At 34.5% G+C, this 144,179-nt stretch overlaps 6 protein-coding genes, 1 long non-coding RNA gene and 1 pseudogene across 12 annotated transcripts; 6 read left to right on the plus strand and 2 right to left on the minus strand.

Moving 5' to 3' along the window:
• The first annotated feature begins 7,195 nt into the window (after nt 1-7,195).
• On the plus strand, nt 7,196-8,292 carry LOC120179079 (protein OPI10 homolog). Its single transcript, XM_039184789.1, has 2 exons — nt 7,196-7,972; nt 8,229-8,292. The coding sequence occupies exon 1, from the start codon at nt 7,380-7,382 to the stop codon at nt 7,944-7,946; it is 567 nt and encodes a 188-aa protein (XP_039040720.1). The 5' UTR covers nt 7,196-7,379; the 3' UTR covers nt 7,947-7,972; nt 8,229-8,292.
• Nucleotides 8,293-12,471: 4,179 nt separating this feature from the next.
• LOC120179078 (S-norcoclaurine synthase 1-like) lies at nt 12,472-38,430 on the plus strand. Its single transcript, XM_039184788.1, has 7 exons — nt 12,472-12,477; nt 16,565-16,573; nt 24,161-24,166; nt 28,164-28,168; nt 37,362-37,572; nt 37,653-38,231; nt 38,311-38,430. Exons 2-7 carry the CDS (start codon nt 16,568-16,570, stop codon nt 38,428-38,430), a joined length of 927 nt encoding a protein of 308 aa, XP_039040719.1. The 5' UTR covers nt 12,472-12,477; nt 16,565-16,567.
• Nucleotides 24,208-28,880, minus strand: LOC120179077. The gene is made up of 5 exons (XM_039184787.1): nt 28,753-28,880; nt 27,425-27,599; nt 26,318-27,056; nt 24,651-24,832; nt 24,208-24,543 (listed from the first exon to the last, which is right to left on the minus strand). Exons 2-5 carry the CDS (start codon nt 27,518-27,520, stop codon nt 24,370-24,372), a joined length of 1,191 nt encoding a protein of 396 aa, XP_039040718.1. The 5' UTR covers nt 27,521-27,599; nt 28,753-28,880; the 3' UTR covers nt 24,208-24,369.
• Nucleotides 38,431-45,241: 6,811 nt separating the features above from the next.
• LOC120179081 lies at nt 45,242-69,203 on the plus strand (annotated as a pseudogene).
• Nucleotides 69,204-70,708: 1,505 nt separating this feature from the next.
• Nucleotides 70,709-76,400, plus strand: LOC120179084 (ribosome biogenesis protein BOP1 homolog). 2 transcript variants are annotated; one of them, XM_039184794.1, is made up of 18 exons: nt 70,709-70,720; nt 71,444-71,543; nt 71,787-71,903; nt 71,978-72,132; nt 72,518-72,635; nt 72,743-72,844; nt 73,023-73,179; nt 73,266-73,374; nt 73,547-73,649; nt 73,763-73,913; nt 74,020-74,152; nt 74,288-74,391; nt 74,474-74,544; nt 74,672-74,732; nt 75,230-75,457; nt 75,585-75,669; nt 75,968-76,146; nt 76,253-76,400. In XM_039184794.1, exons 2-18 carry the CDS (start codon nt 71,466-71,468, stop codon nt 76,336-76,338), a joined length of 2,037 nt encoding a protein of 678 aa, XP_039040725.1. In that variant the 5' UTR covers nt 70,709-70,720; nt 71,444-71,465; the 3' UTR covers nt 76,339-76,400. The 2 variants fall into 2 exon arrangements, with proteins under 2 accessions (XP_039040725.1, XP_039040724.1); XM_039184793.1 differs by lacking the exon at nt 70,709-70,720 and adding an exon at nt 70,829-70,895.
• Nucleotides 76,401-103,917: 27,517 nt separating this feature from the next.
• Nucleotides 103,918-105,009, plus strand: LOC120179085 (myb-related protein 330-like). Its single transcript, XM_039184795.1, has 3 exons — nt 103,918-104,198; nt 104,285-104,414; nt 104,499-105,009. Exons 1-3 carry the CDS (start codon nt 104,066-104,068, stop codon nt 104,908-104,910), a joined length of 675 nt encoding a protein of 224 aa, XP_039040726.1. The 5' UTR covers nt 103,918-104,065; the 3' UTR covers nt 104,911-105,009.
• A 20,320-nt stretch (nt 105,010-125,329) lies between these two features.
• LOC120179096 (proteasome subunit alpha type-4) lies at nt 125,330-129,569 on the plus strand. Of its 5 annotated transcripts, none has more exons than XM_039184805.1 (3): nt 125,330-125,482; nt 126,575-126,579; nt 128,574-129,569. In XM_039184805.1, exon 3 carries the CDS (start codon nt 128,632-128,634, stop codon nt 129,382-129,384), a length of 753 nt encoding a protein of 250 aa, XP_039040736.1. In that variant the 5' UTR covers nt 125,330-125,482; nt 126,575-126,579; nt 128,574-128,631; the 3' UTR covers nt 129,385-129,569. The 5 variants fall into 5 exon arrangements, with proteins under 5 accessions (XP_039040736.1, XP_039040733.1, XP_039040734.1 ...); XM_039184802.1 differs by lacking the exon at nt 126,575-126,579 and adding an exon at nt 127,167-127,172 and having other exon boundaries at nt 128,608-129,569; XM_039184803.1 differs by lacking the exon at nt 126,575-126,579 and having other exon boundaries at nt 125,330-125,489; nt 128,561-129,569.
• A 1,993-nt stretch (nt 129,570-131,562) lies between these two features.
• Nucleotides 131,563-133,610, minus strand: LOC120179098. The gene is made up of 3 exons (XR_005521578.1): nt 133,553-133,610; nt 132,630-132,733; nt 131,563-131,879 (listed from the first exon to the last, which is right to left on the minus strand). It is a non-coding gene; the product is annotated as an uncharacterized LOC120179098 (long non-coding RNA).
• Between the last annotated feature and the right edge of the window lie 10,569 nt (nt 133,611-144,179).

The following is a 144,179-nucleotide window of genomic DNA, read 5'->3' on the forward strand; positions in this document are numbered from 1 at the left end:
ACATAAAGAGTAGTAGTTTATTCTTCAAACTTAAATTTGCAACACTGTGAATTTCTTATTTGTCTTTGTTTTTTAGTTGAAGTAATGCAATTCATTTAAGTTTCAATTTGCAGAAGAAGAATAGTTTCTGAAAATGAAAATCGCAACACAAAAATGACAATCGCAACGCGAATTTGACTATCTCAACGAGAGAATAAAATCGCGTTGCGATTTTGTCGTTGCGATTTTCATTTCGCGTTGCGATTCTCGGTTGATTTAATAAGCAATCTAAGTGAAATGGTTAATCTATTATTGAAATTACCAGTAAACTTATCATCAATTTCAATATGAAAAACCTAATAATAATGCAAAAATTTCAAAAAGAAAATAATTAAAAAAACTAACCCTCGGTGGTTGATTTGGTTGATTTTCCATTTCTGATTGTAAGGGTGGCTCTGAGAGATGGAGATAGACGGATTTCGCCGGAGATGGGGACGGATTTCGTCGGAGATGGGTGAGAGAATGAGAGATGGAGATGGGACTGAGTTATGATTTTAGGTTTTAGGTTATGAGTTGCGATTACGGGATATACTGTGGACGGTTCAGTGTTCCAATATATTAATATTCGTGTTTGGAATTTGAAAATAAAATACGCTTTGCGATACTAATGGCGCTTTGAAAATCGCATTGCGATTATGTATTATCTCGTTGCGAAAGTCAGTATTGAGTTGCGAAATTAAGTATCGAGTTGCGAAAGTCAGTATCGCGTTGCAATTTTGTATTATCGCGTTGCGATAGTCAGTACCGCGTTGCGATTTTCCAAATTCGCATTGCGATTTACTTATTCGTATTGCGAATTGGGAAAATCGCAACGCGAAATTGGAAAATCGCATTGCGATAGTCATAATCGCGTTGCGAATCTGGAAACTGATTTGCGATAATGGAGATCGCGTTGCGAATTAGCGATCGCATTGCGATTTTGTTGGTCATTTTGGCAAATCCGGAAAAAGTTGGTTAAAATCGTATATTATATGAGATTTTTGGTCACTGAGGTTATTTTCTCTTATTATTATTATCAGAGTAAATACATATGCGGTCACTCAATTATTCTCATAATTTCATTTTGATAACTCAACTAATCGTTTTTTAAATTCTATCTAATGTTACGTTTTGATTCAGTTTTGGTCACTAATCATTAAACAATAACAATAATATTAACGTGTCACAATAAGTGATACCACATCATCTTTAAAAAGTAAAAAATTGTCACGCCAATAAACTGTATTTACTTTTTAACAATTGTGATCAAAACAAAACAAAATATAAATTAAGCATATTTTTAAAAAATAATAATTGAATAACTAAAACATAATCACAAAAATAATTAAACGATTAAATAACATAATTTACTCTTATAAACATTTTGATGGACATCACTATTCCAATTGTGATCGAAACTGTTTCAAAACAGGTGAAGGTTCCTGCTCCAGTTAAAGACTGTCACCCCAAACGATGCTTGCATGTTATCAAATCTGAAAAAAGAAGACGAAGCCTTCAAGAAGTGGAGCTAGGGGAGTTAATGTTGTTTCTATGGTAGAAGTACAGGAAGCGGTGGAAAAAGAGCGTCGTGATAACAAAATCACTGTTAACCATAAAGTTGTTGTCATTGAGGGCCTAGTGTTTGAGGCCTTTCGACCAAAAAGTTCAAGCTCGCGAACAAGAATGAATATACAGATAAAGCTTCACCAGCTTTTTGTTATGGAATTGCCTGGGGGCAGGGAGTCAGACGTTTCGTTGATGTATTCGTACCTTCATTTGGGATTACAAGCCACAAGCTGTTACGTTATTTGAACCTAGATTGAGTGATAAGTGGGCTGATATTATTATTTTTAATTTGGATTTCTCTAAGTCTTTTCGTGTGGAGGCTCGTGACTTCAGTGGAGGAATTTGGCCTTTTTCGGAGGAGTTAATTGATTTGAAAATTATTCATATATCGAACCGATCTATAAATGATAGGTTCTATGATTTGGATATTGGAAGATGGGTGCATTTCACGGTCATTTATGTTTGTCCATAAAGTTCGAAGCGCAAAAACTTATGGGAGAAGCTTACGAGTTTAAATCCTTGTGAGAACGTTCCTTGAGTTATTGTTGACCATCTTAATGTTATTCTTCAGGCAGACGAAAGGTGTAGAGGTTTGAATAATCATGTTGTTGGTAGAAGACGCTTCATGACATGAGTTTATTAGGTTTGGGTTTCTATGGGTCAACGTTTACTTGAGCCATAGGAATTTACATCAAAGACTTGATTGTTGTTTAGGTAATTCAGCTTGAAATCTCTATTTACCTAACTTGTTGGTTATACATTTAGAAAGACTTGACTCTGATCATCACCCTCTTTTACTCAAGTTTGTCGAGATGGAGCTTCAATTCCATAATAGGCCTTTTTGGTATATTGAGGTGACAAGCGTCATGTACTGTCGGATAAATAGTCTTTTTTCTTAAATGAAATAGCTAGAAACATAGTATATAGAAGAAAATATTGATCCGCGGGGACTTCGAAGATTTTAATGTAAGAAGGTTTTTGAGTATGGTTTTGGGCGAAAAGGGTAAATTAAATGGGGATTTTGGTTGAAAGAATAAGATGAAAATAAATGTAAAAAAAATAAAATAATTGTGAAAAAGTAAATCTAAAAATTTGACGAAATTAAAACGTAGAAAAAATTCAATTTAAGAAGACAACATCATGCCTCGCTTTGCCTCAATTCCAATTGATCATCGAAGAGGATTTTTACTCTGGATAAATGCCAGTAGCAGTCTACAAGGCTCAACCCGTGTAACTTGTTTTTCTCTCTGGTAAATTGACAATTCAAAATCAATCTTTAGAATTCAGTCCTTATTTGGATTAACTACGACTATCGTTGCCAACACCAATACAATTTTAGTTTTAGAAAAAGCCCGACTCAGATTATGTTGTCTTAGTGATAATTGAATCTAATCTCAATTTCCCTTAGCGGGTCACTGGTAAGTGTATTCCAGGAAGTCGAACTTACTACTAGCCGATTCTTCCTCCCAACTTTAAATCAGAACAACATCCAGACCAACGTTGACCTTTTGAAATGAAAGTGCTTTGATTTTAAATCGGAATTGAGTCATCACTAAGCTTTAACTAATAGAAAAATTATCTAAACATGATAAAAATCATACTTAACATTTTTAAAGAAAATAAAGTAAAAAACCTGAAAAGTAAAACGAGAAATAAAATAATAAAACTTTATAGAAATAACAAAGCTAATTCAAAATATGTTTCAAGCTTTACCGTGAGAAGGTATAGCTTTCTAAAACACTAAAATTGAAGTGAAAATATCTAAAGATAAAATCCTAACAATATTCAAATAAAATCCTAAAAACAACTGATAAAATCCTAAAGTTGTTGATGATTGTACATTATAGAAACTACTATGTCAGACATCTTCATGCCCTAAGTCAAACGCACTAATCTAGTCTTGACTATAAAAAAAAAAACTACAGAACTTCGTTACTTTAATACTACTTCTGAAAATTAAAGTCATGCATAGAAAACGAATCAAAATTTCCAAATCAGCAATATCATTTAATCAACAAAAGTAATTAACGATAAAATAATAGCAAAATAAATCATTCACCATGAGGTTTGGCAGGATCATCATGAATTTTGTGATTTCTTAGAATTAGTTTGAAAAAAAAAGTGGATCTTGATACTAATCTTAAGCATTTCTAATCTGAGTCCAAGATCTGGAACTTGGAAATCTTTTGTCTCATTAAAAAAAAGGAATCTTTAATGGAGATGTTGCATGATATTGAGCGCATCATTCATCTGCGGCACTCTGAATCTCTTAATATTTTATATAATAAGTTATGTGCTGAGCTCGAGGATGTTCTTATCAAGAAGAGAAGTTTGGAGGCAAAAAACTTGTACAATATGAGTGCTCAATGGGAATTGCAACATCATGGTTAGGAGATGGGCATTGTTCTTTATAAAGCTATGACTATAATTATTATCAATCATCTTAAGCATCTTATGTCCCAGTGGGTGTCTGAAAATCGAAAATCATACTAGTTTTATGTCTAGGCACTCAATTACCGATAACATCATTATTATCCAAAAAATTGTTCACACCATGAGTAAAATGACTAGTGAGAAAAGTTGGATGGCTTTGAAAATCGATCTTCAAAGACTTATGATCCCCTTGAATGGTCATTCCTCGATGAGAGTCTACAGGACTTTTGGGATCTCTGACTGTTTGCGTAATTTTGATCCTACTATGTGTTTCTTCAGTTTCTATTAAGAATCTCTGGAATGGCTTGATGTCAGAATCCTTTCGACTTTCTTGAGACATTAAGAAAGGAGATTTGTTGTCTCCTTATCTCTTCGTTCTTTATATGAAAAGATTTCTTTAGAAAAATTTAAGTTGAGATGAATTGTGGAAGATGACAGTCATTTCGTACGTCAAGTCTAGCCCACCAATTCCTCATCATTTTTTACGGACGATATGATTCTATTTGTCGAGACTTCGTAGGATCAAATCAAGACCCTTTAAGGTAATATTGAGAATTTTTACAGGACTGTAGGTCTAGAAGTTAATATTACTAAAACTACCATATATTTCTTTAAGATTGTTTTGAACGTCCTACGTAATCACATCAGTTCTTCATTTGGGTTTTATGAGGTTTTTAAGCTTGGCAAGTATCTTGGTGTCCTCTCGTTCCATTCTCATATTACATTGACCTCCTATGATTACTCAATTCAAATGGTGAAACGAAAATCAAGTGCGTGGAAAGTCAAAATTCTTTCACTTACTTAGAGGATTACTCTCGCTAAAGTTCTTGTTCTTTCAGCAATACCAATGTATACGATACAAACAACAGCTTTATCAAAGAAAATTTGTTTTTGACTATGGACTTTTGGGATTGGATAGGGGTGAATATCACGAATGGTTCGGAACTTGCAAAGAATCAACATGATTGGAATTTTTTATTCGGTGATGTTATATGAAATTTATGACGATCTCGGAATAGCATGGTCTTCGATAATGAATATGTGCATAATGGAACGTAGCAATCATCTTCTTGGAACTATGCAACAAGCTTTAAACACAAATGTTGTAAATAGGAGCAGTATTATTAACTTTGAACCTGGTTCGAATCGGTGGAATCCCCCCGGCTTGGATTGGATTAAATTAAACACCCAACACATTGTAGATGGTTGAGCTATTTGCGGAGGTGTTTTTCGCGACCATACTGGGATGTGACGTGTTGGATTCTCTAAATTTATTGAAGTGTGCTCGGCTTTAGAAGCTGCACATTGGGACATTTATCTAGGATTGCCTTTTACTTGGGATTTGGGTTTTAGACGTATTGTGGTTGAATCGGATAGTTCGGCGAAAGGATCGATGATTCCACCTAATAATACTACATTTTGTTCATGAAGTACTCTGTAAAAAACCAATGGGTGGTAATTTCTGGCTTGTTCGACGTAATGGTAATCCGATGGAAGATTGCCTTGCTAAAATGGCGCATCTGGACAGTTTCTATCCTTTTTAATATATTCAATCTCCTCGGGCTCAAGATGTTCTTGAGTTGTTGCATGCTGATGAAACAATTGTTTCTCCGATTCATTTTTCTATAACCATTACCTTCTACAGTTATGCGTTTAAAATGCCAATTCATTTTTTCTACGAGTTTTAAATTACAATGAATATATAGAATCACAATAGAAAATTAACACATAATTATAACATTTTCCTATAATCATCAACACAAAACATTAATCATTTAAGATCATTCAAGAACTATACAAGGAAAATGTTAAAAAAATCTAATCAAAATAAATTCAAATAAAAGATAGATACAAACATATCTAATCACATCGGTAAATAAACCACAAAAAATGATAAAACTATTGAAAGATCATCGACGAAACATAAATAAGAATCGAGTGACAAGAGAAAGTTATCCACGAATGCAAACCTATCAAAATCCAATCCAAGGGTCCAAAGCATGAAAAATCAATATAATAACAAATAAATGACATATTGATTAGTCTGAAGATGTCAAATTCGACCATAAGAACATGATAAACAAAAATAACCATCAAATGATTGAAAACAAGTCAAAAAGTAGAAGAATACGTGACAAAAGATATAAAAATATATTATAAAGACAATTTATTAAAAACTAAAAAACCAAAGATGCAATATAATTAAATATAAAATAATAAATATCAAGACAATCAATATTAAAATTAATACTATCATCGATCACAAAATAAAGAAGAAAAAAACAGATGTATTATATTAATATACCATTATAAACAAATTATCTAAAAAATAATTTTAATACATTATTCGTTACATCATATTAATATATCATCATTAAGAATGAAAATTTAATTCGAAACCGGCAGGTTCCAACCCGACTTGATTTGATACGATTAAATTTATTCAAAAGATTTTTAAGGTTTTGGTAGGGTTCGAGTGAAGGGTGAAAAGACTCAGACCAGACCCAACCTGTGGATAATAATATAATTTCTGTAAAAAAATATTATTATTTTAATTAAGTTCTCATTTTATACAAGGTCCGATCAGATTTATACTCTAAAAATTCATGTTAGGTCGTAATCGGATGAAAGATATATATTTTTTGATCGAGTCGACTGGAGGATGTATAATTTTCAGATCAGAACAAATTTAGAATACATATTTGTCAGGTCGAGTCAAATTAATTAAAATCTGATCCAATCCGACCTGTTTTCATTCCTATTCATCAAAGACATGTGATCAACAAACAAAGACGGAGCCATGATTTTAATTTAAGGGACAAAGTATAATTAACAATAGAAAACAGGAGGTAAAATCAAAATAAATCAAAATTTAAAGATCAAAATTAGTAATTATCCCCATTCTTTTTAATGGTAAAAAAATTTGAGGGGCAATAACCCGGGGGTTACATGACTCCGTCACTGTCAACAAATTATATTTATGCAACGTAAAATGGATTTACATGAATCAAATTCAATCAACCAAAGCTCATGTAGCATGCAATCTAATTTGAGAAGTGTCCAGGACCCATAATTGTAATTTGCATCAGCATTTCCCCACAATATGCCATTGGGCCTCATTTGCAGTAATTTACTAACATTTCGGCGTTCACTTAAGGACACGTCAATGGTAAATCAGTCGTCTTTCCCCACCAGCTGACAAATGAAAGACAGCAAACAAATCCATGTTGCATATTCTCAGTTGTTCTAGATGCTACTAGACACTTCTTCTTTCTCCTCCAACTCCCCACAAAACTTAAAAACCCTCAACTTCTTCTCCGCTGTGAAATCATAGAAGCAAAACACACAAGGAACGAAAAACGATGTTCGGAGTGGTATTCCCCAACCGGAGCTTCCCAATGGACATCTCCAGCTTCACACAAATCGATACTTTCCATTGGTTGCTCGACATGAACACTTTCGTCGGCGAATCCTACCACCAAATCGGCGACATGTGCATCTTCCTTTTGAACAACTTCACTCTTCCCCCCGACAAGGCTTTGGCCGTCTACGTCCAGTCCCCTGGCTCCCCCTTCGTTTTCTGCGGCGCCGTCACTCTCCAGCGCCCCTCCGCCGTTCTTTCCCTCATTTGGCCGGAGCCCGGAGGCCAGATGCAGCTCACTGCTCCTGATGCCGCGCCGCCTTCCGCAAAGATCGGTGTGTCGGTGGAGGATCTGGCCGCGTTGCCGTCCTTGGACGTGGCTGCCGAGAAGAAGATCGAACGCCTGGCGTTGAAAGTTGGGGAGAACTTGTTCAATTTTATGCAGTCTTTCTGTGGGGTTGATGGGTCTAAGCTGGTTGTTCCTATGGACATTTTGGATAGATGGTTTAAGAAATTTCAGGAGAAAGCCAAGCGTGATCCTGAATACTTGAAGGGTTTCGCCTTGTAATTTTTCACTAATCTTTCTTCCTCAAGGTAACTCTTTCAGGTTATCGAATCATGCGAATCATACAATTACTGTACTTAGAATTTGCATCTGCAAATTTTTGTGGCAGTCTTTAAAATCTGAAGTTCCCTGGGTTTAGTATCATTTCTGCTTTTCAATGTTGTACTTGGCGAATCCAACACAATCCAATAGGTGTTAGAATTGTCACTTATGATGAGTTCTCACAAGAGATTGTCTGCTAAGCTGGATTGTTATATACAAAGTAATTCTTAATAAAACTCGCAGTTACTGTTGCTGAATGCTTTGTTTGTTACTAGTTGTTTTTATGGACTGATTTCTCAAACCAAATTTATCTATGCCTTGTCTTAAAGTTAGAATTTTAGGCGAATCGTCAATGGGTTTAAAACTTAATAAACATTTCAGACTAAGTGGTTAGTTGCTTGGCTTGTTCCATCATACGATTTTTCGTTGTCTTCTACTAGTTTGGTTTACTCAGATTTTATGCTTGTTGCTTAGCATTCAAAGTTGTGCTTTACTACTCCATGAACATTTGAACTAAAACTCACCCCTTTTCTAATCCCTTAATCTAGCGTAAATCGATTCAACTTCGTTGTACACGCCTAAGATTTATAAGTTCAATGTGATTGTGCGACTGTTAGTTGTGCATAGTGGTGACCTTAATGGGGATAGGTTTGGTTTCAAGCCAAGGCGGATAGAGACATTAAATTTGTTAAGATATCACTAAGTAGGGTACACGACCGCACGAGAAAGTTTTCTAATTGAATGTTCTCTCAAAAGGATTTCAGAAGCCATTTTACTTTGGTTGCTGCTGATAGAATGTTCCTCATGCCTTTCAAACTGTCATAACCATTTTTTTTAAAACAATTAGATATTATTTTTAAAAACAATTATGACTTTAATTTGGAAAATTTGGTGATTTTGAATGGATTTGAATAAGATTGAAAAGAGTCGCCATCGACCTTTAGATTAGGCAGGTCGAATACCTAAAAACGTCTTTTAAAATAATTTTAAGAAAAATCATTTTTAAAGACAAAAGGGGTTTACGTTTACCAGAAAATCGATTTGATGGGTTCGGGAGTCGGTTACGTGTGGGGAAGGATTAGCACCCCCACAGCGCCCAAAATTGGTACTGTATCGCTTACATATCGTCGTGATGATGGAAATGATAAATCGAATATAAAATTAACCTATGATCTATTTATTGAGATTTATTTAATTTGCCTCGAATTATTTAAAGAAAATCCTTTAACTCAATCAGAAATCTTGAAATTTGCAATCCTCCGTCGGGAAAGCTATTTCAACTATTTCTCATTCGTAAAAGAATATTCTACCATTGATTATGTTAAAAATACAAATCGAATATAACTAAAAACAATGTTTACATACGAATAAATTGATTAACTAAAAACGTGAATTGAATACAAATTAAAAATTTTGAAATTTACATTCACATAAAATAAAGTAAATTGTCACTTAAAATAACACACATTGCATCGTTTGAACAAATTAATTAGCAAAATATACTCAACTTATTTCAAGTTTCTATGTCGTTAAAATGCCGTACCGGATCACACCACTTCGACCAAGTGATACTTTCCACGCTCATTCTACGCATATGTATTCTTGAAAATAAAATCGAAATTCAAATATTTCATACATAGATACAAATATAATGAGAATAAATGTAATTGGAAATACAAAATAAAATATTTACATTAAATGAAATTAAAAACATTATTTACATAATACAAATAACCGAATAACCAGTACAATAAAATCATACATAAATGACTGAAATAAAATATTCACAAATATCAGGGATAAATTCGAACATCTACCAAAATACCTATCATATGAAATCAGAGACTAAAACGAAATTATTACAAACATTGGGTCTAAAGTCAAATATCCACAAAATGACATAACATACATTAATAGGGCTAAAATAGAAATACATAAACATAATGGATTAAATTAGTAAAAGCATAAACTAACAGGGCTAAGAAGTAATTACCATAGTTCAAATTGCACATATTAAATAATACAGGTGTTAAAAATGAAATAGCCCATAAATATTGTTAGTGACCAGAATGAGATAAACAGAAAGATAAAGGATCAAACTATACTTAAACCAAAAGCCCAACAATGATTAAAATAAAAATCCTACAAAAGACATGGCCGAATTAAAACATCAAAGAAAATACACCATATATAAAATTAGTGACTAAAATGAAATAAATCACATATCAGGGCTCAAAACAAAGTATTTGCCCAAAGCACACTAGTGATCAAATAGGGATCAAAATGAAAAGGTATAAAATATCAACTCCAAAATAGAATAAACATAAATCATTAATTGATGACCAAAATGAAACTACATGAAATTAACAGCTAGATATATAAACATTTAAAGACATAATACAGGACTAAAATGAATTAAAACAAAACATTAAGACCGACTAATACTTAAACCAAAAGTGAAGCAGTGACTAAAATAAAATATTTAGAAATGATATGACCAGATTCAAATGTCAACAAAAATACACAACACAAGCTACCAGTGACTAAAATAAAATAACTAAAAACATTGATACTAAAGTAAAACATACATAAACATGACAAAGTAAACAAACTAGTGACTGAAATACAAATATTGTAAAATACACGTCTGAAACAGAATATTAGAAATTTCGTTTAATGATTAAACAAACAGATTACAAAATATGGGGGACCAAACATGTAGTTAACCCACAATCCGAAAACACGCATAAGGTCCCCATAGAACGACGTCGTTCGACTGTGTGGTCATAAACCATATTTAGGGTTCTAAACCCTAATCCCTCATTATTTTCTTCCTCTCTCAGCCGCTCAACCAAAGAAAACAGAAGTGAGAGAGTTTTAAAACTCTCTCAACTTCTTCCCATCGGGGAAGAAAGGGCCGCCTCATACCGGAGGCCCATGACGGCCGGCACGGCAGTGCCCGGCGGTCGGAGGGAGTAAACAGTCTCAAAAGACCCCCTCCTTTACCCTCAACCCGAAAATCACCCCTACCTAACCTAAAACCGACCCTAAACCCTTAAATCTAAGGTATACCTTTTGAGAAAACAAGAAACCGGTGACCCTTCCTCTTCTCGATGACTTCTCCGATCAAGGTATGGTCTCCTCCCTCTCTATTTCCCTCTTGGTTTTTTTTTATTTTTTTTGTTTGGTTCCAGTAGTTCTCTTTTTCTTGTTTTTTCTGGTTTTTTTTTTCTCCCTGAACCCGAATAGTCTCTCTCTTTTTTTTTGTTATCCCCGCCTCTGTTCTCTTTGCTTCCTTCCTTTTATCTTGCTTTGCATGTTGATTTTTTTCGTTTGGTGAGATGATGATGTCTAGAATAGCCCATGGCTTTCTCTGATTTTGTAAGATATAAATCCCGAATATTTAGGGATTTATTGGTATTTTAATTTGGGGTTTGGTTTTTTGGTTGATTTGGTCCACTGTTGATGATGTTTTATTTTTTGTTTGATTGGTTCTGCTGTAGATGACTGTGGTGACGTGGGGACGGCGGCTGGACCATCGGAGTGGGCCGGAACAGTAACGGCGGCATGGCATTCTTTCCTCTGTTAGGGCGGCTGATGATGATTTAGGGTTTTGAAACCCTAATTTTGTTGGGTTATCATATGATGGGCTCGGGTTAAGCCTAGGTTGGGCCTTGTTGTATTGGGCTTTGGCCTGCAAAAATATGTAAAATGTAATATTAATAATATAATAATAATAATAATAATAATAATAATAATAATAATAATAATAAATATATATAAATAAGACCCGGACAAAAACGGGTGTCTACAGCTGCCCCTCTTTGCACATTCTTGTGTTAACAAGAATAGGGCAAAGACGACAAGACATCACGTTTTTGTCTGGTTCTCTCCCTTTTAAACTTAGAAATTGGATAATGTTGGTTGTTGGGGACGACACTGCTCATACGTGATGAAGAGTTCGGGTCGTCTAAGGGTGACATGGTTCCTACGTGATGAGGAAATCTGGTCAAGGGTTGACACTGCTCATACGTGATGAAGAGTTCTTGGCCATCTTAAGGTGATAACACGGTTCCTACGTGATGAGGACGGCTGGTTATCTACAGTTGACACAGCTCCTACGTGATGAAGAGATCTGGTCTGGGGAATGACACGGCTCATACGTGATGAAGAGTTCTGGCCATCTAAAGGTGATAACACGGTTCCTACGTGATGAGGACGGCTGGTTATCTATGGTTGACACGGCTCATACGTGATGAAGAGATCTGGTCTGGGGATGACACGGTTCCTACATGATGAGGACGGCTGGCCATCTTTAGGAGTTATGGTTTCAAGAGAAACCAAATTAAAGATTTGTTTCAAAAGAAACAAACCCAAAGATTTGTTTCAAGAAAAATAAACTCAAAGATGATATTTTTAAAAGCAACTGTCTCAAAAGAGACCAAATTCGTTTTAAGGGAAACGACTCAAAGATGATGTTTAAAGGGAAACTGTCTCAAATGAGACAAAATTCGTTTAAAGGGAATTGATCTCAAAGATGTTTGTTTTGTTTCAAGGGAAACAAATTCAAAGATGGTAAATTTTGTTTTCCAAATAAACAAACTCGAAGATTTTTCTCAAAGAAACTGTCTCGAGAGACACAAAATTTTGTTTCCAAAGAAAGAGATTCAATGATTTTTTTTTCAAAAGAAATTGTTTTAAGGGATAAAACATTGTTTCCAGAGAAACAAACTCAAAGATGATCTTGTTTTAAGAGAAAATGTTTCAAGAGAAAATGTTTCAAGAGAAAATGTTTCAAGTGAAACGACTCAAAAATGGTTTTATTTCAATTGAAACAAACTCAAAGATTTTGTATTTCTAGAGAAACTGCCTCAAGGGAGTCAAAATTTGTTTTAATAAAAACAATCTCAAAGGTGGGTAGTTTTAAAATAAATGGTCTAAACGATCTCAAAGGTTGGTATTTTCAAAAGAAGTTGTCTCGAGAGACAAAATTTTGTTTCAAAGGAAACAAACTCAAAGATTTTTTTCAAAAGAAATTGTCTTTAAGAGATAAAATTTTGTTTCAAAAGAAACATACTCAAAGATGAATCACATCTTAAGTGAGACCAAATTTGTTTCAAATGAAACAATCTCAAAAGTTAGTTTTTCATTAGAAACTGTCTCAAGAGAGACAACATTTGTTTTTAAAGAAATAGACTCAAAGATGATTTTGTTAAGAGAAACAAACTCAAAGATTTTCAAAATGAACATATTTAAAGATTTACTTCAAGAGAAACTGTCTCAAGAGATACAAAATTCATTTTAAGAGAAACATATTCAAAGATTTTTTTCAAAAGAAATTATCTTAAGAGAGACAAAATTTTGTTTCCAAAGAAACAAACTCAAAGATTTTTGTTTCAAAAGAAACTATCTTAAGAGAGACAAAATTTTGTTTCCAAAGAAACAAACTCAAAGATTTTTTCAAAAGAAACAATCTCAAAGATTTTTTTTCACGAAATTGTCTCAAGAGAGACAAAACTTTGTTTCCAAAATAAATAGACTCAAATATTTTTCAAAAGAAACAACTCAAAGATATTTATTTAAAAGGAACAAACTCCAAGATTTTTATTCCAATGGAACAAACTCAAAGATTTTTTCAAGAGAAACTGTCTCAAGAGAGACAAAACTTTGTTTCAAAATAAATAGACTCAAAGATTTTTTTCAAAAGAAACAACTCAAAGATATTTATTCAAAAGGAACAAACTCCAAGATTTTTATTCAAAATGAACAAACTCAAAGATTTTTTTCAAGAGAAACTGTCTCAAGAGTGACAAAAAAAATCGTTTTAAAAGATTCAAATATTGTCAATTTTGTTTATATGGAAATAATCTCAAGGGTGTTTTCAAAAGTGTTTATTTTGTTTCAAATAAAACAATTCCAGGATTTGTTAAAAGGGGAAACTGTCTCGTGCGAGACAAATCAGCTTTGAAAATCTCAAGTGATATTAATTTTGCTTTAAGTACAACAACCTTGAAATTTGTATTATGAGAGAAAATGATGTCTCAAGCGAGACAAAATTTGCTTTAAGATATAGTCTCAAATGAGACAAAATTTGTTTTTAGAGAAATTGTCTCAAGCGAGACAAAGTTTGTTTTTGAGAAAACGATCTCAAGTGAGATCAACTTTGTTTAATGTGAAACAAATTCGAAATTTAGATCTCAAAGGGAAAAGGTCTCAAGCGAGACGAAATTTGTTTTGAAAGAAACAACAATCTAAGGTGAGATTAATTTTGTTTTTAGTGAATCAGATTCAAAATTTGTATCTCAAAGGAAAAATGTCTCAAGCGAGACGCAATTTGTTTTAAAATTCTCAAAATTTGTGGAAAAATGTCTCAAGCGAGACATAATTTGTTTTAAAGAGAAATTTGTCTCAAGCGAGACAAAATAAAATTTGTTTTTAAGAAAACTATCTCTAGTGAGACGACACTTTATTTATTATATTTTTTTTAAGAAAATAATCTCAATAGCTCAAAGTTTGTCTATTGATTCCTGCATGTTGAGGAAACGTCTTCAGAAGATCTGATTGTTGACTTCAGGAAGCCAAATATGTGGATTGCATTTGTTCTTTCAGGTTGAAAACATCTGGTTATTTCCGAGCTCTTATTTCCTGAAAAGATCAGAATGATGCATTTTTTACTAACTATCTTGGATGTTATGATAGATGTCAATATGAAATTTATTTGATTTTTTTATTGAATTTGTCCTCAAGTGAGGAGAAAAATGTCTTTAATACATATGATGATAAATGTTTGATACAAATTTTATGTATCATGTATGTATGTGTATGTATGTATGTATGTAAGTTTGTATGTATGTGTATACTTTTCTCGATCTAGAAGGAGAATGATCGCGAGAGCAGTCTTCACTCTATCATTGATTTAACTTGTCCGTATTTCCACCAATGTGTACTCTTACAAACCTTGACCTGAGACCATTTGTTTATTCCATCAAATTTTGCCCTAAAATTTAGCTTTCTCTTGCCCCAGCTTCGGTTCTGAGCTTCGGAGAGATATTTATTGAATTCCAAGATACGCCTCCAGAGAGATTATCTTGTTTAAAAATGTTTTTCTTCTTCTTTTATTTTCAAAAGTCTGAAAATATCAATAGTTTTGAAAAATGTTTAATCAAAAGTTTTGAAAATATTGCTCCTTTCAAGGTTTCACAATTGACAAATCATAAAACAAGAGTTCATTGGATATCAAAGAATTAATTACTCTTTTAATCCTTCAATAAATTATAGCTATTTGACAAGTGTCAAGGTCAATGCTATCTTTGAGAGATGGTTAAGTAAGGAAGGATAAAAAGTCTCAAGTGGTTAATTTTGGTCAAAAGTATAGTGTTCTCATTTATTTGATGTTCTCTGATCTGATGGAGTAGCTTCTGTACTCAGTTATTGGAAGTGTTCTCTGACTCCCAACTCTCATGTTCTCATTCATGTTGTGTGATGCCTCATCAAGAGATTTGAGCAATCGTCTCCTATGTAATAATCTTCATATTCGAGCCGCCCTTTCAGGTTTTCAACTCGAATCCTCCTTTGGTTTCAAGACGTTACTCAGAATTTTACGTCTTTAACCCCCCTTTGTTATTTTTCTCTATCATGCACTAAAGATTTTAGAAAATCTTTATAAGTAAAATATTAATCCTGATAGGCGGGATGAAATATGAGGATAGTCTCTTCCGCTTAGAAATCCATGTATGATTAGAAGGGACTTGTAAGGCACGTAATGTAAGTCATAGTTCAGGGTTATGAAAGAAAGGGATAAAAGGCCCAACATGTGTTTTAAGGGTATTTGAACCAAGGATCAATTAACTCTGAGGCCTTCGATCTTGTTTTGCTCAATTTGAATCTACTCGCATGTCCTTCTCTTGATGTTTTATGATCTTCGAGTTAAGCGATTCTAGAGTGATTGTGTTTGATTAATCTCACGGTTTGAAGCTCAATGCGTCATTTGAGTCAGGAGACTCTTTGTCTGTGTTCTTTGTCCTCTTTTTGTTCTTTGCTTTTTCTTTGATTTTTGCTTTGATTTTTCTCTTTGCTCTTTGTTTTTTCTTTGGTTTGATCTTTGCACTCTGCGTCTGGTTCACCTTTCGGTATCTCATTTGGATCAATTTTATTCACTCAGATTTCCTTCACATTGACCCCCAGTGTGGAGGGTGATCCTTGGTTAGGGTTGAATCAAAAGAAAATATCATTCAGGCTCAAAGGGGACACAAGGGATATATTTTCTCCTTTTGTGAAGGGATAAAGAAAGAAAGCCGTTCATCATCTCATACACAGAAGTCCTTGCAGAAGAGGTATCCCCAGGGGGATAGATTTTCAGGATTAATTTTTATTTAAATGAAAACAGTAATTAATGCATGATAGAATTATTTTGAATGAATTGTATTTTTTCTCTTCGCTTATTGCTCTCAACATGTCTCAATTGCTCATGCTCGTCTTCAGAAAATTGATGCGAGATGCCCCACACTGTGTCTTCTTTGTAGGAAGGTTTATGTTCAAGTGAACATCTTGTACTCAATGTCTGTAGGTTTTATTGGTAGAAAATGTTGGTTTTACGTCTAAGAAGATGATGGTGACTTTATTGGCTCAAAGAAAGGTATGGGTATGACTTTTGTGTCTCAAAAAATAAATACAGTGTTTCAAGGTGGAAAGAATATTTCAAGGTCACAAAGAGAGGGAATGTTTCAAGGTCGAAAAGAATATTTCAAGGTCTCAAAGAGATAGAATGTCAAAAATTGGTTATTTGGTAGTGACCAGGAATTATTTCGGGTAAAAAAATCGAGAGATTTTATTTTGGGTTTAGACAGAATAAAATAGGTCTAATCTTGCCATATGTCAAAAATCTATAATTCTTGAAAAATTAAAAGAATATGTAATTCATTCGATATTCAAAGAACTAAAGATTAAAATTTGTTCAATTATTTAACCTTAGAAAGTAGCATCATTTCAGTCATCAAAGATTAAAAATATTTAAGCAAATATTGAAGAAAGAACAAAAACGAGTTCAAACAAAACAATCTCTATGGATGCAAGTGATTGATGCAATGACTTCTCTGGCTTAGTATTAGGATACCCCTGAATAAATCATATTATGGATTTTGTGCTTTAGTGTCTTGCAGTTCTCAGTGGAGCCCTGAGCTCCCAACATGATAGCTGCATATGGCGTTAATATTATGGCCTTCAGGATATGGGGTCTCTCTTGGTTTGGATTGAACTGGAGTCACAAGGTTCCTCTCAACTAGCATTGGGAGCAATTCTTCATATGTCATTGGGATTGGATTGATGCGACAGAATGCCTTATGAGGTTTGGTCCCCAGATTAGCTAGATAAGATCCTTCAATGTTAATATCATCTCTTTCCTCATTGTCGGAATGACTAGTGCCTCCTATCTGGCCATTCTTGACTGCTCTTTCGATCATTTCTCCACACCTGACAATGTCAGAAAAACTCTTAGTGGCAACCCCTATCATGTAGTCGATATATGGAGACTTCAATGTATCGATGAATAGAGTGATGAACTCTCTTTCAGTCATTGGTGGATGCACTTGAGATGCGACATCCCTCCCTCGTTGAGCATATTGTCGGAAACTCTCCTAATTCTTCATCTTCATATTCTGAAGCATTGTTCGATCGGGGGCCATATCAATCATGTGCTTGTATTGGCCCAGAAAAGCACTAGCCAAATCCCTCCAGGAGCGGACTTGGGTATGACTCAGTTGATTATACCACCTAGAAGCGGGTCCCATCAAACTATCTTGGAAGCAGTGGATCAACATCAGATCATTGTTGGTGTATCCAGTCATCCTTTGGATAAACATCGGGAGATGTGAATTAAGGCAACTGGTTCCACTATACTTTTCAAACTCGGGCATCTTGAATTTGGGCGGAAGCACCAGGTCAGGAACTAGTACTAGTTCTGTTGCATCCATCCCGTTGTGAGAGTTTTGTCCTCTCATTCCATGGAATGTCTCTCTGCACCACTATTTCAAATTATCTGGGATCTCGTTCTTGGCTCTTCTCGTCGCTAGGTGACTAGGAATCCTGTTGGGTGAGATAATTGGTTGCGAACTAGCCTGTGCTTTCACACATTTAACTGTTTCACGGGTCAATGAAATCTTTTCTTTGCCTTTTTCTTGGTTAAGCTCAGTCAATTTTGTTACCATTTGATCCACCAGGTCACTTTGATTTTGCAAGATACGATCCACGGTAGTCTTTTGCATCTGCTCCATTTTAACCTCCCACTCAACTTGCATCTTTTGCAAACTCTCGTTCAACGCTTTCTTCAATTCCTCAAATTTTACATCCATTCTCAGTACTGTGTGAATGCAATTGCACAGTTAGAAGTGCTTCCTCAAAGTTTCACGCAATGTATGATTAATGCATGTAAACATGCTTAAATGGATATTGTGCAAAATGCAATGATGCAAATGCAAATGCAGAAATGTTGATCCCAACGATGAATATTTTAGAACAATTTTCACCAGAGATAAAAGCCTTCGCCTCACAAGACAATCCACTTTACAGACATGCATTCGCTTAGATGCTGAGTCTGAAATAGATCGCTGCTTCGTCTCGGATCTTCGTCTTCGAAAACGATACCCCTCAAGCGTTTCTGTAATATGACTCCGTTAATGCCCCGACGATGCGGAAGTCAGTGCGTCAATCCTTGATGACTAGAGATGAAATGATTGTAAATGAAAATCTACTACTGGAGTATTCTTTGGCTCAATTGATCATCATTTCAGTCTCGGATGCTGCACTATCTTCAAGCTCACTGCTTCATCTCGGATCTTTGTACTTGGAACCGATGCCCCTCAATGCTCTGTAAACTAACTCCATCAATACCTCGGCTATGCTGAAGTTTGTGCTTCACTCCCTGATGGTTAACGATGGAATAATTGTGGATGAGAATCTACTGCTGGATTACTCCTTAGATCAGTGGATTATCATATCAGTCTCGAATGATGCACGATCTTCGAGAAAATCTCATTCTTGTACTCTGGACTTCTTTTTAGCCCTCGATGCATGTCTGTGTATGCGATCGCTTGATTGAAAACTTTTATCTCTTCTTGTGAAAATTTTCTCTCTCGAATATCCCCTTGCGGAACAACACTTTTCGCATTATGTCATGACGATGCAATGCAATGCAAAGAAAGATAAAAAATGACATAAACAAAATAAATAAGTTAGTGTATAAAAACAAAAGAGAAAAACGAGTTAGTATGTGTAAAATAATTTATACGGATAAAATGTAATTCAGAGATGGATATAACACCTACCCTGTCATGATATCTACCCAAACATGCTTTCAATTAAATAACAATCCTACCCGGACATGCTATCTACCCAAAATGATCTATTTTCATTCAAGAAATTGGTCCTAACCGCATGGTATCTAGTTCGCATGCTTTAACAGAATAAATCTATTCTACACACTCAAAAATAAATAAATAAATAAAATAAAAAGGTTAGAGGGTTTCTCCATTGTGTACGCCTATTTTGGGTACCTATTGACGGACAGAGGTTCAGTATGACTCTACCTAGTGTGACCGTTCTATGGTTCACTATATGCATGGTTTCAGCTCTAACAGGAAAAAAAGGACTCGAATTGTCCTTGATGTCGGTGCCCCCTTGGGCTACCAAACCCTCAATCCTCACCCATTACAGGTTTCAAACGGACCGAGTTCAATTCGAGGGGATTCACTGCCTTATACCCATACGAGGAATAAATTCCTACGAAGGTATAAGGTATGTATCCCATGGGTTGTTTGCTAAAACTCATACGAAGAATAAATTCTTACGAGAGTAAAGCAATCACCCTAATTAATTTGGATCGAAACTCATGTCTAGAGCTCATGTTATGCTAATGAAAGTGATGTGTGTAAGGAGAAACAAACAAACCTTTGACTCAAAAACAGGGAAAATAAAAATAAAAAAATAACACCCAACGAGAACTAAGAAATATCTGAAAAAAAATGAAAACAATTAAAATGTTAGTATATAAAAATAAAGAGATAAAAAATAATACATAAAAATTCAATAAATAGATCATAGTTTTACTAAAGATTCGAACTTATAATTTCCACCATAACGACCATATATAAGCGACCGACAGCCTGACTCTCTAGACGTCCCCAGCGGAGTCGCCAAGCTGTCATAACCATTTTTTTTAAAACAATTAGATATTATTTTTAAAAACAATTATGACTTTAATTTGGAAAATTTGGTGATTTTGAATGGATTTGAATAAGATTGAAAAGAGTCTCCATCGACCTTTAGATTAGGCAGGTCGAATACCTAAAAACGTCTTTTAAAATAATTTTAAGAAAAATCATTTTTAAAGACAAAAGGGGTTTACGTTTACCAGAAAATCGATTTGATGGGTTCGGGAGTCGGTTACGTGTGGGGAAGGATTAGCACCCCCACAGCGCCCAAAATTGGTACTGTATCGCTTACATATCGTCGTGATGATGGAAATGATAAATCGAATATAAAATTAACCTATGATCTATTTATTGAGATTTATTTAATTTGCCTCGAATTATTTAAAGAAAATCCTTTAACTCAATCAGAAATCTTGAAATTTGCAATCCTCCGTCGGGAAAGCTATTTCAACTATTTCTCATTCGTAAAAGAATATTCTACCATTGATTATGTTAAAAATACAAATCGAATATAACTAAAAACAATGTTTACATACGAATAAATTGATTAACTAAAAACGTGAATTGAATACAAATTAAAAATTTTGAAATTTACATTCACATAAAATAAAGTAAATTGTCACTTAAAATAACACACATTGCATCGTTTGAACAAATTAATTAGCAAAATATACTCAACTTATTTCAAGTTTCTATGTCGTTAAAATGCCGTACCGGATCACACCACTTCGACCAAGTGATACTTTCCACGCTCATTCTACGCATATGTATTCTTGAAAATAAAATCGAAAATCAAATATTTCATACATAGATACAAATATAATGAGAATAAATGTAATTGGAAATACAAAATAAAATATTTACATTAAATGAAATTAAAAACATTATTTACATAATACAAATAACCGAATAACCAGTACAATAAAATCATACATAAATGACTGAAATAAAATATTCACAAATATCAGGGATAAATTCGAACATCTACCAAAATACCTATCATATGAAATCAGAGACTAAAACGAAATTATTACAAACATTGGGTCTAAAGTCAAATATCCACAAAATGACATAACATACATTAATAGGGCTAAAATAGAAATACATAAACATAATGGATTAAATTAGTAAAAGCATAAACTAACAGGGCTAAGAAGTAATTACCATAGTTCAAATTGCACATATTAAATAATACAGGTGTTAAAAATGAAAATAGCCCATAAATATTGTTAGTGACCAGAATGAGATAAACAGAAAGATAAAGGATCAAACTATACTTAAACCAAAAGCCCAACAATGATTAAAATAAAAATCCTACAAAAGACATGGCCGAATTAAAACATCAAAGAAAATACACCATATATAAAATTAGTGACTAAAATGAAATAAATCACATATCAGGGCTCAAAACAAAGTATTTGCCCAAAGCACACTAGTGATCAAATAGGGATCAAAATGAAAAGGTATAAAATATCAACTCCAAAATAGAATAAACATAAATCATTAATTGATGACCAAAATGAAAACTACATGAAATTAACAGCTAGATATATAAACATTTAAAAGACATAATACAGGACTAAAATGAATTAAAACAAAACATTAAGACCGACTAATACTTAAACCAAAAGTGAAGCAGTGACTAAAATAAAATATTTAGAAATGATATGACCAGATTCAAATGTCAACAAAAATACACAACACAAGCTACCAGTGACTAAAATAAAATAACTAAAAACATTGATACTAAAGTAAAACATACATAAACATGACAAAGTAAACAAACTAGTGACTGAAATACAAATATTGTAAAATACACGTCTGAAACAGAATATTAGAAATTTCGTTTAATGATTAAACAAACAGATTACAAAATATGGGGGACCAAACATGTAGTTAACCCACAATCCGAAAACACGCATAAGGTCCCCATAGAACGACGTCGTTCGACTGTGTGGTCATAAACCATATTTAGGGTTCTAAACCCTAATCCCTCATTATTTTCTTCCTCTCTCAGCCGCTCAACCAAAGAAAACAGAAGTGAGAGAGTTTTAAAACTCTCTCAACTTCTTCCCATCGGGGAAGAAAGGGCCGCCTCATACCGGAGGCCCATGACGGCCGGCACGGCAGTGCCCGGCGGTCGGAGGGAGTAAACAGTCTCAAAAGACCCCCTCCTTTACCCTCAACCCGAAAATCACCCCTACCTAACCTAAAACCGACCCTAAACCCTTAAATCTAAGGTATACCTTTTGAGAAAACAAGAAACCGGTGACCCTTCCTCTTCTCGATGACTTCTCCGATCAAGGTATGGTCTCCTCCCTCTCTATTTCCCTCTTGGTTTTTTTTTATTTTTTTTGTTTGGTTCCAGTAGTTCTCTTTTTTCTTGTTTTTTTCTGGGTTTTTTTTTCTCCCTGAACCCGAATAGTCTCTCTCTTTTTTTTTGTTATCCCCCCCTCTGTTCTCTTTGCTTCCTTCCTTTTATCTTGCTTTGCATGTTGATTTTTTTCGTTTGGTGAGATGATGATGTCTAGAATAGCCCATGGCTTTCTCTGATTTTGTAAGATATAAATCCCGAATATTTAGGGATTTATTGGTATTTTAATTTGGGGTTTGGTTTTTTGGTTGATTTGGTCCACTGTTGATGATGTTTTATTTTCTGTTTGATTGGTTCTGCTGTAGATGACTGTGGTGACGTGGGGACGGCGGCTGGACCATCGGAGTGGGTCGGAACAGTAACGGCGGCATGGCATTCTTTCCTCTGTTGGGGCGGCTGATGATGATTTAGGGTTTTGAAACCCTAATTTTGTTGGGTTATCATATGATGGGCTCGGGTTAAGCCTAGGTTGGGCCTTGTTGTATTGGGCTTTGGCCTGCAAAAATATGTAAAATGTAATATTAATAATATAATAATAAATAATAATAATAATAATAATAATAATAAATATATATAAATAAGACCCGGACAAAAACGGGTGTCTACACAAACTTTAAGTGTGATTTTCTTTTTTAACAACTTCATTGATGAGCTCGGTATTAAAGCGGTATCTTAATAGAAATGATTTTAATATTTATGTTGAACTGCTGTATTTTTGCGTGCGACATTAAAGATGATCGTTTTTCATCCTTACATGTGAATGGGGTATCAACAGAGTGGATAGGCGAGATGTAGATGATTGTGGTTATGATATTCAAATTTGAGCTTTTAGACTGTTGGATAGGAGTTCATGGCTATGCCACAAAGGTCTTCTTTGGCTTTGATGTTCCGTGTCACGAATGAAGGAGAAGAACAAAACGAAGGGTTCATAATTGAAGCGAAGGAATTGAGGAAATCAAAGAAATGGTTAGGGATTTTGAAAAAGAGAAATGATGAATTAGGGATTTTGATTTTAGAAATTGGGGCAGAAAGAATTGACACGGGATTAGAATCACGCAAGGCACAGATGGACTCTGTGAAGAAAAAGAGTGCAAGCCCAACAGTGAATCCAGTTGAGAGCCCACCAGAGATGTCTGCCTTAGTTGTAACAAGAGAATGAAGTTGTTACAATTAATTATAGAATGTACAACTGTCGAGAATCTATTAGCCATTAGTACATTGTAATTATATAAAACTATGTACTGAAAGAGTGATGAATGAATGAAGAGATCCTTTTCTATATTCTCTGTTCTTTTCTAAATCCTCTCATTTTCTTCGATCTCAGCTTCTCTATTTCTCAAGGTTCATAACAATAGGTTTATAGGTTGGGTGTTGAACATGAAGAACACGCCTAGTTTTGTGATAGTCGAGCGACTTTGAAAATTACATTTAATCCAGGATTTCATGAATAAATATAACACATTGAAATTGATTATCATTTTACCAGAGATCACTCAAAGGTACTTGTTCAAACTCAACATGTTTCGACAAGAAAATAGCTGGCAGATTTGTTAACTAAAGGTCTCCGTATTAGCTAGCATGAGTACTCATTATTCAAGTTCGGGGTGAAAGACATCTACCATCCTTCAACTTGAGAACTTGAGAGTGAGTTACGATGGTTCATTTGTGAAGATTAATTAGGTAGTTGACACACAAATCCAGTGTAAATGTGGGCACAATTATCGAAGTGAGTTCGGCATTGCTCACTTCCTTTTAACAGACGCAGGTTGGTAAACTCAATTATGTACATACAGATGGCATTTTGTACTCAGAGAAGCTCCCACTCTGAATCCAAGATGTCAGGAGTTGGCGATCCCGATGATAGTGAATAACTCTTGCAGTCTTCAGATTTTGCATCATCTCCATACAATAGGGCAAGTTGTCGATATTCCTTTTTCCTTGTCGACCTCATTCTTGACGAAATAGCATCACGAATCTTTTTCTGGGAGAGAGGAAACGGTCAAATGAGTATCACGAGAGAGTAAAAGAGAGAAAATTCGGGGGGGGGGGCAGTAGCTGTGGAGAAAAGCAAAAGGAATGTCAAAGCACCTGGTAAGGCTTATGTTTACCATCCTTCTGACAATGAAAATGAAGTTCAGCTCCATTCACCATGATGCAACTTTCATAAACTGGCGTGTCGCCCAACGGTTGAACACTTTCTATTTCCTTTCTACAAACAGTAGTGGTCCTTGATACACCGGTCATATCCATGGTCCAGTTATTTGATTGTCCTGCAAAATTCATTCACCAAGTTAAGACATGCAGCTCGCCAGATACAAACAAGCTAGCAAAATACAAAAACAGGGAGAGTGGTGAGGTATGAGAGATGTTTCCGGCAAGATATTGAGACCAACACAGCAATTAAGAAAATAACTGAAGTGGAGTTCAGATGATCATGAGATTCCTAAAACTTTGACTTCTACTTTGCACCTTCATTTCAAAGTTAGTGTCATTAAATATCAGGTAGAAAAGAAAATCCTTTCTCAGGATTAAGGTAAACAAAATAAAAACTAAATCATGGCCGTGCAACAAGTCTGCTATTCATAGTTGGTGAGACTTAGAGCTGGTACATTAACCTCACTCAAGAACAGCCTTAACCAACACCTTCTATTCCCCAACCCTTTTTTCCTCACAAAATCCAAAAAGAAAGCCACAAATATCATAGATTCTTCTATTGGTAAAGTAAAATCCCTGAAAAATCAAAATATTAACAATACATTGCTTACAAAATTAGTGTTAGAGCTCGGGCTGGAAAGGAATAAGATCTATCTCTTATGGAGAAAGAAGGGTTCTATCGACGTAAAAAAATGGCTGTCCCTTTTTCTCATATGTATGGGGCAAGGGGGAGGTAAGATAGTAGGCTACCCCCAACACCAGGTTGAGAGCAGCTTCCGTAAGAGACCTCCGAATTATGAAATGCCCTCCGTGGGACTCGATCCCATGACCTCAAGGTTAAGAACTTTGTGCTCTACCAACTAAGCTGGATGGTGAAAATCTACTGATAATTGTTCTACAATCTTTGTGTATAAACCAGAAACTGGGTTTTAGAGGGTGAAAATCTACGTAGATTTTAGAAGCTGAAAACTTGATTTTGTAAACCTACTGATAATTGTTCTACAATCTTTGTGGATAAACCCAAGTTTTTTTCTTTCTAAAGCTCCAAGTCAAGTGCTTTAACTTCTGGAGTAGACAACCAGATTTTCTGAAGAAGTGTAGGCGTGATAGGTTACTTCTTTCAAAAGGCAATCTTATGTTCACAATGCATCCAAACTTTAGAAGGCACAGGCAGATTTTGAACATCTCAATAAAGCTCAATTAAATAAATTATCAAGAAAGGGGGAGGAAATTCGTCAAAACCTAATTCTTTCCCCAAAAGAATTGATATGGAAAAGGAAATCCACACAGCATCAATCAAACAAAGATGGCTTTCAATTATTCACAGATCTAAACCATCTTTCCGAACTTCACTAAATCCTAATTACCAATGCCAATAAAAAGACTTTCCCAATCTTATTCAAAAGAAAGTTTGTAAACTGCACTTAATGAAATATAGATACCAAGAGGACAGGATGCAAAAGCAATTCTATCAGAAATTCATTATGTTGAATGTCACCATCATTTGAACAACTGTCTGCAGCAACTAAATCTAAAATCAACAATAGCTACTTTAAAATAAGCAAGGGAAACTCAAGATAACATAGTCTAGGAAATCTCACCATTTGATTCTGCTGAACCAATAACATAGGTTGACAACCTTATCTCTATTTCTTTATCCACAACTGACTCACCCAACTGTAAATCATCATTTAGAATTTCAGGTGTAGATTCACTTGCACTTGCACTTTCAATTTCATAATTTTTATTGCAACCTTCTTCTAAAGAATCACAACCATCTTCTTTGACCAAAACCGGGGATAATGTTGTGGGTGACTGATGACATGAAACTTCATGATTTGCATTAGCATTTCCAGAAAATGATGTCATTCTGCTGAACTCATTCTCCACAGAAGTGAATTCAGAGGTTCTAGCTAGTGGTAAGTTCTCAATATTTGGCTTATCAAGTGTATTGTTGCTATGCTCCCCAGAAAGCAAGTCAGAGGATTCTCTTTCCACAAATCCTCCATTGCATGATTCAAATATGTTATCATTCATGTGAATCTGGCTGGATGAAGGCACACTGGCAGCATTTTCATTAACATCAGCAATTACTTCTGGATATTCAGTTAACGGCTCACCTTTACTCTTTATAGCACCCTCCTTTAAACCTACATTAGGCTTTTCTAATGTCACAGAATTTTCCTCAACAGGCGTATCAGATGCAGCGACTGCTTCCTTAGGCTTCAATGAAGATGGAAGAAGCAAATCCTGCACCATGTCTTGCATCACATCTGAGTAGAACTTTTTAACACTAGCACCAACAGTCTGCACCTGATCCTCCACGTATTTAACTGTGTCCTGTTCCCAAAGATAATGAATTATTGGAATTTAGTATGAGCTTACATGAGCATACCCTGGACTGAAAAAAAAACGGCGACAAGTGAATATAACACATCCACATGGCACAACAATGATGACTCCAATATCCATACAAATCACCTCAAACACAAAACCCAAAACATAGATATACACACTTTGGAAGAGAACTTTCCTGCATATTGTTATTGGTATGAAACACAGGGAAAACAAGGAAGAAAGAGCGGAAGTTGAGAAGTTGTGTCTGTCTTTTGACACTGGGGTTCTCATGAATTGAGTCTACAAAACCTAATATATAACTCAAAAAGGTTGGTGAAGTTTCAAGAAAAGATTACCGAAGGGGGTGTTACCTGGTACATAACTTCTTCCGCCTCAAGGCACATGGATTCAAATTCCTGATATACATGCCCCACCCAGGTTATACCTTTCAAATCCATAGTAATCATCAATCGTACTAGCTAGAAGAACAGAAGGAATTCTTCCACTATATCACGTTACAATTGTCTTCAAATTTAAAGCATTTTTCTGCAACAAAGTAAATTTAAAATCAGTACACTCCTCAAAGAACAGAATGAGGGTGTTAGGAAGTTCAATTGAGATACATATATTGTAACCCGAGAGGGACATGCCGAATAACTTAAATAAGTATTATTCAATCTAAAAATCACAATCATGCAGTGCCAAGCCTAACCAGAAGAAGATAAAAAAAGAATAGTTACTTGGAAAGGGACCCTTGATCTAGGAAAAAAAAAGGAATAAGGCCTTGAACTACTTCATAGTCAAAAATCATAAATCATGAATACCAAGAAATACTAATGGTCCCCATCCAAAACTTCTATATTGTTCTTACATGATGACATTGATCCCTTAAGAGGCCACTAAGTAAAAGCCAATAGTTTATCGAACTGGATGAAATCACTTAAAAAGCAAGTGAAGCGGCAAAAATCATGTAATCTTCATCAATACTATATTTGCTCTTAATAAACAATCTTCATCCTACCAAACTTCAGTTTAATGTACAAACTTCTAACCACGAGTATGACACAACAAAAGAGAAAGGAAATAGTACACGAACACTTAGGAACACAGGGATTGCAGTTTATCGACATGCATTCTACAGATGCAATCAATGGTACCCGAACCATTAAAAAAAACGATCACACACTAAGAAGCAATACCATACTTCTAAATCTTAACAGTTACAAATAAATAGTAAGGATGGATCCTAACTTAATTTTCTTAACAACATTTCCCAAAGACTTAGCTTCCAATAGATACTTTTTAAAAACAATAATTAAAACTATATCTATTATCAATTATTTCGAACAAATTAACTTTATGAGCGCACGCATCAACAGCTTCGGCTAATAAAGGTCACCTAGATTTCAACTTTATATGGAAAACTAAAGGAAACAAACGTTAATCCAGAACGATCAATAGCTAAATTTATATATGCGAATTACAGTTTCTTAACAAGCTAAAAGAACATTTATATAAATTAAAAAAAAAAAAAAACCCAAGCTAAAAGAACAATTCAAAAAACATCAAAATTTCATATATTACCCAGAAAAAAATCAATAAATTATCTTTTTTTTATAATAAAGAGAGAATAATATTATGATGTAAAAAGCAGCAGATAGTTTTATCTAAAGGAAAGTTGAAAAGAAGAAGGAATTACACTTTCTTTTTCCCCCTTCAAAAACTGAATAATCCGCCAGTGATGAAAGGTAAAGCAAAACCAGAAGCTAAAATTTCGATGGGGAACTTCTTGGATTACGTATTTGTGTGTAGTGTGTTCAGAGATTATGATGCCTCAAATTTTGCTTTTAACTTTTCCAATAAAAGTTAAGAAAATGATTTATTTATTGATAAGTTTAAGGGTGAGCAAAATTCATTTTGAATAGAGTATAATTGATTAAATATTTTTTATTAAAATTGATCAAACTCTAGGTTTAATCAAGTAGTTCATTTTTATTATTTTATATTTTTTAATTATGATTTTAAATTCACTAGGTGAATATTTTCTCTCTCTTTAGAATCTTTTTATATACGATTAGAACTAGATTAAAATTTATAAAAAATATAATTTTAATTAAAAAGTAAAGTTTAATTTATATTTTTTTATTTAAGTGTTTTTCTAAACTATATGTTTAATTTTTTTTATCTTTTAATGTTTTAAAATTAAAAAATTGAACCATTAATACATGTTAAAAATATGTTTTCTAACACATGACTTGATCTTTATTTTTATTTAAAAAATTTATTTTTCTAGAAAGATCTCGTAAAATTTATAGAAGGTACATAGTTTGAGGTAATTACAAAATAATATTTGTTTAGAATTTTTTAATTATTGGTAATACACATAATACAAATGTAAATGTTCAAATACAAGTAGTCTAGGAAAGACAATACACTATTCTATCACTGAGGTCACTCATGTTCCATAAAGCATGTAAATTTTAATTTATATAAGGGTCCACTTGTTTTACTGAAAACAATTTCGAAAAATAATTTCTAGAAAATGAATTACATTTCTTGGAAAACGATTTTCATAAATCATTTTATAGTGCTTAGATGATTTCTGTAAAATATTTTCATCGTTTGACAAATTTTTCTGAAATTGTTTTCCGAACATTATTTTAATGAAGATTACAATACATTTCTTTAAGCAAAAGCTTATACATATACAAGTTATAAAATTCTGATTACATTTCATACTCAATACAATGATTTTTCCCCATAAATTATTCTAGTCTATAATCATTTCAATTTTATTAGATTCATTTTCTTTCCAATATCCCTTATGTAATTCAAAATATAAACAAAATTCTACAGAATATGTGTATAATTAAACTCCAATGAAGATAAACAATCATATTTTATTAACATGCATTCATAATAAGCAAATAAAAACACACAAATTCATTAGAAAATATTGAAGAGAACAATTCCAGTAACTATCCATATTATTTAGAGGAACTATACAAATTTACATAAAGAAAATATTTATATATGAAATCAAATGTACTTTAAAACAAAGAAACTATTTGTAAACCTATAGAGGAAGGAAAAGGAACATCCAATGCCCATGAAATTTTAAGGAAGAATATTTTATTTAAAAGTCAAATTCGAAGAAAATGATAAATACACACACAAAAAATCTAACATTTCTTACTTATAAATCGTTTGAAGTAGATAAAAAAATCCATCTCAATAGTTAGAACTTTGACTGATTCTTGTTAAAAAATAAAATATTTACAAGCTTTTCTTATATCTGACATATAGAAAATGAAGAAGAAAAATGAAGGTCTTCTCTTTTTCTTCTGCTGAAATTGAAGGTATGAAGGAAATATACGAATGGGTGTTCGTGTCATTGGTTCGAAAGAGAAAAACATAGAGAAAAATATACAAAGGGGAGTCATATTGTTTGGCTTAAACCCACGAAGGGGAGTCATCCAAAGAATCATTCATTTAGAGGAATCATTTATAGCATAACTTAAGTCGAGAAGAGTTATTGATCGCATGGTAGCAACTAGGAACTACCTTCTAGTCAAAATTCAAACTCAGGTTTTTAAGCCAAGAAGCCAGATTGGTTGTGACTTGGCAACAAGAAACCACTTCTCAGTTAAATTTTGACATAGTTTAAATTAAAAAGAACTATCTATCGACTAAAGCTTTCAAGTTTGATTTCACTCAACTCGAGAGCACGTTGACCGGATGGTAGCAACGAGGAACTACCTTGTCAAATTCAAACCAGGGTCTTTAAGCTAAGAAGAAAACCCAAGTTGGTTACGATTTGGTAATAAGGAACCACTTTCCAGCCAGATTTTGACATATCTTAGGTTGAGAAGAGCTATCTATCGACCAAAGCTTTCAAGTTCAATTCCACTCAACTCGAGAGAACATTGATCACATGATAGCAACGAGGAACTATCTTTTTGTCAAAATTCAAACCGATGTCTTTAAGCCAAGAAGAATACTCATATTGGATGTGATTTAGCAACAAGGAACCACTTCCCAGCAAAAATTTCGACATAGATTAAGTCAAGAAGATCTATATATCAACCAAAGCTTTAAATTTCAACTCTACGACAGAAGATATTCAGCCTGAAGAACCAATCATCCAAACTAACTTTAATATTCACATGCACACTAACTAATAATTTTGTTAACTTTTGGATGTTCAATTACATTGGACCAAAATGAACCACAGGAAGATTTTTAAACCCATATACTTGAAGATGTAGACAAACTCCCAAAATGGTCTTAAAAATGCCCAAGAATTCTTGAAGATGTAGAAGAGCGTATGAACTGAAGATCAAGGAAAACAATGACATCATGGAACGAAGCTATATCAAGTGAACAAAAATTGGCTATTTTTTTATCTTTGCTCTATTCGCTTCACATGCCAATAAACAAAGAGGGGCATCTATAATACTCGATTTTTTTCGGGCCTTGTAACACCCCAACCCGTACCCGACCTGGATACTAGTCCGAAATGTCATATTGACTTTTTAAAACAATATTCTTACAAAATAACAGAACATTTGGACTTATATTAAGAAAATACAATAATATACTGCTACAGTGTACCGATGCACAAAAACATCGAATTTAAAATGTGTATCGATGCACTGCTACAGTGTACCGATACACTGCTACAATAATTTCAGCCAAACATATATAAAACTCATAAAAATTTAAACTTTCATCACTATAAAGTTACCATTTACATAAATACGTTTAAAACATTACAAAACTCGATCAGAGCACACATACTTAATTTACCGACTTTGTTTACATGCCAACCTATTTATCACATAACAAGACATAATGTGTAATTTACTTCTGATCTGATCTTCAAGTGGAGATATGTTGTTCTGCTGAGCTTATATTGGATCTTTCTACTTTTCGGTACCTACGTGTAAAACGATTACACGCTAAGTCACAGACTTAGTGAGGCATAATGATAATATCATAATAATATGAAATGTAATGAAATAACTTATTTAATCCATGCAAGTTGCATAACTATATATCTTACCCATAATCTGATCAAATTAACCATCATGAATTCATATAATAAGTTCACTAGCTCATTATACCATACTGAGAACCTAAGGTATGTGAGTACTGTGAGGTTGTACGCTATGCTGTCACCACAGCTCGTATAAATTTGCACCGAAGTGTCACGCAGAATTGCACCGAAGTGCCGCGTAGAATTGCATCGTAGTTCCATATAAAATTTGTCCATAAGGACCACATAGAAATTCCTTAAGAATCATATACATATACCAAGGATCAAGTAGGTGTCTCAAAAGACCTCATACATGTTCCAAAGAATACATATATGTCCCGAAGGACTACGTAGAATTGTCCCGAAGGACCGCGTAGACCCTCTACTCTTGGCATGCCAATTATACCTATAGTTCTCATCAACATAACATGGGCTTTCACAATTCACGTAGTATATCTCATAAACATATAATTTCCTTACCTTTATCACATGGCTCATAAACTTTTCATGCATGTTCATTTCAAACATATCACATAATGCATATGGTATGAATTCATATCATGTTTCATAATATGGAATGAATCATGTATCAAGATATTAAATCTAGACTTATCACAAGTCTAGAACTGAATATACTAACATAATCATGCTATGCATATGTACTCACATATATCTCTTTATCTTTCCCTCGATCGATCTTAAACATAATTTCCGAGACGATTATCAGAAGCCTAAACCTTATAACTTGATATTAATAGCTTAAGCTAATTTAATGAACCAAACTTCAACTTTTCCTTTAGGAGTATACCTGGTGTATCGGTACCTAAATCCAATTCGAAATTCCCATGTATCGATACACCCCTTAATGTATCGATGCACCTTCAAAATTGATCTTAGTATATCGGTACCTATGAATAGGTATCGATACACCCTGCCCAGATCAAACTTTTTTCACCCAAAAATTCCACAACTTTTCATTAAATTTTCTTATATAAAACTTCTTTTATATCACCCAACTCAACTACAACCATTTTAACTAACTGTTATCATTTCAATATCTTATTATCTCACATATCTCATCCAAATTCTTAAAACCAAGAATCTTACTAAATTTTCCATGTAATCCAAACTTTGATTTAACACTTATAACTTCTTATTCACACCTATGACAAGTCAATTTTAGTTTCGAATTTAACTTATCAACTCTTTTCCAGAAATTTATTTAGAAACCCCTTCTCTTTAATCTCTTATAACTTCTTCATCTTTTTATTATAAGACAACTTAAGCTTTCCTTAAACTTAAGTATCACCTAAGAATCAAAACTCAACCTTTAATTCAACAAATAATCAACTAATTAAGAAACTCACCTTTGCTTGTATGCTTCACGGTTGGAGAAGAAGAAGATGAAGAAGAGAAGTTTGGAAACATTTGTTTCCTAAACATGCTCCACGTGGGTTATAAAACACCCACAACAATTATTTAATTATTTCCTTGATCAAAGACCCATTTGCCCCTTGTTTTCTCCTTCATTTGTTAACTCATCCTACACAAAACATTTCAATTAAATCCTCAAACTTTTCAATTTATCTCATTTGGTCACTGAATTTTTAAAATTTCACAATTTGGTCATTAACCTGGTATTGAGGATGTTACAGGCCTAGTTTTCTTTCCCAAAGCATAAATATTTTATTGAAGCTGATTTTGAAACCCAATCAACCATATTGCAACAAATTTTCAAGCAATATCCAAATGTTTCTAGGGCATAATGTTTTCTTAATATATTATCGATTTTCAGTTACCTTTTCAATTCATTTTGAAATGTCTCAATTGGACGTAGGGAACTAAAGATATGTTTATTTTAGCGAAAACAGTGCGTGCAGAAAATCAGATACATGCTAAATACGAAAATTTTAATATATTCTAAATTTTTAATTATTTTATTGATTATTTATGAATAAATTCAACTTTATACTTTTTATTATTTATTTAGGACAATTAAGGATCTTTTCATTATGTTAATATTATTTTCCTTAATTAGTTTATTTAATATTAATAAAAAGATTCTATGATTTTTTGTTTTTAGGGTTTTTGGAAGCTTATAAATAGACACTCTTATTTTGTAAAGAGGGAGAGGACTTTTTATTTGGGAGAAGAGGTTGTAATCGGAAAAGATACGAGCAATACTAAAAGCTTTTGATTAAAGGTGATTTTCTTTTTTTTGTGTTCTTGTTACTTTGTTAATTTCGATCCTGTTTTGTTTTTTTCTTTTTCTTCTTTCTTCAAAAAATCTTTTTTCGGATAAGAGGAAACTGAATAACAAGAAAAAAATGCTCTTAAATTAATCTTCATAGATTTAGTCTTCTTTAAGGTTTCTCAATGAAAACGACGATTCTTTTTATTTATTTTATTGTTTTGAAAACGACGATTCTTTTCTTTTCTTTTTATTTTATTGTTTCAGTTGATCACGACCTTGGTTTTCTTTGAAAAAACATCGAAGAAGAGAAAACCGATAAAAAAAAAGAATGTGCTTTCAAATAGTGTTGAACTATGTTTTATAATATTTTGATATAACAAATTAAGGCAAAATATTTTTGGACTTGATTGAATTTGTTCAAAGCTTTAAAAAATAATTCAAAATCCATTAAACTATAATTTGAGAACAAAACAGTTTTTCTGGGTACGTAGTACCAATACTGTTCTTACAATATCGATACTATATGAACAGTATCGATATTGTTCATGTGGTATCAATACCAAATGTAAGAGAAGTATTGATACTCTCTAGGTAGTATCGATACTACCAATTGTTTTCCAAATTGTTCAAATTCTAGAATGCAAAATAGGTACCGATACTTAAGGGGGTATCGATACTACTTTACACAGTGGTATCGATACCATGAAGCATACTATCGATATTGGTCAAGCCCAACAGTCTTGAAAGACTAGTTTATTTAAATATTACAAAGGTAGTACCAATACTCATTAAAGGAGTACTGATACTCCCTGTCCTGAGCATTTTTATTTTGCAAAAAACTAATCTCCAATGGTTCCAAAACATCTCAATGGCTAGAAATGGTCACAAACTCATTCCAACATATAAAAACAAGTTGAGGACACTTGAAGAAGGTTGGAACACCTATCCAAACAATCAAACACATAAGAAAAACTTTTCATTCTTATTTTCATTTCTATTGTAAATATTAGTGTGTTAGTGAGCTTAATATTTGTAAACACCTTCATTTTGAGAGGTTTTTCTTGCTAACATATTTTAACATTTTGTAAAAGGGGATTGATTCTAACTTAGCCTTTGAAAAACTATGGAGTTGTAAAGGTTATCTATTTGTCCTTGAAAAAGAAAGAACAAATTAGTGAATTTGTTAGAAAATCATAAGGAGCTTAGATAGTGGATGTAGACTTGGTTGAGAAGTCGAACCACTATAAATTCTTATGCAAATTGTTTCATCTTTATACTCATACTCCCTAAACTCAAAAAGTCAATTCACCCCCTCTTGGGAAATTATTCGGTTGATCAAATTGAGCTTCATCGAATCCCAACAAATAGATATTATGACATTTAGTCTTCCTTGAAGTTTCTCGATAAAAATCGATGATAAATCTTGAAAAACACTTTTTGAGATTTTATTTTAGTGTCGATTTAGTCTTCTTTATTTATTCTTTTTTATTTTTAGTCATACATCTTAATTTTAATTACATCAAATTAAATTTTTTTTCCCTTTTAAACCATGTCATATATTTTTTCTTTGTTTTTTCCCTAATTATTAGATACTTTAATTCACCATTGTTCTTTATTTTTTTCTTTCTTTCTTTCTTTCCAATTCTATTCTATTTTCTTTTATTTTTATTTTTAATTTACGAAATGTTTAAATCACGTCTCTTTTCATTTATTTATATTAATTTATTTTTAGATTTTCTTGTCTTATTTTAAATCAATTTTGTTTTATTCAATTACTTATTACTTATTATTTATTTACTTATTTATGTTTCTTTTTCATTATTATTGCATGATCAATTCATATTTACTTATAATATTAATTTCATTTATTTTTATGTATTTTTATATTTGTACGCTGATCCATTTTTTTTTGTTTTATAGTATTTTTTTATAGATATTTAACACTAATTTTATTTTGTAAGGAATCCTTTTAAATCTATAAAACTCATCAAATATAAGTAATTTGGATCGAACATTTAAAGTATTATCTAAATTTCAATTTTCACAATTAAGACAACCATGTAATCATGTTGGTACCGAAAGGTTGATTCGAGGGTGCGCATCCTTCCTCGATCGTAAACGACTCCCGAGTCCGATAATTCTCTGGTAAGACGTAGATCCGGTAAATAGGTAAGTTTAAGGTGTCCGATCTACCTAATTCGAAAACGGTTGATGGAAACTCCATCACGATTCCAAGTCGAGATGAGAATCCAGGACCACCTGAAGGACCGTTGCGATAAGTCTTAAATAACTAATTAATAAAATAATAATAAAATAAACATGTTCTAATTCTAATTCCTAATAAATAATAATAAACTAAGAATAATGTTTTAACTCGATCTTAATTCCTAATAAAATAATAAATCTAATCATAAAAGATAATCCAACATCCTATATTAAATTATATTACAAATAATAAATAAAATTTTAAAAATTCGTAATATTTACAAAATCCTGTATTAATCTCGTATAGGAATTTTTGCATGCATTACCTCTGCTAAAATGAGTGTATCTTGAGTTTTCGATATCAAATTGATGATATTCAAGAAGAATTGTTGGAAAGCTAAGAGATAGTCGGTCGTAATTCTAGGAGATATATCGATCAAATTACATTAGGGTCCCATATAAAGAGCAGTCGTAAGTCTGCTGCTTTGCATGTTCTTCTTTCTTAAGACTCAGGGGCTGTTTGTTTACTTCAGAATGATTCAAATGTTGAATGATTCAGAGGCTCTATATGAATTAGCTCTGAATGTGACATGTTGTTTGATAATGTCTCTTAATCATTCATAATGTACTTCTGTGCTGAATCATTCAGCACTGTTTTGCTAAATCAGTCAGTACTGAATCATTCAGAGGTGTGAAACAAACGCGTTAAATGCTGAACGGTTCAACATTCAGCGCTGAATGGTTCCATTAAGAGATAAACAAACAACCCTTAGTCGTGTAAATAAATTAGAAGCGTTAATCCATTTTCATTTGATGTGAGCCTTGTGATCCATATGCAGTTGATCCATATGCAGTTTGACTTTAGACTAAGTGGTGGTTCTTTACCTGTTGAGAATGTCCAAGCTCTTGCATCCAATAACCTGAAGAAAGTCTCGTCCAGATACATCAGGCCAGAGATTGAATTCGATGTAGTTTCCATTGATGAATCCCTTGAGATTCATGTGATCGACATGAGCAAACTAGATAATGATGGTGAACGAAGAAATCTGCATTTAGCTTGCAGAAACTGGGGTTTCTTCCAGGTAACTTATTCTCAACAGAATTATCAATGTACCAGTAACATTTTACATTTGTTTTTAACTTATTATTGATGGTGAAACAGTTGATCAATCATGGGGTAGCGGATGAAGTGATTGGGAAGATGAAAATCAATCTACAAGAGTTCTTCAAGCTACCTTTGGAGGAGAAGATGGCTTTTGGGAAGACACTGGATAACCCCGAAGGATACGGTCAAGACATCCGTTCGTCAGATTTAGAAGACCAGAAGCTTGAGTGGAAGGACATCCTCCTCCTTGTTGCTCAGCCTATGTCCTTAAGAAAAATGAGATTCAGGCCGACCAATCCCCCTTCGTTCAGGGAAAGCTTCGACAAGTACACGATGGCATTGCTTGAGGTTATGATTCGACTCGTGAAGCTGATCGCCGAGAACCTGGGGACTGATCCCGAGACGCTTTCGAGCTTTTTCGAGGATGGAAGACAAGCAATAAGGATGAACTATTATCCTCCCTGTGCAGAGGCAAGTAAGGTTCTCGGTGCATTTCCACACTCCGACTCCTCGGGCTTAACACTGTTGATTCAAGCGAATGAAGTTGAAGGATTACAAATCAAGAGAAATGAGAAATGGTTTACTGTTAAACCCATCACTGGTGCATTCATCGTCAATATTGAAGACGTGATCGAGGTAATAATATGACCGACCATATTTTAAGCTCTACGTACACAGGCTTTTGATCCAAGTGAAAGAGATAATATAAATGCAGATTATGAGCAATGGAGAATACAAAAGCATCGAACATAGAGTGGTGGTTAATGAGGAGAAGGAGCGGCTGTCGATTGCATCATTTCACTATCCGAAAAGGGACACCCAAACTCTTGTGTGAGAGAGAGTTGACTTTTGTTTAAGAAAAAAACCAAGTAATCTTTGTGAATAAAAAAACCCATTCCCTTCTAAAAGTTAAAATCTTTAAATTTTAATAATTATTTAAAATAATTAAATCTTATAAAATATATATTTAAAAACTAATTGATTTAAAATTTTTAAATATATATTTTTTATATTTATATCAATAATAAATTTTAAATAACAACAAGTCAAAATAAAAAAATTGAACAAAAAATCAACAAATGACATTTAATAAGACAAAAAGAGTAGTTTTTTTTTCGGCAGGCCGTCTTGAACCTGGACAAGAGGGGCACTTGCCTAGGTTCCTCTTGGAACAAACATATTCAGTCCCCTCTTTGTACCTCACTTTGTGTCTCACCAATAATTCATTTATACATGTTCTTGTAGTTTTTGCAGCAATATTCATATAAACACCCAAAAATTTTATTTTCTTTACTTTTCATAACTCATATATACATTAAAGTTTGAAGATACTACATATAATTTTTTTTCCTTTGCACTCAATTCTGCAGTTGCCTTCACATCCAGGTTTTTCTGTAAGGATAACTGTAGAATTAAGTGTTACTGCTACATGAGTAGTTGGTAAAAGCAAGAAGTGAAGCTTGAAGCAAATCTCAAGATCATTTTTGTTTCTTCTGCTCCTGTTTAGATCATTTAATTGAATTTTATAGAGAAAACCAAAGAAAATAGAAGGATACATAGAAGGTTAAAATCTAACATGCACCCTCTTAAAGATGATCATGCTTGTCATATGTGAGTGTAATTGGGCATTTAATAAATTTTTTGATGTTTTCTATTTAATTTGATATATTTATTGGATAATTTATTAAATGTAATAGAAAATAGTTTACAAACAAATTTATTTAATTTTACTTGTTCTTATTATTCAATTTTCTCTAAACTTGTTATTAGGGTCTAATTTTTATGTTCAGCCCAAACCACTAATTTCCTGATAATACATTCTTTTTTATTAAACCCATGTATCGAAATTTCATATTTTACCCAGAAAAAAACAAGCAACACCAAAATCTAGAAATTATGTTTTTTTGATAATAAAGAGGTAATAATTTTATGATGTAAAAGGCAGCAGAGTTTTATCTTAAGGAAATTTGAAAGAAAAAGGAGGAACTGCACTTTCCTTTGATTAAAGGGTAAGTATACAAAAATGACCTCCGACTATAGGATATTGTTTTATTAAGTCCATTGACTATTAAAAGTTACAAAATGATCACTCGACTATTCATTATGTTACAAACTTGTCATTTTTTGTTAAAAAATTGACAATATTATGAGCAGAACATTAACATGTTGATTGAGATATGATAAAATCTGATCCCAAAATCTCAAATGACTATCATATCTCAGTCATCAGGTTAACGTCAAGTTAAGACAACCGCCAATTTTTTAACATAAAATGATGAGTTTAGAACTTAATGAATAGTATGATGAACATTTTGTGACTTTTAGTAGTGGTTGGACTTAAAAAATAGTACCATATAATTACGGACCATTTATGTAATTTACCCTAGATTAAATTAGTGGAATGTTAAAATGTTGAGGATTGTTTTTTTTAAAACTAGGATCAAGTTTTTAATTTTTAGATGATGTGATGTTAAATTTTCAACGAAAAAATTAGTAATATATTATTTTAATTTTTTTATAATCGATATCTAAAAGAGGCGTTTTTCGAGAAAAATCACCGGTGACCGGTATATTTACCGATCTAACACCGGTTAGATTATATTTTTCGATCTAACAACCTTAGCAGCTGCACCGCGCTATATGTTGATTTGGCAGCACGTGAGGTAAGACGCGCCCCCTGAAGCGCGCCTTATGCTGACACGTGTGTAAAGCGTGGCCCCTGGGGCGCGCCTTACGCCACGTAGGGGTATAGCGCGGGGCAGGGGCCGCGCCATACCTTTAACTGATATAATTATATAAGGCGCAGTGCAGGTACGGCGCCTTGTAATTTTTCCCGGCTATAAATACCCTTCTCCCCGATTAAGTTCCTCACATCTCTCCTCTCAACTTATAAATTAATACAACAATTCCGTCAACGAGTCAATAATTCTGACAATTTTCTCCTATTTTATTCAGAAGTTCGTTCGATTTTTCGTTATAAGGTAATTTTGTGATAAATATTTTTTATTATATTTATTGTTTATTATGATTATTTGAAAAAATATTATACTAATTGTTGTCAATTAATTTCTGTGTTTGTAAAATTAGAAAGCGGGAATATACGTCGAAATAGTTTTGCGGTACAAGTAATAATATAAAATTATATTATTTAAATTATTTACGTTTATGTGTAAAATTTTTATTATGTTATATTTTCGTTCATATATTATTTATTTAATCAGCATTGTTTCAGTTGTTTTTTTTTTTGCAGATATTATATTGCCACACTTTTAAACTCAAAGAATGGCGCAACTTTCAGCTATTGTTTATTATGATGGTGAAATTCGAGAAGATGAAACCGGCGTTGTTTTTGTATCAAATGAGCGTGTTAAAATATCATTGAAGAGAAACATAACTCTTGAGGAGATGATAACGAAGATTTCGAGGAAGATTCATGTTGGAAGTAGTAGAAGAATGTCGTTGTTGCAGTACAGATTTCCAACATCATTGTTTCCATTAACTTATACAACGTTCGAACTTTTGAACAATGATGATGTTGAAATGATGGTTTAATTATTCAGACGCCGATATTGAGATGTATGCAAATTTTATTCAAGTGTGTATCGTTCAGGGTCAATCATTAAGCTCCCACTATGGGCTGGCTGAACAAGTTGACAGCCCGACGACAGTAATGTGTAATGATTTTAATGCCATAATAGGGAGACATTTATTCGCAACTCCTTACGATATGTACCGAGGTGGGTCGATGAACAATCCATATGGCAAGATCGCGTCCAGTTCAAGGGGAAGACATTCATCTGCAAATCCGTTTGACCTTAATATGGAGATGCCATCGATGCAACCATCAGTGCAGTTTCCATTTGACACGATGGCTTCAAGCTCTAGGGGGAGGCATTCGACTGCGAGCTTTTTCGATCTCAATGTCGATATGCCTTCTAGTTCAAGAGGAAGGCGTGCAAGTAGTAGGTTCTTTGACCTAAATGTGGAGCGCATGGAGGAACCATCATCTCCACCAGAAGAACTGCTTCGTGAGCCTGGTGCGGATGGTGCTGAGACTAGACTATTCATTCACCCAGAATCACCGCAATTCAACTCTGATGATGATGAAGTTCCAAGAAATGTGGCACAAACTGACCCTCCTGCACACATGTATGAAGCTGATTATGGTGCAATGTACGGGCCAGAATTTGCGGATATGCCTCATCTCGGTGACTATGGATATTACTCATCAATAAATAATAGTGAGTTATCTTTAGGTATGGAGTTTTCAAGCAAAGAAAAAGCGGTGATGTCTATAAAAAATTACAATATCCGTAATTATGTTCAGTCCAGAGTCAACCGATCCACGATCGAAAAATATGTATGCTACTGTGCACGATGCGAAAACGGATGCAATTGGATGGTTTGCGTATCGAAAAGGAAGAGGAAAAACAACATATGGGAACTAACAGTATACAACGGTCCTCACACATGTTGTGCTGAAGGGGTCAACCAAGATCATCCCAACTTGGACTCTGAAGTGATATGCCAAGCCATCATGCCCATGGTAAAAGCAAGCTCTCATATAGCTGTTGATGTGTTGATTTCAGCTATACAGTCGCAATATGGGTACACTGTCTCCTATAAAAAAGCTCGGTTGGCAAAACAAAATGCCATTGTCAAACTTCATGGCGAATGGGATGCATCTTACAACGAACTTTCAGGCTGGTGCGGAGGTTGAATCCTGAGACAATTGTGGACTTCGAAACCTCCTATTCATACCATAATGATCGAGTTCTCCGCGATCGATGCCAATTCTACCGGATTTTTGGACTTACCCACAATGCGTTAATACTGTCAAATACTACAAGCATGTGGTCCAGATCGACGAGACTTTCTTGTATGGAAAATACAAGCAAGTTTTAGTATTAGCAGTTATCCAAGATGGCAATCACAACATTCTTCCAATTGCTTTTGCTCTTGTCGAAGGAGAAGATACAGATTCTTGGGCTTTTTTCCTCCGAAATTTACGTACACATGTTATCACGAGGTAAAACATCTGTGTCATTTCAGATCGCGGAGTTGGGATCAAAGCTGCAATGGAGTCTTTGGGTCCAATGTGGAAACCACCATTTGTCCAACATAGGTATTTTCTCCGACACATTGCTGCTAACTACCATGGAAGGTACAAGAAGAATTATGAGTGTCAATTAATTGTGCGCATGGGTAAGTGAAACTGATGTAGTGTGTTTTCTTTTCGATCGTTTTAATTTTGCAAAGAAAGCAAGTTAGTAAGTTATACATTTTTTGATCAGGTTACGAACTACTTCCTCGAACGTTTGAATCAATGCTTCAAGATTTGCGGGCGAAGAACGAGGAAGGATACGATTACATCAGCCTCATCGATAAAGAAATATGGACGAACGCATATGATGGTGGATATCGATATGGACACATGATGACCAACTTGGCAGAGGCAATCAATTCGACCTTAAAGGGTGCACGTCACTTACCAGTAGCGGCTTTGGTAAAGACTATATATTTTTGTTTGGGGACGCTTTTTGCGAAGCTCGGGGGACAAGCTCAAACCTGGATGCAAAGTGATCATGTCTATCACCCTAGATTAGTTGCAAATCTACAGAAAAAAAATTTCTGCATCAAATGGAATGTCTGTAACAAGTTTCTCTAGAAGGCATGAAATGTTTCGTGTCACAGAGTTGTCGCGACCTCTTCAAGGGATTGAAGCTGTGTCGTTAAGAGTAAATCTAAGGGACAGAACGTGCGATTGCAGGTTTTTTCAAGCTCTGAAGTATCCATGCTCTCATGTGATAGCAGCTTGCTCGCATACACGTCAAGACTATAAACATTTTGTGGATCCCGTATACCTACTATCTGAAGTTTTTAAGGTATACGAATTTGAGTTTCCCCCCATAGGTAATGACAAAGACCCTGATGAGGTTCAAGATTGGCTTCCGATTGTACCAAATCCGAGTTTATTGAAGGAGCGTGGTCGTCCAAAATCCAATCGAATTCATTGTGATATGGATATTCGAGAAAGATCTAGACAAGACAGAAGATGTGGGCATTGTAGGAACCCAGGACACACTAGAAAAACATGTCCACTTCTGTTGCCATCAAGTAACAATTGATGAGGAAATAATGTATTTGTTTATCAAATAATAATTCTTGTACTTCAATTTGCATTTACTTCAAGTTAATGTCATTCGATAATCGCTGATGAAGATTAAAAACGATACAATAATACGAGATTGAACGTTTGCGTTATGTGATTATAATAAAAGAGATAATAAGTGACAAACTTAAGAAAGTTATCGAACACAATCATTAAATTTTATCAAACTGATAACAATTTGGTATTTCAAAATAATTTTAAATACAACAAACTTACAATAAGTATTAAATGGTAAATGATAACCAAATTACAATAATTGATATTAAATGATAATAAACAAAATTAACTGAAATACATTAAAAAAGTCCAACAAATTTAACAAAATAAAGTAAGTATTAAATGAGAAATAATAAAAAATTACAATTAAAAAGTCCAATAAACTTACAGTGACCCTGATATCTACCTATGTAACCGAATCCAACCTCTACTAAATACGGCAAGACACGGCTAGGTATCACTAACTTAAGATTCCTAATAAAAGGATCCAATACACGGTCCTTCTTCTAAAATTAAATAATTACAAAAATTAATTCTTAATCTAATAATCATGCATTAAATAAATCAACAAATTATTACTAATAATTTAAATTAAATTAAAACGTTAAAATGTTATCGTATCAGCAAAGTGTTGAGATATATGATTTGCATCCAAGTGAAGTAGATCGTCTGCCATTTTATATCTGCAAAAAAATTAAATGAGTAAAATTTTAAATAAATTAAATATAAAATATTAAAAATATAATAAAAATATACCTTAGAAGAGATTATAAGGGTATTTGAGAGAAGTTGAGAGAATTTGGTGTGATGAAAGTGATTGAGGATGGAGGTATTTATAGGAAGGTTTGGGGGTATTGAAGTCGGGGTAGTTGTATAATTACACCTAAGGCGCGTCACAGGGGGCGCGCCTTCCTGACGAGTGTCAGATTCACAGGGAAGGCACGGCCCTTGCCCCACGCCTTAGGTGTAATTACACACCTACCCCGCGCTTTATCTACGTGTATCCATGTCAGCATAAGGCGCGCTTCAGGGGGCGCGCCTTACCCCACGTGGCACCAAATCAGCATATAGCGCGGTGCAAGGGGCGCGCTTTACTGCTAAGGGTGTTAGATCGAGAAATATAGTATGACCGGTGTTAGATCGGTAAATATACCAGTCACCGGTGATTTTTTCGAGAAAAACGCCTCTAAAAGAAATGCACCACCCTTATTTCGTGGACACAAATCAAAACACTTCTTATTAGTATTACATCTTCACATGCAGCACATGGAGTGTTTTTTTATTTTGAAACGCGAGCCCATAGGACATGGAGTTAAGAAAATAAAAATGATGTACAAGATGTGCTTTAAAAAAATTATTAAACGCGTTAACAGGATGTAATCTTCTCATTGGTCAACACGCCAACGTAAGTGATGACGGGGGTTTAGTATTTGATTTAGCATGCATCAAAGTTTTCTCAGTTGAAAGCTTGACAGAAATGGAAACCAAGGTACAGTTTGACTTTACATTGGGTGGTGGTTCTTTACCTGTTGAGAACGTCCAAGCTCTTGCATCCAAGATGTGACACCCTAGGTCAGTACGACACACAGTCGACCGATGTAGGATGCCACACAGAACCACCGAAGTGGCTAACCAACTTATTCTTGTACTTTAAAATGACTCTTTACATCTGAGAGCCCTCAAAATATATATATACCTACATATTGACTCTTAACTGACTTTACAACTCAATACAGCTGAATTCATGAATATATATGCCATTTAAGAAACTTGTGACGTACTCTGCTCTGCATTGGGTCTGGACCTCGGTCTCTCTAAAGCTTCTCAATTGTTGGATCTACTAACCTGCCCACGAAAACATCCGCCACACTAACAAGTAAAACATACTAAAAGCATTAATGAAAAGCTCAAGCTATCAAGTCTATTGGTATAAGGTCTACTGCTATCTGTTATACTATATCTTTTGTTTTACTAGCCCACTCAAGATTGGACCTTGCGTCCAAGCTAGTCTGCTTTAAAACTACTTCAATGAGTATTCTTGAATACTCACTCTCTGAGCTATGGTAGACATCATGGTGCGGCTGAGGGTTCTGCATCTCGGAGCTCACACACCCCTCTAGTCTACCCTAGATATGGCCCCCAGAACTCTCTGCATCGGAAACCATACCCCTAACTAACCCACAATTTCTTCTAAAGAGTGTTAAGGCCTCAGCAAACATAGTTAGTTAGAAGGGCTTCGGCCTTACCTAAGGATATACGAATTGAATCTATACTGTCGACTTCGTTAGCTTTTTTAAAGGAATTCGGGTGTCCTGGTCGTTTTCCCGAGCATTTAAATGAGGCTAGTTTTATTTCTCCTAACTTTAACTTGGTTCTACGTTTGAAAATAACATTAACGTTCTCACTTGTAGTCTTATATGAATAATTACTAAAGTGCCGGGGTACCTCGAGTCTAAAACGCTCCAAATTGCCTTTACTGCTAAAAACAGACTGAAAGTATCGATACTATCCCTAGAGTATCGATACTCCTGCTAAAGTTTTGATACTCTATATAAGTACTGATACTTTTTAGCCCTTAGTTCTGGCAAGTTTTGATACTTGCCTTGGAGTTTCGAAACTATTCCTAAAGTATCGATACTCTTGTAAGAGTATCGATACTCTTACCCAGAAAACACATATTTTTCTTGGAATGATGAACAAGTATCAATACTATCCCCATAATATCGATACTCCACCTTTAGAAAACGTATTTTCACTTGAAAATCTCATATTCATTAACCCAAAGACCTTAGTGAGGTCCCTAAACATTCTTAAAGTCTTATGTGATTAAAAAGGAGCATAAATAAGGCTTTACAAGGTACTTAAACATCAAAACATGGAAACTACCATGATCATGCAACATTAAGTTGTATAATTAACTCTCAATCTAGAAAACATCTCTAATGATCACTATGAGTATGAAAGGGTTGATAGTGTGTTACCTGGCCTCTTTGGTTGCTAAAATCTCCCTCAATTCAACTACGTGTCACCTTACCTTTATCATTTCCTTTGAAACTCTTTTTCACCTCTTTAACTAAACCAAGCAAAAAAAATGGATTACTACTCAACTAGAGGTTAGATTAAGCATAAATACAACTCCTACAACTCAAATATACCCAAAAACAAGCTTAAAACACTTGATTTCTCTCAACTCCCAAAATCCCATTTTGAAATCTTAACCCAAAACCTATGATGTAAGGCTTAAAAAGAGCTTGAGGGAAGAAGATTAATGTTCTTACCTTGGTTTCTTCAAACTAAACATGGAACTATAAAAACTTTCTCCTCTTTTGCTTATTCTGAAGAATGAAGAAGAAATGAGAAGAGAAAATGAAGAAGAAGATAGTTTTGGGGAAGGTTATCGTGAAATCCATCTAAAGAAGGGGGTTTATGTAACACCCATAACTCGTAGGATTATACCTACACAGATTATAGATGTCATGTTAATTTCTAAAACCATTTTTCACTTCAAAAGTGATTTAAAATTTGTTTTCTTAAAAAGGTAAATTATATTATCAAAATTATCATATCATATGAATCATGTTTCATTATAATTAATTTAATATAAAATATTTCTTTTTTGTCTTTACGAACAGTTAACAGTGAACAATGAACAGTGTACCGATGCACTGCTACAGTAAATGCTATAGTAAATTCCGAAAAAAATACATATAAAACTCATAGAAATTTACCTTTCATCGCTATAAACTTTACCATTTTGTTTCCAAATTTATTCAACAAAACAACTTGAATATTATTAATTACATGTCACTATCTAAGTCAAATTCCATCATAGGATGTCTTACTGATATTGAAATATATTCTTCAATGCTTGATGTCACTTTGATTTCTTTACTCCACTACTGGTTTTTTTCCTACGCGTGAAAATCATTACACGCTAAGTATAAACTTAGTGAGGCAATTAAAACAATAAACAATGCAATACAAATCATGCATTTCAATGTCAAAATCAAAATGCCATAAAATCATGTTATCAATATAACCAATATTTTACCATGATCAAAATACTATAAGATTTCTTGTCAATATACATACCATTTAATCCATAAGCTCGTAAGCTTATTTTACCAATATACTTACCATTAAATCTCTAAGCTTGTAAGCTTATTTTACCAATATACTTACCATTATTCCATAAGCTCGTAAGCTTATTTTTCCAATATACTTACCATTATTCTATAAACTCGTAAGCTTATTTTACCAATATACTTACCATTATTCTATAAGCTCGTAAGCTTATTTTACCAACATACTTTCTATAATTTACATCACTGATGCCATTAACCTCATTTGTTAATCATTATTGGAATCCATACATTCTATAAGAAATTTGTACAATTCGTATAATTTCCATATAATATTAGCACTCTGTTGCGTATTGTGAGTACTGAGTACTATAAAATTATAGGCAAATAATGTGCAAGTATACACAATCGCAAAAGTAATAAAGTGATGAGTGAGTATCGTCTCCACAGGGATTGGAAGGATATTGAGTGAAGTTTATGCACTATTATATCTAAGTATAGTTAGTCTTGATATATACAAATGTCACGGCAAATAAAAAAATGCATGATGGTGGATATGAATGAATGGTCTGATGGTGTAGTAAATGAAAATACAGTGGCAAGAACATATGTTTAATGTTGAGTATGGTGAAATGTCAAGGCAATGAAAAATGGTAAAAACAATAAAAAAAATAAAAAAATGAAATGAAAAGTAGATAATCCTCACGTGACAAGCTTTCAATGGAATGAATGATAGGGATTGATTTAAGGATGCTAAACTTATTCCTCATGCATATTTAAGCTATCTAATCCTTACTTGCTCGACAGGGCTTTCCTAAAATGTCCTCAAAGGAACCTAACAGAATAGGATGCTAAGGCATCTGCTCTCACTCAAAGATGTTGGCCAGCCTACCCTATTGATAAAGACACCCTTTTTAGTCGTTGAAATCCTATCCTAGTCTCTCTCGAGATCTAAGGGATTAGGTTATAATATCCCTAGGCCGGTTCAAAGCCCCTTGAAAATACTATAACCCATTGCTTATGAGGATCTTGTCTTGCGGTTCTCTTGAATACTTACAAGTATTTTTAGCTTAGGTTTCTCCCGAATACCTAAAATTCATCTAAGAAATGGACATTTCCATGCCTCTTACAAGCCTAGATGGTGAAGCATTCATAAGCAAAGCAAATAAAGAACCAAAATAAACTTAAATATACCATTAAAATAAAGTCTAAACATCCATTAAACCAACCACCACCAAATAAGTTAGTTCATGGTGGGGTTCAAAATATCCAAACACAAAGTCATACAAATATTCATTCTAACAACCCACAAATAAATAGAAAAATAGTATCAAAAAGGGAAGTGAGAAGTAGTATTCCACGCGCGCCACCGGAGGTTTCCTCCGCCACCACGAACCACCTTAGCTCGCTAGCTCCTTTCGGCACCTAGCTAACCACTCCTTGAAGCTTTATCAATGGAGGAAAACCCAAGGAAGAAGAAAGGAAAAGGGAAAATAAAAATAAAAATAAGATTTTTCTGCTCTACTCTATGCGTCTCCTTTCTTCCACACACTCTCTCTCTTGTGAGGTGTAATATATAATAAAAATATCTAGGGGTAATGATGAGGTTGTTGGGTGCAAAATACCCCTTATACCCCTAGAGTCACACCTTGTGTGTGAACCTTATCCTCCAGGTGGCAGTGGTCCTTTAGCAGGCTATTACAACCATCATTTCACATACAGAGCCAGCTGTTCTCGTACAACTGTATCTTTTTATCGTTTTCTGCGCCAGAAATACCAAGGCATTTCAATCTGCATGTGATGCCACATCATTACTTCCCAGCTCTCCTATTTTGCTTGTTATTTTCTACACATCACTAAAAACCACACCTTCCTCCTCATATAGCACCTTAATAAAATAAAATAACATAACCACCACAAATGCAATTATATGCAGCTACATACATCTAAAATGACCTATATATACCCTTAAACAAACAATAACTTAAGTCAAAAAGGCCTTAAAAGTAGTCTTTTTACGGAGTTATCACACCCCCAAACTTAAGCTATTGCTTGTCCTCAAGCAATGGATAACAATTAACACAATCAAAATGTAATGGCAATTTTCATCAATAGGACAACAAGACAAAAATTGAATTTCAACCCTCAGAAAAATTGGCTTCAACATGCTAGACATATCAAGAATTCAAGTATTTTTCCCTAGGTCAAGATTCTTTATGGTGTTGTGTGTGTTTGATTGTATCTAATCTATACTTAACGAATTTAGGCAATTTCTAATTGAGTTCCCTAGTTTTGCCACGGCATTTACTCATTCATTAAGCACATTTATACTCCCTTTTCACTTACTGCACATTTCTTCTTCTTTTTTTCACTTTTTTTACGGTGCTACGAAGGGAGTCAGCTCATCACACCTACCATCCCACACTCTAGGGGAAAGGGAGCATACCTTCCACCCCCAAGCTAGTCAGGTAGAGTCATCCCGTGACTACTTTCATTCACTCGTATGCGCATGGCTGCCATTTATTAAAGAGAGTTCCAGGCAATGCCACGGCAAAGAGGAGTGTCCCTCTACAGTTATACCGAAGCATTTATTCATGATTAAATAAAATTCAGGGATAAGGGAGTTCTTAAACAGTGGTTTATCATTTAAGAATAATATCATATTTTAATGCCAAGGCTAACCAGAGTTCTTTCATAAAAACTTCCTAAGTTCCTTAAGTATAGAAAACATACAAATCGTGTAAGAATAATTCATAAAACATCAAGCCCTAGAGTCAGTTCTATCATTCTCAATAGTCATTTACATTCAATTTCTAGCCTAAAAAAATTCATCATCATCGGGTATCATTAAAACATTTCATCTAATTGTCCTATCATTTACTAATGCCATGGCATAACATTATGCTAATAGTATCATGCATATGTTCTACAAAGAACACTATCTCCCCCAAACTTTAGAGAAGTATTGTCCTCAATGCTGAATAAAAACTAAGTTAAAACTAGACTACATGATTTGCGATGCAATGCAATCCTAAGATGGTGGTAGAGTCACGCTGGCAATGCTAGTAGTATTGCGCCTGGTGCACTTCCTCAATGGGGTGGGGATTTTGTCAGGATCAGAATTGGGTTCAGCAGGTGGTGTGCTAGGGCCTTCAGTGTTCTTAGATGTTGAGGTCTCCATACGCCCAACAGATGACTTCAGACGTCATCTAGTCCATGTTGACTAGGTTAACATCCTCTGGCTTGGGTGTATTGTCTTGTTGAGTGACATTTGGAAATGTCGTGGCATCCTCAGATGCTGGTAAAATCACGTCCATGATGACTGGAAGATTATAAGTCAAATGTAGGAGCATCTCCTTATGAACAAGTGCCACGACTGCGTCTTATAGAGCCTCGATTGCATCTAGCTTTGCCGTGGCATATTGGTTTGCAGCAGCCTGTGAAGTTCCCTCTTGAGATTTCATCATACTCATCCTCCAAAACACCCTTCGTCCTACAAAGAAATAATATTAAAATTAAAAATAAAGAAATAAAACAAAGAAAAAATAAACAAACAAACACTCACAACAAAACAAAACTTCTGTAACATAAATTAAAAAGGGTTCAAGGGATGCAAACTCCAAAACATCATGAATTGTTATGGCATTTTTGTCGCTTTCGATTGGAACACCAGTATAGACCAAAATGCTCCACACATATAACAACACCACCTTCAGTGTAAGTCGATAGAACCCGATTTGTAGGACCTTTGCAGTAGTCCTCTCTTTTCTCTCCCCGTTGTCGTGGCATCTTTTGATTGCTTGGGCATCAAATTCTTTCAAGAAGTAGAGGTCATCATCCTGTATCAATCTGTTTTTGCCCTGGCTATTCAAGTACGTAAGCAAAACACCACTAACGAGAAAATTGACAATGTCAGTGTACCACGACAATACCGTGGAAAATAATAATTTCTCATCAGGGAATTGTTTCTCCATTTTATTCCTTAGTGCTTTAACAATTTCTAGCCTAGAAAAATGGGCAACTAATTGGGGTTGAGTAAATTCAATGAAATCAACAGGTTCAGATTTCGTACCTGGTCTAGCTATAAGTAAGCTAGACTGACCCATCTCCTTTGAAATATCCTTATGCTCATCTTTGTCTTCTTTATCGAGCTTCATGTACTCACAAGTGCCTACAAAATTGTCGTGGCATGATTCTGCAGCTTCCATTTGGTCATCAACTCCTACTAGTGGGGGTTTTTCTTTTGCCATGGCATTATTTTGCTTGCCATCATTGGGTTTACTCATTGAACCTTCAACTTTGTTCTCCAGCGAAAGTGAGTCCTCTTGCAATTGAGATTCTTTATGCATAATCTCATAGTTGGGTTCTTCGAGTGTTTCCCCCCCCCCAAACTTAGCATCTTTGTAGATCTGGGTACCACTCCCTAAGGTGAATGTACTAAATTGCTCACTGCCTTTAGCCTTAGTGACTTCAGTATCACTAGGTAATCTGTCTGGTTGGTATTCTTGTAATGCCGTGGCAATTTGATCCACTTGCATTACCAAAGCTCTCAAAGACAAATCATGACTTTGCAACCATGCTCATTGACTTTGTAATAATTCATCTTAACTCTTAATAGATTTGTCGTGATCTTGTAATAGAGCCTTTGTAGTTGCCATAAAGTCTTGCATAGTGGCATCTAGAGAAGATATTGTCCCCTCATTATGCCATGGCATATTCATTCGAAAAGCTGGGGGCTCATCCATATACTACTGCTGAGTGAGATGACTGACATTATGAGCTCCTTGACTTTCTCATGAGAAATTGGGATGCTGACTCCATCCATTGAAGCTTCTCGCATGGTTGATGGATTTTTTAAGAGTTGGGTCGATACTGAATCTTCAGTTTCTAACTTGAATGTCCCGGATGCCTTCCTTCTAGTTTCAAACCTTAATGAGGGAAATTGATAATCATGGTTAGCAATTCGATCAAGAATGCTAAAAGCCTCTTCAGGTGATTTGTCAAGTAAAGTGCCATTTGTCCAGGCATCTAGCATCATCCTCGTGGGTGCATTGGCTCCATTGTAGAACATCACGACTTGAGTCTAGTCGTGGAATCCATGGTTGGCACATTTGCAAAGCAATTCTTTATAACGGTCCCAACACTCATGCATTGACTCGTCATCAGCTTGGTGAAAAGATGCTATGGCATTCCTAAGATGACTGTTCATATTGGGCGGATTATACCGTAGCAAATTTTTTTTGCACAAGTCAGTCCAATACCTTATCGAGCCAGAAGGTAATCCAATGAGCCATGCCCAGGCATGATCTTTCAAAGAGTATGGAAATAACTTCAATTTCAGCACATCTTCATGCACACCTTCTTGTCGAAATGAGTCACAGACCTCCAAAAATTCTCGAACATGTTGCCTTGCATCCTCATGAGGAGCACCACCAAACTTTCCAATCAAGTCCAACATGTCGAACATAACCGGTTTGAGCTCAAATTGGGTTGCCTGAATCTTGGGAGCTATAATAGTAGGTTTTAGGTCATCCAAGGTGGGAGCTAAGTAATCTCTAATAGTTTGTGGTCGAGCAGTATTCCCAGCATTTGAAATTGTCGTGGCATTTAAAATTGCAGGATCCTCCATTTGATTTTGAATAACATGAGCCTCAGGTTCAATATGAAATAATGATTCTTTGGGTCTTTTACGTGTCATGCGACAACGTAACATCTGAAAAAGTTAAACACAAAAACAAGTAACTATATACAAAGAAAAGAAATAAAATGGTGCAACAACTAAACTCAATATCATCAATTGCCAATCCCCGGCAACGGCGCCAAAAACTTGTTGTGTATTGTGAGTACTATAAAATTATACGCAAATAATGTGCAAGTATACACAATCGCAAAAGTAATAAAGTGATGAGTGAGTATCGTCTCCACAGGGATTTGAAGGATATTGAGTGAAGTTTATGCACTATTCTATCTAAGTATTGTTAGTCTTGATATATACAAATGTCACGGTAAATGAAAAATGTATGATTATGGATATGAATGAATGGTCTGATGGTGTAGTAAATAGAAATACAGTGGCAAGAACAGATGTTTAATGTTGAGTATGGTGAAATGTCAAGGCAATGAATAATGATAAAAATAGTAAATAAATAAATGAAATGAAATGAAAAGTAGATAATCCTCACGTGATAAGCTTCCAATGGAATGAATGATAGGGATTGATTTAAGGATGCTAAACTTATTCCTCAGGCATATTTAAGCTATCTAATCCTTACTTGCTCGACAGGGTTTTCCTAAAATGTTTTTAAAGGAACCTAACAGAATAGGATGCCAAGGCATCTGCTCTCACTCAACGATGTTGGCCAGCCTACCCTATTGATAAAGACACCCTTTTTAGTCGTTGAAATCCTATCCTAGTCTCTCCCGAGATATAAGGGATTAGGTTATAATATCCCTAGGCCGGTTCAAAGCCCCTTGAAAATACTATAACCCATTGCTTATAAGGATCTTGTCTTGTAGTTCTCTCGAATACTTACAAGTATTTTTAGCTTAGGGTTCTCCCGAATAACTAAACTTCATCTAAGAAATGGACATTTTCATGCCTCTTACAAGCCTAGATGGTGAAGCATTCATAAGCAAAGCAAATAAAGAACCAAAATAAACTTAAATATACCATTAAAATAAAATCTAAACATCCATTAAACCAACCACCACCAAATAAGTTAGTTCATAGTGGGGTTCGAAATATCCAAACACAAAGTCATGCAAATATTCGTTCCAACAACCCACAAATAAATAGAAAAATAGTAGCAAAAAGGGAAGTGAGAAGTAGTCTTCCACGCGCGCCACCAGAGGTCTTTTCGGCCACCACGAACCACCTTAGCTCACTAGCTCTTTTCGGCACCTAGCTAGCCACTCCTTGAAGCTTTATCAGTGGAGGAAAACCCAAGGAAGAAGAAAGGAAAAGGAAAAAAAATGAGATTTTTCTATTCTACTCTATGCGCCACCTTTCTTCCACACACTCTCTCTCTTGTGAGGTGTAATATATAATAAAAATATCTAAGGGTAATGATAAGGTTGTTGGGTGAAAAATACCCCTCATACCCCTAAAGTCACACCTTGTGTGTGAACCTTATCCTCCAGGTGACAGTGGTCCCATAGCTGGCTGTTACAACCATCATTTCACGTGCAGAGCCAGCTGTCCTCGTACAACTGTATCTTTTTGTTGTTTTCTGCGCCAGAAATGCTAAGGCATTTCAATCTAAGTGTGATGCCGCGTCATTACTTCTCAGCTCTCCTATTTTGCTTGTTATTTTCTGCACATCACTAAAAACCACACCTTCCTCCTCATATAGCACCTTAATAAAATAAAATAACACAACCACCATAAATGCAATTATATGCAGCTACATACATCTAAAATGACCTATATGTACCCTTAAACAAATAATAATTTAAGTAAAAAAGGCCTTAAAAGTAGTCTTTTTACGGAGTTATCACACTCTCAGTACTCTATCTGGAATATCATATACTTAATATGATTTCCTCCTCATTTTAGCACACGAAGTGCCCTATGCGAGAATCCATACCATTAGTATGATTCTTTTACCATTTTTAGCACATGAAGTGCCCTATATGAAAATCCATATTATTAGTATGATTTCTTTATCCTTGTAGCAGCCTTAGTGCTTTTTCTGGAAATCCATACACTCAATATGATCCCCTTACCATTTTAGCACATATAATGCCCTATCTGGAAATCCATATATTCAATATGATTTCCTTATCATTTTAGCACACTCAGTGCTCCATATGGAAATTCATACACTCAGTATAATTTCATTACCATTTTAGCACACTCAGTGCTCCATATGGAAATTCATACACTCAATATGATTCTCTTACCATTTTAGCACACTCAGTGCTCCATATGGAAATTCATACACTCAGTATGATTCCCTTACCATTTTAGCACACTCAGTGCTCCATATGGAAATTCATACACTCAGTATGATTCCCTTACCATTTTAGCACACTTAGTACTCCATATGGAAATTCATACACTCAGTATGATTTCTTTATCATTTTAGCACACATAGAGCCATTTGGTAATCACTATATATACATTAATAAATCATGTTATTTTAACTATTACCACATGTACGTGCATAATTAGATGCACTCACCTGGTTCGCCTTGCTTATATATCCTGATTAGCAAGATGATTACTCTGAGACTTGGCCCTTGCCTTTCACCTTACTCGACTCAGAAGTTTTATTTCGATTTATCTCTCATTCATTGAATACATGTATATTACCAATTGTTAGTGTATTTACTAACCATTATAACTTAAACATTAATCAAAATAATTATAATTAATCTTTCTACAACATTTCTGTCCCAACTTAACAATTCTGGTCCTTATGTATCGATGCACTCTATAGTGTATCGATGCACTGCCTATGAATCGATGCACTTATTACATTCGATGTTTTTCAATTGAAGGGTGTATCGATGCACCACCTGTGTATCGATGCACTTTGCCTAGAAATCTCATTTTAGGCACAAAATTTCACTCCTTTCAACTTTAATACTCCATGTTTCTTCCCCTTTCATGTTCTTAAGTCACATACACATGCTCAAACTCATTAATGCTCATTTATTCCATCTTTAACTTCAAAATCCACTTCTCTACATAGAACTCAATATTCATACTCAAATTTCAACATATTCTAATCATCATACATGCTTGAATATGCATATACTACCTCACAAACATCAAGATCCATCATCAATTTCGTGATCCCTTATATGAACACAAACCCTTAGATTTGGGATCTTTGAACACCAACAAGATTATCATACAATATTGGTACCAAAAGATAGTGTTTTTCGCATATAACAATTTTCTTTTTACAACTTACCCATAATCCTAAGTAAATTGCTTGAAAATTGAGTTGATGTTTTCTCTCACCTTTGAAGAACACCCACGACAGCTTGGAGAAGAAGATGAGCTGAAAATGCTCCACCATCATGATATTCTAATGTTAAATAATCTAGCACATGGCTTAATATATTATAATAGAATTGTTTATTCAATTCAATAGGAAATTCAATTCAATAGGAAATTCCATTTTTGACATTAATGAATCTCCATAATCACCATAAAACCATGACAACTCATCATTATCATCTTTCAAAGTCAAAGATGAATAAATTTGACTTTTACTTACGAAAATGCCCATAAAATTTCAAAACTTGCGTTTTAGTCACTAAATTCCATTGTTTCGATCAAATTTGAAAAATTGCACAATTCTAAAATTCCAAATCCAAAATATGATTTCTATAAAACCCACTCTCAATAGTAAACTATCTCTTTATGAAATAAAATTCTTTTTAGGAAATTTATCACTTAATTCCCTAAATTTTTCCAAGTTTTATACTTTGGCCATCAAACTTTCAAAATTTTCATTTTGGTCATTATCTAAATTTTTGGGGTATTACAATTCTCCCATTCTTAAGAAAATTCGTCCTCGAATTTTAAAACTTTCTATGAAAAACTTAACTCCCCTTTTATAAGGATTGCACTTCCCATTGTAAATTTGTAACCCTAATTTAGGGTTGTATTATCTGGTAAGACATTCTTACGCCTTAACTATAAACTTCTTCTGCGATAGCTCAAAATAAATAAGTCGTGCCTATGCCTTATGCAAATACCTCTTCTAGACTTGCCAACTTCTTGAATTCTAATTTTTCCTCATTCATTTGGGAATTTTGTGAAGATCATGCAAATCATTAGATTTTGAAGCTATTTAATCCAAATCCTCAATCTGATATGAAGATGTGAAGATATTATTTCTTCATATCATCATTTCTTTCCCAAGTAACGTCCTTGACATTATGATTTTGCTAAATCACTTCGACTAGAGGAATCATCTTGTTACGTTGTTCTTTAATTTCTCAAGCTAAGATCTGAATTAGTTCTTCTTCATAATTAAAATCTGGTCAAATCTCAATTTCCTCTGATGCAATGATATGTGAAGAATCTGATCGATACTTTCTAAGCATCGACACATGAAAAATAGTGTGTACTTTGTCCAACTCTGGTTCTCAATTATCTCCAAAGTTATCGCTAACTGATAAACCATCGGTCCAACTCTTTTTAATATCTCATAAGGTCCAATAAATCTTAGACTTAGTTTTCCTTTGTACTCAAAACACAAAATCTTTTTCCAAGGTGATACTTTAAGAAAAACTTTATCACCTTCATGAAATTCAATCTCTTTTCGCTTTAAGTATGCATAAGACTTTTGCCGATCAAATGTCATCTTGAGATTATCTTGAATTATATGTACTTTATCCTTAACCTCCTTCAATAAATCTGGGCTAACCAGATTTCAATCTTTAAACTCGAACCCATTCAATGGTGTTCGACTTTTTCTCTCGTATAAAGCTTCATACTGAGCCATCTTGTTACTCAACTAATAATTGTTATTGTAGGAAAATTCTACTAAAATCAAATACTTTTCTTTTCCCTTGATTCCTTGGAATCAATCGCACATACTCTCAGCATATATTCTAATATCTGAATAGTACTTTTTGACTTACCATCCGTCTGTGGATGAAAGATCGTACTGAAATTCAATCAAGTAGCCAAAACTTTATGCAAATATTTCTAAAATCTTAAAGTGAACTTTGGATCCATGTCTGATATAATTAATACTGGCAATCCATGTAGTCGAACTTTAATATACAACTCTGTATATTTATTCAATGCATAGTCCATTTGCATCAAAATGAAATATGTAGATTTAGTTAATCGGTCACTATCACCCAAATAGAATCCTTTTTATTTAATATCAAAGGTAGTCCCTTAACAAAATCCATAGTGACTCTTTACTATTTCCACTCTGGAATAGAAATTAGTTGCAACAATTACAAAAGCACTTGATTCTCAGCTTTTACTTGTTGACATGTCAAACATGTAGCAACAAACTTAGTAATTAATTTTTTTTATCTATTATGTCATATGTCAAGACAACATGACTAAGAAAATCAACTTCTGATAGCCAAAACTCACACTTTTACAGTTTAGAATATATCTTTTTACCCTTAAATATCTCAAGCATAATACTAAGATAATCATCATGCTCAACCTTTGTCTTCGAGTATATCAGAATGTCATCAATACATACCTCCTCGAAATTATTCCAATTAAAATTGAAATACTCGATTTATCAAATCCATGAATGCTGTCAGAGCATTTTTCAAACCAAACAACATTACTACGGACTCGTAGTGTCTATATCGTGTTTTGAAACTATCTTTGGAACATCTTCTTCTTTAATATTTAACTAATGATATCCCATTCGAATATCAATTTTAGAGAAAATTGTTGCTCTTTTTAAGCTGATCTAACAAATCATAAATCCTCAAAATAAGATATTTGTTCTCGATAGTTGCTCTGTTTAACTATCGATAATTTATACATATTCACACATATCCATTTTTTTATATAAATAACACCGATTCACCCCAATGTGAACTACTCGGTCAATGCATCCTCAATCTATAAATTCTTACAATCGATTCCTTATTCTCTTAACACAATTGCACTCATTCGATAAAAAACCATAGATACAGGATCAATGCCTTGATAACCATTAATATTGAATTCCACCTCTCAATCTGGAGGTAACCCAATTAATAAATCTAAATAGACATATGGAAATTCCCAAGTTATGAAAATATCATATGATCTTGCTTCAGATACTTAAGTATCTATCACTTTAGCTACAAAAGCTATGCATCCTCTTTACATCATCTTAATCATAACCATTAATCACAACCATTCCTGATATCACTTATTGATGATTTCACTTTTTCATCAATCATTAAAATTTTTAATTTCTCTGCATTTTTCTAAATTAATTGCTTCTTGCGACCATTAACCCAACATTAATGCAAAGATAACCAATTCAAGATCAAAATGATCTAAAACTCATTAATTATAATCCCATCGGATTCATCAGTAACATAAGCTCCTGAATCTTTATCAGACATTTATTTTTTGTCCGTCTAATACTTATATCATGACTCACAGGTCTTCCACCATAAAAACACTTTCTATTAAGTTGAATTCAATATCTCTACTTTAGAATTCCTTATTTCATTCTTAAAGAAATCTGTATAACTTTTCTAGATCCAAAGATAATATTTTCGAATAGTTGAAACATTTTCAATCTCAAATGTAAGTCTCAATGTTCACATCGTTCAATAAGAAAACTTAATAATTTGTAGCAATAACTTCATAGTAGTTAATCCTAAAATCACACTAGTAAACAAATTTACTTTTTTTCTTATCATAACAAACTTGACGCTTTTCAAGTTCTTGAGTATCCATCTCAATCTAAACAATAATTCATTTCAGCATTGAAGGTTAGATAATTCATCTTCTCATATTTACCTTCACAAGGTAACTCTATCCAATTTTTATAGACTTGATATCTATTCTCAATCCAACTCATAATCATTTGATTCACTAATAACTCAACTTTCTATAAACTTTTAGCGGAAATTATATTTACCACTTATTCAATTTCTTTTACTCAAATCAACTATGATTTAAACAATTTAATGCTTAGCTTAAATATTTCGCACTTATTTAAGCTTACCTGGAGAAACCTCAAAATCATCACTAGATTCAACATTCTCCTTTGGATCCTCATCCGATTAAACTTTTCTTGTAATCCATTCAAACTTTTTAATCAATTCTTCCTATTCAGAATCTTCATTAAAAGCTGGGGCATTACTTCCACAAAATAAAGGAAAAATCCCTTATAACATCCACTCTTCTAAGGTGTTTTACATAAGTCGTGTCGGGTCCTTTTTTTTCGATTTCAATCTCGACCTTCTTTTCATCATTTTCGACTTTCTTACCTTTGTCTTTAGTTCCAATATCTGAACATAGTCAGAATCATCATACATTATTAAAGAGTAACTTTAATCTCAATAAGCATCATCACAATATATATACAACTATCAGTAACTTTCTACATCCTAGTGGCATGTATACACTTTTTAACTCAAAACAAACTCGGTTTAGTCCTAGAATCAGCTAAACCTGTAGCTTTGATACCAATAAATGTAACACCAATAACCCGTACGATTATACCTACACAAATTATAGATGTCACGTTAATTTCTAAAACCATTTTTCACTTTAAAAGTGATTTAAAATTTGTTTTCTTAAAAAGGTAAATGCTATTATCAAAATTATCATATCATATGAATTATGTTTCATTATAATTAATTTAATATAAAATATTTCTTTTTTTCTCTTTATGAACAGTGAACAATGAATAATGTACCTATGCATTGCTACAGTGACGTGAACAGTGCATCGATGCATAAAACATCGAATTAACATTGTGCATCGATGCACTGCTACAGTGCATCGATGCACTGTTACAGTACATGCTACAGTAAATTCTGAAAAAAAAAATACATATAAAACTCATAGAAATTTACCTTTCATCGCTATAAACTTTACCATTTTTTTCCAAATTTATTCAACAAAACAACTTGAATATTATTAATTACATGCCACTATCTAAGTCAAATTCCATTATAGGATGTCTTACTGATATTGAAATATACTCCTCGATGCTTGATGTCACTTCGATTTCTTTACTCCACTACTGGTTTTTTTCCTACGCGTGAAAATCATTACACGCTAAGTATAAACTTAGTGAGGCAATTAAAACAATAAACAGTTCAATACAAATCATGCATTTCAATGTCAAAATCAAAATGCTATAAAATCATGTTATCAATATAACCAATATTTTACCATGATCAAAATACTATAAGATTTCTTGTCAATATACATACCATTTAATCCATAAGCTCGTAAGCTTATTTTACCAATATACTTACCATTAAATCTCTAAGCTTGTAAGCTTATTTTACCAATATACTTACCATTATTCTATAAGCTTCGTAAGCTTATTTTACCAATATACTTACTATTATTCTATAAGCTCGTAAGCTTATTTTACCAACATACTTACTATAATTTACATCACTGATGCCATTAACCTCATTTGTTAATCGTTATTAGAATCCATACATTCCATAAGAAATTTGTACAAATCGTATAATTTCCATATAATATTAGCACTCTCAGTGCTCTATCTGGAATATCATATACTTAATATAATTTCCTCCTCATTTTAGCACACGAAGTGCCCTATGCGAGAATCCATACCATTAGTATGATTCTTTTACCAGTTTTAGCACATGAAGTGCCCTATATGAAAATCCATACTATTAGTATGATATACTTATCCTTGTAGCAGCCTTAGTGCTATTTTTGGAAATCCATACACTCAGTATGATTCCCTTACCATTTTAGCACATATAATGCCCTATCTGGAAATCCATATATTCAATATGATTTCCTTATCATATTAGCACACTCAGTGCTCCATATGGAAATTCATACACTCAGTATAATTCCATTACCATTTTAGCACACTCAGTGTTCCATATGGAAATTCATACACTCAGTATGATTCCCTTACCATTTTAGCACACTCAGTGCTCCATATGAAAATTTATACACTCAGTATAATTCTCTTACCATTTTAGCACACTCAGTGCTCCATATGGAAATTCATACACTCAGTATGATTCCCTTACCATTTTAGCACACTCAATGCTCCATATGGAAATTCATACACTCAGTATGATTTCCTTATCATTTTAGCACATATAGTGCCATTTGGTAATCACTATACATACATTAATAAATCATGTTATTTTAACTATTACCACATGTACGTGCATAATTAGATGCACTCACCTGGTTCGCCTTGCTTATATATCCTGATTAGCAAGATGATTACTCTGAGACTTGGCCCTTGCCTTTCACCTTACTCGACTCAGAAGCTTTATTTCGATCTATCTCCCATTCATTGAGTACATGTATATTACCAATTATTAGTGTATTTACTAACCATTATAACTTAAACATTAATCAAAATAATTATTATTAATCTTTCTACAACATTTCCGTCCCAACTTAACAATTCTGGTCCTTATGTATCGATGCACTCTAAAATGTATCGATGCACTGCCTATGAATCGATGCACTTATTGCATTCGATGTTTTTCAATTGAAGGGTGTATCGATGCACCACCTGTGTATCGATGCACTTTGCCCAGAAATCTCATTTTAAGCACGAAATTTCACTCTTTTCAACTTTAATACTCCATGTTTCTTCCCCTTTTATGTTCTTAAGTCACATACACATGCTTAAACTCATTAATACTCATTTATTCCATCTTTAACTTCAAAATCCACTTCTCTACATAGAACTCAATATTCATACTCAAATTTTAACATATTCTAATCATCATACATACTTGAATATGCATATACTACCTCACAAACATCAAGATCCATCATCAATTTTGTGATCCCTTATATGAACACAAACCCTTAGATTTGGGATCTTTGAACACCAACAAGATTATCATACAATATTGGTACCAAAAGATAGTGTTTTTCGCATATAATAATTTTCTTTTTACAACTTACTCAAAATCCTAAGTAAATTGCTTGAAAATTGAGTTGAAATTTTCTCTCACATTTGAAGAACACCTACGGCAGCTTGGCGAAAAAGATGAGCTGAAAATGCTCCACCATCATGGTATTCTAATGTTAAATAATCTAGCACATGGCTTGATATATTATAATGGAATTGTTTATTCAATTCAACAGGAAATTCCATTTTTGCCATTAATGAATCTCCATAATCACTATAAAACCATGACAACTCATCCTTATCATCTTTCAAAGTCAAAGATGAATAAATTTGACTTTGACTTACGAAAATGCCCATAAAATTTCAAAACTTGCATTTTAGTCACTAAATTCCACTATTTCGATCAAATCTGAAAAATTGCACAATTATAAAATTCCAAATCCAAAATATGATTTCTATAAAATCTCACTCTCAAGAGTAAACTATCTATTTATGAAATAAAATTCTTTTTAGAAAATTTATCACTTAATTCCCTAAATTTTCCCAAGTTTTATACTTTGGCCATCAAACTTCCAAAATTTTCATTTTAGTCATTATCTAAATTTTTGAGGTATTACGGTTTATAACCTTTAAAACCAACTATGGGTAAACTACTCCTTTGGTCTCTCTTTTTTTTACCTCTACTTAAAATCACCATTTACCCTTAACTCTTAGGCCTTACTTAATCCCAATACCTACATAACTTGGTCCAACTATCTTGGGAAGTTTAATTGGCTTGACTTAAAGGACTTGAGTTAACCCAAATTACTGACCCGAGTTTCAGAGCATTACACAAGAACCTGAACAAAGTCCCATCTAGATATGTCTGGAAAGAGGTTGTATTCGATGTAGTTTCCAGTGATGAATCCTTTGAGATTCCTGTGATTAAAATAAGCAAACTAGATTATGATAGTGAATAGAGAAATCTGCATTTAGCTTGTAAAGACTGGGGTTTCTTCCAATTGATCAATCATGGGGTAGCGAATAAAGTGATTGGGAAGATGAAGATAGAGATACAAGAGTTCTTCAAGCTACCATTGGATGAGAAGATGGTTTTTTCAAAGATACCAGATGACTCCGAAGGTTACGGTCAAGGCCTTGGCCGTGTCTCAGAAGACGATATGCTTGATTGGAACAACAGGCTCTACCTTGTTGCTCTGTTTGTGTCATTAAGAAATATGAGATTATGGCTGACCAATCCCCCTTCGTTCAGGTAAATTAGTAATGAACCCTTCAACTTACAAGACCATAATACGGTTATGGTGTCCGTAACTTGAGTTGTTTACTTTCCAGGGAAAGCTTCAAGAAGTACTTGATGGTGTTGCATGAGGTTATGATTTAACTCGTGAAGCTGGTCGTCGAGAATTTGGGGATTGATCCCGAGATGCTATCGAGCTTTTCGAGGATGTAAACAAGGAATAAGGATAAACTATTATATACCCTATGTAAAGGCAAGCAAGGTTCTGGGTGTATCTCATGTAACACCCATAGTCGGTATACGTCTCAAAATATGAGCTAAATATGTCACATCAACTTTACAAACATTCACTGATCATAAATGTTTAAAATTTTGTTCCATTATAAAACATCCCATTATTAACTTTATAATTATTCCATTAATCGTGTAAAATCATAAAATAATAATTATCATATAAATCAAGCTTAATTTTAGGCAGAAATTTAGTTGTTCAATAGTAAACAATACTGCTTAAAAACTGCCTAATTTTAAAATATTTCTTTGTTCTCGTAAAATATAATTTTTATCTAAAATATAAAAATTCGATTCATATTTATAACCCTAATAATATATCTTAGACATTTCATATTCATATATATGTCATCTAGAAAATTTAAAATAGTTTAATGTCATTACTGATACATGTAGTTGTTCTTTGTTGATTGATGCCAACTCGACTCCTTACTTCACTTGCCCTTCTTTACCTACACGTGAAAAACATCACACTCTAAGTATTTAAACAACTTAACAACATCATAACATTATTTTTCTTTATATAAAACTTAACTTAAAATATCATAACAATTCAAAACATTAAACTTAAATTAAAATAAAATAATTAAATATTCAAACCGGTTTATTCAAGTCGTCTTTCCTCATCAGAGACCTGAAAATCATCAACTCATGATTTTTTCAAAACCATGATAATCAATAATACACATAACAATCATGTCATACTCTATTTCATTCAAATATTTTTCAGAACTTCTTATTTTATTCTCATTTTCCACTTTCATATTCATTCATATATTCATTTTCATATTCCATGTTCATAATAAATACTTTCACATTTTAAAAATTATTTTTTTGAATCAGAACTTATTTACAGATTCATAACTTATTTTCATACTCATAGCTTACTGTCAAATTCATAACTTATTTTCTAATTCATAGTCCAATGTATATTTATGAGAATGCAAGGTATGTGAGTAGAACATAAGGTGCACAGGGCACATCACGGTGTCAATCTTAACTAAAACATATAATGCACTCCAAGTGCAATCATAACATGAGCAAGTGCACGAATGTTCTATAAATTGACTGGAAAGTACTCAACTTAATGGCATGTCAAATATACCTACGACTCTCAATACAACATACAATGGACTTTTCCATTAATTATTATATATTATTCAATTATCAAATATATCAATATATCAACATACTCAACTCTTCATATCATAACATAATGGGCAGTTCATACCCTAAACATTTCATTTCCACATAACATTTATATATCATAATCATCATCAATTATCTTTCTTTAACATATAAACATCATATTCATCATGTAATAAATATCATAACTATCATACTGATTGTAATAAAGTTGACTTATTTCAAGCATTTATAATAACCTATAACATGGGAGTAGCATGAAAACATAATTTATGATAAGTTTTATATGCTGGTAGTATGCACTACTTGCAAAGAAATATTATTATGTATTAATCTACAAACTTAAAAATTATTATGTTGATACTAGACTCAAATACAAATCTAACTATATTAGACACGTTTTCTATTTCATCTTATACAATTTATATTGAATTTTCGAAGTTGACCTACATAAATGTTTTGAGCAGAATATGCTACCCTGCTTTCTGACCTATCCTCAATTAAAAATTCATATCTTTTTGTTTACCCATCTAAATCAGTGTAAAAGATATGAATTTCTTTAAACTTAGTATAAATCGTCCTCTAATCATTTTTGTATAATTTATGATGATTTTCTAAACTTATTGTTCAGAACATAAATCTGGGCAGATTTTACTAACTTATATTTTCAGCTTATTCAATAATTCTATTAGCATATTAACTGAGAATATATGTATGAATCATAATTCACATAATAGTTAGAAGTTATTTCTTACCATAGTAATTCTGTCACTGGCTCATTGCAAGCCAATGTTTTCTCGATAACACAAATACGAATTAAATATGTACTCACATGGTGTCCTTAGCTTGTAAACATTCCTAGCACTTCATATTATGTCTTTAAGCTTCTCCTTAGCTTTAACATTATCTTGATTTCAATCATAATCTAAATGAACACCATTTTCATAGCATATACATTTCAAACCATATGTTAGAATCTTACTAACATATGCACACAATAGAAAATAAATTCCTAAACACCTTTCGATGCTCATTCGATACGAATTTCATATAACATCATCAATGTTGACTTAATTTAAATAGACAAATAAATCCCTTTTTATCCAAATTCACTCAAACTTCACATAACATTTTTCAACTTTCCATTTTTATTATCATTTATGAATTCTTTAAGAATTCATATCAACTTTCCATTTTATTCCAAATAGTCATTTGCCTTTTAGCTTCAATTCAAGTTTCCAAACAACTTAATTAAATTTCCAGCATCTAATTTTCAGCTCAATACCTCAACAACTCCATTATTACCACTTAAGTCACTAACTTTTTCAATATTTGCCATTTAGTACTCAAACTTTGCCAGCTTTTCAAAATAGTCAAAAATTTCACATTCTAACATCAAATTCAATATTCTAACTTTCAGTTCCAGCATAGTACATCATATTTCTAGCATTTGCACATAAACCCCATATAGGTCCCCAACTCTCATAAATTACAAAATTGTCCAAATAACTTTCTAAAGCTTGTGGAACCTTTCAAACATCATTTCTAAGCTAAGGAAATTTTTCACAATTTTCCCCAATTAATTCTTTAGGGCCGAATATCATAGTGGTTAGGGTTATTGATTTTCACTTGATTCAAGTATGGATTCCACCTCTAAATAACATTTCAAAGCTTCTACTATCAAAGCCCTAACATAATTTAACCAAAACACAATTTTCTAAAAACCCTAGGTCATGGCCAAATAAAATTTCACCCAATTTCAAGTAGTTTTAATCATCATACAAGCTTTAGAATTAATCTCCAACATCAAAAACATAAAAATCTTTAATCAAATCCTCAAAATCAACAAATCCTACATAAACCCTAATTTACAAACTCATTATATAAGCATGATCTCCATATAATATTTATATCAAATGATAGAGAATTTCAAGGGGGTTAATTCTCTATCTAATAGCTTAATCCAAAAAATAATTGAATAAGCTTAAAAAAATAAAAATAAAATTCTTACCTTGTAGTTATGGTGGTGCACGTTTTGGGGCTGGAAGAAACTGAATTTTTTTTTATTTTTCTTCAATTAAAACATAACACACTTGACTTAATATAATATAAATGAATTTAAAATTAATTTAATGTGAAATTATCATTTTACCATTAATGAAAGATGATAATTTCAACTTGCCATTGCATTATCATCCCTTTTAATATTCCAAAGTCAAATATGAACAAATAAAAATCCACTTTCCATCTTTGCCCTTACAAATTTTCAGAAACTGAATTTTGTCACTAAATTTTTCAATTTCAGCTAAATATGTAAAATCGACTTCAATTCCACTGATCCAAATTAAATTTTACTGTTTTAAATTTTGGAAATAATATTTTCAACCTTTATCTATCATCCTTAAAATTTTCGTAAAATTTCGGTTCGATCCGATTATCCGATTTTCTTTCAGACTTTACTGCTTTGTAGCTTTTAACACAAACTCTGGGTCAAAATTCTAATTCCCATGAAAACATCATTCGTGGGGTGAAGCTATTCATTTACGGGGTTAAAATATCTAACTTTTAAAAATTATCCTTTTGGTCCCTGAATTTTTCTGACTTTCTACTTTGGCCACTAAACTTTCAAAATTTACGTTTTGGTCGCTAACCAAAATTTGGGGTATTACATCTCAACACTCGAATATTTCGGGCTTAACACTGTTGATTCAAGCGAATGAAGTTGACGGATTGCAAATCAACAGAAATGAGAAATGAGTGCGTGTTAAACCCATCACTGGTGCATTCATCGTCAATATTGGAGACGTCATCCAGGTAACAATATGACCACATTTGAAGCTCTACCAACAGATTTAAGACTTTATCTAAGTGAAACCGATGTAATATATGCAGATTATGAGCAATGGAGAATACAAGAGCATCGAACATAGAGTGGTGGTTAATGAGGACAAGGAGCGGCTGTCGATTGCATCATTTCACTATCCAAAGAGGGATACCCTGATTGGCCCATTGTCAGATGTTGTTAAGACCAACAAAGCAGTGTACAAGAGTATGCCGCTTGAGGAGTTCCTGACACTGAGGCTTAGCTGGATATCTAAAAGGAAATGTCAATTGAATCAAATTATGAAGCTCTAGTTCAAAATCTGGATCCACTCATTCTACTCTTCCTCGTGTTAAATATTTTTTCTTTCTTTTTTTTCAACTTCTGTTATTGTTGTTTTTCTGGTGTTTGAAATCCCACTTTGATGGATTGCCAGACTAGATTTATTAAAGTTTGTGATCCATATTATATTTAAATCCATATATGATTATACTTTTATTATTAGACATCAAGTAAAATTAAATGCAGCTTCCTATTAGTTTGGTTTATCTTTCGCATTAACATTACGATGGTTTCGGCTATGGCTGGGGGTTGTGGTGGTAGTTGAAAGATATAATGCCAGCACCACAAATCTTCACGAATGGCCAATCAGTCGCAAACTATCATGCTGGTTCATCAAAACCGATGATTATGTCCGACTACACAGCCGATGATCCCAGGACGTATGGCCGCCTAGTCGCAACCGCCACCTATGATGAGGGACGACTACAATACCGTGAAGAAATACGTGACTAAATTGGAAGTGGCAGTGAGGGAGCATAGCAACAATACATGTGATAAGCCGTCATAGGACACTTTCAAATGACGGGTAAATACATTTTCTCAACGGAAATACCGCGTTGGCCTGTTAACAGGAGGGATTTAAAGCACGTTTTCTTAACCGGAAACGACTTGACAGATAAGGTGCAGGTCGTCTTCACCAGCGCTTTTCAGAAGTAGTCCGCCGTTACATCGCCGATATTCATAGAAACAGATTCATACTCCACCGATGATATCACGATTGGTTTGTACAGAGGAGATGAATAACCGTTCGGTAGGGATTTTAGGGGCGTTGGCTCACAAGTTTTCTCATCCGAGCGGGAGGTTTCATTTGAATAAGAACGAGAACTGGATTGTTTTTTATGACATCATGAGTTCGGGGGGCTACCTTCAACCGTGGATTTGGAGACGATCATTGTAGAGGCTATCACACGTGGAAAAAAAAGTATCAGGCAGGTGGTTAACACACCACATCAACATTCTATCGTCATCAATAACGACGGTTAACATTGAGTGACTGATTTATTATAAATTAATAATAATAATGACCGAATCACTAATTTTAAAATATCAGTGGGAAAAAGAAACTTACTCAGTCATAATTGATCATTTATGTAGTTTACCCTTTTAGTATGAATCTATATATATATGTTTATATAAGAAGACAAGTAGGGTTTTAAGGCCCTAATATCTCGGGGAAGTACGTACCCTATTATCTCTGTCCGCGCCGGCGACCAGTAGCCCTGGTCCCCTTCCTCCCTGACGTTGCGGATTCTTTTTCTACTCAGTTCCATTGAGTCCGTCGCTGCCATTAATTTTCTTAGGTTTCTATCTTTCTCTTCTCTCATACTTGCATTCTCTAATTGTTCAGTATGCTTTAATTCTCCATTTTCTTTTACCAATAGGTAACTTTGCTTCAAAGCTTTTGCCTAATTTTGATTTTCTTTTCTTATATTATCAATTTACCTTCAAGCATCAATAATTCCTTATTTTAGAATAAGCTAAGATTGATGTAGGTACTTGTCATTATTTAATAATTTCTTGGTTTATCATTTTTTCAATAAGTTCGTTTTCGATATAAATCAATTTCACCATCTTAGAGCTTATGTGAAAAAGGATGGTTAGTTTCAGTTCCTTTCTTTGTTGTAGAGGAAGTTGTCTTAGAGCGTGAGTAAGCTAAGATTGATGTAGGTACTTGTCATTATTTATTTATTTTTTGCTTTGGAAGTTATTTTTCCCGTGTTAGCTTTGTAGAAACTGGAACGTATAGCTTCTATTTGTTTCACAGCCTTGATTGGAGATAGATACCTGTGCATTGTGTTGAAGTTTCCTTCGTGAAATCAACTCACCAATGATTTCTATCTGAAAATAATTTGCCCACAACTACTCTCCCACAAAACAATTATGCCGTCTTATTTATGCATGATGTATATTTTTTGGGCTTGAAAATATTATCCCACCACGGAGACTTTAATTTAATTGAGTACCAAGTCTCCAATTGCTTTGAGCTGCTAGCTTGCATGGACTTCCCCCCCCCCCTTAAGGTCTGTTGTGATATAAGGCAATAGATTATTGTGCAAGCATTGTGTTGAAACAAGAGTGTTGTTATTTCAATATATTGTTCACATTGAAACAAATTGTCAATGAGTATTTTTGGTGGTTTAGTTTTTCTTGACAAATTGCCGTTTATAATGAGCTTAAACCTTTTGTTTTTCTTTTAAACTTTCTTTTGCATTTCCAGGAAATCTCCAAGGTTTATGACTCCAAGTCTGACTATGGGTCATCAGGAGAGTCAGAATCTGGATAATATAAACCCTTTGGAGACAAGGGATGAGGTAATTGGTTTTAGGATGTGATGTTCTTGAGTTACCCAACAATAATAAATTGACAATACAAGCTTTTGAAAAAAAAGATGAAGTATACAACTGAACCCAGAAGAAATCCCTCCCATTTTCAAGAAGAAATAACTTCATTTCATCATTGATTGCTTATCAGCGAAAATGCTATCATCTTCTCTTCTTTGACAGTAAATCATTATGTATTATTTCGAATATTTAATTGAGAGTTAACAATATCAGGATTTTGTTGAGAGAGGAGAAAATGATGCCTTGAACGATAATAACGATCAAGACGAGCATAGTGAAAGATCCCAATCCCAACAAGCTATTGATGAGAGTGACTCATCCGAAGATGAGGTCAGGCATCCTTTCTATTATTTTAGAAATAACAATTCCATTTAGATTCTTACATATCTTTTTCGGCTTAAAAGGTAGCTCCTCGAAATACAATTGGTGATGTTCCATTGGAGTGGTATAAGGATGAAAAACATATTGGGTATGACTTTGCTGGGAGAAAGATAACCAAGAAAGAAAGACGAGATAAACTGGATTCTTTTCTTGCAAGTGCTGATGATTCAAAGAGTTGGTTAGTTTTTCTGCTACTGATTATTTAGTTTTTATGTTAATAACTGTTTCTCATTAGTTATTTCTTTTATCTCTTCTTCTGCTATGTTTGGGAAGCTCGACTATGATACTTGCACTGCTATTTAGGCTTCTTTTATTCTCTATTTCGCATGGCTTTCTAGTTCAATAATGGGCCTCTGCCTTCTTTTTTGAACCTTTTTTGTCTTGTTTTCTCTTTTGTCCAATAAGTACATGGAAGCTAAGTTGGTACAGTGGGAATATTTCTGTTTCACACAATGAATTTTACTTGATATTTTTTAGCTTTTATTCAATACTATTAATTAATTGATGCTTGCTTAGTACAATTTAAATCTGATGGCACATTGCATCAATGTTGTTACCTTCAGGCACAAGATTTATGATGAGTATAATGATGAGGAAGTTGAGTTGACTAAAGAAGAGATAAAACATATTCGTAGATTGCTCAAAGGGAAGGCACCACATGCTGAATTTGATCCTTATGCGGTCTGTTTCTCCCATTAGTTCTCAAGTTCATTCACACTTATAATATTTGGCCTAGATATTATCTTGACTTTATGCTCAAGGTTAAAATTCATAGCCATTTCTTGCAGCCTTATGTCGATTGGTTTAAGTGGGACGACGCAAAACATCCTTTATCCAATGCTCCTGAACCAAAGCGTCGGTTTATTCCTTCAAAATGGGAAAGCAAAAAGGTAAACCTTTACATGTATAGGTTTTCTGATGATGTGTTTGATCCTTATGTCCGACTCTCTCTGTACCTGCTTTCTCCAGCTTTATTTATTTCTTTGAAGTAAAAACTTGTGAAAAATCTAAATTGTTCACAAGGGTGAATCTTCTGTTTTTCATAATATTCGACTTGTTAATCTACAGGTTGTTGAGTATGTTAGGGCAATTCGTAAAGGATTAATAAAGTTTGACCAGCCAAAAGAAGAACCTCGCTTTTATTCCCTCTGGGGTGATGATTCAAGCTCAGCTGATATTACTAAGCATTTGGCTTACATTCCTCCTCCGAAACCTAAATTGCCAGGTTTGGCTTTGGGCTATGTTATTTGAACTTACATTTTGCTATGCTATTTGAACTATTGTGAAAGCTTTGCTCTTATTGGTTTTCAGGTCACGAGGAATCATATAATCCTTCTTTAGAGTACATACCAACACAAGAAGAGATCAACTCTTATCAGCTGATGTATGAAGAAGATCGGCCTAAATTTATACCTAAAAGGTAATGTACTAACACATGATTTGCTAATTACAATTTCACTTGAAAGTTTCTACACTTTTCTGAACTAACGCATGATTTGTTAATTACAATTTCACTTGAAAGCATCTACATTTTATTGCTTGTCTTTTTTAGAGTTGAAGATCTAGCATACTAATCATGTTGATATGCTTAGGTTCACATCATTTAGAAGCATCCCAGCATATGAGAATGCTGTCAAGGACTCTTTTGAACGATGCTTGGATCTGTACTTGTGCCCTAGAGTGCGGAAGAAACGTGTAAGTCCGCGATTTTGTTTTAAGGAAATCGTAATGGTTTCTGGCATAATGTTCTTTACACCATTTTCACGTCACAGCCAACTTAATCTAAATTGCCCTTTGCTATACTTCAGATCAATATCGACCCTGAATCCCTCAAGCCCAAGCTACCTAATAAAAAAGATCTTAGGCCTTATCCATTTGCATGTTATTTGGAGTATAAAGGTCATCAGAGTGCAGTTTTGTCAATATCTGTGGAACCTTCAGGGCAATGGATTGCATCCGGTATGAGCATTTTACCTATAAACTATCATTTTTTGTCAAAGTATAAGTTGATTCCGCTCTATAAAATCAGTGCACTAGAGTTTGATAATTGCTTATGTTTGCAAAGGTTCCAAGGATGGAACTGTGCGCATTTGGGAGGTGGAGTCTGGCAGATGTCTAAGAGTTTGGGAGATTGGTGAAGCGGTTCAGCATGTTGCATGGAATCCTTTGCCAGCACGTCCTATTCTGGCAGTTTCAGCGTAAGGCTGATTAGATAGTAATTAATTCACTCTTCTTTTTGTATCTTCTTTTTCAATACCTGTTTCTTCAAATGACGTAGTCTGCCAACCTCTTGTTTTGGATGTGTTCCATGCTATGACTCTAATGTTTGACAGGGGAGCTGATGTTCTTATTTTGAACACTGGATTTGGCAATGAGGAAGAACAGAAAGAAATTAAGAATCTTCTGCATATTGGAACACCAACCTCTGATGATTCTGGTCTGTTTGAAACATATATTATTTCCAATGTATTGAATAAAGGATATGGTCTGACTCTGGAAAATATCACTTTAATGCACAGATGATATGTCATCTTACTTGAGCTGGCTTCAAGATGAACAGCATGATTGCATCCGGCTAAGGCATTATAGGGTACTTGGTTTCTGTTCCTCTCACTTTAGTTATTTGCGCTCAGAATTATCTAATAACGTTGAAACAGAGGACTGGTTGAAGGCTTTATATGAATATGATAGCCGTTTGCTTGAATGTGGTTTTGCAGACTGTATCTTCAGTAGTATGGCATCGTAAAGGAGACTATCTCTCTACTTTGATGCCGGCAGATATCCTTTTGTCAGTGTCATCTAGCATTACATTTTCTTCTGTTCTAACTTCTAAGCATCAATTGATGTCATATACAATAGTCATTGTTAAAAGAGCAATATGAAGGTGTTTCCTTGAAATCTACACAGGAGTCCGCCAGATTTTTTTGGGGGTGTGTTAAAATTGAATTATAATTTTTCATAGGAGTCAAAATACAATTTTATCACTATATTAGCTTATAAGTTGATATTTTTTAAGACTAAATCACAGATTTTTCATTTTAAAAGGGGTTAAAATGTAATTTCACCATGTAGTAACTTTTATATCTATGATTTTAGAGCCAGTTACGAACAATTTACCATTTTAGGAGTTTTTCCCTCGAGTCTACGTCTACTCATTTCTTTCGCTTATGTTTATTTGTTCTTGTTGATGTTTTGATAAACACTTTTTATGTTAGCTGGATATAAGAGATTTTTGCTCCCATTTAATTCATTGGTTTTCTTAACTTGTTAAATACGTGAATCAAGAGCAGTTCTCATACATCAGCTCTCTAAGAGGCTTACTCAGCGGCTCCCTTTTAAGCTCCATGGCCTCCCAGTGTCGTTGGCTTTTCATCCAACTCGTTCTATCTTCTTTGTTGCAACAAAGAAGAATGTTCGTGTGTATGATATGTTGAAGCAAAAGCTAATTAAAAAGCTTGAGACTCAACTGCGTGAAGTATCATCAATTGCTGTTCATCCTGCTGGTATTTTCTCTCTTCTTATTTCTCTGATTTCATTCGTTGCTACAATCTCTTTGCCATGTAATCTCCCCTCTCCCCAAAAAGAAATACCGGTAGTCTTCTTAATATTTGATTCCTGTTTCATGTGCAGGTGACAATGTAATTGTGGGGAGCAAAGAGGGAAAACTGCGTTGGTTTGATATGGATCTGTCATCAAAACCTTACCAAAACCTCGAGTATGTCACAATGGTTCTCTTGATAAACACAACTTATAATTATATGTTCTTCTATCTCGTGAAATTGATATAGATAGGTCTTCATCAAATTCTTTTGCTAATCAGTGAAGTCAATACATACCATTTAACCAAGTATAATCATTGTTTAAGCAATAAGGAAACCCAACACACCGATGGTATTTAAATTAGCAAGTGTGCAGGTGTAGAATTTTCATATCAGAACTTTCAGGCCGGTTTTCTGTCATGGTTTTATATTGGTTGGTAACCTTCACACATGTTTTTCCATTGAACATTTCAGTTGTCATCGTAAAGACATTACGAATGTGGCATTCCATCGTTCATACCCACTATTTGCATCGTGCTCGGACGATGACACTGCCTATGTCTTTCACGGCATGGTTTACGCGGATCTTAATGAGAACCCTCGGATCGTACCGTTGGAAATTCTTAGAGGGCATACTAGTTCAGATGGAAGAGGTGAGTTTGGTTTTACAACTTGGTTTGGACATCATAGTTTACATTTTCCAAATGAACGAAGGTGTGCATATATTTGTAAAGTAAATGGGGTGTTGGTTGATTCCAGGAGTACTGGACTGTACGTTCCATCCAAGGCAGCCATGGTTATTCACTGCAGGTGCTGATTCTACAATCAAGCTCTACTGTCACTAGGATTACCGTATACCTGCAGTGCAATGCGAGTTAACATTAATGAGTTAATTATAGGTGATTTTGTACTCATATAGTAATCTGGTTGATGCAATTTTGATTGACGAGAAAGCGTCATTTCTATATATTAATATTTGGCTATACTAAGTATTTGGCATCTCACCTGTTTTAATGTTTCTGTTTTTGTCACTAACTTTTTTTAAAAAAATCATATTTAAAGTTATATTTTATTTATATCTTATTTATATTTTGGTCTGTTGATGTCATTGAAAATGATATAATAATAGTTTGTTAGGGTTCAGGGTTTTGTTTCTTATTATAATTTTATTTACAATAAATTATTATTATTTTTGTTAAATTATAATATTATTTTTGAAAATGATATAATATTACATATATGTTACTTTAACAATATCCCACTAGCACTAAGACCAATCACTTACATATTTAATACCGAGTGACTTAGAGTGACGATCATGCTTCTGTTGTGTCAGAGGTTTTGTTAGGGGATCAACAATGTTGTCATCCATGCATACTCTGCGTATCTCCGCATCTCCTCGATCTATGATCTCTTGAATGAGATGGAAACACCTAAGAATATGATGATTGATGAAATATGAGTTCCTTTACTTGTACAATGGCTTCATTGTTGTCACAACGAAGTTCTATAGCATCCAATATGCGGGGAACAACCCCTAGTTCAAATATGAACTTCTTGACCCAAATAGTATCTTTTGCTGCTTCATTGGCTGCAATGTATTCAGTCTCTGTTGTAGAATCAACTATTTTATCTTGTTTTGAACTTTTCCCGCTCACAACACTTCCATTAAGATAAAACACAAAACATGATTGCGATCGTGAGTCATCCTTGTCAGTTTGGAAGCTAACGTAAGTATAAGCTTTTACACTTAGTTCTTATTTGCCTCCATAGACAAGAATTGTATCTTTATTTTTAACTGCAACCAAGTGATCTTCACTAGGATTTACCTGATACCAACTCGTTATGCTTAAGGCATATGATACGTCTGGTCGAGTACATATCATGGCATACATGATAGAACCAATAGTTGAAGCATATGGAATCTTATTCATTCATTCTCTTTCTTGTGGAGTTGAAGGACACAATTCCTTTGAAAGAGAAATATCATGTCTCATAGGCAAAAATCATTTATTGGATTCTTCCATACTGAACCTTTTTATCACTTTGTTTATATATGTACTTTGACTCAGACCTAGGAGTCATCTTGGTCTATCTTTATATATCTTAACTCCTAAGATATATGCTACCTCACCCAAATCTTTCATAGAAAAACTACCTAACCAAGTATTAACAGACTGTAAAGTTGGTATATCATTTCCTATGATGAGTATGTCGCCTACATACAAGATTAGGAAAGAAAAAATGTTCCCACTAGCCTTTTTGTAAACACAAGGCTCATCTTCGTTTTTGAAAAAAACAAACTCTTTGATTGCATCATTAAAATGAAGATTCCAGCTTTGAGAAGCTTGCTTTAGTCCATAAATGGACCTCTTTAACTTGCAAAACTTTCCAGCATTTCCTGGAGCGACAAAGCCTTCTGGTTATGTCATATACATATTCTCTTCAAGTTTTCCATTAAGGAAAGCGATTTTGACATCCATTTAACAGATTTCATAATCATGAAATGCAACTACTGCAAAGCAAATTCTGAATGGATTTAAACATAGCAACAGGGGAGAAAGTTTCGTCATAGTCTATACCATGAACTTGTCGAAAAACCTTTAGCAACAGGGTAGGACGTCGATTCAGTTGGCGGTGACGGCGCACTCACACGACGGCCAAAATGAGTAGATCGACAGTTAAAGACTTGAGGACGAGGGGGTTTGTTTTGGGGTTCACAAAAAAGGGGAAGAAAAAGTTATTTATTTGGTTTTTAAGGTATAACTCAAACCAAATTATTATAAAATATATTTTTATTAATTAAAAACATTAACAATATCCTAGCCACTAGGCTAGGGCATGGGTGGTCATAATTGTAGGGTCATGGGTTCAAGCATCCCAACCATCCTTTTATTATATTTTTGGTGTCAGTTGATATTTTTTGTTTTGAGAAAATTATAGGGTTAGTCCTTAAACTTCCTATATATTCGAACTTAACTCCGAAATATTCAGAATTATCAATTTTGGTCCCTTAATTAAATTGAATTAAATAAATTATGATTTTAAATTAAATTTGGGGTGTGACAACTCTCCCTTCCTTAAAATAAATTTCGTTCTCGAAATTTACCTAAGTTATAAAAATGTGTGAAATGAGCTTTAATCAATTCTTCAATCTCTCATGTATCTTTTAAAGGGTTACAATTCCTCTACTAAACCTTAACAAGTTGATTATGCACAGATCTCTTCTTTGTCAAAATTCTAGAATCTAAACATAATTCTCCTCGTAGAACCAAACATACCCTAATTACCAATCCTTAGTTAGAATAATACTTGCTTAACTTCAATGCAACATACATACATAATTAATTTCTTTTATACAAACAACATCACCTCGAGATTTACACTTTTACCAAGTAAACGAACATTTTCCTTTAATCTCATACATGTTAAATATTGGGGTACAAATCTCATCACTTATTGAGTTTCCAACTCGTAAAATTGGAACAAGCATGATTCAAAAAATTCTTCAATTCAGTACATCATTGCAGATCCTTTTGGGGGAAAACAACTTGTCTAAATTTGGACCAAATACCTTGTTCTCCAATCTACTTTGGTTACGATCTTATGAAGAAGTGAAACCCCAGATACTGACCAACATTCTCAACAAGGGTGAACTGAAACCCACCACTTATCTCATTACAGAGGTGGTGGTTAACGTTACCAGAAAAACATATATTTGTTTTAGAATAACTCACCGGATGACCTGAGCTATAGCAGAAATCATGTAGCACATGCTGGATCACATCCAACTGGTCAAGAGAAGCTTCAACGAATAAAACTAGGTCATTAGCGAAGAAGAGGTGAGTTAAAGGTGATCCAGCCAAGACAGAGTGATCGGTTTCCAATTTCCTTCCATAACTTCCTTCTAAATGGCTTGAGATAAGCGTTCCATGCAAAAGAAACAAAAAATATAAGGTGACAACAGGTCCACCTGCTTAATTCTACGAGAAGGTTTAAACGATTCCAATAAAGTGTCATTCCACTGGACTTGGGTCGAAGCAGTCGAAACACAACTCATTATAAGTTGACGAAGATCGTTCGGGCAACCTACATCATGAAGAGTGTCATCGATGAAACACCACTCTAATCGATCGTAAGCTTTTTCCAGATTGATTTTAATAGCCATCCACCCTTTCCTCCCCTGCTTTCAACTCATCGAATGGATAACTTCATGGGCTATAATGATATTATATGTTATGCTTCGACCCGGAAAAAAGCTGGTTTGATTATCAAAGATCAACTTCGAGAGTTAAGTTTTAAGCAATTCACAATAATCGTTGTCACCATATTATTCTCGAAATAGTTCTGGGCCAGGCAACACACCCCATGACTAACTATCTCCCAATTTTTCTGAAAGAAAAATACGTGGAACCCATCGATGCCCGGAGCTTTTGAGGGATCCATACTAAAAACAGTTTGTCTAGTTTCCTCATCAGATACTGAAGCAGATAACATAGAACTAGAACCAAACGGCAAAAGAGGGAAGTAACGTTGCACATTATAAGTGTAGCCAAACTCACAATAGCTTGCAAACAGATTTTTAAAGAAATCTATGGCCATATAACCCAATTCCCTTTGATCAGAACACCAAGATCCATCTGATCGTTTGAGCAGTAAGATAATATTTTTCTTTCGACGAATTTTAGCAAAAGAGTGGTAGTATCTTGTATTACGGTTTCCGTTAATGATCCAATTACATCGGGATTTTTGCATCCAGAGGCTCTCCTCTTGTTTGAGGAGCTGTTCAAGTTTAGTTTTAAGATACCTTTCTAAGTTTGTAAGATAATCGGAGTGTCTATGAACAAGGGTACGATCGATGCCCCTTATCCTTGCCAATAATCTTTTCTTACAATACCCTACAATCCAAAATTAGAAACATTCCAATCAGCAAGCTCTGATTGGAGACCAGCAATATTTGTTTTAAGATCCTCACCCATAGACCACGTGTCATGTAGGAGCTCTTTAAACTCCTCATGTTGCTGCCAAGCAAAGAGGATCAGGAGAGATTTATGCCCATGAGAATGAACAGCAATTTTTGAACGAAGAAGAAGTGGACGATGATCCGAGCCAAGGCGATCCAAGTGAAAAATGGTTCGGGTCGAAAACTTTGTTAACCAACACGAATTAGCTAGGCACCGGTCCAATCTGTGATGAAGGGAACCACGGGGCCAAGTAAACAGGGAGCTTTGAAAACCGATATCAACCAAACCACAATCGTTCAGAAAATTAGAAAAACTTCAGCTAACACCCACTCGACCCAACACTCCCCATTTTCTTCAATCTTGACGTAAAATAGCATTGAAGTCTCTACTTGAGCCATAAATATACTAGAGTTTATTTATTATAAAAGGAGATATAACCAAAACCTATGAGACATTGAATAAAAATTCTATCGCCGGCACCGAGGACATAAACACATTACTGAACCTCGTTAAAATTCTTATGTTCTTTCCGTTTTCTTTACCCAATTATTCAACATCCACCTAGAAGCCAAGGATAGTTGGAGTCAGGATTGACACGCTCAAGACTAGCCCAGAGAAATTTCTTGATCATGAGAACTGGACTTCCATAAACAACCGTAATAAAAGGATTTGCACAACTAGAGGTCTTCACAGAGCAATAGATGAATTGATTAGAAATAGATAAAATATCTATATATACCTCGTCAAGCTGGAGAAGCAAAATTCCTCCGATAAAACCCTGCGCTTCAACGTGGGAAGAATTTGGAAAGCCAAACTTAGCAGTCACGACTTTAGCTTTAGAACCGCTAACACGAGTCTCAAGAAGCGCCGCAACAGAAGGGCGATGATCATGAATTAACTAATGAAAATAACGCCGATAAGTGGGACTAGCAGTCCGTTGGCAATTCCAAAGAAGATAATCTAACATAATAAATTATTAAGTTTTTGGTGTCCCTTGGCTCACCAAATTGGCCTCTGACTTCGTAGGAACTGGGTCCATTAGAATCTCATTCTCTTTACCTTTGGCAGAAGTATCCATAACCAGCTCCATATCTTGTTCCATATTTGATATTATGTTTAGAGAATTAGCGGGAAACCAATCAGGCAATACAGGTCATGCAAGAGGCTTGTAAGAGGGTTGCTTTTTGATTCGCATGCCCTTTAATCCCTTCATTAAACCCTCACGAAGATTATGCTTCTCTTTAGTATGGTCAAAGATTGAGACAATAGAATGCTTACCTGTTCGAATACCTGGCTCACTAAAAATGGCATGAACGTCTTTCCCAACATCAAGCGAATGAACATGTGGCTTCATCACTTCTCTGGACCCTTCACACGGTGTAGATTTATTCAACCTTTTAGGGGGATCGACTTAGGATTTCGACAACACTCCTGAGGAGCTACCAGTTGCCCACGTGCCTTGACCAGTGGAGCTCTCATGTTGGACGCCTTTTATTCCAGTCTTAACAATAGCCTTCTTTCCTTTATTAGTAACCTATTGTTTAATACTGCTATTTAGATTTGCATTTGAATCTTGGTTACCAATAGCTGGGGATTTATTGGCTTCATCGACATCCAATGATACAAGAGCAGCAAATCTAGATTGACTAGGATGATTGATATTACCTCCATTTTCCGAACCAACATTCACAGTGGGCTTGCTCAGTTTATCACACGGGCGACGCCGACGATTAGTTGTCAACATCCAAGGTCCATAAAAGTCTTCTCCATGCTTATCAAGTAGTCCCTCACCTTTCACCGGAGCAATCATGGTATTAACAGTGTAACGGCTGCATCATAACAGTTTTGAAGGTCATCGCGACGCAATATTATAGCACCGCGACAGCTGCAACACGTTAAAAGATCACGTTCGCTACAACCGCAACACATTACGTAACGTTCGCAGCATTCGCAACTACGCAACCGCAACCGCGACAGATGCAGCAACCGCTATTTTATACTATGGGAGCAATGGTATTAACACTATCCTCTTTCGGAGCTTCAGGCACGACACTTCCACGAGTATATTGGTTATGCCCATACACACCACATCGAAAACAAACATTTTGTAATCCCTCATATTCCAGCTTTTGAACAAACCCGTCAATGCCAATGCACGGGAGAAGTGGTTTTTTTAAGTCGACTACTATTGCAATCCGCGTAAACTTTGCTCGTTCTCCCATTCTAGTGTTATAATCAATTTTTATTACCTCCCCCAGTTCAGCTGCAACAAGGCGAAACATAGATTTGGTGTTGTACCGATATGGTAAACCTAGTAATCGGACCCAAACAATAACGTGGGAGGGACGATTATCGGCCGTAGAAAAATTACTATTTCAAGGTTGAACGGTAAGATAACTCCCAAACACCATCCAAGGACCCTATGTAAGAGCTTTTGTGTAATCCTCGGTGTCGTAACCGGTTTTCGTCCGGGCACGAAATATTAACTTCATGGGAAAAGTAATGTGAATAAATGATTTTTAAAATAATTTGGGAGTCGCCATCGGCCTTTTGGGTCAGGTAGGTCGAATACCTAAAAATCATCTTTTAAAAGAGTTTTTAAGAAAACATCAGTTAAAAGATAAACTGATCTGCGTTTAACCAAAAATTCATTTTTTTTTATTAATAAAAAGGATTCGTGGTCGGTTACGTTTAGGGAAGGATTAGCACCCCTACAACGCCCAAAATTGGTACTTTTTAATTATAAATTGTCTCTATTATTGGAAATTAAAGATTAAAAAATATATTTAATTCATAATCCTTTTATTTCAGATAATTTAATATATAAATAAGATATTTACTTATTTAGAAATATCAGAAAAGAACTTCTAGGTACCTTAAGACAGTTCTTTTCTTTGACATTGAAAAATAAATAACTAAAAATGTAAAAATTTAAAAGTAAAATAATTTAAGAAAAAATTAAATTATAATATTCAATTATTTAAAATACCAGAATAGGACATCCAGTTATATCAAGACTGTCCTTTTCTTCGATATTAAAAACAAATAAACATTATTAATTTATAAAATTAATAAAATAATATATATTAAAAATAAAATAATAATACTAATTAAAATATTATATAAAATTAAAATATATTAAACAATAATTAAAATAAAATTAAGACTAAATATAAAAAGTAATAAACTTGTAATTACATAAAAGTATTAAAATTAGTGACTAAATTATAACATATTGAAATTAAATATTCTAATTCGTAATTAATTATTTAATATTGCAATGGCTAAACATGCTATTTTACGCATTTATTAATTTGGTGACTAATTTAAAACTATATAAAATTCGAATATCATAATAAATTAAAAATATATACTCGGGATTAAAATATTATTTATTAAAATTAAAGGACTAAATATGATATTTATCTTAAATATATTATTAATACGGTTAATGGCTAAAATATAATAAATAAAATTTAGAGACCAAATTAAAAGGATTATAAATTTGATTAGTGACTAAAATGTAAAGATTACAAGTTAGGATGGCTGCGGAAAGGGTTTAACCTTTACCAAATTACACGCAGGTCCTCCTTTAAACGACGCCGTTTAAGAGAGGGTATAAATACCCTATGCTGGCTGGCCCGAAGGGCCATCATCTCATTTCTCATTTCTCTTCTCTCTCTTAAATGAGAGAGTTTAAATTCTCTCTGGCTTCTCTCTAAAGCTGAGAGAATGACCCGGTCGGCAGTCGCACTCCGACGTCGGCGACCACCGCCGGCCACCACACGCGGTGGCCGGATTTTTCCTAAATACCCCAAATAACCTCCTAAACCCTATTAGGCCGAATCAGGCGTTAGTTTCCCCTAAAAAACTCCCGATTGGAGTAGATCTGAAGAAATACCTTCGGGTATTTCGAATAGTTTGGTCGGCCCGTAGCGTCTTCGATCACCGGTGGCTTCCTCGGTAAGCTTTCCTTTCTTTCTTTTTTTTTTCTGTTTTTCTTCTTTTCTGTTTTCTGTTCTCCCCCCCTTTCTGTTTTGCAGGATCCGGTGGCTTTTATAGCCACCACCGAGCCATGCTCGGACCGGTCTAGAGGGGGAAGTTCGGTGAGTCACCGAGCTATGTGGTGACTCACCCCATAGCCGTGACATGTGGGGAGCAGCTGGCCTTCTGGAGGCTTCTGGCGAGGGTGTCGTTGGTGGTGGCGACAGCGGCGGCCGCGTGGTTCCTAGGGTATCATAACCCTAGGGCGTCTTGTTGTAAAACTTTGGACCGTTGGATCTTGCCAGATCCAACGGTGGAGATCGTCTGGCGGCTGGGGATGAGATGGAAAACCCTAGTTGGGTTTAGGGTTATTGTTTGGGCTTTGTAAATGGGTTTGTAATATTTTTATTATTATTATTTTTTTATTTAATGATAATAATATATATAATAATATATTTATTTAATAATAATAATAATTAAAATAATATAATGAAAAATTAGTGTCTACAGCTGCCCCTCTTTGCTCATTCTTGTGTTAACAAGAATAATGCAAAGACGAAAAAGACAATAATTTTCATTCGGCTTCTTTTGAGTAGGATTGAAATATTGAAAACATCATGCACTGAAGGACTTACAGATGACCCGAAGGCTTTGAAAACATCAAAAAGCTCCCGAAGGCTTTTTGGAAACATCATGCACTGAAGGACTTACAGATGACCCGAAGGCTTTGAAAACATCAAAAAGCTCCCGAAGGCTTTTTGGAAACATCATGCACTGAAGGACTTACAGATGACCCGAAGGCTTTGAAAACATCAAAAAGCTCCCGAAGGCTTTTTGGAAACATCATGCACTGAAGGACTTACAGATGACCCGAAGGCTTTGAAAACATCAAAAAGCTCCCGAAGGCTTTTTGGAAACATCATGCACTGAAGGACTTACAGATGACCCTAAGGCTTTGAAAACATCAAAAAGATCCCGAAGGCTTTTTGGAAACATCATGCACTGAAGGACTTACAGATGACCCTAAGGCTTTGAAAATATCAAAAAGCTCCCGAAGGCTTTTTGGAAACATCATGCACTGAAGGGCTTACAGATGACCCGAAGGCTTTAAGAACATCAAAAAGCTCCCGAAGGCTTTTTGGAAACATCATGCACTGAAGGGCTTACAGATGACCCGAAGGATTTGAAAACATCAAAAAGCTCCCGAAGGCTTTTTGGAAACACCATGCACTGAAGGACTTACAGATGACCCGAAGGATTTGAAAACATCAAAAAGCTCCCGAAGGCTTTTTGGAAACATCATGCACTGAAGGGCTTACAGATGACCCGAAGGCTTTGAAAACATCAAAAAGCTCCCGAAGGCTTTTTGGAAACATCATGCACTGAAGGACTTACAGATGACCCGAAGGATTTGAAAACATCAAAAAGCTCCCGAAGGCTTTTTGGAAACATCATGCACTGAAGGGCTTACAGATGACCCGAAGGCTTTGAAAACATCAAAAAGCTCCCGAAGGCTTTTTGGAAACATCATGCACTGAAGGACTTACAGATGACCCTAAGGCTTTGAAAACATCAAAAAGATCCCGAAGGCTTTTTGGAAACATCATGCACTGAAGGACTTACAGATGACCCTAAGGCTTTGAAAATATCAAAAAGCTCCCGAAGGCTTTTTGGAAACATCATGCACTGAAGGGCTTACAGATGACCCGAAGGCTTTAAGAACATCAAAAGCTCCCGAAGGCTTTTTGGAAACATCATGCACTGAAGGGCTTACAGATGACCCGAAGGATTTGAAAACATCAAAAAGCTCCCGAAGGCTTTTTGGAAACATCATGCACTGAAGGACTTACAGATGACCCTAAGGCTTTGAAAATATCAAAAAGCTCCCGAAGGCTTTTTGGAAACATCATGCACTGAAGGGCTTACAGATGACCCGAAGGCTTTAAGAACATCAAAAAGCTCCCGAAGGCTTTTTGGAAACATCATGCACTGAAGGGCTTACAGATGACCCGAAGGATTTGAAAACATCAAAAAGCTCCCGAAGGCTTTTTGGAAACACCATGCACTGAAGGACTTACAGATGACCCGAAGGATTTGAAAACATCAAAAAGCTCCCGAAGGCTTTTTGGAAACATCATGCACTGAAGGGCTTACAGATGACCCGAAGGCTTTGAAAACATCAAAAAGCTCCCGAAGGCTTTTTGGAAACATCATGCACTGAAGGACTTACAGATGACCCGAAGGATTTGAAAACATCAAAAAGCTCCCGAAGGCTTTTTGGAAACATCATGCACTGAAGGGCTTACAGATGACCCGAAGGCTTTGAAAACATCAAAAAGCTCCCGAAGGCTTTTTGGAAACATCATGCACTGAAGGACTTACAGATGTGGGAAATAGTTTACTAAGTAAGAAACTATGGAAATTGTTTTCTTACTATTCAACAATTTCATTTTCAGAAAAGATTGAATGAGAAACTATGGAAATCGTTTTCTCATTACTTTTCAAGATAACATGTTGATTGGGTAACATGCCCCAATCTCCAAAATAATACTCATTTTTGTGGATTACGTCCACCTATTCTTCAGATGTTTGCGTGATTCCTGTATTTACGGTTTTGAATACCTTCTTCTTGTAAGGTATTTCTTACCATGAATCTTCTTGTTCTTCCGAAGATCTGTAAAACTTCATTTTTGAATACACTCAGATGTATCAATGTAATGTATTGTCTATTGTGCAAATGATGTTCTTATGAATGCATGAATGTTGATGCAATCTTCATTTGACTTCAAAGTGGTGAACTTGGTCTTCCTCTAGTTCATCATTTATTGCCAGGGTTACCTCTGGATATCAATGTAGCAACTTATGCTATCAAGCTTGTATTTCTGCAGAATCATCTGATCAACTTGTATCTTTACTGTCTTCTTTGCTTCATGAAGGTCTCAGAAGAAATGTTTCATTTGTGGAACTCTTGCTGTAGTCAGAACTATGACCTTAATGTCCCATTTTGTCTTGGATAAAACCAACTTTATTTGCTTGGACTTGTTTGTAAAGCCCATAAATCTTTCATCTTTAAAAAGAGAATCTATCATCTTTGAAGAGTGTAGATGTAGATATGCCTGACTCAGCAGGGATTAATTAGAAGAGTAGAGTCTGTTCTAATTTAACTCTTGAAACATCACAAGGAAGATTTATTCCAATTCCTTTCATGTCTCCACATATAATCAGATCTCGAATAAGGCAACTTGGACTAATATCATGTCGAGATGCTTAACAACAACCTGTAGTTCAACCTTAGTTGACCCCATTAGTTTCTTGTTTAAAATTTCAACTTTCCTTGGAAAGAAATCTTCATTATATCTCACTTCTAATCTTGGGGTTGAAGAAGACAAACTTCATCTTGGATCAATAAATGGAAACCATATGATCGTAACATTGGTTCAGCATCAGAATAGCAGGTTCGTAAAACATTTGACAGTACGTTCATCCTTTCCTGTGGCTTCTGCTCAGATGTTCGTAAAACATTTGACAACACATTCATCCTTTCCTGTGGTTTCTGTTCAGATGTTCGTAAAACATTTGACAACACATTCATCCTTTACTGTGGCTTCTGCCAAGATTTCTCAATCATTTAAACTCTTTGCCTAATGTTCAAAGCCTTTGAATAACGTCACAAGACCACTTGAGAACAAAACTCAGTGGGGATTCAAGTGTAATGTTGGTATGACCAAAAAGTTGGTCAAATTCACAAAATATGCTGGTGTCGAATTGAATAGGAGACATTAACTGATCTTGATATCATCTCGGGCAAAGACAAATGTAATACTGATCACATTTTCTTCTATAATGACCTTTGTAGGAAGTAGAAACACATCAACTGTAGGATCAATGTACAGAAAGCTATCCGTGGAATTTTTGCAGCTGGGGATGAAATACAAATGATAAAACCAAAATAGATGAAAACTCAGTTCATCTTGGCTAGCAATGATGATCCCAAATAACAACGGGAATAACAGTAATATAAGTGAGAGTCGAGTCTCCCTTTTCAATGTCATCAAGGACGCAAAAACTGATGTGAAAAATAGCTTCATAATCTCAATAGTATGGTTGAAACTATTTGCTAGGAATCTCAAAGAAATATTTTCAGTTATTACCGACACACAGAAGGCCAAATTCAATGCTGAGATCTTAAGGAACTGAACCCTGGATCGAGTAGTCTGCCTGAGGATCATCTTTATTTATGCAACCGTAATGTAGTTTATCAAAGAACACACTGTCATACGGTTAAGAATATTAGGTTTTTGAAAACATACTTGCTGAGTAACATTTGTTCAACAACATGATCATAATGTAACTGTCTGATGAACGAAGCAATTATGTATAGTCAGTTCGACTGTCACTGTTGCACCATTTTCATTCTTCATATCTTTCTGTCTCATAGGAAATATTTTTTCAAGTCAATGATCTTGACAGATGATGATGTGGGCCTTCAGCATGCCCCAACAATTGCTGATACGATCGTTCAAAAATGCATCAACAGTCCTAATTCTGATTGAAATGGGTTTTCAGCATGCCCCAATATTTGCTTCTTGTTAATCTGAGTCTTCAAAATACCCCACATGGATCTGTCTGAAGGAACCTTTAAAATGCCCCAACATTTGCTGATACAGATGCCAAAAGTATGTTCAACATTACTTCTTGTTGAGATGAGCCTTCAAGAATGCCCAAATATTCATATTGTTGCGAGCCTTCAAAATGCCCCAATATTCTATTTCTGGTTGAAATGGGCCCTCAAGATGTCCCCCTAGATTTATCTGATTCACTCTCAATCTCTCTTTGAATGGAATGTCATGATCCCCACGAGGTCCAATTTTGACAATGAATTGTTGTAGGTACTTGTAGCTTTATTCGTGCCCCAAATCTATTTATCTTGAATACTCTCATTCTGGTGTCAATAAACAGCAGTGTTGTCAAGTAACTGGAGGAATTCTCTTCATGTTGTCATAAACATAAGATGTATTCAATCATTCATTCCAGGTTGACACAGTGGCTTATCATCTTTCAAAGAAGGTCATCTCTGAAATATATTTTTCTGTGGGAGAGAAACCAATTTATGCAAACAGTAATCTGATGCAATAACAAGACTACATATACAGTGGTATAATCTCATCAAAAATCCGCACCCATGCAACATGTTGATTCTGATAACAACTCATCTGATTATGAAGCGATCTTTCAGGATGATTTCATATATATTGATAGTTCTTCTGATATCGAGGAAATCAAGAATTCTGATTTTGATGAGGAGAGTAAACTGTTATACTTGACAAAAATGGGATTCTCAGAGGCTGAAGCTTCAATAACCATGGAGAGATGTGGTTCAGATTCATCAATTGCAGAATTGACAGATTTTATATGTGCTGATCAAATGGCTAAGGTTACTGACACACTTCTTTCAGTAGAAGATAGGAAGCTATTATACAATGATCCCAATTACAAGCAAAGGCAAAACTTGGGTTATGATTTGTGGAAAAGGAAGAAGCAGAGGAAGCTTGAAAAGAAGCTTCTTAATGAAGATGATCATGCAGTTCATATTTTAATTCCAATGATCGGTTCTGTAGTTCCTACCAAACCAGATCAAATAACTCAAAGAACACTTCCAGAAGATGCTATTGAGTCTCCTTATTTCTCCTATGAGCAAATTCATCTTCTAAATTCAATGATCGGTTCTGCCAAATCAGATCAGATAACTCAAAGAACACTTCCAAAAGATGCTATGAGCACATTCATCTTCTAAATTCAATGATTGGTTCTGTCCAACCAAATCAGATAACTCAAAGAACACTTCCAAAAGATGCTATGAGCACATTCATCTTCCAAATTCAATGATTGGTTCTGTCCAACCAGATCAGATAACTCAAAGAACACTTCCAGAAGATGCTATGAGCAAATTCATCTTCCAAATTCAATGATTGGTTCTGCCAAATCAGATCAGATAACTCAAAGAACACTTCCAAAAGATGCTATGAGTCTCTTTCAGTTAATGTTTGGACTAGGATATCACAATATTTATTCGATGTAGAGCCAAAATTTGTAGATTCGAAGCATTTCCATGCTGATACACTAAAAAGGGCTATATTCATAATTCTGCCAATTAAGAACAGATTTCCTCTTATCTTGTTTTCTCCATGCACTATACATGATATTTTTCCATTGACAAAGAAATGATAGTCTTCATAGGATCCAAGAACAAAATTGAACTGCTTACAAACATGTACAAGAAGTTCCAGATTGACAGAAAGGATATGTAAGGCTCTTGAAGCTTTATGACGATGAACTACCTTCGAGTATCCAGAAGTATGTTCTTAATGAGTGCCGAAACTGGAATCCGGTATGAGTTGGAAGAAATAAATTTGTTCCACTTGAACCTGATGAGGTAGAAATGCTTCTAGGTTTCCCTAAAAACCATATATAAGGAGCTGCTAGAGACATGTTCTCTGGTGATATCAATGTCCTGTTTCTTTTTTTTCTTCTGGGATCAATAATGCAGAGGCTTTCTACTGTCTTGGCATATTTTTGAAAACAGATATGCAAGAACTGAATGATGATCGGTTGGAGCAATTGATAATTTGTCAAATTCGACCTTGTTGTCGGTGACATCCAGTGTAACAACCTTACTGGAAGAAATAAACATCATCAGGATGAAATAAAAGATTTTTGTTGGTGCATTTTCTTGCAATGACTGCCACAGTGACTGTCTCTTTGGCTACTCCAAAATACACATTGTCATATCCCACTCTTCCCTAACCATGGAAAGGTTTAGTTGATGGTAAAACTGGTTATCTCAACTTTTGGAATCCTATACGGCATACAAATGTAGAATTTGTTCCAATGTCTTATTCTGTGCCATAAGTCCTCAAATTCAAATTCAGCAATCTTCTGAAGGACATAATGGGTATCATCTTGACAAAGAAAGTGATTGGCATAGAAGAAGTAGTAATGATGTATCAAGACTTGAGCCAGTATCACGGTATAACCAGAGTGCAGGTAGTGACTTGCTCATGGTTCTATAATGTAATCTTCTAGAGAACATGAATTGATGGTTGTGGAAAATAATTTGTCTGGCGATGCTTATCGACCTCAATATGAGATAAACGATAATCTTTATTGGTGAGCTACTAATAATGTGATAGGGGGGTGTCACAAGTTCAATTCCCCAGACTTTCTGGCTTCTTGGACCATTTGCCTTCAAAAATGTGAAGTACTTCATTCCTCTGGCCTTGTTTATTCTTTTTTCTACAACAGAGGTAGAATAAACAACAATTGCTTCAATGACCTTTCTCATTTAAGACTACCAGGTTTGAAAATGTTTTTTCCTCCTTTATTTATTGAAGAATGAATGACTTTTACAAAGTATTGCCCTTCTTAGGTTCACAATAGAATCAGATCATAAACAATGAATTTAATATATATCAAATAAATCAACTATACTTTTAAATCATTCAAAAATCATAGTCCTATGGCAAGTGTCAAAATTATTGACTGATTTGAGGTGTAGGTGGATTCTGGTAAAGTAGGTTCTTTCAAGTTGGTTCAGTATGTCGTTTTGGCTTACACTAACTTGAAGAAATGGTTGTTATGCCCATCTTGTAGAGATGCTTCTTGTTTCCAGAATCTCATGAACGTCCTTTGGGATGTGTGGTGCTTCATTTAAGAGCTTAAGATCATCTCTTATATCGTTGTTGCACCATTCATTATTCGAGCCGCCCTTTTTTAGGTTTTCAACACGAATCCTCCTTTGGTTTCAAGATGTTATTTAAAAATTTACATTTTGAACCCACCTTTATCATTTTTCATATCATGCATTAAAGATTTTAAAAACCAATTTTTGCAAATAAAAATCAATCTTGGAAGGTGGAATGAATTCTGAAGATATTCTCTTTTACTTAGAAATTCATGTATGATTAGAATGGACTTTTCAGGTACATAACGTAGGCCATGGCTTATGGTTACGAAAGAAAGGGATAAAAAGGTCCAAATAAGTGTTTAAGGGTCATCAAACCAAGGATCAATTCATTCTGATGCCATCAATCTTGTTTTGTTTGACTTGGATCTGCCTTGCTGGGGAATTTTCCATCAACTGGATCCCTCTAGACTGCCAAATTTTGGATTCATTTCCATTTTCTCATATCTCCAGCATTTCTTGCTCTTCTTGTTTGTATTTGATCAACCTTGTAACTTGAGGCTCACCCATCTTGATTCAAATTTTTTTTCTTTGCTGGATGAGTATAATACTTCAACTGCTTTGAGCACCTCATTTTCCTTTTGCATTTTGGAGATTTTCCATTATTCTTGATTGGATTGATCTTCAAGCACTCTGTATTTGACATACTTTGTAATTCAAAACTTTCTTGACTTTATGGAAACTTGTCTTCGTAATAAAACTGTATTGACAATCTTCATTCTTGTGAGCAAATATCCTTCACCTTGCCCCCTAATGTGGAGGGTGATCCTTGGTTGGGGTTGAATCAGAAGAAAAATTATTCAGGCTCAAGTGGGGACAACAAATGATATATTTCTATATATATAAAATGATAAATGAAACAATGCCGTTCGTCATCTCATACACAGAAACCTTTGTAAAAAGAGGTATCCACAGAGGGATGAATATTCAAGATTAACTTTATTTACATGAAAAATGTAATTAATGCATGATATATTTATTTCAATCAATCACTTTCCCCTTCTTCTTTGAGTATGCCCTAATCACTCGAAATTATCATCAATGAGTTGGTCCATGATGCCTCATCTCGTCTCTTCTTGCAGTAAGATTCATGGATAATTGAAAGTTTGGTTCTTTTGAGGTCTTTTGGTTTATGATGGTTTTGGAAGGACAAATGTGTGACTTTTGAAGTCGTATATATGGTGGAATGTAGTATCATCAATCAATTCTACCCGAAAAAGTAAACATCTGGAGTAGGTGTCTCAAAAATAGGTGGAGACATTTCTTCGGAATCTTTGTAGTGTCAAGATTTATTTTGAGTAATTGGCATTGGATGGGATATTGAAGATATAATTTTACCACTTGCCAATAAATCTATAACTCTTGAAAAATTAAAAGAATATTTAATCTACTTGATACTCAATAATTTCAAGATTAAAATTTGATTCCTTGCTCATAACCTTAATAAGCAACACACATTTATTTATTGCACAAAAAGCGGAGAAAGGAACAAAAAACAAGTTCAAACAAGATGCTGAAAATAGAAAGGTACTATAGTGGTAGATAACACTTCCACTTGTTCATGCTTCATCACTCCTTTAATGTCAGTTGTGTAATAAGATCAGAATCATTGTCTTCATTTACCTCCCATTTCTTGATCATTTCTTGTGTCAAAACCCCTTTGTCAACAAGCATCTCAATTTCTTTTAACAGTGGCCTACAATCGCCTGTAGAATGCCCCTTTACCCCCAAGTGGAAATTACAAACTCTATCTTGATCATAGCTATGAGCAGAAGGGTTTGATGTCATTTTAGTTGGTCTTGGTGTGATGTATTGACCTTTAACCAAATGAGGATACAAGTCTGAAATGGAAGTTTGGAACACTTCCAAAGTTTTTCTTGATCGCATGACTTTCTTTGGTCGATCCGAACAGTTACTTGCTCTTTTTCTTTTGTAATTACGAGGACTCTGGATGCAACATTCATTCACATGATCAGCTTTTGCTTTTTGATCCATCGGGCTCTTGGATATGACTTTTGAGTTTTCTTCATTGATTACATTCTCAATTAAATCTCCAGTTGTCACAAGATTCTCGAATTCCTTTGTCGGATTTGCCTGCATCAACTCGCGGAAAGGAGCGGGAAGGGAATCACGAAACATACGTGATATCTTCTTCTATCATGGGAGGTTGAACTTGTGCTGCCACCCTCTCCATCTTAGGGCATATTCTTGAAATCTTTCATTGGTTTTCTTCTTTACTCTTCGAAGATCCATACGTGTTGGAGCTAAGCCTTTAATATACCGATATTGTCTCAAAAATGCATCAGCTAGATCTACCCATCTCTTGATCTGTTCTTGGGTCAACTGATTGTACCAGACTACTGTTGGGCCAACAAGACTATCATGGAAAGAGTGAATTAACAGGTCATCAGAATTTAAATATCCTCCCATTTTTCTGCAAAACATTCTCAAATGGATTAAGGGACAACTGGTGCCATCATATTTCTCAAAATCAGGCATTTTGAATTCATGGGGAATAATCAAATCTGGAACTAAGCTAAGCTCTCTTGCTTCTAATTCTTTGTGGTAGGCACTAACATCTTTCATGTTTCTGATTGCTTTCTCTGTCCTCTTGACTTTTCCTCATATTGTGAATAATTAATGAGGCTATTCTTTGGGTTTGAGTGGATGCCTCAGGGTATGTTATCTTTCTCGACTCTTCAATCTGATAGCACGATTTCTCTATAGCAGTTGTATCTTCTTTATCAGATTCCATTCCCTGGATAATTTGATTTGATCCATCTGGTACTGAATCTGAAACTTCTTTCCTTGTATCCCGAGGTAACCCTGTCAATGGTTCCGGCCAATGGTCTTGTAGTCCTTCATAAGATTGCTCCATTGTTTTCATGATGATGGTACAGTAAAATAAATGAATGATCTTGGTTTTTACTGTTACAGAAACCTTTCATGAATTATTTATATGTTTTTATAATTAAAGTACATGACAGTACTTAAATAAAAATGTGAAAAATGCATAAATGGAAAAATAAGAATGCAAAATGTGCAATTCATAGATATAAAAATACAAAATGAAAATGCACAGATACAAAATGTAAATGCATGTATGAAAAGGTGTTACTTAAGAGTGATCATCTTAGAACAGATTTCATTGAACACAAAAGCTTCAGTACATCAAACAAAACTTTTACATGTAGGGGACAACTTTTAATCCTAACTTCAACAAAACTTTACATATAGGGAATAACTTTCCCATTTTCTTCTCTAAAACCAAGTTAGATTATCAGCTTATGGGCCATATTGCTTGTCTGGACTGCAGTTTCTTTCATGACATTCTGGGGTTCTTTCATCACCTATGTTAATTCTTGGAGTTGATCATTTTCCTTTACGAGAGAACATTTGTGTTCAAAAAGTTTTTGGAGAAGATCTTCATGTATGCTGCAACTCTTTTTCATTTTAGTGACCCCTGATATCCACTCTTCTGGGGTGTTTCCTATTCCATCATTTTGAAAAGCTTGACTGACCTTCTGGAAGTCTTCATGTATGGTTTCCATTTTGGTGCACAATTTATTGTTTTCAATCTTCAAATGACGTATTTGAGCTTCACACCTCAGCAAATCTTCTTCTCTCTGGGTGCCCCTACTGATATTCTTACCTTTGAAGATTTTTGGTATTAATCTATCAGGACCCTTGGTTACCAAACCAGGTCGATCATTTACCATAAATTTTAAGGTTCCATGATCCAAAAGACTTTGGACTCGGCGTTTGAAGGCAAGACAATTTTCGATAGTATGTCCTTGAGCTCCGGCATGATATTCACAATGAACGTTGATGTCATACCAATTTGGATACGGAGGTTGGAACGGTTTTATGTAATATGGAGCTATTTCTCGTGCTTCAAGTAACTTTTCATACAAATCTTTATATGATATAGGTACAGCATCAACATGAGAAACACCTTTTGTTTTGGATTGAACCTGAGTTTTAGACGTCGGGAGCAGACCAAACTTTGATGATTTCTGATTACATGATTTATTCTCTTCTCTGGGAGCTTGTACAGTCGTCACCATTTCTTTGGTATCTCCATACGATTTGTGAATACGAATGATGACTGTCTGTAATTTCTCTAATTGGTTAGGAATCAAAATCCCTTGCGTATCTGAAACTGCAGAGTTAGATTCATTGAGCTCTCTCTCTTTCTGTGCTGGAATCTCTTTTCCTTTGGCCAAAACAGATATTCTATCCATCATCTTAGTCATCTGCTCTCTTATTTCTCGTATTTCCTTTTGCTCTTCAATGGGCATACAATCTTTGGGTGAATAGCTCTTCTCTATCTTCAAAGTTCCCTCAGGATGTCTTTTCTTGGCCGCATCATATTTTGTTTGATCATAGAACTTTTTGTTCATTTATGATTTCTTTCTAATTTGATGAACAGTCTTTTCAGTTAACACCTTTTGGTCATGATCATGCAATGCAAACAAAAGAAAATAATTTAAACAAATTAGAGCAAAAATAACATACATGGGAAAATAAGAAAAAATAAAATGGTTAATACCAAATAATTGAAAGAAAAATTTATTTATCATGGTATATAATAAATCCTAACCTCATGCTTTCTAGTTCCATGCTTTGTTTGGAAAAATTAACCTAACCGCATGATTTTTAATTCGCAGGCATTTATTCATAAAATAATAAAATAAAAGCTAAAGCTTTATTTCTCCTTTGTGTACACCTAAGAACAGAGGTTCAGTACTGTCTTAGATCAGGAGGAGTTCTAAGTTTTATTACATGTAGGGTTTTAGTTCTAGGAGTAAGGTACTCGAATTATCCTTGTTAGTGCCCCTTTGGGCTGTCAACCCTCAATCCTAGTCCATTACAGACTTAAACGGATCGAGTTCAATTCGAGGGGATACATTTCTCTATGACTAACACGGAGAATAAATTCTCACGAAGACATAGAGCATATGAACCCCAAAAGTTACTTGCTAGGTCTGACACGGAGAATAAATTCTCACGAAGACGTCGCTTTCACTCCCACTTAAAAGGGACAAGCTCAATTATAGAGCTTTATGTTATGCAATGCAAGTGTTGTGTGTGAGGAGAAATATTCAAACTTCTTAACAGAAAAAAATAAATAATGAAATAAAATACTTGCAAATAAAATAAAAAATAAAAAATAAATAAAAAATTTGAAAGAAAAAATTAAATATAGAAATTTTTAATTTTTAATTAATAGAGACAATTTATAATTGATTTTTAAAAGTTTGACCGTCCCCAGCGGAGTCGCCAAGCTGTCGTAACCGGTTTTCGTCCGGGCACGAAATATTAACTTCATGGGAAAAGTAATGTGAATAAATGATTTTTAAAATAATTTGGGAGTCGCCATCGGCCTTTTGGGTCAGGTAGGTCGAATACCTAAAAATCATCTTTTAAAAGAGTTTTTAAGAAAACATCAGTTAAAAGATAAACTGATCTGCGTTTAACCAAAAATTCATTTTTTTTTATTAATAAAAAGGATTCGTGGTCGGTTACGTTTAGGGAAGGATTAGCACCCCTACAACGCCCAAAATTGGTACTTTTTAATTATAAATTGTCTCTATTATTGGAAATTAAAGATTAAAAAATATATTTAATTCATAATCCTTTTATTTCAGATAATTTAATATAAATAAGATATTTACTTATTAGAAATATCAGAAAAGAACTTCTAGGTACCTTAAGACAGTTCTTTTCTTGACATTGAAAAATAAATAACTAAAAATGTAAAAATTTAAAAGTAAAATAATTTAAGAAAAAATTAAATTATAATATTCAATTATTTAAAATACCAGAATAGGACATCCAGTTATATCAAGACTGTCCTTTTCTTCGATATTAAAAACAAATAAACATTATTAATTTATAAAATTAATAAAATAATATATATTAAAAATAAAATAATAATACTAATTAAATATTATATAAAATTAAAATATTTAAACAATAATTAAAATAAAATTAAGACTAAATATAAAAAGTAATAAACTTGTAATTACATAAAAGTATTAAAATTAGTGACTAAATTATAACATATTGAAATTAAATATTCTAATTCGTAATTAATTATTTAATATTGCAATGGCTAAACATGCTATTTTACGCATTTATTAATTTGGTGACTAATTTAAAACTATATAAAATTCGAATATCATAATAAATTAAAAATATATACTCGGGATTAAAATATTATTTATTAAAATTAAAGGACTAAATATGATATTTATCTTAAATATATTATTAATACGGTTAATGGCTAAAATATAAATAAATAAAATTTAGAGACCAAATTAAAAGGATTATAAATTTGATTAGTGACTAAAATGTAAAGATTACAAGTTAGGATGGCTGCGGAAAGGGTTTAACCTTTACCAAATTACACGCAGGTCCTCCTTTAAACGACGCCGTTTAAGAGAGGGTATAAATACCCTATGCTGGCTGGCCCGAAGGGCCATCATCTCATTTCTCATTTCTCTCTTCTCTCTCTTAAATGAGAGAGTTTAAATTCTCTCTGGCTTCTCTCTAAAGCTGAGAGAATGACCCGGTCGGCAGTCGCACTCCGACGTCGGCGACCACCGCCGGCCACCACACGCGGTGGCCGGATTTTTCCTAAATACCCCCAAATAACCTCCTAAACCCTATTAGGCCGAATCAGGCGTTAGTTTCCCCTAAAAAACTCCCGATTGGAGTAGATCTGAAGAAATACCTTCGGGTATTTCGAATAGTTTGGTCGGCCCGTAGCGTCTTCGATCACCGGTGGCTTCCTCGGTAAGCTTTCCTTTCTTTCTTTTTTTTTCTGTTTTTCTTCTTTTTCTGTTTTCTGTTCTCCCCCCCTTTCTGTTTTGCAGGATCCGGTGGCTTTTATAGCCACCACCGAGCCATGCTCGGACCGGTCTAGAGGGGGAAGTTCGGTGAGTCACCGAGCTATGTGGTGACTCACCCCATAGCCGTGACATGTGGGGAGCAGCTGGCCTTCTGGAGGCTTCTGGCGAGGGTGTCGTTGGTGGTGGCGACAGCGGCGGCCGCGTGGTTCCTAGGGTATCATAACCCTAGGGCGTCTTGTTGTAAAACTTTGGACCGTTGGATCTTGCCAGATCCAACGGTGGAGATCGTCTGGCGGCTGGGGATGAGATGGAAAACCCTAGTTGGGTTTAGGGTTATTGTTTGGGCTTTGTAAATGGGTTTGTAATATTTTTATTATTATTATTATTTTTTTATTTAATGATAATAATATATATATATAATAATATATTTTATTTAATAATAATAATAATTAAAATAATATAATGAAAAATTAGTGTCTACACTCGGCATTACTCAGACGAACAAGGAAATAATCGTTGTCCAAATCCACAAGCTGGATTCAGCCCTTCGGAAGCCATAACTGATTGATCTTATTCCACAACGCGCGATAACCAATGGATTTACCAAGGAGTCTCCCAAAAACTGTTTGCCTCATATTTTAGTCGATCGAATCATGAACGCGGTTAGAGAACTGAATCACTAGGTAAGGGTCGCTTCGATCAACCACAACATCTCCTTCCTGTATAGAAATATCATCATCACCAAATCCAACAAAAGGTATCGAATTGTCACCTGTACGTTCTGAGACTATCTCGGCATAAGATTTCGGCTGAACAGGAGCATTCGCTTCCTTTTACATAAGAGTCTCAGACGGGGTTGTATCCTCCTCTATTGGACTCGAAGGAACAATGGAGCCATATTCTAAGTTATTAGATTGACGTCCCTTCTTCTCATTCGGCTGAACGTTAGGGTCAATCGGAGATCCTGGTCGTTTGAGCGGGGGGTCACTTGGGATGCTCGTCGGCAAGGCCGACGACAGAGTATAAACGCTCATGCAAACCCTAAGGAACGCAAACAAACTTCCACAATTCTCGGAGCAAAAATCGCAAATTATCTATACATTGTTTGCTTTCTAATTATTCATAATATCGCATACAAATTATCTAAGGGTGTATCTATCTTATTATCGTTATTATCAATCACAAATTGATTAGAAGTGACATAAAACTAAACTATTTGTTATCAGTCTTGTTAATCACAAATTAATTAGAGGGGACACAAATTAAGTGGCCTCCGTGGTAAAAAAAGTTATTGTTATTCCTTGAGGACTCGGGCTCGAACATCATAAGTGTCAGGGGCATGAACGTCATCTTCAAACAGATATTATCTTGTATTCACCTCAAATTAATAATAAAAAAATCAATTAGAGGTGAATAGATAAATCATCTTCTTATTTTTACGTTTAAATCATATATTTTTTATTTAATTTGAAGGTTTAAGATTTTTTTTCAAAAAATTCTCAGCAATCTATATTTATAAGACAATAATTAATAATAAAATTTAATTTAACGAAAATGACTATCATCTAAGTCAAAACTTAAAATTCAAATAGTACAATGATTAAACCGACCAAATTATTTCTATAAAAATGATTAAATTAAAATATAAAAAAATAAATTTACAGTTTACACATAATATAAAACTAATAACCAAAATTTAGCAAACATAACAAGTCGTGGATGTGGATGTGAATCTGAAAGGGAACTTTGATGAATATTGCAATTTGACCCTTTTTTCCATACCAATTATTACAAGCGAGGAGTGACAAATCATGTAGGGATTTGGTTAAATTGTAATTACAAAATCAAATTTTCGCTTTCAAGTGTGGAAACTTCCGTTGGTACCTACTACCACCTACCCACAAAAAACGTGAACAACACCATCGCATCTTCTCTATAATAACAAAAAGGTCCCTATCTCCACAACAAACAACCAATACAAGAGTACACAAAATATTTAATTTGATAAATTACATAAAAATTAATGATTTAATATCATATCATATACCGGTGATAATTTTTTTGAATAGTTTAGAGTGATTATAAGATAGTATTTACTCAGCATATCTCTTAATCATTAATAAGACACATATTGCACTCCCTATCGTTCGACTCAAATCGCCTAAAAAGAATAACACTCTTTTTTATCACTAAAACTTTTTAAGAGATTTCAGTGATAATTTTTTTTAAATATCAATTAATGAGATAAGATAATACTTAAACTCTATTTATAATTTTAAAAATAAAAAATTATTGAATGCGTATTAAAGAATTATACTGTGAATATATATGAGCATACAACACTTACCAAAAAAAAAGATATTGTAAATAAATAATAAAGTAGGGAAAGCTTAAGGGTGTGTTTGGTTGGGAGAATGTGAGATTCCCATGAGAATGAAATCCACATTCCACCGTTTGGTTGGCCGGGAATGTCATTCCCGGTAATCTTACATTACCAATAGTAGATTTTTTTGGGTATATTACTGGGAATGTCATTACCTCCCTTTCCTTGGGTATTGTTGGATTACCGACGTTTTGGACTAAAATACCCTTAAAAAATTTTCTTTCAAAAATATCCTTATTCTGTCATTGACTAATAAAAATTATACGAAGGTTAAATTACAAATTTATCCTTAAACTATTTTAGATTTATAAAAAAAATCAATAATTAAAATTTTATATGAAGTTCAGGGATTAAAATAAAATTTTACCCTTTCATTAAACCTTTTTATATTTTCAATTTTGTAAAAAAAATTATATAAATTTTATGAATTTAAATTTTTTAAAGAAAATATATAATTATTTTCCAACTTGTTAAAAAAATAAATATATAATAAGGACAATTTGGTCAAATATACATTCTAATAATCTTTTATTCCTTTAACCAAACACGATAATCTTACATTCCTGCTAAACCAACCAAACACAAACTACAACATTCTCAGTAATTCTATTTCCTGGTAATTTTTTATTCCTACTGGTAATCTTACATTCCGTGAACCAAACGCACCTTGAGGGTAGATGACCAAACCCAAAAGGATTCTCCAAAAATTAGTTTTTCCCTTATACTAACAATTTATTCGAGGCATGGACCAACTTACTTCGGTTTTTAAAGGAATTGTTGATGTTTTTTAAAGGTTATAGGTTTAAGCACCAACGATTGCAGCAGGGTCATTGAACGTTCATTGTCAAATGATTGAGAGTATTTAGAACATATACTACTTTGTAATCACCTTAGCTTAATAAAAAATCATTCGAGTGTAAATTACGCATTCAATATCTAAACTACCAGTTTTGATCCGTTTTAGTACATAAACTTTTAATTTTTTCAAAACTATAACCAACGTTTAGTTTTTATTTCATTTTAGTACATCGTCATTAAAAACTTAGCAACGTTATATTTTTTGGGTAAATTACATCATTCATCACTCAACTATCTCCTCACTCTTGTTTTGTTGCTAATCAACTGAATGTTCCACGTGCAAATCACCGTCAAGTTTCTAACAGCGTGATTCTAAAACGAAACAAAAACAAAATGTTAGACATGATTTTGAAAAAATAAAAAGTTTAAGTATTAAAACATATAATTTATGTACTAAACGTGTAATTTACCCTTTATTCTAAAAAATGAATATGTTTCTAGAAGGTTAGAATGAGAAGGAAAGGAGATGAGAATATCTGACCAACAATCCCTGTAATAATAAAAATAAACAAAGGCATGGCCGGCCTCTAGTGACGTACTTCCTTTCTAGAATATTGGATGGTTGGTTGAATTCTGAAAATGACTTTTCATTTGTTTTTCAAAAGGAATAATAATTTGTTTACTAATCCATTTTATTATTATACACTTTAAAACTTAGGAAGTTAGCCGAAATTTGGCAAAACTAACTTAAATAGGAAGAGTTACCTGTCTACTAAAATTGGGGAAAGGCTCACGTGACGCAGTTTTAATATACAATTAACCGAATTTATTAATATATATGATAAAATGATAATTAAAATATTATTTTTTTTATCGATTTTATTATTATTATGTACTTTACAGAAACTGTTAAAAAATATTAATATTTTAAATAAAAATAATAATATTTTAAATATTTTTTACCAATTTTATTAAAAAATAATAATAAAATCAATAATATATTTCTTTAAGACGGCCCTTTCCCGAAATTGACTTGTGAGTGGAGAAGGTAATATGGTCTTCTAGAAACCTTTTTAAAGACCGATTATAAATAAATATTTTAAAATAGAAGAGGGTGGAAAGTAAGAGCATATCGGAAGATATATAGGAAAAGAACTCTCTAACTGTGTTTAGTGCCATTTTGCACAAGGAAGACATTATTTGTGTTATATTACAATTTTGGCCCAAGCATTTACAATTTTATCACAATTCGGTTCTTTTCACTTTCACATCCAACATGGCTGATGAGTGTTTATTTTACAAAGGGATTGCCAAAAGTAAAAATGTTAGAAGTAAGTAAAGATGTAAATGAGGGTTTTGTAGACATTTTGACCAAGTTTATATTTATATAAGAAAATGTTTTTTAATACATAAAATTAATAAATGTGTATAAATCTTTTACGATTTAATCTATATGATCATTTTCTTTCACCTACGATGTAAATATGCCAAATTCTAATATAATTTATATTTTTTAAGTTAAGATATTCAGGAATGGTAGAGAAAAAAATATGGTGCAGAAAACGAAACTGATGAGAATGGAAGAATGAAGAGAAGAGAAGAGGAAGGACCAAATGGCAAAAAAAGTATAATGAAAAGTAGAGCTACCTACCAAATCCAGCACCAACTTAATTGCAACCACTCCTCACCAACTCGGTCAAAAACCTTTGCATATATAAAAAAATATCACAAGAAAGAGGGCCCTGGTTCAATTACAGGCACCCATCTCCTCTGTTTATTTTCCGCCACCACTTCCTTTCTTCATTATCTCCATAAAAAAACACAGAAAGAAGAAATAGATTCCTCATGGGTAGATCTCCTTGTTGTGAGAAAGAGCATACCAACAAAGGTGCATGGACAAGGGAAGAAGATGAGCGTCTCATTAACTACATCAAACTTCATGGCGAAGGCTGTTGGAGATCTCTCCCCAAATATGCCGGTCTGTTGGTTTTTTATGATGTGTTGAATTGCAGTAGAGCGTTTTGAACTTGTTTTTCTGATTGTTTTGTGTTGATTTTTTTCCAGGTTTGCTTCGATGTGGGAAGAGTTGTAGGCTTAGATGGATAAACTACTTGAGGCCTGATCTCAAGAGAGGAAACTTCACTGAAGAAGAAGATAAGCTCATCATTAATCTTCACAGCTTACTTGGTAACAAGTATGTTCTTTTCTTGTTTTTTTAATCGATACGAGTAAATGACATTAAAATCTCACCTGGGTAGCCTTTTTTTGTTGGTTTCAGATGGTCCTTGATTGCTGCAAGATTGCCGGGGAGAACGGATAACGAGATCAAGAACTACTGGAACACTCATATCAAAAGAAAGTTGTATAGCAGAGGGATCGATGCTCAAACGCACCGTCCACTCGGTTCGGTTTCCACCACGAACAACAGCAGCAATTGCAGTAACAAGAATAAGATGAACTTTAATAGATTCAGATTAGAAATGAAAGAGACCGTGGTGCCACCGATGCAAGTGCCTGCCAACATAGACAATAGAGCAGACTCGTCCGAAGATTCAAACGGCAGCAGTGGATTAAGTAGTGAAGAAGTTTTCCCACACATCAATCTTGAACTCTCTATTGGGCTTCCGTTTTCATATGTCGACTTAAACCAATCGCAGCAGCAACGAGTCGCCTACCAGTTGTTCCTGTAGATAATTTGTCCGGAGTCTTTAAGTCTCATTTATGTATATCTTATTAGTTAGTTTAAATATAAGGATTTTATTAGGTTAATCATTTAATTACATTATGTTAGGGTGCATACTATATAGGCACATATATTAAATTATTAGTTATATGAATGAATATATATGTGTGTTTAATTATATGCGGTCTACTTATTAATAATTATTTATGATTACATGTTATTATTAGTTATGCTTGTGTTCATATATATATATATATACATTATTATTGGTGTATGGAATACATATATATATATATTATAAGTAACTAAATCGAATATATATACATAAATATTAGTGGATTTTAAAGAACACTAATTTTATTAATTTCATTTTACAGGCCCAAATATTACAACTAGTTAACACGCAAGGCTCGAGATGTAACCGCCCAACCCAAATCCAACAGCCCAAGATGCTAGGGTTTGAAGAAATCCTAACTTCCATCAAGTCCCAGAACCACTGATGGACAAGTCTAACGGTCTAGATTAGGTCTTATTTAGGGTTTGTATACCCTGGAATATTGTTGATGTCGCTAATGTGTTACAGTCGTTGATCCAATCAGTGATCTAACAATCTAGATTCACCCAAGGAAGCTAACCATCCAGATTCGCGCGTGGGCATACACACACTTCTCCAAATGCCTCATGCGCCCGTGGGTCTGATCCATGCTGACACCATCGCAGTCATCCCTGTTGTACCCGAGCGTCCGCATGACCGTAGCAACCTGCTTTTGCCTTTGACAAAGGCAGATGGAAGGACCCCTATTGTAACACAACCAGCACCATTCTACCGAGGGGAGGGGCAAAATCCCTCTACCATGCAGAGTCCTCGCCCGGTGCATGCAAATAAAGAGGAAAAGAAGGATCAAAAGGGGGAATCTCATTAAAAATAGAGGAACATCAGAAACCAAAGGGAGGGGAGCAAAAAAACCATCAATCCTCCATTTTTATAAAAAAAAACACAACACCGAGAACAAAAGATAGCAAAGAGGGTCCTTTTTCTCATCACTAACCAATACTCGAAACCAGAAAAAACCCAGCAATCAAAATCAAAAGGAGAGGGTTTTTTTATGAGTGAACCGAGCATGCAAAAAAGAGAAACCCAAAAAAAAAGGGCTTACATTCCCCATCCGAAGAGGATCATCGTCGCCCCCCTAGGATCCAAACGCCGTTGAGCCGTTAAGGGTAAGCTCTTCGTGATCCCTAGCCGCTGTCGAACGCCTTTGGGTGTTTGTTGGGGTTTGGTTCGAGGGGGTTGCACTTTGGGTATTTGGGGATTTTTTTAGAGAAGGTTTAGTTTAGGGTTGTTTAACCCTCATTGGGTTGTTTGGGGGTGGCAGTCACGGTACTGCCTTGGCCGGATGGGAAGAAAATCTCAAAACGAAAAGAGAATGGGTAAAAAGAATAAAGAAGAGAAGGCGGCGGATTAGAGAAGAAAAAAAGCTTATAGGAAGAAAGGGTTGATGTATAATTGGGGCTAGGGAAAATTTTTACCCAAAATACCATATATATGTCATGGCCAAAACGATAGCGTTTAGGGGATTAGGGCAGCCTACGTCTGATGAGGAGGGGTAAACTATGCGAGCACTCCACCTAGTTCGGGTCGTTCCATTGTGGTTCTTAAACCGAGTTTTTCAAAGTTTCTAATTGTAGCCTCTAAGTTTATGCGTTTTCTTTTTCAGTCCAATGCTAAGTTATTTTTAATTTTGTACTGTTTTTATATTCGACATGTGATTTTCCTGATTTTCATTTTAGCCCGTAATATATGTTGGTTTGTATTTTGTATTGATTGTTCTTCGGGCCTATTATTTCAAGGGCTTTCGTTTTAGTCCATGTTTGTATTCGGGTTTATTAGGGTTTTGACGCTTGAAATATACAACCTTTATGCTTTAGGATTTTTGTTTGTTTAAGTTGCTGATTAGGCTCCTGTGTTTATTGTCTTTTTTTTTATTTTTAATTCTTGGTTACGTGTTGGATAAATTCACTTTTGGCATCCTATAATTTCATTGTTTGGATTCTAGCCCACTGCATTACACGAATATGCACGTATGTATGTATGTATGTATGTATGTATATATATATATATATATATATATATAATCTATTGAGTAATATGGTTATTTTATGTATGTATAAATGACCAACATGGGTGTATGTTAATTGTGTTTTTATGTCAAATTATTATGATATGTGCGCGTACGTGTATTCTTATTTTAAGTATGTTTTAGCCTTTTTATATTTTCTTTTTATTTTATTTTTTAAAATATGATGAATTAGGTATTTTCTTTTAATTATCACATAACTTATTATTAGAGATATTTATTATGTGTTACTCTGACATAACTATAGAACATATTTTCTTAATCAAGTTTAAATATTATTGATCTTCAACATTTGCATTTGCCTTGACAAGCAGATCTATGTTTTTATATCATCTATTTAACAAATATGTCATTGTTGCATCCTATATATGACACTCTCATAAGCATCACTAGACTCGATTCAAATGATTGGACTAAGGATAATACCCTTTTATTTTAAGGTCGTCATGGAGTGATTGTCTTAACGTATAAGAAAGTTACTTCCGACAATTCTAAAATGAAAGTGTATCTCGTCGAGTGAAACCCTAAAATTTGAACACACTTAAAATTTGGAAACGAGAGAAAAAATGTTCGTCTATTTAAATTCTTCGAGAAAAGATCGTTAGAATTTATAAAAGGTCCGATTTCGACGTCTTTAAATAATTGAACATCCTTCTTTTTAAAAGGATTGGTAATTTCTAATTTAAATGTTAATGCATTTTGAAATTTAAATTAAGAATGAATTTTAGAATGGAATTGTACTATTTCTTTATTTCGATTGGAGTAAGAATTGAATGCTTTAAGACATGAGAGGTCGTTTCTTCTTGATAGGAAATAATCAAATATTATTGTGTTTCGTCCTAAAATTCAAATAATATTATTTGAAGGGATCTTAAATTAAATTAAATTCAAACTTGTAAGATTCATTGCAAAGTCAACTAATTAATCTACTAGGTACCTATTTAGGACGCTGTGGGGGTGCTAATCCTTCCCCACGCGTAGTCAACTCCCGAACTCAATTTTTAGTACATAGACCTAAGACGTCGTTTTAATAAAATTAAAATTACTTTTATTAAAAAATAATTTTTAGTGTTCAATCACACCCTAATCAAAGATTAGTGACGACTCATCAAATCATGTTCAATCACACCTCAAGCCTGCAGGTGCAGGGTCATCACGACGCTGTAGCATGCAGCCTGATTTTCTATGCAGATAGATATTTCTTAAGAGGTCGTGTATATTTTCCACTAAATTACATTTGTGTTGAAAAATGAACCCCGGTTTTTTTTTTATGAAGATAAAAAAATTGCTTGAGCCAACACGGTCAAGACTCGAGCGCCATTTTACTCGGCAACTAACAGCGTACTCGAGCGCCATAGCCTCAAAGCTTCTTTAAAGCAACTCAGTGGCAACCAGGATTATTCCAAACCACTACCATGGTATCAATGCTGCTATACCTCCGGCGGTAAATGATACCAGCAAACTCTTCTGCATGTTAAGATCATCTCTGTAAGGGTTTTTCTTCAAAGGATAAGGACCCTTGATAAACTCAAAAGATTTATTGAGTGTCTGTGGTATTTACACAATCTATTCGTCTAGGAATAATAATAATGACTTTATATTTAACATAAACATACATTTATTCTCTCTCACAAGTCTCCCCGCATCTTTGATGCTAACATCACTGATCAATTATCATCTTCTTATCGACTATAGCTCTCCCTCTAAACCAGTAGTAAGCCGTCATAACTATTTTGTTATCATCAAGCCAACTTAAATGTAACGCCGGCAAGCACGCTGACTTGGATCATCATCCTAGCAGAAAAAAATAATCAAATATCATTGAAAAATTTGCGCTTCACAAGACCATGTACACACTTATTAAGCCATTGTGACTCAAAAATACAATTTCGTTGTATTGATGAGCGATCGAAAGTCTCAGTTTGCTTTCTTAGAGCCCACTCCATGAGGCCTAACAGAGCAAACCCACGAGTCCTGTGATCTAGACTTTACTAAATAAGGATGTCACTCACATTGCTAATCCACTTAGATTTAGGTTCAAGAATACAGTTATGCTTTGTTTTGGACCACTGTCCCCTTTAAATTGATATCCTGACTTTGTCTTTGTGTAAGTGGGACATGGAATCCTCTCCTATCCCTTGACACTTCAAGAAGACGCTAAAAAATCCCTTTTCAGGGGATTAAGTTCTCTCTTCAAGAAATATGATAATTCGATTTGCAAATCCAAAAAGCATTCTATTACAAAAGTTTGTTAAAGACATCAAGACCTTGTTGCCATGTTTTTCTTGATACATTGGGTAAGCATGTACTTTTGTTCAAAAAGGTGATATTTCGTAATAAAAAAATTCAAGATATGCACGTATTCTAAGATCAATTGAACGAAGGATGAGTCTTCGGTCGTTAAGTTGATAAAAACTGTTGAATTATATTAACAATTATTCCTTGTTATTATTAGTTCATCTTCTCTACTGCTAGCTCTCCTCGATTAAAAAAAGAGTCCAGTTTTCATTCCGGACAAAGTGGGCATTTTTTTTTTCATATAATGGGGTTTGTTGGTGTAAAAAAATATAGGGTAAAGCATATAAATGGTCCCTTGATTATAAGATATTGCTTTATTAAGTCCTCCCGCTGTTAAAAGTTACAAAATGGTCCTCCAACTATGGGGAGTTGATTTGCTGAGTCCTTTGACTATTTAAAGTTACAAAATGGTCACCTGACTACTCATTATGTTCCAAACTAATCATTTTTCATTAAAAAAAACTAATGATAGTTTGAACTGTATGTTATCCTGTTGACTGAGATATAATAAAATATGATCTCATAATCTCATACGACTATTATATATCAATCAACATGTTAATGTGCAACTCAGATAACCATTATCTTTTAATAGAAAATGACGAGTTTAAAATATAATGAATAGTTGAGTGATCATTTGATAACTTTTAATAGTTTAGTGACTCAATAAAACAACTCCCTATAGTCGATGGACCATTTTATAACTTTAATAGTCAAATGACTTAATAAAATAATATCCTATAGTTAGGGACATTTTATTTAAAAAAATAACAATCTTTTAGAAAATTGTTTTATATTAAATGACATGTTTTGGGAAAATAAATAAATTTATTTTATAAAATTCGTATTGGTTTAGAAATTGAAAACTTTGAGCTGATCCATCACAAAGTTTTCATTTTAAAGTTATCACATTTGAGCAAATTTATTATTCAACAATGATAGATTTGATGCATTATAATGAAATCCTGTTCAAAGATAAACATTGAGGGTGAAAGATAAAATTTTTCAAGATACATTGTTTGTCAAATCTGAAGTCAAGATTATGTTAGAAGTTTACTTCTTAAGCTCAAGTCAAGACCGTAATGGAGCATGGGAACTAAACAAGTGGAGATTTTTAAGCCAACTTTTAATTTTTTTTTATAAGAAATATCGATTGTGAAATTAATCTATGATTAACCAACTAGTTGGTTTAAGTGGTAATTTGATATTGTTTAAACAAGTTTCAAGTTTGAGTCTTTGTATATGCGAAAAATCTCTACCGGAAAATTCACCCACCAAAATCATATAAGAGACCCGGATTAATCCGAATTAATCAAAGAAAATCCCCCGAAAAATGGTCTATAATTTTCTGAAACATAAGTGAAGTTGTAATATGTATTGTGTCCGGCCATGAAATGACTGATTTTTTTTTATTAATTTGAGAGAAGTGACTGAAATGTGCAATGCAGTGACTGATATGTTAGCTAAGGTGGGTCATAGTAAACCGATGGGACGAGATTTTTTATACACCCCTCTGGTGCATAATGAAACTGTGTCGTATTATTATGTCATTGTTTATCAAAACATAACTTTTTATAAGGTTTTTGAGTCAAACTCTGCAATAATTAAGCAAGATTTGTTTTTCAAGTTCTAAAAAATTGTGTGATGCATATTTAAAGGTTACTTGTGTCGGGTGTCACTTAAGGCTATTTGTTGCTTTGTTAGGGAGAATATTTTTGTTTCGTATAAATCAATTTACTTAAGAAATATTGTAAGAGTGTTATTAAGAGTTTTGAAGGTTACGTTTTCTGTACAAAGAACATTATAGTAAACTTTACTATGTGCAAGAATTGAACAACGTAAATAAATTCTCATCCATCCTCGACAACGACATTAGCCTTGGAGTTAGTTGCCGATCCTCGATCCTCGATCCTCGAATCTCATCCCCTTCTGAATCTCTTCCAATTGTCCTTTCTACCATGCATTGGTGTTGTCTCATTCACCACCAATGCAATGGCTTACTCATGTCTCCCATCCACCGGTCCCTATGCTTCTTTCCCATGCTGTTGATCGACTAATACGGACCATAAGTTGGGTGTTTTTTTTATGGTAAAGATTAAGCATCAATGAAATCACCATCTTCGAAAGGGAAAAAACACATTAATTTACTTTGAAGCGCATGCAAATATATAATAATTCATCCCAAGAAGAGCAGTAAAAAACATCACGTGAGTGGACCGACAAGTCAATTGGATGAGTGGGGACCACAAACGAGAACCAGTTTTACTCTGTCTTCCCTCAGCTTTATTTATTTATTTTCCGTTTTTTTTTTCACACTTTATAAGCCTTCTCTCCCATATTTATTGTCATCTTCTATCTTCTTTGCTCCAATTTATTTCCTTTATTTGTTTTTCTTCCTTTTGTTTCTCTGTAACATTTGCAGTTTCTTTTAGTTTTTCTCCAAATTTACATCCACTTGTTGCAAAAAAAAAAAAAAACCATTTCATTCATCTCTTTCTTGGGTTTTTTTTCCAAAGAGGTTGAAAAATGATTTATGGTGGAAGGAAAGCATCAAGATCTCACTCTCATTTCTCATCATTGCTCCACATTATGATTTTATTTTTCTTTTTATGCTCAATGGTTGGAATGATCACAGTCTCACATTGCAGCATTTGCTCTAGATAATGCAAGCTTTGGACTCTCCAGCGATCTTGCATCTCACATTTCTTCATTTCGCGCATTGTCTGCTCAATTTTTCACTATGAAATTTTGGTCAGTCTTTTTCTTCTTCTTCACAACGTTGTCTCCCTTAATCTCTTCCTCTTTTTGTGTTATGAAGTAATTACCGAAATATAAAGTTTTTGACTGTTTTATCACTCAATAGATCAGTTGTACCCATCTACTTTTTTTCTCTGCTTATGGTTCTCTATATTACCCTTTTGTTTTGTTTTCTGTGAGTTCTGAAATTTCTTTCAATCTGATGTATTATTTGCTTTCAATTTGTGAAAAATGTGTAATGGAAGTTTCCAATGAGCAGCATTTGGGGTCCAAGGGCCCTTGTTTGCTTCAATTCTTCTCTGGAGAGGAACTTGAGTATATAGTTGATATGAGATTAGATTTGATTTTTCCATGGTTTTATGCGGCTGCTCACTTAAATTCCACAAAACAATTATAAAACATATGTGTTTGTGCGTTGGTAGTTCAATGGGTGATTATGAAATGTATGCAATTATTCGAATTACTGTTGAATTGCTTACCTCAGATGTGAAACGAGCCATTGTCATTAATGGTGTCATGGTTGATCCTATAAGATTTATTCTGATTTCTTGATGAATTGTTCATCTCCTGGTTGGTCTTTGTAAATTTTTCATTAGAAACCGATTCAGATGTTTTCTCTCTACTTTTGGACATCCAGAATACAAAAATTCTGCTCCTGAAGGCAGTTGCATTAAATATCTGCTGCTTGTGTAATACATGCCATTGGCATCCTTGTTTATTTGTCCTTCTCTAATGCATGGTAGCTTTTCTTATTTATGCTTCGATAAATTTCTACAAGCGATTGTGTGTGCCTGATGTAGAACCAGTACTCTGCTCACAAATTAAAACACTCGAGAACTAATCTGAAATCTCAATAGAAATTCTCCAAATTCTCACCTTCTACTTCAGATGCTTAGATATCTAGATTGCCATAGAATTATCTTACAAGTGCATGACTGAAGTTCTTAGCAGAACAATTCTTTTTTGTCCAAGCCTGATGATCAGTATGGCTGAGGTTCTCTCTCTTTTCCTTCTTTTGTTTTTCCTCTTTTGATAATTAACCCAGGCTCTCAACAAAATGATTTGGCCTCGTCCCCCGATCGAAGTTTAAATGGAAGCTTCAGAAAGTTTGCATCTGGTTCGTATGTTACAAATTAACTATCTCTTTTCTCCTTGTTCATATCAAGTTAAACCTATATTATTTTCATTTTTTTGTACTATATACCCTGTTGTGTTTTCTGCAGACATTTTAGTAGAACTGTTAGGACAATTTCTCATAGAACTAGGAACTGATATAACATTATGATCCTTGATCGCAATTATTGTCTAATGGTCCTTGATTAATACGTCATCTATAATTCCTGCATCTTGTTCTGCTGAAGTTCATGGCAATTAATAAATTTACTCCTAAGAACAGAAACCTGACTTTGACAGAAAGTTGCAATAGCATATCATGCTATACTCTCCTTAAATTCTTGGTTTTTCCTTTTCTGCTTTTTTCTTTTTATTTGAAAGTAGAAATCCAGCTCTAGATGGTTATTCCTTTCTCCCTCTCTTTCAACCTCGTTGGTCAGCAAGCATATGTTTCTTTATATTTTAGCATTTAACTAGTCTTTGAGCATTTCCAATGATTTGTATAGACAATACGAAGACCACAAACAATTTACGCACCTGCGCTTATTGTATAAGGGTCTCATAATTATAACCCTTCATAGTTCCCCTGCAATACATTAAGCTATGTCAGATTAGTATTTAGTAACGCCTTATTGTGTTATTGATGTAGGAAAACCTTTTAACCATTTAGAATTAGTGATTGGTCTGCACAACTTATAATCCAATTTGTTGTAAGGCATATACAACATATAATCTAGCCTTTCTTTAAAATTTCCGAATAGAAAAGGAAATCTTTAAATGTTAGAAAATATGAGGAATAAAAATAGGAAAATGGAGATAGTTTTCTGGTTGCACTTCCTCTTAAAACATGTTCACATGCCCATAGAATAACTTGTCTGCTATTGTCCAATTTCTCTCTCTCACATCAAACGTTTTCTGCAGTCAATTGCTACACCATAAATGAAAATGTTTGGATTTTAATTTAACGCAGTTATCTCTACCCAAAGTGTGTCTGGGACTTCATCTTCAAGCAAGTTTTTTCAAACTTCTAGAAGAGTCCACAAAGTGCTGAAGGACTTTGGAAGGGAATTCATAGACCAGGAGTTATTTAAGCAGGGTCTTCAAGATTGGGTTTTGGAAAACTATGGTGTGGATGATGTCACCGGGAAGCAGTCCCTTTTAAATTCCCCATTTCTGATTGATGAACTGCACAAGCTTGATCTATCATTGGAAGGGGTTTTATTTCAGCAACTATTCCGAATGCCATGTTCTCCTTTTGCTTCTAAAGGTTTGAAGGAAGATGGGTATCTTGCTTTGGAAGACTTTCTTCATGTTATTGTAAATGGTCTGTGGCGTACATTTTGGTGTAAAAGCGGACCAGTGCAATTCACTCTGTCGTGTGTCCGTCATCCTGGATCTAAGTTGTATGCTGTCAACAAAGCAATTTCACGAGGAAGGTTAGAAGAGCTACGTGGTTTAGCTTTAATATCTAAAAGTGGGAATGGTCTAAAAGTTCACTGGAATCAAGTAGTGGAGTTGGCCTTATTTAGACAAGATATACTCTCAGGAAACGAGTTAACATTGTCAATTGACACCATATGTGAAGCTCTATTTTATGGTTTTCATATACTTATTTCTAGGTGTATGAGCAAGTCCAGAACCATAAGCAACAATTCTGTTTTTATTATGGTTTTTGATTCTAAATTTGGTGCAGTGATAAAACTTGGAGGTGATCTCAGTAAACTTGAATTGAACACAGCTGATCCGTATCAGTCTGTAGTCCACTGGATAAAATGCAAAGCTGAAGTCCTTGTTTCATCAGTCGAGAAAATATGGAATGCGCTTGGAAATGCAAATTGGGGAGACCTGGGGACCCTTCAAGTACTGTTAGCTACTTTCTATTCAATTATCCAGTGGAATGGACCACCAAGAAAGTCAATATCCTCATTGGCCTCAGCTCATAGCCTTCGTCTTCAGAAGCGTAGAATAGAATGCCACTTAGCTGAGAATGAAAATGCCATCGTACCTTATCAGCAGTCTGGTTATCAACAAGGAGAGATTGTTGAACTTGATCATAGTGATAATCCCCTGGTAAAAAATGCATCACATTTGAAGCTTAAGCAGGGCGAGATACTGCTATTGGAGGATCAACAACAGGGCCAGAAAAGTTTCCAGATACAGGAGTCCTTCATAGGAGGCGTCTATTTTCTCTATGGCTCTATTTCTTTAGATTACCCCACACAGTTGTTAACTTTGTATGTTGGTGCCCATCCATCCAGACTTGAACCCTCTTGGGAGGATATGAGTCTGTGGTATCAAGTACAGAGGCAAACGAAGGTACTAAACATATTGAAGAATCAAGGGGTTTCAAGCAAATATTTACCCGAAATAATTGCCTCTGGCCGACTTTTGCATCCTGGCCCTTGCAAAAAGCAGAGTCCAAGTGGACGATGTGATCATCCTTGGTGCGGAACTCCGATTCTTGTAACATATCCAGTTGGAGAACCACTTTCATATATAGTTGCTAGGGATGGTCCATTTTCATCTGATGATGCATTACGCAGCTGCCGAGACTGCCTTGTTGCTCTAAGAAGTGCAGCTACAGCCAATGTCCAGCATGGTGATATTTCCCCAGGAAATATAATCCGTGTTTTCGATATTCAAGGTACTAGAAACAAAGTTTTGTATATTCCAGTTTCATGGGGCCGTGCGGTTCTGGAAGACAGGGACAACCCGGTGATAAACTTGCAGTTCTCATCCTCCCACGCACTTCAGCATGGGAAACTCTGTCCAGCATCCGATGCTGAGAGCCTAGTTTACCTCCTATACTTTGTTTCTGGGGGCACGATCCAGCAACAGGATTCTATCGAATCAGCTCTGCAGTGGAGGGAGAGAAGCTGGGTGACACGCTCATTTCAGGAGCATCTAGGTGAAGTCTCACCTTTGCTAAAGGCATTTAGTGATTATGTCGATAGCCTATGTGGAACACCATACCCAGTTGATTATGATATTTGGGTGAGAAGGCTTAACAGAGCTGTGGACGGATCTGGATCAGATGATAGAGGTAAAATGATCGAAGAAGAAGTCGCCATGACATTGAGAATGGATAACGTGGCTGAGTCTTCTGGGACCTCCGGAGGTGGTACATAATTTTCATGATGTGGAACCAAAGTTTCAACGGAACGTTTTTGTTTTTGTAACTGTCCTTGGTTGAAATTAAATTTATTTAATTTTTTAAATGGCCTGGAAAAGCTCTGTACTGCCAATATTATTCCTAGTGTTAAAACTCAGAAACTAGATAGCAAGTTCAACCCTTTCATTTTACTGGGACATTTCATTTAAATGTCCCACATGTGCTTCTACCGATTTGGTCCGTCCCCATTTGAGTTTGCTACATAGTGCATATACTTTTACCACAAATGGTTGATAAACTGCAATACCAAATATTCGGCATATTTTGCAGATTGTCCTTTCATGGATACTACAACTCAATTCAACTGCTTCTTTCTGGACAATATAAGGTTATTAATTCCCCGACACAGTCCAATATTGGGAGAAAAACCTTACAACCAGCTGCCATTTACTTGATGGTCCCATGTAATGCAGCGCCCGCAACAGCCAAACTTGTGGTAGCCCTCTTGTCCGTATTGATCTTGACCCGACCGTTGTCAGCTGCTTCCGTAAAATCGTCACACATTGTTGCTTGTCAGGATGCGTGGTCTTAGCTTTCACACATGCCTCAGTTAAGCACAAACTTCTATTACAGATGCTAGGTTCCGATGAGTCCCAGTTCACCTCGTCCCGAACAAAATAATGAGGCTGACTTATACTCTTTAGGAGCCGGTCCTTTAATCCCGAAGCCATGAATTCTTGAGTCTTCCTCGGTAGCACAATTCTGATCCAAATATTGCGCGCTTGAAAACATTGGAACAACACATGATCCAGATCCTCAAATATTGAGGACAGTCAGCCATTATCGTCATATGACGCTAAGCCGGACCACATTAGTAAACAATTTGCCATCCACAAGAGCAATTGAACATGTTGAGGGCAATGGATTCGCCAGAGCATCTTGCATTAGTTGGTCATCCCACAATCCAAAATTACCTGTAAGATCGTATTAGTCAGATTTTGAAGTGAAGTCATTCCCTTTATTCCATCTCCACCCGACTGAGTTGGGAGCTTTAAAGCTGCTCTCTGGAATTATGTGATAAAAAAGTAAAAATCTGTTAAGTTGTCATTAGTTATTTTATCCTTTTGCCAATGCTGATATCAGTTATTTTGCATCCGCGTCGACAACCGTCAAATACGTCATCGCAGCGTTACCGAGTTAACGACCCAATGATATGATTCAAACGAAAACCAAAGTTCATCGTTACAAATGAAGATTTAGTGGTATAAATGATATAAAAACTATAGTTCAATAGTATCAGGGGCAGTTTATCCTATTTCTTTTTTGTAACCCTAAAAAAAGCATGTTCATTTTTTGAATGTGGCAATGCTAAATAATGGACCTTTTAAACACTTTTGGATAGTAAATTCAATTATTAACCGATCAAATAATGGATAGTTTTAAACAAGGATAAGACAAGATCCAATTTCGTATATGCATCTCTCTCTTTTTCTCCTTTTGCTATATGTGATTCTCAAAGTAATCAAATTGTTTAAACTGTTTCGTATCTTCAACAGGACAAAAGGAATATGGACAGCTCAGTTATTCATAAGAAAAATCTCAAAAATCTTGAATCATTGTTTAACAAATGCAATAATGGAGGCTCTATAATTCAGCCTTGTAAGTTAATTTGGGTAGCATTTGGTAAAACTAACTATAAATCTGTAGTGTTAGTAATAATGTGAATGCTAGAGGTAAAATGTTTTGGCTTAAGAGTTAAGATACGTTGATAACAGTTCCTGAATGCTAAAAAAAGAGAGAGTATGTTGAAATAAGACTATGATTAGTTTTGTTCTAAAAGTTGTATACATGTAAAGTATACTCTATGTACAATTACAGTGCACAAGATTTCAACAGTTGAGGATGTTGAGAATAGTGACTATAGCTTTGATCAACCTCCTAAACAGGCTTTCAAGACCTTCATTGAGATCTTCGGCACATCTCTGAGTTTTGTAGCTCATTCTGAACATTCTCAACATGTTTCATGTTTCCAGATTTAATCAAGGATCGCAATGTAGCTTCAGCGTTTGCAATTTCATTTGTTTTTTGTTCTTCTTCTCACATTACTCTTTTCTGGGTCATTATCTTTGAAACTAGTGACCATCGGCTCTATTTCGAATCCTGACCCTGAGATGAAGGACAACAAGGATTCTTGCACGCTGGCAGTTGCTGATTCTAATAGTTTTCAGGTGTTAATCATGGCTCCGCACTCACTGTCTTTGTTGAAGGAAGAACTGCTAAGTTTATTTTCCATACGTTTCAAGTTCTTTAAGGCCTTGTAGACTGCCTTCTTACTGCCTTCCTAGAGCTTAAGTATTTCCTAACCTCATTAGCAAGCCCTTCAACTCCTCGTCTTCGACACAAAATAGATTGAAGTTCTTGTGTACATTCCTTGGTTTGCGACATGGCATCTTTAACGGTTCCGCATACATTAAGGAGCATGAGAGATCCATCCAAAAGTTGTTCAACCCATTTGCTTTGCTGCTCGAGCTAGAGCTTGTTGAGAGAGGGGCAATTGAAGCAACATATCAACAGAGTCATACAAATCTTGAAGAAAGTTGAGTTGATGTCCAATCGATGATGATGTAGTGGCCGACTGAGACACCCTCAATCAGAGTAGATTTTCTTCTATTTGTGAAGTGATGGGGTGTTGCCTTGAAGGCAAACTGTTTGAGCGAGCATGGAAATAAGGTTGGACATTCAAAGGAGAGGAAGCCATTTCTTTTTCTTTTTCTTAGAGAAGAAAGAAGGCCTTTCAATTGTGTTGCAACTCAGTCTAGCTATTTGTTGTCTTCCCATTACCATCTGCTGAATATGTATAAGTCACAGGCTGTGGGGGAGACAAGAGGAATCTCATCCTGTTTAAATATCAACTACAAGTAACATGGACTTGATTTAGATCTACACGATTATCACGAAAACGTCCGTCTTTTGTCTCCTCTCCACATCAAAATACCCTTATCTTCAATAACATGATACCAATACAATAATAACACACACGATGGGGCTAAGACAGTATACAGGTAATGGCCATTTTCTCGTTTCTGTTCTCCCCTTTATATTAATAGACAATTCCTTTCAACTTGTCTCCAGGTTATAGTGTTATTGTTGAATTTGTTCTGCAAAAGGGAGGCAAGATCCGCATGCTTGACTTGCATAATATAATGTATAGCAGGAAAGGTGTACTTGTCTGCATTTGTTTAAAGATGGGAAGAAGATGGAACATTTATTAAAGTTTCAAATGTCCCAACTGAAATACAGCTAAAACAATTTTTTTTTATAATGCAACATGTTTATGATCTGATCTGAACCAACCATGTGAATGATATTGAAAGTGGGTGGAAATGCAAATAAATGCTTGGAGATTATTGTAGTATCAAAATTTTATTTATTTGATTATATGTAAATTTCATTTATGTACAAGATTGATGTTGACATAATTTTCTAAGGCTTGAATATGTTGAGAATAGAGATCACCCTAGTTTTGATCGTACACATCTGAAGAAGCAGTCAACTCCGCTGACTTTGCATCTCAACATTGATGACGTTCTCAGGTTTGCTCATTTTTGGACTCAAAAGTGATCATAAAGAAGAATCGATCTTTTCAAATTCGTTAATGTCTCGTTTCCCGGCTTGCTCGCACAATATTTGTTTGTGGTTCAATAGTTCAAACACTAATAACCAGAGGGTAGACTTTCATTGTTGCTTTGGCCTTGAGATGAGGGTCAAAAAGTACTCAAACATGGAAGAAGCAACTGCTTCAAGCTCCCTTAGCAAGCTAACGGCTAATCATTGCCTTGGTGTCATGATAATCCGTAGACGAAAAATCACGTTTCGTTTCCAGACCCTTGTATCATACAGATTAGATAACAAAATTTTTTAACGGTCCCAATATAATGAGAAACAACAAATAGAAGCAAAACTTTATGAAGTATATTTCAGTTTGACATAAGAATATTACAATTGTGTTGCATTTAATGTGCAGAATGAAGTCCCATGATATTTGAGACTAGATTAGTGGTTGAGTGTGTTGAGAATATTGACTCTGACTTTGATCATGCGCCTAAACAGACCCTCAACCCCTTCTTCAAAGTCTTGTATACTAGTCTCTGATAATTTTAGCTCATTCTGAACTTTCTCAATTTGCATCATGTCAGATTTGCTTGTTGCAAGGGATAGCAATGAAGTGTCAGCGATTTCCATTTCATTCATCTGCTATTCTCCTTCACCGGTGACTCCTTTTGTGTGCAATAGCTTTGAAACCAGCGACCACCGGTGCATGTGTGATTCTTTCTCAGGCCCGAAAGTAAAGGCCGGCAAGGATTGTAGCACATTAAGAGTGACTGCTTGCACCTCCCTCGATAGGCTAACTATGGAACCAGTCTCGTTCGAGACAGGACTTTCCTTATTGTCCGTATGCTTCAAATTCTTTAGGGCCTTCAAGATTTCCTTTTTAGCTGCCTTCTTGAAGGTCAAGTATTTTCTGACATCATTAGCAAAGCCTTTTGTAGCACTTCTCTTTCTGCGCAAGACAGATTGAAGTTCTATTGTGCATTCCTTTACTTGCAACAAGGCATCCTTGGCTGCGGCTCATAAATCTAAAGCCTGAGAGATCCATTCAACAGTCATCAACACATTCCCTCTGCTGCTCTTGGGATAAGATCTGTTGAGTGAAGGGCAGTTGAAGCAGTTTCTCAATGCAATCATGTAAATCTTGAAGTAGATGCGGACTCAGACGATGCCGATCTACTCAAATGCTCATCAACCTCTGAAGTTAAAGGGTGTGATCGAGAGGGAAAGCTATTAGAACTAGTGTGGTGACTGGTTTGGATGTTTCAAGGAACGATAGCCATCATCTCTTCTGGAAAGAAAACTCGGAAATTGTTATCTCGATTAGATCTTGAAATTTGCCTTCTTCCCTTCATGTACTCGATATATATATTCTATGAAGCAGGAGACATGAAGAATCTCACCCTTTCAAGTTGCAGTCGTGTGGTAACATGGACCTCACACTTACCTCAACAACTATCTCAGCATACTTCAAGCAATGTCTCCCTCCTAACAAGCTCTACAACTCATTACATGAAACTAATTTATGTGGCTAATATTTTTTTAATCACTTTCATTATGATTTACATGTACATGTGCATGCATTTAATGTGTTTCTTTGCGCAAGTTGATTATTAACCAAGTTGCAGGTGCACGAGAGGTGTTGACAAATTCACATTGTTTCGACTAAATAAAAAAAAGCAAATTGAATCATTTGCACGTGTGTTTATGCATCTGGTTTTAAACAACAAAACAAGGGGTATGGCAAGATCCACTCTCTTATCCTTTGCTCCATTTTCCCCTAACAAAACAGAAGAAAATATCGTGATTGACAGACTATGAAACAATCATATTTAATTTGCTTACAGCGTGTGAAATTTGTATCTACCATGTGATACTCAAAGCGTTACAATATCTTCAATGGGACAGCAGGAATCTGGACAGCTCATGTATCCATTGAAAAATCTCAGAATTCTTGAATCCTTGTTTAGCAAATGTAATAATGGAGGCTCTATAATGCAGCCTGTGAGTTAAAATGGTAGCATTTGGTAAAACTATCAGGAATCTGCAGTAAAAATATTGGCTTAAGATGCATCGATAACCATTCTTGGAAGCTAAGAAAAGAGAGAATCTGTGGAAATAAGACGGTATAATTTTTTTGCTCTAAAAGTTGTGTACATGTACATTATACTTTTATGTATAATTAGAATGCATAAGATTTCAACAGTTGAGGCTGTTCAGAACAGTGACTCTTGCTTTGATCAACCTCCTAAACAAGCTTTCAAGACCATCATCGAGATCTAGGATGCACATCTCTGAATTTTGGAGCTCATTTTGGACATTCTCAACCTGTTTCGTGTTTCCTGATTTAATCATGGAAGCAATGTAGCTTCAGCATTCACAATCTCATTTGTTTTTTGTTCTTCTTCTTCGCACATTACTCTTTTCTGGTGCATTATCTTTGAAACTAGTGACCATCAGCTCGATTTCGATTCAGCCTCTGGCCCTGAAATAAAGGACAACAAGGACTCCAGCACGCTGACAGTTACTGCTACTTGTTTCAAGGTGTTAATCAGGGCTCCGCTCTCACCATCTTTGCTGAAGGAAGAGCTGCTAGATTTGTTCTGCATATGCTTCAAGTTCTTCAAGGCCCTGCAGATTGCCTTTCTCACTGCCTTCCTAGGGGTTAAGTATTTCCTAACCTAGCAAGCCCTTCGACTCCTTGTCTTCGGCGCAAAATCGATCGAAGTTCTTGTGTGGATTCCTTTGTTTGCAACAAGGCATCTTTAGCGGTTCCGCATACATCAAGGAGCATGAGAGATCCATCCAAAAGTTGTTCAACCCATTTCCTTTGCTGCTCTTGATCTAACGCTTGTTGAGCGTGGGGCAATTGAAGCAACATATCAACAGAGTCATACAAATCTTGAAGACAGTTGAGTTGATGTCCTATAGATCACGATGTAGAGGCCAACTGAGACGCCTTCAGTCGGTTCAGATTTTCATCGACTTGTGAAGTGAAGGGGTGTTGCCTTGAAGGCAAACTGTTGGAGCGTGCATGGAAAGAAGGCTGGACATTCAAAGGAGAGGAAGCCTTTTCTTTTCTTTTCTTTTCTTTTTTTTTTAGGGAAGAAAGGCCTTTCAATTGTGCTGCAACTCAGTCCAGCTATTTGTTGTCTTCCCATTACCATCTACTGAATATATAGAAGTCACAGGCTGTGGGGAGGCAAGAGGAATCTCATTTGTGGTGCAAAAGGGGGGGCAAGATCTGCAAGCATGACTTGTATAATATAATGTTTAGCAGGAAAGCGTGTACTTGGGCTGCATTTTGTTTTTAAAAGATGGGAAGAAGATGACATATTTCTTGAAGATTCAATTGTCCCCTAACTGAAATACAGCTCAAACAATTTTCTGTAGTGCAACTCGTGTATGATCTGAATCAACCGTGTGAATGAAAAAGAGTTTTTTATATAATTTGAGCCGCAGATGACCCTTATTGCGTGAGAACTTGTGTTGGTCGATTGGGGATGGTAGGCTAGCCCGGTTTTGGTTAGATCCTCGGATTACGACCAATTCTTGGGGATGTTTGCAAATAAAAATTAAACAAAATTCTTTCAAATTTGACCCATGATGCCTCTCGAGTCAATAATATTTAGGGTGTGTTTGGTTCACGGAATATAAGATTATCAGGGAATAAGATTACTGGGAATGTTGTATTTTGTGTTTGGTTGATTTAGCAGGAATGTAAGATTATCGTGTTTGGTTAAAGGAATAAAATATTATTGAAATGTGTATTTGACAAAATTATCCTTATTATATATTTGTTTTTTTAACAAGTTGAAAAATATTTATATATTTTTAAAACAAAAATTAAATTCATAAAATTTATATATATATATTTTTTACAAAATTGAAAATATAAAAAGGTTTAATGAAAGGGTAAAATTTTATTTTAACCCCTGAACTTCATATAAAATTTTAATTATAGACATTTTTCTGTAAATATAAAATAATTTAAGGATAAATTTATAATTTAACCTTCGTAGAATTTTTATTATTCAATGACATAATAATGATATTTTTGAAAGAAAAAAATTTAAGGGCATTTTAGTCCAAAAAACGGTAATCCAACAATACATAAGGAAAGAGAAGTAATGACATTCTCGATAATATACCAAAAAAAATCTACTATTGATCATAAAACATTACCGGGAATGAGATTCCCGGCCAACCAAACATGGGAATGTGAATTCCATTCTCATGAGAATCTCACATTCCTTGATCCAAACACCCCCTTAACGTGTCAATAAAAAAGAGTCAAAGGACAGTCTCGTGTGGTAGTATAGTTACTAGGTCAGTCAATTAATGTGTAATATCATCATTTCGCGTTAATGATGATTAATAGTGATCTATTTGTTACAAACTGAGAATATTAGTGACTGATTTATTGTATATCAATAATGTTAATATAGATTTGTTACTTTTGAAATTTCAATGAAAAACAAAATTTTTTTAAACATTAATCATTGTTTATATGATTTATCTAAAATTTTTATTTTAAATTCAATTAATTTTATTTTTAAATTATTTTAATTTGAAATTATTTTTCTTTAAAAAAATAAATCCTGTAAAACTAAATCAAAACCTAATCTCATATTCCTCCCTTAAGTTGACGGGGGGCTTATTCAAAGGGTCAAATTTTAATTTAAATATTAGGGGTATTTGATTCAGGGTATCTCACATTATCCTGAGAATGAAATGTCATTCCCTCGTTTGGTTAGCAAATATTTCTAACCCTCGGTAATAAGTTATTCCTAACAGTGGTATTTTGGGTATATTATCGGGAATGTAATTACTCTCATTCCCTTAAGTATTGTTATATTCCCAGCGTTTTGGACTAAAATGTCCTTAAATTTTTTTTCTTCAAAAATATCATTTTTTTTCGTTGAATAAAAAAAATTCTACGAAAATTAAATTGCAAAATTATCCTTAAATTATTTTAAATTTACAAAAAAAAATCATAATTAGAATTTTATATGAAGTTTAGGGGTTAAAATAAAATTTTAACATTTCATTAAATCTATTTATCTTTTTAATTTTGTAAAAAAATTATATAAATTTTATGAATTTAAAATTTTTAAAGAAAATATATAAATTAATTATAGTAAAATTATAATATAATAAGGATAATTTGGTAAAATATATATTCTAATAATCTTTTATTGCTTTAACCAAATATTGTAATCTTACATTTCTGCTAAACGAACCAAACACAAAATATAACTTTCTCATTAATCTTATTTCCACCGATAATTCTAATCTTACATTTCGTGAACCAAACGCACTGTTAAAATAATATATTAATAAAATTACTTTATTTGCAGAAAATAGTTTTGGGTTGAAGTAGCTGACCCAAATGGAGCCATTCCGCTTCTACTGCAACAGTCTTGCTTGCCCTTTGCACAAGTCTCCTCGAAATAAATTCTCACCGGGCTTTCGATTTTGAAGAACAAATTCGTCTCCCAAACCTTTCCCATCTCCTGCACTACAGATCGGAAAAGCCGAAAGTGATCAAGTAAGGACGTGAGTTCGCATATCTACTTTTTCTTTGTTTAATCTTCAATTTGTTTGATTTTGTCATCCATCTTTTTTGCTTCGCTAGTATCCATTATGTAAGCTTGATTCTCTTTGGAATTTAAGGAGCCGTCTACTGAAAGGGTTCCTTCTTTGTCTTTATATCCATGGCTGCTCCGACTTAAAAAATGTGTTTGAACTCGTCTAAATTTTTGACCCGATTCATGCTTACCTGTTCCCGTTTCAGATTTAATTAATTAGTTTAATTAAGGAACAGGGGAAATTTGTAGGAGACGAGGGAGATTAAGATAATCAATTAGGATTTGAGTTTTTCATGCACGCTTTCACGTTACTTGGGGAGAATTAAGCGTTGTAAGTTTTCCTTTGGTAATGTTGTACTGTAATAAGATTGTACCTCATACAGCTTTGTTTCTTTCTTTAGGTCGTACCATGCTGATTTGTTTCCTGTGTTTTATTAATTTCTCATTATGATGTTTTAGAAAAATAAAGTATGACCACTCTATTCGATTGTAGCCTATAGAGTTGGCTACATACTTTGAGCAAAGCTCTAGTTTTGGTTTGTTACCTTCTTGTTTATACCATGCATAATTATGCTAAACTGGATAGCGAGGGTCATTGCTTTGCTCGGACACCATTAAGACTTCAAAAATTTATTATGGCGTGATAATTTAGGGAATTGTTAATTTTTTGTTTGCAGTCATGTATCCAAGGTCAATTGGTTGAAAGGGAAGTTTGTTAGATTAGCTATGCACCTTTGAGTAGCCATGATTGTCCTTGGACTAAATATTACCATCATATTGTAACCAAAAATATTAGATATTGTGTACGAGGGAGCCAGATCCTCCGAGAGTGGGAACTATCTTTCTGGAGATGATGTTGTGTCTTTTCTCCTTGATCAAGCTGTGTTACAAGTTACAACCACCTCTCAGCCTTCTCTTTTATTTTTTCCCCTCCAAAAAAAATGCATATCATATTTTGTCTTGTAAAAAATACCTGATTAAAAGCTAAAATATTTGATTTATTCTCATCTCTCTCTCTCTCTTCATCTGTGTGTGTGTGCATTTTAGTTGCAAATTCAGTTAGTAACTATTATATTTTCCAAATTTGCCGCTAAACTCTTTAGGTGAAACAGGTCCTTTAACCATACAAATTTGGTACAATTAGCCTTGAAACTTTTTAACTAAATTGACCCTTGAACTTGATAAGTTGTTATAAAAGGTTTAGAGGCCATGGGCGGCACCATGTAGAGTAATGGATTTCTCAAAGATATGTATTTTGAGCTTAAAAGTGTATTATTCTTTGTAAAAACACTTGTGAGCATTAGTTGTTTTATTTGCTGAAGTGTTTAGTTGGGTGAGTGCTTAAGTTTACAAACATTAAATCTTTGTGAGGATTGTTTTCAGTTTGCTAATTTGTATTTTCTATTTGGGAGGGTTCTTAAGGTTTTGGGGTGTAAACTTTGAGAGATTGTTGTAACTTGTAAGGTTACATCTTATCCTCAAAGATAAGCAAATCTAGTAGATTTGAGAAAAATCTTAATGTCGGTAGCTAAGATAATGGATGTGGATTTGGTTTAGAAGTCAAACCACTCTAAATCATTGTGCAAATTATTTTTTGTATTTCTTCCTCAAATTTTAAAAGAGTCAATCCCCCCATCTTGACATTATTCAATTTATCGGTCGAGCTAACAATTTTAATTTTTCCCCTTCATAATTGAAACAAACCTAAATACAAGTTTCAGTGATCTCCATTCACAGGTTTTCATTTGTTGTTGTGCAATACCATCCACTTAGGGTGCGACTATGTAGGGTATTTGGAGGAGAGATTTCATTTAGATCAAGGTTTTTGAAAGCGTGGTTAATTTTAGTTCAAAATATTATCCTACCCTTCATCTTGACATAAAGGAACAGAAGTTGGTGCATGTACTTGATATCATGTGAACTAATTAACATTTGTACTAGGATTTTGTCATTTACTGGGTCTAGCAAATGAAAAAAACTGCTAGTAGGAAGCTATGATACTGACTTAAGAGTGAATAAGCATGCCTTTTAGCAAGGTGGATACAAATTGCCTTGGGGCCTTGGAAAAGAGTTACATATGATTAATACTAGTATTATGTTACGGCCAAAGTCATCATTTACTGATTTTTTTAATTATACTTAAAAGATGCTAAAGTAGATTATCATTACCATGTAGACAGACTAAACCTATGATTACCTCTGTTCTTTTTTCCCCTCAAAACTACAATATTTTTTATTTTTATTAAAAAATATAGTTCATGCTTATATCCTTGTTATTTATTAAATTATAAATTACTTTTAGTATTTCAAGTTTTTGCAGAAGTTTTTATTTTAAAACGTTTTCATGGTAGTTTTTATGGGATACTTAGCAATTATTGAAATTTTAATGGAAAATAAAAAATCTGGACTTTTGAGGGATAAAAAGCCATGCTTAAACAGTTCCATGTTTTGAACATGGATTAAAGTAATGTGCTCAATGATCAAGATGAGTGAAATTTCTGGTTTAAAATTTATTGAGTTTACTTTCTGTTTCTTGGATTTGGATGAGGTGACACTCAAAAGTGCTCATCAAAACCCTGGTTGGGTGCCTTATGCTGTTAACTCTTTTGGAGTGGGGCTGGATTAACTATCCAATTCAAATTAATAGAATAGAAAGCGAACATATAATAAATATAAATTTGTTCTTAGTTGCACGGATGCATGCTACAATGCATTCCTTGTGGAATATGCATGGTAAATCATTGAGCTTCTCTCCTCTATCTTTGATGATATTCAAACATGAGTTATGCGTTCACCTTTTTCCTTCACATGCTTGAATTTTTTATGCTTGAAATAGAAACTCGGTGGTTTCATTACTGGTTTCGCTGTATGTATCTTATCTTTGTGAGAAAAGGAAATTAGCATATCTTTGATGTTATTTGCCCCTTGATAGTTGATCCTACATATTTTTCATTTGTTTTTTTTAGTAACTTTTTCTTGCATTTTCTTTATGTTATTATGCTCCTGGAATGATTTCTTTGTTGGTTTTCTGTTTAACAGTAGCATCTGAAAGGGCCTTGTTTCTCTTCCTTATTTTCTATGTTTTGTTAATTGTTGAGCTATAACAAAAGATGTCTCGGAGATATGATAGCCGCACAACAATCTTCTCCCCAGAAGGTCGTCTTTACCAAGTTGAGTATGCAATGGAGGCCATTGGAAATGCTGGCTCTGCAATCGGACTATTGTCAAAGGATGGTGTAGTCTTGGTTGGTGAAAAGAAAGTTACTTCCAAGCTTCTTCAAACCTCTACATCTACAGAGAAGATGTACAAGATTGATGATCATGTTGCTTGTGCTGTGGCGGGAATAATGTCTGATGCTAACATCCTTATCAACACTGCAAGGGTGCAAGCACAACGTTACACATTTGCTTACCAAGAACCAATGCCTGTTGAGCAGTTAGTCCAATCTCTTTGTGACACGAAGCAGGGATACACGCAGTTTGGTGGTCTCCGTCCCTTTGGTGTTTCATTTCTTTTTGCAGGATGGGACAAAAATTATGGTTTTCAACTTTACATGAGTGATCCTAGTGGAAACTACAGTGGATGGAAAGCTGCAGCTATCGGTGCCAATAACCAGGCAGCACAGTCAATGTTAAAACAAGATTACAAGGACGATATTACAAGGGAAGAAGCTGTCCAACTTGCATTGAAGGTGTTGAGTAAAACCATGGACAGCACCAGCCTTACTTGTGAGAAGCTTGAACTGGCTGAGGTTTTTCTTACACCTTCTGGGAGTGTAAAATATCAGGTCTTCTCACCCGAGTCTCTGAGTAAGTTGTTAGTCAAGCTTGGAGTGACCCAACCTGCGACTGAGGCTTCCTGAGTTAGTGTCGTTCCAACGAGTTTATCGTACTCTCTGTTATGAACTATAGAACACTTATTAAATGTTGATGTTGTTGCTGCAATCAGTTTTTCTGATGGAACATGAAGTAGTTGCTGTGGAATATGATTTTGTAACATCCCCGTTTCCTTGGCTAACTATCAGCTTAGTTATGGTATTTCAATTAACCATGGCCAAATCTAAAGTTCTGTTTTTATGATCTTACCATGCGTTGGGCATTGGTCAAATGCTTCGATTTTAGGTGTTGAAAATTGATGCTGTGTTTAGTATAACATGATCCTAGTTTCAATGTTTTAGCTTGCTGATTTGAGATTGCCATGCATGTTAGATTCCTTGCTTTAGAGAGAATGCCGTGTTTTAATATGAGCTTTTACCATGTTTGGAGAGAATGCCGTGCATTGATACAAACCTTCCATGTTTAGATGGAGCTAATACCGTGCTTTAGTATGTTGATATAAGCTTTCCATGTTTAGATTGAAATGCATACTTCAACTCATGCTAATTTAATATTTCTATGTTCAGGTTGAATGGCAACTTAGCCCAATACCGTATTCGGGTTAATTATTTAGTCCAATATGGCACAAAGTAAATTTATTTAGGGATCTACGGGATTTGTTATAGTGACTTGGAACGCGTCAAGTGAAGGTGACAAGCTCAAATAAAAAATATTTTTTATTTAAATTTTTTACATCAATGTGATAAAATTTAATTGAAAAATTATATTTTATTGAAACTTTTCTCCTCGATGTAACAAATTTGAATAAAAAATATTATGAGGGCGTTTGGATCAGGTTATGTGAGATTACAGGCGATGGGATGGAATGTGATTCCCCAGTTTGGATTGCAAAGATTCCTAACCTCCGGTAATAAGTTATTCTCAGCAGTGGTATTTTGGGACTTATAAATGGGAATGTGATTCCCCCTTCCCTTAGATATTGTTACATTCACGGCGTTTTGGACTAAAATGCCCTTAAAAAATTTTCTTCAAAAATATCCTTCTTATGTTGTTAAATAAAAAAAAAATCTACGAAGATTAAATTGTAAATTTATCCTTAAACTATTTTAGATTTACAAAAAAAAGTCCATAATTAGAATTTTATATGAAGTTCAGGGGTTAAAATAAAATTTTACCCTTTCATTAAACCTATTTATCTTTTCAATTTTATAAAAAAATTATATAAATTTTATGAATTTAAAATTTTTAAAGAAAATATATAAATTAATTATAGTAAAATTATAGTATAATTCAACTTGTTAAAAAAATACATATATAATAAGGACAATTTGGTAAAATATACATTCCAATAATCTTTTATTCATTTAATCAAACACTGTAATCTTACATTCCTGCTAAACGAACCAAACACAACAATACAACATTCTCAGTAATGTGTTAGGTAATATTACATTCCAATAATCATATTCATGCCGATAATATTATATCTCGTGAACTAAACGCATCATATTTAGACAAACTTATTACTTGATGTGATAAGTTCCTTGAACATTGTTTGGCCTAATAGGCCCAAAAAACCCAGGTTGAATTCATGGTTTACTATTTCACTATCATAGCCAAAAGACAATTCCTGTTTTATGACATACTCGGGATCCTAGTATTTAAAATTGTCTTTGAACATCATATCAATACAAGTTGGATTAAATTTTAAAACTATATTTTATAATTCAAAATCATTAAGTTTTTGTTATAATACTTTTAAATTTCATATTGTTTACATGAGTTTTTAAAAGCATTTAAATATAATCTTTTAAATATTTATTCATTGAGTGGTTGAAGATAAGATTTATACAGATGTGCCATTGTCATTATTCAATTGATTTGTTATAACAACTCTCTCTCTCGTATTTATTGTCGAGAACGAGTCGGAAATGTCACCTAAAGTTTTCAAAAAAAATCCTTACTAATTGAAGAAATATTTGTCTTTAAAATTATATAAAAATTATTTATAACAAAATATATAAAAAATATATTTTTCAAACTATTTAAGTCTAGTTTTATGCATCACGCAAAAGCTAGTGATTTTTATAATTATAAAAGAGCTTACACATCACAAAATTGACTACCAAAACATATACATGCCAACTATGAAATCAAAATACATAAGGAAGATGTAAATACTGTAGTAGCTTGTGAATTTTCCTCAAATAGGAAATGATGCACAACTCCTCCTTACTTCTGATAACTACGATCAACCAACGTGTAAACTGATTACACGCTAAGTATAGATTTAGTGAGACATTAATATAAAAATACAATATAATACATGGTAATAATACAAAAACCACCGCAGGCGTGGCCCAGTTGGTAAAGCAAGGGCTCTTGCTGGTCTCATGTCTTAGGTTTGAACCGCGCTGGCTGTGAATCCTGGAAAAAAGCGGGGGACAGAGTGGTGGGTTCTTTGAGCCTCTCCGAAGGTTGCCTCGTAGGGTCGGATTCTTTAGCCTGGCCTTGGGAGGTCCTACGTTATCAAAAAAATAATACAAAACATATCAAATAACGATAGAATGGAGATATCATAGAATAATATATAATAATATAAATCTGACTTATATCAAAGTCATTCATATTAAGTATCACCCGATAATCATCAATTCGGATATAAAGCATTTCATGCCAAATCAGTTATAATCAATGAAATACTTTCAAATTCATCAATCAAACATATATACTTTTTAAATTATTTTTAAATCATAGCCCAAAGTAAATAAATGAGAACACAAGGTATGCGAGTCACAAATAACACTTTTAATGCCGAATCACATGTACAAAGATATCATCAACACATATGTATCAGTGTACCAAAGGTCAGGAATACTATAACACCATCAACACATATGTACTATATAATGTATCTTGTAAGTACTGTAGCACCATTAACACATATGTACTACGTACCTAATGTAGTTGCTATTACTTTATGGCATGCCAACTATACTAAGAACTCTCAATGTACATACAATGGTCATTTCTATTAAAACCGCATATCGTTCATTTATCAAAGATATCCATACATAACTATAACAAAGCTATCATATAAAAGAGTAGTGGGCAGTTCACACCCGAAAATATTCAATTCCAATTTAACAAAATATTATGAAAAATATCATAATATAAATCAAAGCAGTTTTTTTTTAAATTATTTAAGATTAGCTTATCGCAAGCATTCTTTATATTATATATAATAGTACAAGTATAGTAATGCACTCACCTTAACGCTATGTACCAATCTAAAATATAACCTTCTGAAAAGCTTCAAACGTATTCTTTTTCCTTTCTTTTTTTTGTTCACCTCGTCTTGACTAAACTTGGATGCTTCAAGTGCATAAATTATAAAACACACACAATTCAAAATACAAGTTAAAATTTAATTCTAGCCATGCTCACTGATCAAACAAAAGTCTCTTAAAAAAATTCATATATAAACTTCATATACTTTAAATTAATCTTGAATACCATAATTCCACCAAAACTTTATTTTCTCTCTTTCAAAGCTTCAACTCCAACTTTCACATTCTAACTAAAATAATGAAGCTTGAATAATAACAAACTGTCTAAACACTTTAAATACAATTTCCCTTTAACTTTCCTTAATAACCAAACTAGTCCTTCAATATTAACCTTAGGGTTCAAGCTTCAAACAACCCATTTTTGAAAATAATACCATTTCCTAATCATTGCCATCATCAAATAACATTTACACATCAATTCCTTATTTTTTTTAAATTTATCGAATTGGTCCTCCATAATATATCTTTATTTTTTCGCTTCAATCAACACTTCAAAACTTTCTAAACACTTAATCATTCGCGATTAAACTCAAAACATGTTTCCATGTCAAACCCTAAACTCCTCCAGAATAGCCAAATTGATTCTCAAAGCTTTAACAATTGATTTTCAACTTCAATCAAGTATAGAAATGATAAAACAACATTTAAGCTTTCACAACCCATCATCATTTCAATTGAATCCTTGAACCCCAAATATTATCTACTCAAAATCTATAACATATACTAATCGAAACCATGAATAAATGGTACCAACTTGTAGAGAATTTAATTGAAAACAAAATTTGATTCATGTTTGAACCTTAAATCCAACTTAAAATGTTTGAAAATTGAAATTAAAACTTACCTAAAATTTCTTTTGAACTTCACGGCAGCAGCAACAAAAAATGGGGAATTCTTGAAGTTTCTTTTCATTTGATTTAATTTTTTTCTATTGATACTTAAAATGAATTTTAAATTTATTGTAATGCAAAATGACCATCTTGCCCTTAAAATCTAGTGTTTCTAATCAAGCTACTTGTCAAGTTTCTCATCCAAAAGCTAAAATAATACCAATGAGTTAGTAGTTTACACCTTTGTTCTTATAAGATTCCCAAATATCAATTTTGCCATTTTTAATCCAATGGTTAAGATTTAACGTGGAAACCATCTTAGATCCAATGATCCATATTAAATTTTATCCTTTTAAACATAGGAAATGACTTCTTTTCCCTTTCTCTAATATCTAGCAAAATTCTTAAATTTTCAGTTCGATCCGATTATCCGAATTTTCTCCGAACTTAACACTTTATATCTTTTAACACAAATTCCGTATCAAAAATCCGAGTAACACGAAAACATCATTCTTGAGAGTAAACTATCCATTTATCTCTTAATTTAAATATATGTTTTCCTAAGTCCATTTCTTATGTTTGTGCTTTGTATATGCCTGTGATTTCTTCTATTTGTGAACTGAGATTGTAGGAGCTATCTACTCCCCAACCTAACTTCATAGCCTGCTGCTGGCCTGAACTCTGGCTGTGTCATTGCCCACACATGTGAACCCACTTTAATTGTTCGAATATGATAGTCATATGTTGTTTTCCTAGGTATAGTTTGCAAGTTATATTGAACATGATTGAAGCATGAAGAAACTTGTAGCAATTCCTTTGTGTTAATGAGCTTGATGGATATTGTGCCATGTATTCTGACATTTTTCTTGCGGTTTAATGTCATTCTTCCGTTGGTTATCTTGAATTTGTAGGTCATTAGGCGTCTTGTTGACAGTGATCATATCCCTTTCTAGATCAACCTTAGAAAAGTGAAATGTTGCACCTATCTTTATATTTTCGTTTATGAAAAAATGAATCTCTTAGTTTGCACCGGAAACATTAAATGCCTTGCATGTTGTGTTGACTGGCCAAACTGGATAAGTGGAAATTATATGCCTTTCATGTTGTGCTGGATTTACACGAGTGATCATTCTAGTTTATTTACAAAGTTGTTATGTTATTAATAAGATGTAACTCCATGCGTCTTTCACCTATACAGGTGCAAGTCATGCAGCCATGTAATGACTACTGATGATGTTGAGGATTGGGTGTATCAGCAGTTGGAGGACGCCAGCCATCTCTTACATGGTGTAGTCCATTCTAATGGTTATGGCCATCTTCTAAGGGTCAATGGCCGGGAAGGGGGTTCGAGGGTTCTTACAGGATGTCATATCATGGACTTTTGGGATCGACTATGTAAAAGTCTTGCTGTCAGGTCAGAAATCCTAGTGCTTTTGTTGCCTTTGATCTTACATGTCCAGTAACTGGCTGCTCTTGTCTTACAAATTTTATTGGTTGGTGTAGTGGAGATGTTTCTTCTATTTGTACAAGTCTGAAAATAATGCAATTAATATGCTGTTTAGGTAGGTTTTGCAAAGTGTATGGTTATATTAAATCTTATCTATGCTCCCCAAAACCTCCCTTCCCGTTACAAACAGTAAATCTTCTTTTAAACCATGTGGTATTTGTCACCAATTGCTAAAAAATTATGCCATGAGTAATTCAGACATTTGATTTTCCTTTTGTAAGTTCATTTTCTGGCCAAAAACATTAAATAAAATAAAACTGGGCATGTCAATCTCTGCTGATATTTTTCTTATATGTCCTACTTATGTGCTTTGCGATGAAATTTATTCTTGGATAAAATTATCAGTACATTTTTTTTCTGCATCTTGTTTTATGCCGTTGATCTGTTTGTATGTTACTTTGGATGCATTTAGCTGCATGATTGGACTTAGTCATAGTATTTATTTTAGCTTACTATTTAACATCATCTCATACAAGCAGGAAGGTCTTATTGGTACTTTGTTTGTATGTTACTTTGTATGCATTTAGCTGCAGATAGACACACAGCAGATGACTCCCGACAATTGGACAGTTTAAAAAACGCGAGCACCATCTCTTACCTAGGTAGCAATGACAGCTAGTTTTGGAAACTCTTTTTTTTTAATCCGATCTATAAGTTGATGATACAAGTTGTGTGTTTCTTATGGGGGGTCTTATTGGTGCCTAAATCGATGTGTATATTATATAGCAACTGTCTTAAAAGGCATGTAGGCAGTTGTTTCTCTGTCCACTTCTTTTGTATATATTTAGTTCAAGCAATAAAAAAAAGAAAATGAAATATGTTTGTCAAGTTTTTTTAATTTAAGCAATGAAAAACGAAAATGAAAAGGATGGTTAAAGTACAAGTGAAAAGGCTTTCCAAAAGAATACATATATATATATATAGATAAGCAAGAGATTTGCCAGAATAACAATTGTAGAGCATATTACTTATGCCATTTCATCTTCTGATTGTATTTAATTATATATCATAAAAATATTTTAATATTGAACTCAAATTTCAGTCACTCTCTAATAAATATGAAAGAGAAAAAAAATAAGAAATCGATCCAACGTTGTTATATTAGCGTAATAAACTTGATTTTCTTTATTCCCAGTTGAATGCTACTGAGTTGGAGATGTGGCTGAGGGCCGACACAATGTCTTAATAAGAAAGGAACACGTACCTCATTAAAACCCCTCCTAATCAATACAAGGTGTTGAGCCTACAAGGGGAAAAGAATGCCCAACTACGTAAATCAAATTAACCGTACATCATTTGTTATCTCCGAAGAGATAATCTCAAGATAAATCGAGTCTAAAAATAGTGAAGATAAGAATATACAATCTCATTTGGCTAAAGTATCTGTTACAAAATTACAAGATCGTTGAATGGGAGAAACCTAAAAACTAGAACAAGCCTGGAAACGTTTGTTCGCTAGTCGAAGATGAAAAATCAAGGTAGAGACATTTTCATCATCACGAAGCAGTTTGTTCACCAAAAGAGCGTAATCAGACTCAAAAAGTACGTTCTTCCGTCCGTTATCACAAGACAAAGATAAAGCAGCACTAGAAGCATGAATCTCAGCTAAACTCGGATCACGAACGCCCGCACATAGCTTGAGCTAAACCACCCAAGACTCTTCCTCGGTGGTCACGAGCCACAACTCCAACAGCAATACAACCAAAACCTGGGTCAAAGGAACCGTCCAAATTAATTTTCACCACACCGGGAATTGAAGAGCACCAATGGAAAGAGGATGCAGCAGGCACCAATTCATCTAAACTAGCAACACCACTGGTACTATTACCACGGTGATGCGTGCTACAAGCCTCTAGAAAATCTCGATGAATAACCTGAGCATTAGCAATAAGGATCCAAGCAGGTCGTAACCTATTATCATGAACAAACGAGTTATGCCCATTCCACAAGTTCTATTCTAAAAGAAGAGTAATCAGACTAGTAAATTGTTCAATCCTAAACACAAGCAGACAGTCTTCAAACCACAACAATTGATCATCAACAGTACAAAGAAAAATGTGAGCTGGAAAACTAGCGAGACGAATAGTTTCTTGTGAGCTCGGACACGAGCATAAAGCGTGCACCACCGTCTCGTCACTCGTGCCGCACAAAGGACAAACCCCATCTGACAGACCTGCTTGTTTCAATTGGCTACGAACAGGTAAAGCTGCACGAGCTGCCCTCCAAGCGAAGATCCGACCCTTCGGCAGAACTTGTAGTTTGGAAATAATCTTCCATGCTTTTGAGATCAGTCCCTGCACATGAAAAGGCCGTTGAAACCAATGATAACCAGACTGCACGTAATAGATCCCAGAATCATGGAAATCCCACACAATCGTATCACCTTGACTCAGAGAGATGATCACCGCAAGAATGTTATCTGCATCTTCTGAACAAAACGACTGTCGCACTAAGTCTACGTTCCATCTGGCTAAACCAGGAATCATAAAATTCCGACATCAGATTGGATTGTCAGTCGCGTCAACATATGTACCTGCATAAGGAGATTTTAGAGATCCCCCTCAAGGGTCTATATGCATTCGCGCAAGGCTATCCTGAACGATACGCTAGAAGAGACTCTCTCGCATTGCAAGCAACACGTGAAATATTTAGCTCGTAACACTTTTACCACTAAATTATGGGACTCTTTAATAAGCCATACTTGCTTATCAAATAGTGCTAGGTTGAAACTACGCATATCTCCAACCCCATAAATGGTGCAAATAGCCAACTAAACGCTCTCCGTCTCAAATTATATTATACAAGTCCAGCATGCCTCCCTTCTGCACCACAAAACATTAACACAAGGCTACTGAGTTGTTTTGGTTGTGGAGAGGAGACACTGCATGAACATTTTCGCCATAATCGAGTACATCTATATCAACTGCACCTTACTTGTATTTGGTATTTAAACAGTATGAGATTCCTCTTGTCTCCCCCTCAACCTTGTGATATATATATATATTCAGCAGATGATAGTGAGAAGACAGAAAATAGCGAAGGAAACGGCTACCTCTACTTTGAATGTCCACCCTTCTTTCCATGCTCGCTCTAACAGCTTGCCTTCAAGGCAACATTCCATCGCTTCACAAATCGATGAAGATCTGAACCAACTAAGGGCGTCTGATCAGTCAGCCACTACATCATCGATAGGACATCAACTCAACTATCTTCAAGATTTGTATGACTCTGTTGATATGTTGCTTCAATTGCCCCTCTCAACAATTTCTAGCTCAAGAGCAGCAAAGGAAATGGGTTGAACAACTTTTGGATGGATCTCTCATGCTCCTTGATGTATGCGGAACAGCTAAAGATGCCTAGTTGCAAACAAAGGAATGCACACAAGAACTTAGATCGATTTTGGCCGAAAACGGGGTGTCGAAGGGATTGCTAATGAGGTTAGGAAATACTTAACCTCTAGGAAGGCAGTGAGAAAGGCCATCTGCAAGGGTGTCGAAGGGATTGTTAATGAGGTTAGGAAATACTTAACCTCTAGGAAGGCAGTGTGAAAGGCCATCTGCAAGGCCTTGAAGAACTTGAAGCATATGGAGAACAAACTTAGCAGCTCTTCCTTTAGCTACGATGACGAGACCATAGCCGTGATTAACAACTTAAAACAAGTAAAAACAGTAACCATCAGCGTGCTAGAGTCCATGTTGTCCTTTATTTCTGGGCCAGAGGCCGAATCGAAATCGAGCCGATGGTCACTAGTTTCAAAGTGCATGCACCAGAAAAGAGTAGCGTGCAAGGAAGAACAAAAACCAAATGAAATTGCGAAAGCCGAATCTACATTGCGATCTTTGATTAAGTCGGGAAACATGAAGCATGTTGAGAATGTGCAAAATGAGCTCCAAAACTCAGAGATGTGCATCCAAGATCTTGATGAAGGCCTTGAAAGCTTCTTCAGGAGGTTGATCAAAGCTAGGGTCACTGTTATCAACATCCTCAACTGTTGAAATCTTATGCATTCTAATTGAACATAGAAGTACAATTTACATGTACACAATTTTTAGAATACATATTCTCTCTTTTTTATTAGCTTTCAAGAATGGTTATCGATGCAACTTAAGCTAATTTTTTTTACTGCTAACATTCACATTATTACTAACACTTCCGATTTACATGCACCTTAACTTAAAAAGCTTGATTATTGAGTCTTCATTATTACATTTGTTAAACAAGGATTCAAGGTAGTTTTTCGATGAATACCTGAGCTGTCCAGATTCCTGTTGTCCCATTGAAGATATTTGATTGTCACATGGTAGGTACAAATCTCACCCGCTTTTTCATAATTTTTATTATTGATAATTTGACATGACATAACTTGAATTATTTAATTTCGGTTCTATCAAACAATGCTTACAGCTTAATTATCCTGCATTGATAATAATTAAAATCCGGTCACTTTTTTTTGGAAGTTGGCAAAATATATAGAAGTTGAGGTCGCATATCTTGCTTGCCTCCTGCATGACAAGAAATTCAGGACATTATTAACAAGTCAAACTCAACATCGTTAATTGCATACACATGTTCATGTACGAGCAAATGAAAATGATTAAACAACATAAAGTAGTTTCAGATGCGGACCCCTTGTTTCCAAATAATTGAAACTGTACATTATAAAACTAGCCACTGTCTGTGGAAGAAATTTTAAAACCACCCGTGCATAGTTCATTATAGAGTATAGTATCATCTAAAACATCATGATATATTATGAGTTCATTAATTAAAAGAATCAAGCTATGAGTTGTAGGTATGATTAAGAGGGAGACATTGCTTGAACCATGCTGAGATAGCTGTGAAGTTCATGACTGCAATTCATCACATGGATTAATAACAAAAAGAAGATAGAATCGTGTTGGCATGATATTGATTTGAGTAATACAATCGTGAACAAAGTTGACACTGGAAGACTAAATCCAAGATTGTACCAGGCTTCAATTCCATTGGCAATCATTGTTGAACAACACCTTTCAAGAGTTTCGTGAAAAATTTATTCGTTAAGGTGAAGAATTATTATTTTTTTTGGTCGAGTTTAAATATTTCATCGTCTTTGGGATTTTGTCTCTTCTTTTTCTAGAAAGGATTTTCACCTGCGATCATTTTGTTGGTCATCTTCTTACAATTGTTAAAGAAAGAATATTAATAACCTGATGTTTTCCACAAAGAAACAGTTGAATTGAAGGATTGCAGTCTATCAACCATGGCTTGGCAAGTCCCTATATATCCACACTGTAGTCAATTCGGATAGGGACGGACCAAACTGGTAAAAGCAGAGAGATCCTTTCAATGCAATTGTTTTGTTTCTTTTCTTTTTGGTTCCACGTGTACTTTCGTCGTCCAGTATCTAACTAATAACAGTATCACATTAACATTGAAGTTCCAAATCTAGGACAACTTCTCATTGTAGTCATCTGAAAGTTTCTTGTTTACATATTTTATCCACTGGCTTTAGTGCACAAGACAAAGTTTAGTACACCATGTGGTTTCGTCAAGTTTGTTGAATATATGGTTTAGTTTTTTTTCTTGTCAAGTAACAGCATCAAGGCATGAATTCCATACTAATAAGGACATGAGAAATTTCATTATCTTCCAAATTTCACTCTTGGAATTCCCTGTTGTTGTCAAATAACATCAAAACAATATCGAACCAAGTTGTAAATGTAGATTCCAGTACTCGAAACTACATGCTTCAACTTTGAAATTACCAGCAGAAGGGCGGCATAGCATGGAGTTATTGTTCCTCCTGTATAAATTGCAGAGTAATGTCTTTCCCCTCATTCGTACTAGAAATCATATACGAATCGACTCGTTTTTTGTTTTCTTTTCTGTTAAGATTTTCATCCTCAACAAGCATGGAAGCCAGCATGATTACCTTAAAGAAGCTTATCGGAATGACGAGCAAGTGGCAGAGGATAGCAGCCATTGGAAGTAAAAGAATTGCAGCAGGAGGAGTAATAAAAATAGAGCTGCTGCAGATCATTGTAATAAGCCATCAGTAGTTGATAAAGGCTGCTTTGTTATCTACACAACGGATAAACGATGATTCGTGATCTCGTTGGCGTTTCTCGGTAACTGCATTTTTAGTGAACTCTTCAAGATGTCTGAAGAGCAGTTTGGATTGCTAAGTAATGGGCCTATAACATTTTCATGTTATTCGGTGCTCATGAGTTACATTATCTCCCTTGTGAGGATTGGCTCGGGATATGGAGAGAGCAGTGCTCAATTCCATTACAGCCTATCATTGCGCATCATCGGATACTCATTTGAATCAAGTGCATGCAGATCAACAGTCAACTGCTTGTGGGTTATAATTCAGTTGGCTCTGAATCGTGTATATGATTATGCTATACAAAAACAACTTCTCTTTGTAAGTGTAAATTATTCAAATGTATCGTAGTGTATTAACAAAAGATTTTTGTTATTTAAGATAAGGGTAATGAGTTGTTTTGATGGTGGAGAGCAGACCAAACACAAACATTTTTGCGATAATCGAGTAGATCTAAATCAAGTCCATGTTACTTGTAATTGATATTTAAACAGGATGAAGTTCCTCCTGTCTCCCCTCAACCTGTGATATATATATATATATATTTGTTAAGCAAATGGTAATGGGAAGACAGCAAAAAGCTAGAGTGAGTTGAAAAACAATTGAAAGGACTTCTTTCTTTTCTAAAGCAAAGCAAATGGCTACCTCTCCTTTGAACGTCCAACCTTCTTTCCATGCTCGTTCTAACAGCTTGCCTTCAAGGCAGCACCCCATCACTTCACAAATTGATGAAAATCTGAACCGACTGAGGGCGTCTCAGTCGGCCTCCTCCTCATCATCATCGATAGGACATCAACTCAACTGTCTTCAAGATTTGTATGACTCTGTTGATATGTTGCTTCAATTGCCCCTTGCTCAACAAGCTCTAGCTCAAGAGCAGCAAAGGAAATTGGTCGAAAAACTTTTGGATGGATCTTTGGTGCTCCTAGATGTATGCGGAACCGCTAAAGATGCCTTGTCGCAAACAAAGGAATGCACACAAGAACTTCAATCGATTTTGCGCCGAAGACGGGGTGTCGAAGGGTTTGCTAATGAGGTTAGGAAATACTTAACCTCTAGGAAAGCAGCAAGAAAGGCAATCTGCCAGGCCTTAAAGAACTTGAAGCATATGCAGAACATTGTAATAAGCCATCAGTAGTTGATAAAGGCTGCTTTGTTATCTACACAACGGATAAACGATGATTCGTGATCCCGTTGGCGTTTCTCGGTAACTGCATTTTTAGTGAACTCTTCAAGATGTCTGAAGAGCAGTTTGGATTGCTAAGTAATGGGCCTATAACATTTTCATGTTATTCGGTGCTCATGAGTTACATTATCTCCCTTGTGAGGATTGGCTCGGGATATGGAGAGAGCAGTGCTCAATTCCATTACAGCCTATCATTGCGCATCATCGGATACTCATTTGAATCAAGTGCATGCAGATCAACAGTCAATTGTTTGTGGGTTATAATTCAGTTGGCTCTGAATCGTGTATATGATTATGCTATACAAAAACTTCTCTTTGTAAGTGTAAATTATTCAAATGTATCATAGTGTATTAACAAAAGATTTTTGTTATTAAGATAAGGGTAATGAGTTGTTTTGATGGTGGAGAGCAGACCAAACACAAACATTTTTGCGATAATCGAGTAGATCTAAATCAAGTCCATGTTACTTGTAATTGATATTTAAACAGGATGAAGTTCCTCCTGTCTCCCCTCAACCTGTGATATATATATATATATATTTGTTAAGCAAATGGTAATGGGAAGACAGCAAAAAGCTAGAGTGAGTTGAAAAACAATTGAAAGGACTTCTTTCTTTTCTAAAGCAAAGCAAATGGCTACCTCTCCTTTGAACGTCCAACCTTCTTTCCATGCTCGTTCTAACAGCTTGCCTTCAAGGCAGCACCCATCACTTCACAAATTGATGAAAATCTGAACCGACTGAGGGCGTCTCAGTCGGTCTCCTCCTCATCATCATCGATAGTACATCAACTCAACTGTCTTCAAGATTTGTATGACTCTGTTGATATGTTGCTTCAATTACCCCTTGCTCAACAAGCTCTAGCTCAAGAGCAGCAAAGGAAATTGGTCGAAAAACTTTTGGATGGATCTTTGGTGCTCCTAGATGTATGCGGAACCGCTAAAGATGCTTTGTCGCAAACAAAGGAATGCACACAAGAACTTCAATCGATTTTGCGCCGAAGACGGGGTGTCGAAGGGTTTGCTAATGAGGTTAGGAAACACTTAACCTCTAGGAAAGCAGCAAGAAAGGCAATCTGCCAGGCCTTAAAGAACTTGAAGCATATGCAGAACAAACCTAGCAGCTCTTCCTTCAGCAATGATGATGAGACCATAGCCGTTATCAGCACCTTAAAACAAGTAGAAGCAGTAACAATCAGCGTGTTAGAATCCTTGTTGTCCATTATTTCAGGGCCAGAGGCTGATTCGAAATCGAGCCGATGGTCCATAGTTTCAAAATTAATGCACCAGAAAAAAGTAGTGTGCGAGGAAGAACAAAGAATAAATGAAATCGCAAAAGCCGAAGCTACATTGTGTTCCTTGATTAAATCAGGAAACATGAAGAATGTTGAGAATGTGCAAAATGAGCTCCAAAACTCAGAGATGTGCATCCTAGATCTCGATGAAGGCCTTGAAAGCTTCTTCAGGAGGTTGATCAAAGCTAGAGTCAATGTTCTCAACATCCTCCACTATTGAAATCTTAAGCATTCTAATTGTACATAAAAGTACAATTTACAAGTACACAATTTTTAGAACCAAAAAAAATTATACAGTCTTATTTCCACATATTCTCTCTATTTCTTAGCTTTCAAGAATGGTTATCGATGCACCTTAAGCTATTCTTCTTTTTTTTTGCTGCTAACATTCACATTATTACTAGCACTGCAGATTAAGAGTTAGTTTTACCAAATGCTACCCATTTTAACTTACAAGCTAAATTATAGAGCCTCCATTATTACATTTGCTAAACAAGGATTCAAGATTTTTGAGATTTTTCAATGGATACATGAGCTGTCCAGATTCCTGCTGTCCCATTGAAGATA

The sequence above is a fragment of the Hibiscus syriacus genome, unplaced genomic scaffold (genome assembly GCF_006381635.1).
Source record: "Hibiscus syriacus cultivar Baekdansim isolate YM2019G1 unplaced genomic scaffold, ASM638163v2 tig00112400_pilon, whole genome shotgun sequence".
NCBI classification, from domain to species: domain Eukaryota; kingdom Viridiplantae; phylum Streptophyta; class Magnoliopsida; order Malvales; family Malvaceae; genus Hibiscus; species Hibiscus syriacus.

What these genes read in the sequence shown, in the direction of transcription:
- LOC120179079 (XM_039184789.1), top strand. Translation starts at nt 7,380, where the DNA reads ATGTTCGGAGTGGTATTCCCCAACCGGAGCTTCCCAATGGACATCTCC.
- LOC120179078 (XM_039184788.1), top strand. An exon ending in GAAACTGGGGTTTCTTCCAG is followed by an intron (nt 37,573 to 37,652) that starts GTAACTTATTCT and finishes ATGGTGAAACAG; the next exon opens with TTGATCAATCATGGGGTAGC. An exon ending in ATATTGAAGACGTGATCGAG is followed by an intron (nt 38,232 to 38,310) that starts GTAATAATATGA and finishes ATATAAATGCAG; the next exon opens with ATTATGAGCAATGGAGAATA.
- LOC120179077 (XM_039184787.1), bottom strand. Translation starts at nt 27,520, where the DNA reads ATGATTACTATGGATTTGAAAGGTATAACCTGGGTGGGGCATGTATAT. An exon ending in CGGAAGAAGTTATGTACCAG is followed by an intron (nt 27,057 to 27,424) that starts GTAACACCCCCT and finishes CTTTGGGAACAG; the next exon opens with GACACAGTTAAATACGTGGA. An exon ending in GTAAACATAAGCCTTACCAG is followed by an intron (nt 24,544 to 24,650) that starts GTGCTTTGACAT and finishes CCTCTCTCCCAG; the next exon opens with AAAAAGATTCGTGATGCTAT.
- LOC120179084 (XM_039184794.1), top strand. Translation starts at nt 71,466, where the DNA reads ATGACTCCAAGTCTGACTATGGGTCATCAGGAGAGTCAGAATCTGGAT. An exon ending in CTTTGGAGACAAGGGATGAG is followed by an intron (nt 71,544 to 71,786) that starts GTAATTGGTTTT and finishes TAACAATATCAG; the next exon opens with GATTTTGTTGAGAGAGGAGA. An exon ending in GTGACTCATCCGAAGATGAG is followed by an intron (nt 71,904 to 71,977) that starts GTCAGGCATCCT and finishes TCGGCTTAAAAG; the next exon opens with GTAGCTCCTCGAAATACAAT.
- LOC120179085 (XM_039184795.1), top strand. Translation starts at nt 104,066, where the DNA reads ATGGGTAGATCTCCTTGTTGTGAGAAAGAGCATACCAACAAAGGTGCA. An exon ending in ATCTCTCCCCAAATATGCCG is followed by an intron (nt 104,199 to 104,284) that starts GTCTGTTGGTTT and finishes ATTTTTTTCCAG; the next exon opens with GTTTGCTTCGATGTGGGAAG. An exon ending in CACAGCTTACTTGGTAACAA is followed by an intron (nt 104,415 to 104,498) that starts GTATGTTCTTTT and finishes TGTTGGTTTCAG; the next exon opens with ATGGTCCTTGATTGCTGCAA.
- LOC120179096 (XM_039184803.1), top strand. Translation starts at nt 128,632, where the DNA reads ATGTCTCGGAGATATGATAGCCGCACAACAATCTTCTCCCCAGAAGGT.